Source organism: Saimiri boliviensis, chromosome 11 (genome assembly GCF_048565385.1).
Source record: "Saimiri boliviensis isolate mSaiBol1 chromosome 11, mSaiBol1.pri, whole genome shotgun sequence".
NCBI classification, from domain to species: domain Eukaryota; kingdom Metazoa; phylum Chordata; class Mammalia; order Primates; family Cebidae; genus Saimiri; species Saimiri boliviensis.
Window position 1 is genome coordinate 48479478 of NC_133459.1, and position 144179 is coordinate 48623656.

The 144179-nt window shown below is 40.5% G+C and overlaps 1 protein-coding gene and 1 long non-coding RNA gene across 11 annotated transcripts; one reads left to right on the forward strand and one right to left on the reverse strand.

Moving 5' to 3' along the window:
* Positions 1–13823: 13823 nt before the first annotated feature.
* On the forward strand, positions 13824–112750 carry ELAVL4 (ELAV like RNA binding protein 4). 10 transcript variants are annotated; one of them, XM_074380794.1, is made up of 7 exons: positions 13824–14086; positions 55041–55281; positions 85211–85314; positions 103378–103531; positions 105136–105361; positions 106996–107034; positions 110341–112750. In XM_074380794.1, the coding sequence occupies exons 1-7, from the start codon at positions 14039–14041 to the stop codon at positions 110708–110710; spliced, it is 1182 nt and encodes a 393-aa protein (XP_074236895.1). In that variant the 5' UTR covers positions 13824–14038; the 3' UTR covers positions 110711–112750. The 10 variants fall into 10 exon arrangements, with proteins under 10 accessions (XP_074236895.1, XP_074236896.1, XP_074236893.1 ...); XM_074380795.1 differs by having other exon boundaries at positions 110383–112750; XM_074380792.1 differs by lacking the exon at positions 13824–14086 and adding an exon at positions 14370–14532.
* Positions 81813–84138, reverse strand: LOC141580251 (uncharacterized). Its single transcript, XR_012512407.1, has 2 exons — positions 83531–84138; positions 81813–82860 (listed from the first exon to the last, which is right to left on the reverse strand). It is a non-coding gene; the product is annotated as an uncharacterized LOC141580251 (long non-coding RNA).
* Positions 112751–144179: the final 31429 nt, after the last annotated feature.

Genomic DNA, 144179 nt, shown 5'->3' on the forward strand with positions numbered 1-144179 from the left:
ATGCTGGCAGCATCTTACTAAAATGCTTTTGCCGGCATCATGGAACAGGAGCAGAATTCAGCTGGGACCAATAATGAGGCTATTTAGAAAGTTCTCTCCTCCACCCCCTGACAAGGCAGATGTGGTGGGGATTTTTCCACTCCCATTCTGTCGATGGTGGCCGAAATTGGTTCAAGGCCATCAGAAATGTTTAGACCTCAAGAAGAGGACAAATCCTCTTTCTCACATCTAGCAAAAGAAAAAGAAACTCACCCCAAAGAATCCCAACACAGAAATTTGTCACCTATTGTTCTGTAACAGACCTAGAAAAAGCACAGCCATGTGTCAGTTTGGAAGGAAAAGAAGTACTGGCCTCCATTAAAAATATCTCCAAGTAAATTAAAGTGGCTAATGCTTTTCTTTTCCTGAAACCATGTTGTACTGAAACAACATTTTTTTCTAAGCACTTTATTTCTGTCATCTCATGTTAAAATCCCCAGCCATTGTTGTGTGAGGTAGGGCTGGCAGGTTTTACCCCCATTTAATAGATGAGACTACATGAGGGGCAGAGAGATTAAGTGGCTCCCTTAATGTCTGTGAGACATGTGTGCAAGATGAGTACCCAAATCTCTATACTTCCAAACTCTTTTGCTAGACCACACAAGGTTATATCAGCTGATGGGTTGTTTTGTTTTGTTTTGTTTTGTTTTTTTCCTAGCTCACTATAACTGACTCTGTCCATCTGTTGATCCATTAATCCATTTGTCCATCCACAAACTCTGTACATTGTGCTTCAGATACAGAGATGAGTAAGGGTCTTTGCCTTCACAGCTTAGTAGGAAAGATGGAAATGGAGATAAATAAATGATGGATATAATTACATATGTAGACAAGGTATGATGGGCATATGTGGGAAAGTGACAGGACTGGAAACAAAGCATAGTAAGTTCTTCCTTAGAAGGTCAAGGATGGTGTCACAAAGTGACATTTGAGCTGAATCCTATTGTTGTATGACCATCAGACACACAAGGAATCAAGGGACATCCCAAGCAAGGCAGCAATTTGTGCAAAGGCATAGAATGCGGCCTATGCAGGGATGTTCTGGCATATTTAGGGGTGGTTTTAGAGAGTAATGAACCCAAGGGGGCACCCTGGCAGCATTGCTGAGCTAAAAGTAAAGAAAGATGTTCTGTAATACTTGTGTGTATCCTTGTTCCTAGACTCATGTGACATCTAAATTTTCTGACTTTAGGGAGTAGTTTGGGACTGACCCCCACAATTTAGTCTTTGATTATGTACTTTTCCCTTATTCTGCCTATGTTTTCATCATTAGGCCTCGGCTTCCTAATCTGACTGTAAACAGCAATAACAGTGCATTGTGAGTACCAAGGGACTGCTTGGTGATTTTTAAATATTCAAAAATTAAGCAGTGAGCACAGGAGTATATTAGCAGGATGTAGCACCATCAGTGAGAAATCATATGGACTTTAGTTCACTTAGGTAAATCAGCACCATGCCAGGCCTAGAGGGCACAGATGTTGATGTCAAAGATCTTACAGTCTTGAGTGGAAGGTAGACAGCGAAGCTAGTCATCACAATTTGATAAGGACAAGGATAACCTGTGGAACAAGTTCTGTGAGAGCTCAAATAGGGAACCATTAATTCTGCCTATTCTCATGCCAATGTCAATTCCCAGGGGAGAGGATTTTGTGTGCCTTGTTTATTGTTGAATCGCCAACGTCTGGAACATAGTTGGTGTTCAATAAACATTTGCCAAATGCATTTATTGAAATTAATACTTGAACTTGATTTGTGATCATCAAACACAGAAGAAGTGGGGGCATTGTGTTCCAGACGGAGAATAGCTTGAGTAAAGAAATATACATAGGTTTAAGTTTTCATTTGCCCAAATGTTATCTCCCTGAATGTGATCCCAGAGGTTGTGTGAAGTTTCGGTATCGAGATTTCTGTATAGCGGTCTTTCTTTTTTTTTTTTTTTAATTGCTCTTTGTTTGTTTTTAAGCTTTTTGAATTCTCCCCACACATTACTGTGCTAGGTGTCTTGAGAAGATTGACCATACCAGCACATTTTTAACCAGGGCTTCTGACAACTGATGTGATTTTGAATCACCTGCATTAGGGTGGACTTTGTTGCACCTGCCTCCTCTATCATCATCCCTCTGTTGGAAACCATAGTGGCTATCAGGTGAAACTGGTCATAGATAATGTGACCATGTGACCTGGTTTGCCAGTACTCCTTTATGCCTGTTGTCTTGTAATTATTAGTAGAGACTCCTTGCACTCACAAAAATATCTGCGTTTGACCAAGAGAAGGAAGGATCCCTTCTCTCAAGCCAGTCAATAAAAGTGGTTGATGTAGAAAACTCCACTACTAGATATCAGGAGCTTATTCAATGCTAATTCAGTAGATGTTTGTTGAATGTGATTCTATTCTGGACACTTCAGGAACCCATAAGTATGAACAGAACATGGTCTCCCCTTTGTCCTTAATTCAAAGTGATGATCGTATGTAGCCTATCTTTCTCATGGTTATAAGAATAACACAGTAAATATTCTGTGAATAATTGTTGAATGATTATAATGAGTAAATAATGTATGTAACTTAACCTCTTTCTTAATTTTCCTTATATGTCAATGCAGAGTTAACAATAACAGTACCAACCTTATAGGATTGTTGTGAAACTAAGTGAGTAAATGCATATAAAGGCGTTAGAGTAGTACCTGACACAGTAAATGCTCAATAGATAGTAGTATTGTGTGAAAGCACTTTGCAAACACAACAGAGCTACTTATTGCTTTCTGCAGCTTAAAAATGAGAAAAGCAGCTCTCTGGAAGCTTTGTCTACGAAAGGTTGCATTTGTTAATTTATTTAGCCATCATTTATTATGAATCAGATATAAGCCCCACCCTCAAGGAGCTCAAGTGGGAGAGACAGACATGCAAAAGAAAATTATGAATCTACATGCCATGTCCTAGAAATTTGTGGGTTCTGTTCGAGGTCTTCTGGATACCACTTCACAGACCACTCATTGACAGTTTCAGTGGAAGGGGTGAATGCTGATTGTTATTATTCAAAGAAGCAATGTGGTTAGATTGAAATTTAAGAAAGCCTACTGTGACTGGTAGATGGTATTCAGTTAAAACTGAAGGTAAGGATATGTTGATGATAATAATTCAAGACAGGATCAAGTTACCAGCTTTATTTCCAAGCCCTCTCTCGTTCCTTGTGAAACCTGTGTTGTCAACTTTGAGTGTTTCCATTGTTAATTGTTGTACTTGATGTTTCTGTAAGTAAAGAATGATTGGCCAGGCACAGTGGCTCACACTTGTAATCCAAACGCTTTGGGAGGCCAAGGTGGGGGGATCACCTGAGGTCAGGAGTTAAAGACCACCCTCGCCAACGTGGTGAAACCCCATCTCTACAAAAAAAAAAAAAAAATACAAAAATTAGCCAGGCTTGATGGCAGGTGCCTGTAATCCCAGCTACTGGGGAGGCTGAGGTGGGAGAATCTCTTGAACCTGGAAGCGGAGGTTGCAGTGAGCCTAGATTGCATCATTGGATTCCAGCCTGGGTGACAGAGTGAGAATCCGTCCCAAAAAAAAAAAAAAAAAAAAAAAGAAGAAGGAATGATAGGAGGAAGATTAATTGTGAAGCTTTCAGGTAGGTGAAAAGTATGAGAGGAGTTAAGCTCTGTTATCCTGTATGCTTGGGAGGCCTCAGCAATGGAGACATTCCATTTGGGATTTCTGATAGCAATGAATGAATGCTTCAAAATGAAAGTAATAGAAAAGGAGACTTGAGTTCAGTGGAAGTGCTCAAGGACTTTCCTAAGGTCATACAGCTAGTTTATGGCAGCATTCGTGCTCAAATCCATCTTCTGACTTTCAATTCACTTTTTTTTCATTATAGTATTATTTAGACTAGACTAGATTGGTCACATCACTGGTTGCTGAGTTCCTCAGGGTGCCTCAGGAACTGTGTGGGTATGGGGTAAACATTTAGTGAGACTCATCTTCCCCCAACTAGGAAAACAGCACTGTTCTATTTATTTATATATTGAGGGTCATAAAATTTTGTTTAGAAAAAAGCACTTGCTATAAAAAGTTTGAAAATAAATCCTCTGAAGCTACCAATTAGCTTAATAGACTGATATTCCTATAGTATGAAACTATATACTCACCCTCCTTTTAAACTAACTTTATATTTATATAATATATAATTTAACACATACACACACACACACACACACACACACACACACACGTACATACATATTAACTAATGTCACTGCCTATATAGATACTCTGTTAAGTACCTGCACTTCCTAGGGGTTTTCCAGAGACCTGGTTGTATAGTCTGCGAATTCGGGCTACAATATCAGCAGTGCCTTCCTCTTTTCCATAGCTTTCACACCATCCAGGCCTTTTGGAGTTCCCTGTAACTGACGACTCTCCAGCTATAGAAGCACACGAATTCAGGGGGCAAACCCTCACATTATTCACCAAATAAGTTTACAGCCAGAGCATCCCTATCTCTATCAATAAAACAATGTCTGTGTTGAAAGCTCATAGTTTGAGCTCAATGGATTTGCTGTTTGAAGAGCAACTTCCACTTTGGAGTTTTGGGTTTTAAGTCACTTGAACATTTCTAAGAAGAATAATACCTTCCTTTGGCAGAATTTTCTCACATCACAAAAAATGATTTTGTGGAAAGGTAGATTCCAAAAGTTTTTGAGTCATCCTTGGGATTCATCTATTTTTCATATATTTCTAAGACAGGCCATATCTCAGCCTGCCACATGAATATATTTGTTTTACTTTAGTAAATATTTATTGAGCACCAACTATGACAGCCACTGTGCTCAGCGGGAGCGATACAAAGACAAATAAGAACAGTTTTCTCTCAAGTATCTTGAAAACAGGTGGGAGAGACAGACCCGTAAACAGCTGTTGTAATGCTCTGATATGATTTCTGTGGAGGCGGGAAGAACAAGCTAGTACTGTGAAAGCTCAGATAATGCAGAAGCTCATTTTGCTTAGTGAGGCTGAGGCCTTGAAGGATGAGTACAATTTTCCAGGGAGAGAAGCCATCCTAGATGGAAGAAATGACAGAGACTAGATTGTCATGTCTGGAACTGTGTATATGGAAAGGAATGTCTTGGAGAAATCAGGAAACTTAAATAAAGGCAAGACTGTAAAGAGCCTTGAATGCCAAACTGAACAATTGGACTTGATAAAAGCAATAAGGATCTTAAAAAGATTTTTAGGCAGGGCAGTAGCAGAACATAGGACAAACCATAAGAAATTGACCACTTGTGACTGCTTCTAACCTACAAAAAAATTTTGTTTCAACCTAATAAAAAATGGTGAACATTTTTGAGTAACTAGCAGCGTGTCATACCCCATAATACATGCCTGACAGGGATGATATCATCTAACCCTCACAAGTTTAGGCATGATTGTTGTCCCCAGTTTAAATATGACACTACAGTTCAGAGAGTATCTTTGGATTTAATCAAGGTCCTGGTCCCTGACTTTTAAAGCCCATGATTTCAATGATTGTAACCAACCATCTCCAGTTCTTCATTTTATTAAAATAACTTGGTTAGGCACAGCAGTGCACGCATGTAATCCCGGCACTTTGAGAGGATAAGGTGGGAGGATCACTTGAGCCTGAGAGGTCAAGGCTGCAGTGTGCCATGATCACGCCACTGTGCTCCAGTCCAGGTGACAGAGCAAGACTGTCTCCCAAAAAGAAAGAAAAAAAACAAATATCTGGTGACCAGACTGGGTATTGGAGGAATATGCTACTACCCTGCTTCTTTCTTTGAGGCAGATTTTAAAATCTTCTTCAAAAGCTCAATTTCCCTTTAGCCAGCATTACTACAGTGTAAATCTGAGTTAACCTTACTGAAAATTTTGTTTGCTAATTAAAAACTACTTATTTATAGACTCCGACATTTTACAGCCAGCAGAGACTTCAGGAATCATCTAGTTTTCATTTCTTATTAACTCAAGAAGATTCTGGTCCAGAGAGGAGAAGTGGTTTGCCTAAGGTCATAGAATTACTAGTAGCAGAGATGAAACTGGCCTTGATGTCTCCTGGCTCTTCCTTTTTCGTTTCCTAGTGAATTAAAATGGATCTTACTTTGACAAACATGCACCAAGCACCTACTCTGATAAGGCCTATTGTTCTAGGTATGTTCTTCAGTTCTCATACATATGCAAGTGTGTAAAAATTCATGTTGGATAGATGGTTCAGTTTGGCTAACTACTGATACTACGTCAAAGCTATAGGGGGAAATCTGTCTTTTAGCTATCCATATCATTGAATTGGCACACATAAATTGACAATAAACTTTCAATAGTGAAGATGTCTGTTAAGATTACTATTCTAAGCCCTTGTGTGTTTTGTTTCCTTTTGCCCCAAGGAACCCATGTACTAACAAATAATAAAGAAAAAATTTCAAGCATGAGTTTTTACTTTGAGTTGTGAAACCTTGAAGATGATGTAAGGGTTTCAAAATTCTCGAACAAGATTTAAGTTTATAGATATGCATAACATATATTACACACATTTACATTCATAGGATTTTTGAAGGCTAGCGAAACTTTTTGCAAGCATTCTTGTTTCACTGACAATGGAAAAATAATCAAATGTGATGATTATTTGATTATCCCATGATCTATTTTATGGATAATGAAGTGGGCAAGGTAGGTATCAAATAATAAAATTAGTAAATATACTTTATTCACTCTTCTTAGTAAGGGAGCAATATCAAGTGGTTGGATTGAATGGTGAGTTCAATATCAATAACGCTTTTGAAAGAACTTAAGTGTAATTTCTGTAATGACCTAGGATTAATGATTACTTTATTTAAAAAAAGAAAAAAGGAAAAGTTACATGTTTGTGAATAATTTTAGGGTCGGACCAGGGCTTTTCTAGACACTCAAATTTTGTAGAAGCCTAGCATCATTATGGTTATCTCATAATATCATAAAGGAAGGTTAACATGAAGTAAACACTTGTAGCAAACAAGGCTTTGGGTGTTGTAATGTTAAAACTTCTGTTCAAAAACCTTACATTAAAAAAATACTCATCTTCATTAAAGATGTGATCCTTTTCAAGGAGGTATTTTGAACTTGAAGCTGTTGTTGCTAAGGAGTTGCTAAGGGAAATGAGCTACTCAGCATTAATGTGTAACTTTACTCTTCTGCTTAAAAGTAGTTAAATCATTTCCCCAGCTTCAGAGTCAGAGAGCGGAAGAACTAAAAAGGGTCAAGTGGAGAGTTGCCTCTTTCTGACAGTTATATAGCATGCCTCTCTTGTTTTTCACATTTTTTTTCTTCACCTCTCATGGAGAAAGGAAGCAACCTTTTTGGGCATAAGAGGGTTGGAAACTAGACTACTGAGTGGGGCAGGGCTTATAATATGTAGAATGTCCCTGGCTAAGGCAGAAGGGAAGTGCTTGACCACTGAGAGAAAAGGAGCCATGGGCTGTTGATCTGAGGCTTCTGCTGGTGACCAAACTCAGGAAAGGGCTTTTTATAATAAGTCAGAATTAAGGATGACTTGATAAAGAAAGTTATGTATTAGTGAATAAAGCATTCACCAATTAATTATACGCTAAGCAGTTAGTTCAAAAGTTTTTCTGAATTATTTGAAATCAATAATTTATATTCTTTTATTGAGTGTTCACTGTATTCCAGTACTCTAATTCTATGTGCTGGGGTTATAAGGCAAGTAATGTACAATTTCTGCCATGCAAGCTCACAGTATGGTGTGAAAGTAACAATGAACTGGCCCAGCCCAGTGGCTCATGCCTGTAATCCCAGCACTTTGGGAGGCTGAGGCAGGTCGATCACCTGAGATTGGGAGTTTGGGCCCAGCCTGACAAACATGGAGAAACCCTACTAAAAATACAGAATTAGCTGGGCGTGATGGTACATGCCTTTAATCCCAGCTACTCAGGAGGCTGAAGCAGGAGAATCGCTTGAACCCAGGAGGCAGAGGTTGTGGTGAGCTGAGATCGTGCCATTGCATTCCAGCTTGGGCAACAAGAGCAAAACTCTGCCTCAAAAAAAAAAAAAAAAAAAAGAAAAGAGAAGAAAAGAAAAAGAAAGTAACAATGAACTATAATCCATTGAATACAATCTGTAATTGAATTGTTTGAAAATTACTGAAGTCTAGAATTATGTTCACAGTTGGATTTTTAATAAATAAAATTTGGATATATTTGTAAACATTAATGTTTTGGGTCTTTAGTAGACCATTTCATCTGAAGATCAGTCACTCTCTACTCCACTTCCAAGCATGTGGAATGGAATAGCACATGCACAAAATAATAGTAGACAAAATATTTCCCTTGTAATCCTCATAGGACCAGGGTTCTATTAACAGCTGGTGGCAGAATACTGAATTTACAGGAATAGATTATTTTAATTGTTACTGTTTTAAATGTCAATAGAAGTCAAAGACATTATTTTGAATGTTAGTTTTTGAGTATAGAGTAACACAGAAAATAAGGCTTAAATATCTTTAGATTCACAATTTTCTACATAAGTTGGTATGTTAGTGAAAAGACTGGACTGAGGTTGGGCATACATAAGCATGAAACTAAATTTACCTCTTACTAGTTTTATGATCATGAGAAAATCAGTTAAATTCTGTAATCTCTAGTTTTCTTATTGGAAATCTCAGAGTTATGAAATTAAATGAGATTTATAGGCAAAGCACCTAGCACAATGTTCAACACATAGTGAATGCTCTGTCAATATTAATTCTTGTTCCTTTAATAAAAAAACTTACTGAATGAGAGGTCCGCCCTCCCACAGTCATCATATCCTAATATTCCTCTATTTATAGCTTTTAAAAATAGAGTAGGTTGGAATAGATTCAGAGGAGCCCTCATAGGGATTCTGGCTAGGATGCAATGGCTGTCAGTATCTCTTTCCTTTCCCCTACCCCACCTTTATTCTTATATGAAATATTCTGCATTTTCTTAGCCAATTCATATCATTCTTTGGAACTTGCCTCAATTCAAGTTTCTCCTATGAAGTCTTCCTCCATCACTCCAGATGTCATTGTCACTATCAACTATCTCTAACACTTAATTTTGATATTCTTTTTATGTTCTTCCTTATGCTATTAGGATTCATGGGTAAAAATGAAAGCTCCTTCCCAACCAGATTTTAAGCTCCTTGAAGGTGGGGACTATGACTTCTATTTCATTTTATTGTTCACACCAATAATTTAGCACTGAACTTTGCCCACAAGACTAAGTAAATGTTTATCTGCAGCAGGCACTTTTTTATTAGAACTGGAACAGATCATTCGGCCTTTGTTAGTTATGATTGTCTTATTATTCTCTTGCTGTTTAGAGAGTCTTTGTATCATATCTTCCCGAACAAGATTGAATTATCCTGAAACTAATACTAATTTATGCATTTCCTCCCCATTCTGAATATTAATAATAATTGCTGCCATTTAGAGTGATGCCTCCACCAAGCCTATGTATGTTTTCTTTTTTTCTGGCAACAAACCATAAGTGAAGTATTATTGTGCCCATTTTACAGATGAAGAAATTGAGGCTTATGGAGCCTAATGTATCATTTTTCCCTAAGGATATGTTCTGTGACCCCTAGCTGAATCAAAAAAAAATGGGCCTTGGGATAGTACTTGAGGCGATAATAAGTGGAACTATTGATATTCATTAATTCCCCATAACTCAGTACTACTTAGAAATAACGACATATAGCTTAATTCAGCTACTGTTTGTTGAGCAGCTACTATATGTAAGGGTTTTTATTCAGGTTTGAAAGATGAAAAAGGGGTAGGGTTGGAGACCCAGTGAGGTACTCATCCTGCTTTCTAAAATGTTTTGCTTTCCAGCTTTAATCTTTTGTATATCTTCCACTCCAGATTTATAGCCTGATCATAATAAAAGAGTAAATGAGACATCTTGAGGACATACCTAGCTAAAAGCATGTCACAAAGAAATCTTTTCAAAAAAATTTTTTTAAAGAATTTTTAAAATTCTTTAATCTTGTTTTCAGTTGTGAAAAAATTAAGCATGACTTTTACCTTCCCTTTCTTTTCTCTTCAAGTCTGTGCCCATCTTTCTCACTGATTCAACAAATATTTACTAAGGCTGGGCGCAGAGGCTTATGCCTATAATCTTAGCACTTTGAGAGGCTAAACCAGGAGGATCTCTTAAGGACAGAAGTTCAAGACTAGCCTGGGCAACATACTGAGACCCCATCTCTACCAAAAAAAAATTTTCAAGTTAAAAAACACTAATATTTACTAAGCATATTCTTCTGTGACATAATGGAAAAGATACCTTACTTTTAGATAAGGAAAACACCTTTCTAGAAGTATGATTAGATATTATAATTGTCACTACTGTGATGTTGAGTAAAATTGTGTATGTCAAGTGCCTAATACACTGTTTGGTATACAGTAGACTCCTGGTAAAATATGGCATTTTTATTTGTGCTTTAGAATTCCTGTAATTTCTTTATTTCTTCTTCTCCTCCCTTTCTCCTGTCCCCTCCTCTCCCTTTGACCCTTTTCTTCTTTCTCCTCCTCTTCCTCTTCCTCCCTTCTTTTTCCATAGATGTACCTTCTTTGCCTTTTATATCTATTCCTTTATTATCAGTTACAGAAATATAAACAACTCCAGGATTTTTAAAAATTCCATATCAAATCATTTTCAAAAATGCATTAAACTGACTAAACACTATATCCTTTAATGGTATAAATAGCTACTCCATATTTTATCTGCTCAGTGCACTTAGATTTGTAAAAATGTATATTTATAGTAGGGTTTTTTTTTTTTGTTTCTTTGTTTTGGTTTTTTTATTTTTAGTAAAGCTCATCTGAACTGATATGAAAAGGCCTCAAATCCTTAATATAGAGATCTTCAGGAATCTGTGTGTTTTCACATTGACCCTGCTGAGATTTTGGGGGGCTGTGATGAAGAATATATCAGGGAAAAGTCCAGACAGTGATTCCACCTAAATCAGATGCTTGGATAAATGGGTATTTACTTTTTCTTCAGAATTTTATAAGATAGTTTGCCTGTACTTCAAATTTTCTTTCCCAGAAAGACATCCTAGTGCTTTAAGAGTATAGTCAAAGGCAGATTTGAAAAAGTAAGCATACACTGACTCTGGAAATACACCTTTTACTTTCAGCTGCTGTTCTTGCATAAGGCTTAAGAATATGGAAAGAAAAGGGAAAGATGAAATATGAATCTACTCTTAGGTCAGTTTACCTGCGCAGCGAACTCCTGGCGATTTAGACAGGTCAGACATCCATTTGTCACATTTCCCTACACAGTAGCATTCTTCTAGCTTTCCCACAATCTACAGCAGACAAAACTACTTAGGAAGGAGAAAGGCACTATTGACTGTCAGGGCATATATCTCACAGAGGACATTCAACAGTGAATTTCTGATAGACTCCTTCATGTCAGTCTGGTGCATCTTTCTTGCCTCCGTAGTATGTTTGCATTTTCCTATAAAATACATTTAATATTTCTATATAAAAAAGAAAAAAAAAAAAACAGAAACCAACCCCACAATTCAACAAAGGAAAATGAAGCTTTAAATGTTATCAAAAGCTTTTACATGTAGTGTACCATTTTCTGGGCAAACTGATTGTGTTATTCCTAAAGAAATGCCCGCAGTTTAGGTTTATTTTTCAAGGGAAGAGGTAAAGGATAAAAAGAAATTGAACCACAGGAAAATGTCAGGTCATAGTCATTGATGACGCTATTTAAATGGTGTGCTATAATCATATTAGGGCAGAGCACATGAAATTCCTAATTTCTGCATGACAGTGAAGAAGGGCCAGCAATTATCTATCTCTGTGTGTGTGGATATGTGAGTGTCTGTTCACTCTACCTTCCCACCCCATTTTGCTAATTCAATTGCGGGGCAAGAAGAGGTAATCCAGACAGCCGGAACAGGAGGAAAAGGTCTGCAGCTGTGCTCGGAGGGACTGGTGTGAAGAGAGAGGCTCAGTCTGACTTGGAGTTTTGTGCTGTTGCACGTGAATGCTCTGGAACTGCCCTAATCTACTGAAAATGAGCCGGCTACTGTCATACGGAACAGGTCTGTTTAGCCACATCGCTGGATAGCCTGGCAGATGGTAGACCGTCAATGGGTGGTATTGATTGGCTGGATTTGCCTTAGGGTAACAAGACTATGGGTCCTTAAAAACCCGCTTCATCTTATTTTCCTTTGTGCAGCTTCATACAGTAGTGGTTTTCTCTTCTCACTCCCCCCAGTTCCCAGTATCTCCTTTTTCCCTTGTCAAATTAAAAGTCTTCCTTGGTAATCAAAATAGAGAGGTTACCTTGAGATAAACACTCTCTAAATTATCACTAAGGCAAGAAAACTTGAGAATATTTTATTTACTAGGCTGATTACATTTTAATGTTTGAAGAAAGTGACATTTTTTAATTAGTGTTTAAGACATATGGTGAGTGTACAAATTAGCTTATTTCATACAACTAGAATTTGATGAGAGCAACTCCTCCTTCTCACTCCCCAGTTAAAAACTGTCACTTGAAACTTAATATATGCAAGGAGGTTAAATGGTATTAAGTGATGCCGTCTTGACTTAAAGATGAAGGGGATAGTCACTATTGTGTATGGCTAAATACTGACTGGATGGGCTGGAAAAATATTAGCGTCAACACCTGTGTTTGCAAGAAAATGTGGAAGTTCCAGAGCTTTAATTTTGTCCAGCCAAGAAAAGAAAATCCCAGGTATCTGTGTGTGTTAGTTTCTGTTTTAGACACATGCAGAACATAAATGGTGTTGCATGCTTTGTAAGTAATAAGATCCTCCTTAAAATCAGGCCGTATGACAATATAAGTGATGTAATTTATTTTTTTCAGGTGGTTCTATATCCTTTAAACATACCCCCAGTACCAGTCACTTGGAGCTTTCAACTTGGGACATTCTATTTATTCTTGGCAGAGGAGCAGATTAATTGGAATAGAGTGGTACAAAGGAGATGCCAAGTTAGCTACACATCCAAAATAGTATACGACAGAAATGTTCCACTTCGAGGCAGATCTTCGGGAAAAAGAACAGCAATGGGTAGAGATATGTGATTGGCTTGCTCCTGTGGTTGTTTATCACTATTCACATAATTGTGTTTTAAAAGGAGAGGCTTAAGATTTTGTATTTGTTTTTTTCAGTGGTTTTACTTTTAAGCTTTTAGTTATTTTTTATCAGAAAAGACCCATATCAAATAAACCTAATTTCTAGTCAGAGGAAAACTTGCACCCTTAAACTCTGGCCTCCATCTTGTAGGTGTTTCATCCACATGCACACTTTTAAGTTTTCATTACTGTGTGTGAATCTTTTTCTGTTTTTGCTAAAAAGAAATTTTCGATGAGGTTTTTGGCTTTCCCCCTTGCTCTGTGTTGATTTCCTTGTTCATCCTTTGCTGAATGAAACAAAGCTTGTTTGTGTTTCATTCTTCACAGCTCTTATTAGAATTGGTGGTAGTGTTTTGTTTTGTTTCATTTCCTTGCTTTAAGTCAAGAGAAGGAATTTTATTTATTTTTTTTGACAAGATACAGTGAGAGACAATCTTGCCTGTTAGGATGCTGGTGTTTCTCATGTCACATTTTACACCCAAAAGCTATTCCAAGGGAAAATAAAAATAAATAAAAATAAATTTTAAAAAAACCTTTTAAGATGGTTCATTTGAATCTGTGCACTCTACCCACCTGGTGGTTATACAGTGAACTGTTACTTTAAAGAGTAGTTTAAACACCAGCCATGTTTGGGGCAGGCTGCTCTTGCAAAGAGAGCAGTACATATAACAGGAGTCTACTGTGTGTGAGATAAGGGGAAAATTCAGCTCACTGACTAGAGGTTTTAATGTACGAACTCTAGGGAAATAATATATTGACTGTTCTGTGGCGCGCAAGAAAATTGAAGAACCCTTTGCAGACGGAGTGCTTTGCAAAGGATTCTATCTGTTTCTCTTAAAACAAAATCTGTGGCAAGATGTTTGAAATCAGCAGGACGCTTAATGCTGCTTTGTTAAATAATGAGGTAATATTTTGTCACTTTTTTCTGGGCAGCATCTGTTTTCCCCCCCTCCACCTTCTTTTTTTTCCCTATGTTTATGAAGGATTCCTTTTTTCCCCCTCATGGAAGTCAAGGAAATACAATTCACGCTTCCATTTCTGTTCCTTCCTTTTGGTGCTTTTGGAGAATTTGGTTGTCTTTTTTTATTTGCAGTTTCAGCCGGCTGCTGTTTCCTAGCCCATTGTGCCACGTAAGGCTTCTCCACTGCGCGGAGTAGGTAGTTATTAACGCTGAATTGGCTTCTGGTACAGTCCATCTGGACTCTGTGTGGGAAAGCTGGCTGCCGGCGACTGATGCTGAGATATCTGCAACCTTTGGGATGTGTGCATGGTGGCAAGGGGCTGACTGATATGAGATTACTTCTTTTAAGGGAAATTGTTATTAATGAGTCAAGAAACTGCTCATTTATGGTAAGAGGAATACAGCGGCGCTGGCAGCCCCACAATGCTGGGATATCATTTTTAGGTTGCCTTAGCTGCTTGAGTGAGACAAGTTTCTTTCTGTGGTGGTGGATTGTGGCAGAAAAAAAAAATCATGCATGACTGGGAGACTCGCCTGCCCGATTCTTGAGATAATATATTGAGAATCTGTTGCTTTACAAATGTCACACCACTGATGTAGCGGTCAGCCCCCACTCTGAAAGATGAATGGTACTATTGGAAATTCGATAATAAGGTTGACTTTTCTCAACAATAGGATTCTGCCTTTGTCTTTAGAGAAAAGGCCTCTGAGGACATTTGTGCATTTGTTTGAGGATTCTGTTGAAAGACTTTAGAGTGAAGGTTTGTGGAAAAGTGAGCAATATACGAAATGCATGATTTTTTTAGCCTGGCAAAACCAGCTACTTATCTATACTGTATATACAGCTACTATTTTGGAAAAGTGGCCAGAATATCTTTTAATATACCTAATGTTATTTATGGTTCACTAAGTGTGCTGAGGTTTGTATGGATGGGAGAAAAGGGTTTTTAAAATTTTTATCTTTTATAAACTCCAGGGAAATCTAAGTAAATATTTTGTTTCAAGTGAGCTGTTTTTATTTGTGTGTTTGTCAGCAGAGTCTTAATGTTTACTTTTCACAGTATTTTAATGTTGGTGAGATTGCATTCAGAGTTTATGTTGTTGATTTGGGGCACACATACCTACTCTGTGTACATAAGCCGAACCGTTTAAAACACTTTAACCTGTGAATTCATCCTTAGTAAACAGTTCAACAGATAATGTAGTACTATTGTGACTCACAGGACTTTTTATACATTTGCTAAAGAAATTACTTTAAAAGTTTACTTAATTGAGCATTGTTCTACTTTAAGGAATTACAGTTTTAACATTTTTACTTTTCTGTTTTATGTGTTTTCATTTCTAATAGCTGAATATATTTATACTCAAGTCTAATGGATGATGCAGTGTACACAACACATACTGTTTTATGATGTATCTGTATTTTCTAAAGTGTGAATACATATGTATGTATGTTTATATGTATGTGTTCATGAAACAGTATCTTGGAGAGAATAGTTTTAGTTTTGAAAAATGTAAGGATATTTTCTTTTCTAATAATTTTTCACAAACGCATTTATTCTTGGGCTTTGAAGCCCAGAAAGACAGCATATTTTTCGGCCTGTATTTGTACTCTGCCTAGTGCTGTCTCACTGCCAACTCTAGTCAGAGATTAAAGATTATGTTAAATTTTGTCTTTGGTAATACATGTTACTGCTGTGTATTTATTGAAGAACAAATTGATTAAATTATGAGTTAAATAAATAGTGACACATTAGTCTTTTGCATAGGTGTGAAGCATAAACTTCTCAGGTAAGCCACTCAAAAAACCCAAACCAGAACAAAAAATACACTACCAAAGGCGTGGTAGTGTAGAGGTTATAAAATATGTAAATAGGCAGACAAACTGTATACATCACAACACACTTGCTCAATGTCTCTTTGCAAATCTCTTAAGAGGCCAAAGAAAAAAAAACTTCCCTTTGAAGGAGAGAAGCAAAATCACTTATTTAGTTAAGCAAAATGAGTACTCTGCACAGGTTTTGAAATGAGACTGTTGTCAAAAGCATGTTTTACCTTTCTCTAAAGTGGTAGGAGAATGTGTTTTAGTGGATTTTTAAAAATTCAGATCATGCCCCTATCCAAGTTGAAAAATAAATTCATTTAAATAAATCATTCATCATCCTCAGTTTTGAAAAGCTCAAGCAGAAGGCAGAAAGGTAGAGGCTGACAGCTACCCCTCCTTTACCCCCACCAAGTTTTTTCTTTTTGTTTATTAGGAAATAGTTTTCTGAGACAAACTTGTATGAACCTAGTTCACGGAGCAAGCTTAATCCCCAGCTTGCTTGATTTTGAAATGTTGTCCATGTTAGCCAGAGAAGGAGCATTACTTACTAAAAATCAGCAATATCCGGAAATAATAAAGTTAAACTGTAGATGAATTAGCACATTAAAGTGCTTTTGTTGTATCTTTAAGCCTACAGGCAGATCATTAAATATGCATTTCGCTAGAAAGCAACTGTCTAGAAAGATAAGGTGGTTGAAAATTTTCTACAGTGGAAAAGCCCTCCATCAGAGGGGTGGGATGGTTCAGCCCTCAGGACAGGGGAAAGAAAGGAACCTCCCACTGTTAAGGTTTGCAAGCCTCCAGTGATCTGCAGTTGTTACAGTACTTTTGAGCTGGGAGGAGGGAAAAGGTAAAAATACAAGTATGGCTGTTGTTGCTTCAGCCGGGCCTTAATTACCAGACACAAGAAGCAGTTCAGAAATCTGGTCTCTGTTGTTGTAGAGGTCACCAAATCATTAACATCGTCAATCTGGCAGTAGCTAATTTAAATAGCACCTGATGTTGCAACGCCTCCCTTCGTTTCCACAGCCAATCAGATCCAGGCTTCGGCTGACAGATGGTCCCATAAATGGATGTAAAAAGGGGAAGCTTCGAGCCAATTTCAGCAAGGCTCTGTTCAGTTGTTCTTATCTACATCCTAGAATCGGGGGTTTCAGCTCACTGCTCCTTTTCTTTTTTTTTTTTTTTCTTTCTCTCCCCCGCCCGCCACCCCCCCCCCAAATAATTGATTTGCTTTACAATCATCCACACTGTGTTTTGTGGATCTTTAATTATATATAACAATAGTAGTCATTTTAAATATATATTCTGAAATCTTTGCAAATTTTAACAGAAGAGTCGAAGCTCTGCGAGACCCAATATTTGCCAATAAGAATGGTTATGGTAGGTATGACTAGATTTATAATCTGTTGTTTGTGTTGCTGGAGGGAAGAAAAGCATCTGCACCTTGACCAGTCTTATGCACAAGAGTTTAGTTCTGTGCTGCTGTTTGGTTCCTACATTTACTATCTCTTTTGTGTAGAGAGTGCGGGTAGGTCCTTTTATTGAAAAGCAGTGGGGATATAAGATTGTCATTTTTAACAAGTCGTTGTCAGTTTTCCCTTCAACATAAAGGCAAGGGGTGGAGGGGGAGGGCTGAAATAATTGATGGTTTGTTGAAACAGGTTATATTACTTAAGATATAATGGCAAAAGAAGGGTTTTCTTTTTGTAAGGGAGAGGGGGTTTGTCTACGTGCCTGGGTTTTGTGGGGCTGGGGGTGGATGCAGCGGGGTTAGGAATCTCTCCATTTCCGTGCTGGAAATTTAAACCTCGAGAGGCAGCTCCTGGATACTGAATGTTGAGATGGGCAGTTGTGTTTCGGGGGACTGCGCAGCCAAAACGGCAAAGAGAGTGATTTATTTGGGCTTCAGTAAATGCTGCATCTTGTATTTCAAAGAGTTTCCTGTCATGACCTCATAAAAAAGAGGAGGCGGCTTGTATGTGTAGCAGTGCCTGGCGTGTTGAGTTGTTGCTTCCTTCTCTGGGCAGCAGCTCTGTAAGAAGGAATGTCAGCTTTTACATAACGTTCCTTTCCGCTTTTGACACACTGTGTGAGGGTCCATCTTCTTCTGATCACAGATGGAGTGGAATGGCTTGAAGATGGTAAGTGAAAAGAGGAAGGCAGCCTGGAGGTTCCAGCCCTGTGTGTGTGTGCGTGTATGTGTGTGTATGTGTAAGGATGCTGGAGTGTGCATCGTAAATCACTGTGCTGATTGTTTGTGTGTGTATGTATGTGTGTGTTTATCAGTATTTCTCTTTTCTGAAAACCAGAATCCATCTCCAAGTGTAATGGCACTGCATGCACACACAGCACACATATTGCCTCTTCCAGCAACACACATTTTAGCCAAGGAAGGTTGGTGTCTTTTTTGACAATCAATGTCACCGTCACTGTTGGCTGGCGTGTCCACCGCCTCTGTGAGCCTTCAACGGAATTACACGACTGCTAAAGTTAAAGGCACATTTCTTTTTCAGTCTCATGTTAGGAGTGATGGGGAAAGATGGGAATGAGGGGTGGAGGAGGTGAGATTCAGTACCAGCAGATGCAGTTGTGAAACAGGACTTTCGGATGTGGAAGGGGAAGTGGAAAACCTTTCTGCCGAAGTAGTAAATCTATTTTTAGCATCATCTTTTTCTAAAAAAAGAAGCAGGGAAACTCCTTGAGTGCCGCTTCTGTTGCCTGATGTTGACCCTGAAGATACGGCACAAAATGGCATGATCAGATGCCACGAGTACCCACTTTGACTTTGAATTTTCACCAGCAATAGGTTTCACGGGGTTTCAGAGCTGGGTATGGGGGCAGGCTGTAAATTCATAACCATCTTACTTATTTTCCCTAGAAAAGCCTGGGGAGGACTTTTCGCTCTGCATAGATGTTATAACAAAGCTGTGGTCTTTTTCCCATTCTTAGAGGATTGCCTTTGTCTGGCTGCTTGTTTTGATGGGTGTAAAACAAATAAGATTAGACCGAGCAGCCCAACTGAAAGCGATAGCTGGGAGGAAAACCCAATGAAAGGTTGCCGGGGAAACGAACAGAGGAGAAGCCGACTAGGGAGCAGGTGGCTATCATGAGAACACACTGCAAACAGTGTAAAAAAAAGGGGAGGGGGACAGGACCTCGATTATCTTTGCTGTTCTTTGTGGTCAGCCCAACTTTAATTATTCGTTATAAATAGGTGTTAATTACATTTCTAACTCTGGTTTACAGTGATTTTTAGAAATCTATTTTTAAGCATCTGTTCTGTCTCTCCTGTGTGTGTGTGTGTGTGTGTGTGTGTGTGTGTGTTGTTGTTGTTGTTGTTGTTGTTTAAAAAACCCAAAGAGGAGGAAAGGGGGAAGGGAGGGTAGGGAATCTTGCTTTTTTTTTTTTCTTCCTTTTTCCCCCTTTACCCTGCTGTGAAATTGTACATGCGAAAAATCGCAAGGAATCCTGTGAGACCATTTGAAAAAAATGTAAATTATATTGAATGAAGTTGACGGAAGCATAATAGTGAACTCCCACAGCTGATAGGTTCTGCAAATGATTTCTTAGAAATTTCCAGCAAATATTCATAGGAAAAATATAGGTAGAATAGACCTACCCTAAGCAATGATTTTGTGTTAGATGATATTGGTATTTTTTTGTAAATCAGATGTTGATACGATAGTTTCAGGGGAGTTCATTGTGCCTCTCATTTTTTATCCTGAGTAGAAATTACTTTACAAAATAATAAATGAAGAGCCTTTTTCTTTCCTTCTTTCCCCATGCCCACAGTCACGGGATCCATCAGGCTTGCACTCTAACAACCACTGCCTTCCATTTGGCATTTGGTCCTGGTTCTGATCTTGGCACAAACTGAGTGAAAAGCTGATTTTTATATTAGTGTCTTCGAATGTCTGGGATGCATGTGTGCACTGGGTGACAAGCATCTCTCTTTTTGTCTCTCTAAGTGTGTTTTACTAATAGTCTCTTTTTCCTCATGATGGTGGGTACCAGAACTGAAAGGTATAGTACTTGGGTGAACGGGAGATAGCATAAAAACAACTGAAACGGTGATCTGTTACGGGTTTTTACTAAGGGAAAAAATAGATAAATGATCATGTAGCTAATTGTAAGCCCCAAAACGAGAGATTTTAAAAATGCTGAAATACATTAAAAGGTTGGGAAATATAATTGGCTTTATTGAAAGTACTCTTAATTTTTACTCTCTTCATTGCAGCCCCCCCCCAATTCTTTTTTCCTTGCAGATGCATCTTTTTGTTTTCTCTTCTCATCGGGGGATTTAAAAATTTTATTTTCACTCGAGGTAAAAATAAATAAACTTACATTTTTTGTCATACACTTGAATCTTGCCATATGTTGAGTGCATAAGCCTATGACACCTTTAAAAAAATAGAATAGTTTTTTTTAAGTCTCTAATATAGTTTCTTTTCTATTTTCTGAGAATTTTCTGGCAATTTTTAGGTAGGGGAAAATAATTTTTGTAAGAAGTGTCATCTTGGTTTGGGTTGTAAAAAAAGACACGTGGTTCTGATGCTGACCTTTCTCGCTCCTTTGTCTTAAAAATATTAATGCCTACTACCTTCCTGTGGAGGTGTGCCTTTATGGGAGCACAAGGCTAAATGCGCATTTATTAAGAAGTGAAAATGCAATTGGAAATATTTCTGCAAAAAACACCTGACTACGTCGCAGTTTTAATGATCAGAATGTCCATATAGCTCATAGAAATGTAACAGTTAAATCATTTAATATTTAAATTTTTGAAAGGGTAAAAATAACATAGATGGGGAAGTAGCTGAAAAATTACTTTGAGAATCACTGATATATACGACTATTTAATATTTCATTTTTTAAAAAGCTAACAACTTAATCATTCATTTGTGATCTCAGTCCCATTCATTTCTACCTGCCATTCATTCAAGTCATTCTTCTGGCCAGATATAGATGGTCTTGCTTCCGTTCGATGGTTTGCACAAAACCTTAAAACTTTTTCTCTCCAATACCCCTTCCTTGGTCCTTTGAAAATTAGGGTGTTGTTATGAGAGGAAGGCCAGATTGTTGTGAGATAATAACGATAGAATTTTTCTTTAAAAGAAAAGAGAAAGAGAAATAACTACGCATTTGCATTTTAGTTCTAAACTCAGTCTTGACATTTGGTTTGGGACACGTTAGACTTCAGACATTTTAAACTTAGGATTTCTTTTGGGGATAAGCTACTTGAAATTTCATATCTAGAAATTATTGCATGAATGGTGCTTTGTATGTGTGTATTCAATATCTCTAAAAGGACTTGTGGATGAATTGAGGTGTTTTTCTCAAGTTAGAGTTACTCTGAACAACAATAGGGTTTCCTCAGAGTAAGTCCTTTTCTTTGGTTTGATTTCTTCCCTTTACACTTATTTCCTTATTGTGGGTGAGTTCTTTTCCTGTATGTAGACCAAAGTTATTTCTTCCATGAGGAGATGTGATGCTTCATTTAGCCCTGGGCATCTTAACACCTTATTTTAATTTTTTTTTTTTAAAAAAAGAAATAAACAGATTATCTGTGTGTACCTCAAGTAAGAAACGGTTGTCTTCGCAGAGGTCATGATACATGGGCAAAAGTACTTTGGCCTTGACAAATTTCTTCATTAGCTCCAATGATCTGTGGCCACCAGGCAGTTAATTTATATACCTAGACATTTAATATGTACATTTGTTGGTGAGCTGGCCAGCAGATGCTAAACACATGAGTATGTGCTGGCAAATGCTGCAATGCAGTATTTTTTTTTTTCCCAATGTCATTGGGAATTTGGGGGCTAGGAAGGGACATGAACCTTTTCAAGCTTTTCATCTTACTATTTGTCCAGTTGATGGGCCATGTTGTACAGAAATGGTCAATTCCCCTTTTGAAAGTAAAGTCAACCTTTCATTTACACTATCCATTCCCCCATCCATTTAATGTATATGTGGAAAGTGTGTTTGTGCGAGAAAGAGAAGGAGAGAGACTGTATGTGTCAGTAGAAGTGTGTTGCAGATTCCTGCACCTGTCTTAGGCTTTCCTTATTTAGTATTACTAAACATGTATACACACTTAATTGCAAGTATATGTGCATCTATAAATGGAAAAAAAAAAAACCAAACTGGGCTGCTTTCCGTAAGAAGTGGCTTCTCGTCATGTCTCCAAGTGTTCTTTTATTAGAAAAATATAAAATTTCAAACATTCATCAAAAAGATATATGCAGACTCTGCAGTCTGTTAGTAACCAAACACCTTTCTTTAGCGGCCACTTGAGAAACTTTAAGTGTGCACATCCATAATGATGTTTGTGAGCTAATAGCTGTCCCTTCAATCAAGGGCCTGGGTAAGAATTAAAATGTGTGTATGTGTGTGTATACGTATATGTGTGTGCGTATGGCAGGGTGCGCAGGATGTTTTCTTTGAGGGCATTTGAACCTAGTCCTTACCATTGGTATGAATAAGGAGGAGTTAAGATGGCAGTATTAGCATCTGTGCTTTGCTTTGTAAGTTGGTGTGCAAGTGTGTGTCTGTATTAGGAACATCCTTATATTTTTTAAATCTCCACGTATTTTAGGAGTAAAGGGCTTTTGTAGGTCACTGGCTTTCTAAGGGTTAAAAAAAAGAAAAAGAAAAGGTGATCTGGATGGGTGGGAGTCACAAGCAGTAATTGTCTTAAATTAGCTATTTAGCAGTGAAAAGGAAAAAAAGGTTGGAGGACAAGAGTGGAGAAGAGTACCAACATGTGGGTCTGCATCTTTCCTGTATAGGAGATAATGAGTGATAAATTTGAACTGGTGCAGTGGAGGATGCTCGATAATTTCTCAGAACCTTGACTTTGCAGGTCCATTACTTCCTTACTTGCTTGTTCACACCTTTAATTATATCCAGTTTGGGATGCTAGCTGGGGGCACCAAAGATGAGCCATTTTGTTTGTTGTTTACTTCATTAAGTATTCAGGCAGCGTGTTCACAGTAGCTTTAGAGCATCAGTGTTAGGAATCAAGCACTTTGGAAATGGAATTGTTAAAAAAAGAACAAAAAAATAAGAAAGCAATCAGCCAGCTAGCTTGCTTTGGATGTTCACATCCACTCTGCTTAATGATAATATTTATGCTTTCCCTTGTACATTCATTAAGAAATAACTTATGCAGTGTCAGGGTTCCTAACAGGCTGGCGACTTTCTCTCTGTCTCCGTCTCTCTCTCTCTCTTGCTCCACCTGTCTCTTTCTCTCCACCCCACCCCTGAGACTGTCTTTGCTCAGACCAGTTTAGGACTGACGATTTTTGTTTTGGGGGGGCTCATATTCAGATCCTTGTTGTATCTAATACCAAAGGTATTTCTCCCCTCAATAAAGATCCCCCTCTACAATGATCAGGAAATGCTGAGATCTTTAAAGGAATCCTTAAATAAATTTTGGTTGAGAAAGCAGTAAAAGTGTTGAGGAAATAAGGTCAGTGTAATTTTTGTGCTTGCGTTTTTGTTGTTTGTTGTTTTTGGAATGTCTTATTTTAACCCCAAAAGTAAGTGCAAAACTAGCATATGTGAGTTTTTTTAATTAAAAAAATATGTCATAGGTTTATCCTGAAAATAACTTCCCTGAACTCTTCATTTGAAAAATATCATTTAAACTTTAGCTTAATTTTTGCATTACTCATTTTAGACTATACAATACACTTCATAAATATTTTTCCTATTGAAAGTTTAGTTCTTTTTTCAGGATATGGAGAAGCAGAGAAGATGGTGAATTCTGAGGAAAAAAAAACAAAAAAAAAAACAAAAAAAGTAGCACAGAAGTTTCCTCTGTCTGCACTTCATGGCGTTGAATATTCTCCTGCTTCTATGAGTTATCCTTTATTCTTGTCTACTCTCTCATAACAACTACCCCTTGAAGTTGTTTTGCCAACAGTATTCATAGTAGAGGCTGGCTGTCATTCCTTGTTGGATGAAGATGTATTTGTTAGGACTTACTATGTGTATTTCTTTGGAACACGGAATCCGAGGTCATCATTTCTTTTCCTTTTGGCAATGGTTAATTAGTTAATTAGAGGATAAGTCCCTGTGATTGGAGATAAAGTTATGGTGAGGGATTTTTAAGGTGGCACAATAAGGTTTGTGTCAAATAATGAGGAAAGGTCTGCTGGAACATTCAAGTACATAAATGTCTTTCCTTCTGTATTTATAAGTGTCTAGGCATGACTCCAAAAGATAGAAATAAGAGATCTTTTGGACATTTTAGTCTATAAGGTTCCATGTATCCAGATCTTCAGCCTCAGGAAGAAATATAGAAGTTTGGACAATTGCAAGGAACTTGTCTTTCAGTCAGCTGCCCATGAAGCTTGGCTGGAACCAGTCAATTTTACAGAAACACAAATGTCTTGCCTCCTTGCTTTTCATATAAACCACTTTTTGAATTCCTTTTCCTCTGTTACCTCCCAGGAGCATCTGAACAGATAGTGACCCTTTTGGCATGCCAAAGTGGAAGTTTGCTAGTGGAGCAGAATCAGTTACTTTGTCATACACATCTAAATACTGTAGTGGAGGGGGGTAGCATGTGTTGTAGACAGCTGTGACCCCCGGTGTGCCGTGGGATGTGCCAATAATGGCTTCTCAAGTACTCTGTGTTTTCCTAAGCTGCCAGTCTAAACCCTTTAAAGATTTGCTTTCTAATTTGTACATGAAAAATAACAGGCTGAGTTGAACTTTTTTTTTCAAGTGCCCCCTTTGAAGATGTAGCAGCAGTAAATACTGCTCTAAGGATAAACTTCAGTTCTAAGTGCTATTTAAAAGTCTGTGGTGGAAAGGCTGAGAAGTTGCCATCTTTACTAATGAAACTTTTATTAGGAAAGTGCTCACTTAAACTGTAGTAAATGATCAAGTCCCTGAAATTTGTGATTTTGTCCAGATTTGACTCATCTTTTCTTATGTTACTTTTTGTAATGCAGCCAACCACACATCCAAAATTCTGGATATTAAACATGTCTTCAACATTAATTATCTCTGTTGATGCACTGGGTACAGATAGTACAATTCCCACAAGTCCAGATTCTTACTGTAACACCAAAACAAAAGTGATATTTATTAATAATATTGGGAAAGTTGTCCTCATAGTAACCATTCCCCAAAGGAAGCTTCACATAAATGTGCACTTATTATTCAAGATTTTAAAAGGGAATCCTTAGCTTATACTTTTTAATTTGGGCTAAAATATGTAAATTGGTTTTATTTTGGAGTTGCTCTGTTTTAGGTGGCTTTGGGGGAGGATAACTTTCTGGCTTGATTATATTTTAATCACCTCTGTAGCAGAAAAGTTTCCAATCTTAAAAGCAACCTGGTTATTGTGATTAGGACCCAGAGGGCCTGTGTTCAGATGCGGCTAAAAACATATTGTATTGACCTGTACACATGTAGGAAAATTAGATTTTTTTTTTTTTTTTACTGGATACCACTATCATCATGCCTTTGTTGGCAAGGCTATCTCAGAGACCAGAGAACCATGAGTCTGCCTCTGGCCTCTGAGGAACACCAATGCTGTGCCTGTATGGGCAAGTCTCTAAAAAGATTGTTCTTTGTTTTAAGAAGCTGGCAAAAGCAAAGGACTTCAGGGTCAGGTGAACTTGAGTTAGAATCCTAACTCTTCCAATTACTAACTGGGCAATCACAGATGCCCACAATTCCTCATCTTTATGATGGTGATGATAATATTTAACTCACAGGGTTTCTGAGACAATCAGATGAGAAATAGCATTTGAAGATACCAGTCATACATAGGACTTGAAAATTGAGGGTGCTTTGAGGATGTTAAGTCTCTTTCAGTCTGTCAGTCTTTCTGTCCCTTGGCAAAAGCCCCTCTCCAGAAAGAGGTCCATCTGCCCATGCCAGATGTCCTGGGCAGTGACATTGCATGCTACCCTCACAGTCTCCATACTGTCCCCAGCATGCAAGGGGGGTGGCATACAGTTTTTTGTTGTTGTTTTTGTTTGTTTGTTTCTATATCAAGACCTCAGTTCTTCCTCGGAATTGTATGGCTTTTTAAGTTTTCTGCATCCTCCTAGGATTTTGCAAGCTATATCCATGATCTCTTTTGGAATTAGAATTCACTTGGGATTTAGTTGTCAAAAGAGAAAAAAGATGAAGATAAAATTAATTTTAACCAGTGCTGTCTTTTAATTTCATGAAAGAGCCTGTTAGGAAAGTTAGAAGTCAGCCAGAAAGAAAATAAAAATAGGCTGAGTTTAATTGATATGGTCCCATCTTTGCTGTCTATATATTATAACTTGCAAATTATTTGACTTTTTCCCAGAAACCAAATTACTTTGGATATATTTTCTTCCTCTTCACTACATCAACTTTTTTTCTCCTTTCCTCTTGTTTTCCCAATAGGCTAAACTTTGAAGTTCTGTTTCTCATGGAATGGTGAAGAGGTTGAGGCACAAAGTGGCTTAATGAGATTTTTCTAACTTGCCATCAGTTTTCCTTCTGCGGGGCAAGGCAGGATGATGGATGGCTTTGGCAGTGTGAACACCGCTAGAAGTGATCAGATTGACTGAAGAGAGATGTGCAGGATGTGAACAGAATGCTGACCCTCAATTCATTACCCTCCCATTTGAAGGAAAAAGAAAAACAAGAGAAAAGAGGAAAACTACCACATAGGCCTTGACATAGTTGTTGATTACACACGCTTGGGAAGGGGTAATGGGTGGTGTCAGTATTAGGTTAAACCTAATTTTGTACCTTTTTTCCAAGGCTCTGAAGGGGGAAATAAATAAATAGGCACCATAAATAAATTCACAAGTTGTTCTAAATGGGGACCTGTTACTGTGACCTGTTGCTGTTATAGAGAAATAATACAAATTGTTCCAGAAAGGATTCAAGACTTAAATTGAAAACACGATCTTGAAACACTGATTTTGAATTCTACTTCATATGCTCACAGGAAGGGTGAAAAGGGTAATCATTTTTTTTTTCTTTAAGTTAATCCTTAAAACTAGGGGAAGGTGTTATAAGTTGATCTGATATCCCAAACACCATTTTACAGGTACTATGTTAAAAAAAGAAAAAAAGAAAGAAAGAAAGAAAAAGAAAGAAAGAAAGAAAAAGATCCTTTGTTGTGAAACAGGTAGACAATAAAATTTTTCTCTTTCCATATGAATCTATTTTAAGTCTTCACCAAGAATCTGTGGAGGATTTTGCAGGTGTGTGTCTATACATATTGTACGTAGTATGCAAGCTCTCTGGAAGTTTTTGATTGGTTTTTAGACTGTGTTTGTATGGGCAGAAATATATCTGTAAAAAGTGGGAAGGGACTTGATTTTGGAGAAAAGATGGTATAGAAGATGCTCCTCTATATTTTAGCCTTGGAAAATCTCATGCCTATTAATGAAGGACAAAAAAGAGATGATTTAGCGATTTGAGCAGGCAAATGAGAACGTTGGATATTCCTAGGAACTTCTTGCTAGGTAGGTGTTTGTTTATTTAAAAGTTAAAAATTCATCCATATTTAGGTCAATACTTGAATCTCAGTTCTTTCTTTTTTGTACATCTCTGGCTAAAGTTTTTCATGAGAAGAAAAAAGACTTGGAGCTTAAAACTGCTTTAGTAAGAATTTTTTTCTTTTTTTTTGAGACAGAGTCTCGCTCTGTCGCCAGGCTGGAGTACAGTGACACAATCTCAGCTCACTGCAACCTCTGCTTCCCGGGTTCAAGCAATTCTCCTGCCTCAGCCTCCCGAGTAGCTGGGACTGCAGGTGTGTGCCACCACACCCAGCTAATTTTTTATTTTTAGTAGAGTTAGGGTTTCACCATGTTGGTCAGCATGGTCTCAATCTCTTGAAATCATGATCTGCCCACCTCGGCCTCCCAAAGTGCTGGGATTAATTATAGGTATGAGCCTCTGCGTCCAGCCTACTAAGAACCCTTAAACAGGTCTCCAGTCCTTGAATTTTGGAGACATGGTCTTGCAGTTAGTGTAATCTTAACACTATTCTTCCTGAACTATCCCACACCCATTTCTCAAGAATAGAAGAACAAGTTTGCATTCTAGAACTTCAGCTGTTCTCAGCATAGCTCTGCTTGTAACAGATCTGTGACCATAGAGATCATCTCTCATATTCATTCAGCATTGTATAATTTTTGCCCTACGGTGTCAGTTTTATCTCTTTAATGTAATTAGGGCAGGTACTCTTAAATCCTTTTTATAGAAAATAAAGCTTAAACATTTGACTAAGCTTGCATGTTTAGCAATATCAGAAGTCCTCGCTCCAGAGTATTTGGAAATATGTGCAGCACAGCCAACGTTTACTTTTCTTGGGCGAAAATAAGGTAATTTCTTTTCTATATCAAATTTTTCATTGGAGAATCAACAAATATATATATATTGCATGTCTGTTGCACATAAACCATATTCTACATGCCTCCTGGAATATCATAGTATTTAAAACGTATTATAGTAAGCAAGGACAATGATAGGCAAAATGATTGGACAGTGTCTCAGCAGAGGAGGTACAATGTACAGAAGAGGGAGACATTAGTTCTCGTTGGGGGAAGGAGACATGCTTCGTGGAGGAAATGCCATTTGAGTGGAGCCAGGAAAGCTGGATAGATGGAAACAGTAGGGGAATTCCACGTGAAGGGAATCATATGAGTAAACTTTATGAAGTGATATGCCTTTGTATAAAAAGAGATAAAGTTCCCATAGAGATGGGAACTTACAAGGCCTACTTAAGAAACTAAGCAATCTGGTGTGAATTCAGCATACATTGTGTACAGAAAATGCTAGAAAGAGACAGGTAAAAGCTATGATTTAGGAAGGTTCATGTGTTTTGACTTTGAAGTGGTAGCTATGGAATGTCTTAGGTCAGAGGACTGCCCTTTCTTAATTCTTTTTCAGGGTCAAGACCTGTCTTTATTAAGTCATTATTTCTCAGAAGTTGAAGTCACCCTAAAGACATTTCTAAATTAGATATTGGTTAGGGGAATTGGCATTAGAGCACTCTTCTGGCCATAATGTGATGTTATGATGATGATGCTCATTGGTGAAGTCACATCGAGGACTGCTTTTAGGGTTACAGTGGTAGAAAGCAGGAGGAAAAATATCGACTTTATTTCAGATTGTAAAGAAATGTGCCATTAGTGGAGTACACTGCGTTCTCTCACCAACAGGTACCCAGTACTCATTTTGTGGGATAATGTGTGGCCAGAGAGAAGATGGTGGTGAGTAGGGAATACACTTAGTTTCTCCAGTATAAAAATGTACCACTTCAAACTTGCAAGTACATGTACCAGGGCATGCTTGTCTTGCCTTGTCATCTGTTAGCCCTGGAAGGCAGAGATCATGTCAAATGCTCTCTTATTTCAATGTCTAGTACATAGTAAGTACTCAAAAAAATGTTTATTAAATTGAGTTGTCATAATATGGGTTTTGTTCGGGGTTTTGTTTTTATTTTTGATTTTTAAAGAGCGTGGGACTACAGAATTATACTTGTGGATCTTGGATCTGAACTTATGGGAGCCTATTAAACCCAATTAACCTAACCTTTCTGACTTTCATCCTCTTGATATGTAAAACAGAATGAATATAACTTCATGGCTTAATGGAAGGATCAGTTGAATTGTATCCTTGATACATTCTATTGGACAGGATAACAATATTAGTAAGTTACTATGTTCTAGTTTTACCTATAGATATTTTACTGGGTCTTGATCAGCATTAAAAATTAAAACAATGGAATGATATAATTGAATAAAATAGAAAAGAAAATATCAGTGGATGGTACTTACTAGGCGTAAGTATTATTTTATGAGTCTTTATTTCAGTTGCCTATGTTCTGAGTTGTGATATGAAGCTGTGGTGTTCAATATGGTGTTCAATATGTTCCTTACTTTTTTGTTTTACTTTGTTGGGTCATGGTCAGAAAAGTTGGAGAAATACTGGTCTAGATTAATTGTGAGCTCTATATTATCCAAAGGAAAAATAACAGTCAATTTTTTTAGAACTATGTATTGCAAGATCTCTAGCATCTTACAAATTATTAAAGAAAGGATGACTTCTAGTTGTTTTAGATTTAATATGAAGCATCCTATCTTATTCTTTGATGACTACTGATGTCTGCATGGTATATGTTGGGGCTCTCTATTAAGAACTATTAACCAAAATATTTATTAACTAGGAAACTTTATACCTTGGTTGTGCTACCTAGCTGAACCTGCAATATAATTTTAAAAAGTGACAATAATCAGTAGTGAAGGTGACCTAGAGGTGGGACTAGTAGTAATGACATTAGCTTTCATTTCTTGAGCTCCTGATATGAGTCAGGCACTGTGCCTTACAAATACCATCCCTTTTAATCCTTAGAACAAACTTAAAAGGTAAATGTTAATTTCTCTATTTTATGGACGAGCTAACTGAGGTTTTGAGGGGTAGATTAAGGTTACACAGCCAGTAATTGGTTGGGCCAGGATTTGATTTGAACCCAGATTTGTCTGATTCCAGAACAAAATTTCAAAAATTTATTCTATTCCATGAAAATGTATTAAAGTGCTTACTAGGTGTTAGCTCTGTACTCCTCTACAAAGATAAGTGGGTCAGTCAGTCTCTGTCCTTGAGGGTTTACTAGCTGCCCTTTGTGTTTTACTTTGTGAGAATGTGAATCAGGATTTATTTTATCACAACAGGACATAGGACAGGCACATAGAACACTGTATATTTTATTTTAGAAGTATTAAGAAAAGTGCTTGGCACACAGTAGGCATTCACTAAATATTTATTCTGCTGAATTGAAGTTGGATTAATTCTCCTCTAGGGATTAGGGAACCTTTGTGCTAAAGAAACACTGTACATTTTTATATGTTTAGCTGTATATGCCTAGTGGCACTGGTATTCTTACCTGCAGTGTGGGCAGATCCATCTGTCCCAAATCCATTCAGTGCCTTTTGGAGCTCCTAAAACTGGCAGCACAGAAAAGCCAACAAGAGCTCAAGAACTCAAATTGTAAACTTCAAGTTCCATTCAGACAGAACATTCTCCTTCTTAGTGTGAAAAGCAAATCCCATGGCAGAGACATTTGGAGAATGATAAATAGAAGGTGGGCTTCCTTAGAATGGAAAATTATTATCATTGTTATTGCTATTAAAAAAAAAAACACGTTTGTTATTACCAAAAAGAGACGTCTTTAGGTAAAAATAATAAAAACCCCAGGCTGCATACATAATGCAGATAGTTCTATTTATTTGGTCAACGGGCAAAAAGCAAGCACTTAAGGTATTCAGCTCCAATCTTTTGTTCATTTCTTATTGCTGGAATTTCATACTTCTTCCTGTTGGATGACTAAATCGGATAATGGTAGAGATGGTAAGCCGGCATTTACTCAGCCCCGCCCTGCTCAGCCTCGGGAGCAGATGAATTCTCAGCCAGTGGATCGGCTGCTTTTGTCTCTGCCATCTTGTGGTTTAGGGTTTTCTACCTTCTGCGTTGGTAATTGACGTTGAGGTGGCTGCTGACCTTGGGTCTCATCTCCTTGATTTTCTTTATCCTCTTCACTGCTTTTCCCTCTAGGCTGTCTTTGGCAAGGAGGGCCCCTGCGGAATTGTGGTGTATATCCTCTTACATATTCTGCCTCACTGGTCTACCTTGTTCTCCTGCACCCTGGTTGTCAGCACCCTCCATCACTTCTCCCTGCACTGGAGGGTTGGAACATTGTGATCGACGCCCATAGGGTCTCAGCATGTAGTAAGGAGGGAACCTTCGCGTTTTTGGGCCTTGCCTTCGGGAGCGCTCTCCGATCCCTCATTCTTTTCCCCACTCCCAGTATTCTGGTAATTTTGCTGGTAATTGCGTGGAGGACCCCCTACCACGTGGATAGCGTCATAGGTTACGGTCTGCTGCATATTGACTGCCTTGAACTGCAACCTCACCAGGACCTGTAATATTTGCTGCCTCGGCACCTTTTCTCCTTCAACAACATCAAACTCCACAATCTCCCCATCTTCTACATTGCAAAGGTGCCTCCTGGGGTTATTCTTCTTTATGGCAGTCTGGTGTACAAATACATCTTCCTTGGTGTCATTCCCTGATGAAACCATATCCGTTCCTTACACAACCATTTTACCGTTCCCAGAACGTTCGTTGAATGACCTTCTTGTCCCCTCCGGCAGGCGCTGCTGATGTGAGGCAGCCCGGACCACAGCTCCTTGTGCCGCTGCCCGTAGTCCCGGGCTTGGTATTGGCGGCGCGGAGGGCAGGGCGGGGGTGGCAGGGGGCCGCGTGGGGCGGGCAGCTGGCGGCTGCTGGTCTCGGCCTCGCTGCTCATGATTGCGGTGATGGTGACTGGGGCCGGCTGCGGCATCCTCCCGGGGTGTGATGGTAACTAGGCCGGCAGCGGCGGTGGGGCTTCTCAGGGCTCTCTGGGGTCCGCTCTCCTCTCCCGCTACGGATTGAACTGTTGTTGTTATGTTTACTATGCCATTTACTAGCCTTATAACTTCAAGCAAGTCATATTACCTCTCTAAGCCTCAGTTTCCACATTTGTAAAAGGATTAATAAAAATCAGGATTGTTAGGATTAAATAGACCCATTTGATAAAAGCTTAGCAATGCTTACTATTTGGTAGTCTAAGAGACATGGCCTCCTGCCCTCAAAGAGCTGAGTATCTGGTGAACGTGCTGTGAGAAGTGGGATTCAGACACCGGCCACCTGCAAAGGTCACTACCGATAGAATGCAGCACTTTACAGTCCTCCTTGGGGTATGCCTGTATTGTCATATACATGTCTCAATTGCATCACTATAATTTCAAGTTTATTGAGGGTAAGTGAGCTCTGATATTCATCTGTTTATCTCCACCTACTCCTATGTTTCAACCTTGCCTATTGACACAATGTTACCTTTTACAGTCGTTGCTAGATGAATTCAGCCCAATTCCGCAAATATTTACGAATTCACTCAGGGTACAGTGCTGGGAAAGGGAGGGTAACATTTGCTGAACAGAGTTGAATTTAAAACAACTTTAGAGCATAAAAGGGGAACAGTGTCATGAAGTAAAATACTACACTACTGCTAAAAATACCTGTGATCTACTCAGGAAGAAAATAGGGCCCTAAAGAAAATTCGCCAGTAAGCCTAAAAAATAATGTATTTTTTCCCTCTCCCAGTGCTGTTTTGTTTGTATATCATGGAGAAACAGTGTATTTGCTACAAGCACACAGTTAGGATGAGATCTCAAAGATGGCTACTTAATTGATCTGTGGCTCAGGACTAAGTCCAGGTAGCTTCACAAAACCCAGGAACCCCTCTGTGGCCAGGCTCCTTCTCTCCTTTCCAGCCTCCCATCTTGGGGCTCTTTGCCTTCTGTTCATGCTCCACTGTAGAGCTACACACAGTGTTCTCTACCGATGCTCACACAGATCCCTCAGACTCCAACATCTTTCTACTTTCTTCACCTGGCTTCATGAAACAAATAGGAGGCCAGTGTCACCCAGAAAGCCTTGCCCTACCTCACTCTGGGTTGGAGCTGTCTCTGTTAACACTGCCAGCATCATTCCATCACTGGTCTTCGACACTCCATAATCAAATGTTTATTTGTCTAGGTTTCACCGCTGCCCCCCAACAGTCAGCACCGTGTTTATCTTCATGCCTGGTACCAAGTAGGTGCTCAGTAATTGTTAACTGATATAGTTAGATATTAATTAGGTTTTTTGTAATGTGTTCCCATCAGGTGCCCTCTAGGCTATGAGTGGATATTGGACCCAAATCCCCCTTGTTGTGAAGACTGGTCTTGACACAGCTTGCTGACCAACCCCAGTTCTATAACTTAGAGCTGAAGGTCTTGAGTATATTTACATGAAACTTTCCCTGATCACCATGACTCACCTGTTATTGCTCAGATTCTTCTTTCCTCTAGACTCCTTTATGTCACTTACTGTCTGTACCACATGCAGTTAACAATGACACATCACAATAATAGTGACCCCTTATGTAATGCATGTGTCAGGCTTTGCAGAAAGAACTTTACTTAGGTTATCTCATTAAATCTCACAACTGTAAGAAGCAGATATTTTTATTCCCATTTTGAATAAAGAGAACAATGTAGTTTAAGTAACTTGTACAAGGTCACATGGCTAGGAAAATATCAGACTGGGAATTCAAAACCTAGTTTGTTTCACTGCAAAGCTCATGTTTTCCTATTTTATATTACTCATCCCTTAAAAGGTAGGAATTAATGAGAGGCATTTAGCCTAGTGATTATTAATAGGGATTTTTTTTTTGAGATAGGGTCTCACTATGTCACCGAGAGTGGAGTGCAGTGGTGCAATCACAGCTTACTGCAGCCTCAACCATCCAAGCTAATAGGTACTTTTAATCAAGACTGCCTGGATTCAAATTGTGGCTTTATCAGTTGTGACCTTGGGCAAATCAGTTCCTCTCCCTATGCCTCAACTTTTTCATCTGTAAACTAGGGTTGTTGTGAGGGTGTGGTGGACCAGTGAAATATTAAGGATTTAAAACAGTTACTTGGCATATAAACTGATAATTATCATCATCATTACTGTTATCATATAATATTAATTTGTTTCCCATTCTTCAAATATTTGTTGAATGCCTGCCAAACACTGTTCTAGGTAATAGTGACAGCAGTGACTAAGACAAGTCCTTGCCTTTATGGAGCTTTCATTTTAGAGGGGAAGACAGAGTAAAGTAAGTAAGTAATAAGTAAATCATGGCATAATGGCATGTGCCTGCAGCCCCAGTTATGCAGGAGACTTAGGTGGAAGGATCACTTGAGCCTGGGAGTTTGAGGCTGTAATAAGCTGTGATCACACCACTGCACTCCAGCCTAGGTAGCAGACTCTGTATCTTTATAAAAAAATAAAATAAAGATAGATATTGTATACTATGTGGTATTTTATAATTTCATATAGAAAAATGCTGTTTAAAAAATAAAAGATGCTAGGTTAGAGAGTGACACCAATGAGTCCTTGTTTGTGGGCACATAGTGAGGCCGCAATAGTTCTGCCAGTGCCTTGCTTCTGCTTAGTGGGCTGGAACAGTCAATGCTCTACTCTGAAAGGCTGAGCTTCATATGTCCAGCTACTAACTCTTGGATACAGACCTGCCTGACCTGCATTTGGTGTAAGGTGGTCATCCGTGGAATGATTGGACAATTGAATTGAGGTGTCTGAGCCTCAGGGAAACTTAAAATAGAGAACTCATAAATAGGCCAGGGGTCCCAGCCTGTGAAGAGAGGTTCTATTCTATTTCCCTGTGTTAGATTGTGAAATGGGATAAATGTTCTGGGAAGGTCAGGAGGAGGATTTGGCCAATCATTCAGCTAAGGACGGGGTCAGCCAGAATGTCTTCTCAAGTAAGGCTGTTTAGATCTGCTGATGGCTCCTTGCCAGAGCCTGAACCTATAAGGTGATTGGCATTATCATAGGATTCTACCTGTCCATGAGTATTCTGCTGGTTAAGGGCATCTTAGGAGTCTACAAAATTGGGTGTTTTTTTCCCTCACTTACTTGTAGTGGGGTCTTCGTGAAGTCATTAACTTGTCTGAGCCTCAGTTTCCTTATCTGTAAAATTGGGATAATAATATCTTCCTCCAAAGCTTGTTTAGAAGATGAACTAATTAACATGTGTAAAGAAGCCGGTTCAGGGCCTGGCACGTAGTAGGCATCTAATAAAAGAGGATTTTGAAAAAATTCAGTCCCCCCTAGGGTGTGCATTTTAGATATTGGTAATTTATTTCAAGGCTCACAGGGAGAAAAGATTTAGACTAAAAAATGAGAGCTACTTCCCATTCTATAACTTTCAAAAAAGAGAGATCATCTCAAAACTGAAGACATATCATCTCAGAAGTGACTATGAAGAAAATCAGATTAGATTTGCTGTAAATCGGTGTGATAGAGACTGGTCTCTGTCAAAAACTGTGTTGGCTCCATCCTCCTAGTGTCACGGGCTTTTAGAGGCCTGGGGCTCTATGATGAAAAGCACTTGGTTAAAAGGGCTCTGGAGTCTTAAATCCTGAGTCCAATTCTTTCTAGTAATAAGTTAGAATATTTACTTTTTAATGGGGGATGAAGGGGAAGGATGATTTGATTATTTTCGTAGGCCAAAAATTTCAAGGAAGGAGTCCTATGCTAACTGTATTTATATATAAACCTACTTGATGCTCTGGTGAGAGCAACTGGAAAGCACTAGTTTTGAAATGTAGGTATAAACTTTTATGCATTATATCTCCTCTGTCCATTGTGTATACTATTCAATAAAATTGAAGATTAAAATTAAACTTTTAAATTTCACTGATTAAAATCAGTTTACCTGATTAAAATTAAGATTGAAGAGAAAGAGAAAAAAGGGCACAATTTACTCTCATCCGAAAGCTCCTTTGTTTTCAATAGCAATGTGTAGACTTGAAATTACTTTAAAAACAAAACAAAACTATCCATCAAACATGCTTAAGAATAAAAGAATGATTTTCCAAATATTTGGCAGTGCACGTTTTATACAGGGCACTGGATGAAACTCTAAATATTTTCTTCCTCTTGTGGTTAATGGCATGTTAGTATTTTGATTCACCCAGAATTTATTTGACCCCCTTGATCACTAATTCACATTTGTTTTGATCTTGATGGCTGCACTCATCTAAAATAAACCAACCGAGCAAGAAGAGTAAGCTAACGCTTTAAAAAAGCATTTTAAATTTAAAAAAAAAAGCATTTTAAAATAAAGAATCACTCATTCCTCTTATAATTATCTCAGCATACTGAGAAAGAAGCCTGGTGGGTTGGAGATAAGGATATTTCCTCCTATGTCCCTATGTGCTCTCCCTCTAAACTCTTCAGCACCCTGCACCTGCCTCTGATTGCTGATCCATTCAGTGGGCATTGGTTGGATTCCCCCATGTACTGCATGCTGGGAGTAAGCAGTCAACCAAAATTCAGGCCCTATTTTCAAGGCATTCCCTGTCAGTGGGAAGACAGGCAGGTAAAAAGCAAGTGGTAAGTACCAGGACAGAGGAGAAAGAGGAGTTGTCTGAGGCCGTGGGAGGTGGGCTCTGAGGAGTTTTGCAAAATGGCAGGGTAATTTAGATGGTGATGGCAAAAGCATTTCAGTGGACACATATGCAAAGACATGGAAGGGACCTACTGCCAAAGGCATTCAGAATTTGGTACTTGCCTCACTGCATCTGGAACTTTGTCTGTTTTCAGATGGCTACTAACCTTACAAGACTGAATTCCTAGAGGGCAGTGATCAAGTGCCATGGAACTCAGTTATCCAACAATGATAATAGATTTAATCTTTGCCATATTTCTGTGAACCATGTTTCTGTGAAGCCTATCAACATTATCCTATTGATATGGCCCAATATACTTGGAAAACTGAGACACAGAATGGTTAAGTAACTTGTCCAAGTTTACACAGCTAAACAGGAATTTAAAGCTGAGCAATCAAGCTCTAGTGACTGTGTTCTTAACTATTATGCTATGCAACTGATATTTAATACATGTCTAAATTGATGTTAACTGAATGGATGTAGAAGTGATTACATGAGGCCAGGCACCGTGGCTCATGCCTATAATCCCAGCACTTTGGGAAGCTGAGGCGGGCGGATCATGAGGTTAGGAGATCCAGACCATCCTGGCCATGGTGAACCTCATCTCTACAAAATACAAAAAAATTAGCTGGGCAGGGTGGCGCGTGCCAGTAGTTCTAGCTACTCAGGAGGCTAAGGTGGGGAATTGATTAAACCCAGGAGACAGTGGTTGCAGTGAGCCAAGATCATGCCACTTTACTCCAGCCTGGTGACAAAGCAAGACTCCATCTCAAAAAAAAAAAAAAAAAAAGCGATTAAATGATAATTTATGTATTCACTTATTTAAAAGAAATAACATGCCAGGCATGCTCAGGTCTAATAGTTGTTGCAGGAAAATGTTAAGAGCCCCCGCTGGCTTTTGACTTGCAGAAACTCTTACAGGTGGAAATGTTCTATGGGGTTTGTGACTTGCAGAAACTCTTACAGGTAGAAATGGTCTCTGGGGCTGTCAATGTCAAGATGGTACTGCACACTTCAGCCAAATTCAGACTCAATGTGAAAATAAAATATGAGCTTAGGCCTGAAACAGAGGAGATAAAATTCCCTATGTGGAGATGAAGAAATAAAGGCTGTTAAGCTGGCCTTACTTGGAAAATGGAAGACTCCAGGTTTAGAAAATAGTCTTTTGGGATAGTTTGAAGGAAGTTGAGGGAGACAAAAATGATAAGGCCAATATAGCTTTAAAAGAATGAATTTGCTTCTATTTTTGCATTGATTCTGAAAAAGAGAGAGATAAGAGAGGTTTATGGCTAGAGTGAAGTGAGGATGAACAGGGCAAGGAAAGCAGATTTGGCTATAGAAAGCTATGAGGACCTAGAGAGTCATCCATTTATTCATTTGTTCTACTAGCAAAATTAGGAGCTCTGCGCTCATCCCTGTAATTACAAGTAAATCAAACACAGTCCCAGCCCTCGAGGAACCCACAGTCCAGTGATATAGAAAGATCAGAGGCTGGAGAGTTTCAATGCTGTGTGGCACATGTCTGTAACGGAAATGCATATGAGGGACAGAGGTAGGGGCCATGATGGGGGATTGGGGAAGGGGCAGGTAAGGTCTAATGGCAGAGAGAGAACAGCTTTCCAGGCCAAGGGAGTACTTGTGTGCAGAGTGTGGCACAGAAGAGAACACAGTGTGCTCTGGTTTGTCATTGCTGGCTGCAGAAGGCTACAGAAAGCTGTTGCCTGGAATGCGCATTCCAGGGCTTATGGAACGTGTAGTGAGTAAAGAAGGAAGATGGGAGTCAGTGACCGCAAGATGTCAGTTCAGACCCAGGCTTTGCACCATGTGAATAGAGGTTAGTTAGCTTTACCTTCCATTTGTTCCTTAACCCTTATTTTGCTCACCTGTAAAATGCAAGTGATGGCAAGGGAAGACTCCACCCCCATCTCTCAGGGTCTTCATGAAAATTAAGTGAGGTAATAAGTGTGAATGTACTTACAAAATCCTCTGAGTCCACATGTAATTTAATTGTTATAAAAAATTATTTTTAAGTGAAGGTTTTGTAAGGGCTTTGTAAGAGTTAGTCTCATTTCCTCTGTTATCTCTACAATTCCCACCACACCTTTCTGACTGTGCCCTGGAAAACCCTCTTGAAGTGCATTCTGTCAGTTTAGCTGCTTCTTCGGGTACACAGGAAGAAAGGAGCTGTCCAAGTGGAGGATGGACCAAAAACAGCTCTGCTATTCCACCCGGAGTTTTCTTGTGGAAAGCCAGAAAGGCCCTCTGCTATCAGTATGCAGACTGCACTGTGGCAGTGACCTGAAATTTCTGATGGAAACATGATGGTTTTCCTTGTAGGAAATCAGAAACCCCTGACTGCTTATTTACATTTGAAGTACCTAACTTGAACCATTCATAGTGGAGGACTTTTTGAAAGGGCAAAAGATACCAGAAATTGTGTGTGTGTCAAAAACGGTACTTTCATTATTTCTTTTTTAGAATTCACGACTCCTTACCCCTTTGCTATGTGTTTTCCAGTTTGGCATTATTGTGAGAGCTTATTAGTGAATGTTTGTGGAGCATTGTGAAGATGAAAAGAATAGCTATTGGCATAGGTAATGAGTAGTAATGTGTTTTTGTTTTTTGTTTTTGCTTTTGTTTTTGTTTTTGTTTTTGAGACAGAGTCTCGCTCTTTCGCCCAGGCTGGAGTGCAGTGGCAGGATCGCAGCTCACTGCAACCTCCACCTCCCAGGTTCAAGTGATTCTCTCCTGCTTCAGACTCCTGAGTAGCTGGGATTACAGGCACCCATCACCATGGCCGTCTACTTTTGGTATTTTTAGTAGAGATGGGGTTTCACCATGTTGGCCAGGCTGGTGTTGAACAGCTGACCTCAAGTGGTCTACCCGCCTTGCCTCTCAAAGTGCTAGGATTACAGAAGTGAGCCACCTCCCCCGGCCAGTAATGTTTTTAAGTATGCTTTTCTATTTCAGAAATTAAATTCCAAGGACAAATCTTACCAGCTCTTAGATTAGTCAACTTTGCCACCTGCAGCACATTTTAATGGGCACATATTTCAGAATGTTACTTTTTGGGCAAGGAAAATAAACATGTTCTGAGTGCTAACTGTGTGCTGAGCTCTAAACCAGATCCCTTAAAATTTGTTGTTTTTAATCTTCACAGCAACCCTGCAAGGCAGATAGAATTGTTCACATTTTTCAAATGAGTAAATTTAAATTGCACTGCAGAGAGTCTCAACTGACTAAACCAGGGTCAAGGCTGGAGCTGGATTTCCAACCCAAGTCAGATCACCTCCAAATCTCATGCTTTTCCCATTATGCCATGTAGAATTTTGAATTATCATCTTTCCTCTAACACTCATTTATTTGGCTATGTTTACTGACTAATAAACAGCAGATACACAGGCTAGTTGATTTTAATAGGATTAGATAATTTACATTCTCTAAGATTACTGGGTTGCACTTCATAGTGATAGAAAAAATCTTCAGACTTAGAGATTGAAGAAAGGGCATGAATTTGGTTTCAGCCTTGAGTTCAAGTTACAATCCTAGTTGAGTGACAGGAACACTGTCTGAAACCTCATTTCTCTATCATGTATAGAGTGATGGCACTTCTACATCTGTAGATGAGAGGAATAACAATACCCACTTCTCAAAGTTGTGTGAGAATTAAGTGAAATGGTATATGTAAAGACACCTCTCACCATTTCTTATGTGTTTACTATTAGTAGTATTGGAAGGAGTTAATGATAATTACTTGCCTAAACATTTTCCTGTGTAACCCAAAGCACCTTTTAATCAGCATTGTAACAGGATTTCCTTTTATTGAGTGTTTGTCATATTTAAGCACTTTGTATATACTTTTCCATTACTACATTTATGACATTACACAGTAATTTCTTATTTACTTATTTATTTACTTCCTTGCAGGCAGGAACTCTTTTTCTCTCCTTCATGTCCCTGCCATTCAACATAATAGTTTCTGGCCCGTCAAAGGAACTCATTAATGTTAGGGAACTTAGCTTGGCTTTTATTCCTTCTTTAGAGAGCCAACTTCAGTTTGGGGGAGGGGCTGTTCCAATGAAGCACTATATTATCATTAAATTGTGGCTTATAATTTGCTTTCAAATATATTCCTGTAAAGAAATTTTAGGTTGTTCTAATTGATGACAGATGATTCTGAATATGTATTAATATTGTACTTTTTAAAAAGGTAAATTTCTAGGATAAAAAGAATATATTAAGAGTTGCAAGAGTTTACCAAGCAAATTTTCTTTGTATCTGTGATTCAAAGGACAAGCTTACTCTACTCAAAGAAGTAATAATTTAGTTTCAAAATACATGTATTATATCCATTTGATAAGTATACATGATAGTATATATGTATCATATACTAGCTATTCTTAGGGACATAGTAAATTAATTCTAAAAGGGCCTTATCTGAGAATTGTAGATTATGCAGGTTGAATTATAATACACATATAATTGTTGAAATTTTATCATGTTTTTAAAAGTCTTATTTCTGATTTTTAAAAATACCAACTTGACTTTTGCCCAGTTAGTGAGTGTGACCTTTCAAAAGCATATTTTGAAAAGGCAAAAGATTGTGAAAACAGAAATACTTATTTATTCTCTTTCAGTCTAAAATCCTATTTTTAATGTGGCAAATCATAAAAATATGTATAGTAGGAGTTTTATTAAAAGTAGAAAAATGAAGAAATTGAAGTTAAGAGAAACTAAGAGGATTTTTTTAAAGATAAATTCAGAGGTAAAATTTATGTTAAAAATAAAAACACAGAAGTTTGTAGTGAAGTCCTGTGCTCTTTACACACAGAAAGCTAAAGATTTGGCACTCATTTTCCTAATATGGAAAACAAAAGCAAACCCATCACACAGAGGACAGAGAGTATTAGTGGTTCAACGTCATAAAAAGTAGTTGCCTCAGAGCAGACATAAGTATTCTGATACTTGTGATTTCTGCATTTTGTTTGTTTGCTTTTTCTTTTTCTACTTTGCTTCTTGTTCATGATATTTTTAATCAATATGTATTAGGAGGATGTTCAAATGCAAGAAAGAGAGAGAGAGAAGCTTAAAAAGCATGGTATGGAATGCAGCTTGACAGTGTCATACATTCACAAGATGTCCTTGAAGATGGAGCACAGAACAGAGATCAGGAAAATTTTGGCAGCTGCAGTTGGGAAAATAAATGGCTGTTGTGTGATTGGGCAGATCCTGAAAGCAGACTCCTGCTCAAACCATGTAATTAAGAAAAGTGGGAGCTTTTGTCCAAGTGCAAAATGTTCATAATATCGGAGTTTGTCAGCAGGAGCTTTTAGAACGGATCAGTACTTTGCACTCCCTGATCCAAGGAATGGTTTTCTTATAAATCATCTTCCCTCCTTGCTGCCCTCATGAAGGTTGCTGCCAGGCAATAGGCAGACCTAAGATTGTAATCTTGCTAATTCGCAGTGATTTAGGAGAAGGGGAGACTGAACCAGAGACTCTTTCTAGAAATGTGATTTTTATTCATTTGGGCTCCCGTGTGTCCTCTAATATAGTAACAAACAGAGTGTGGCCAAGGAGAGATCCTACAGGGTAGCTCTGGGGAGGAGATAGAATCATTTTAAATACTGTGGCTCTAAACTGGTTTGAAGAACTTGACATTTTCTTTCTTTTTTAAAAAACAGCTTCCTTTCAGATTATAAAAGTGCGATATTCTTATTGTAAAAACAAAACAGAGCTGATAAATAAAGATGGGGGAAAGTGTAACAATCACCTGTAATTCTGCCATTTATTGTTAGTGTTCTTTATTTTTCTCTCTTACTCTGTACATGTATATATAATTGAGTTAATCAATCTTTTATTTCACTTTTTTTTCTACATTCATTATATACATTTTTTCACATTATAAAAACCTGTTATAAACCTAACTTTAACAATTGCAGACCACTGTATCCAAAAACTGTACAATGAGTTATTTAGCCATCCCCCTTGTTAGACCCTTGGGCTGTTTCCGTTTTTCTCACTCCTCTTAATGTACCTCATTGTGCGTGCTTTTGGTCTGCAGAATTTTGGATTCTTTTCTGACTTTCAGAATGGATCATCGGGTCCAAGAATATGAACATAAGCAAAGATGTGCCAATTTCTCCTTCCAACCATAATTATGAGAAAGACTATTTCACTGCATCTTAGAACTTGACAGTTGCAAACCTTGTTTCTAGTTTCTGTGTAAACATGTTGCCCACAAATAATTCAAAGGCACACTTCTCCTTGCCCAGGCCTGAATTCTCAACAACACTGATTTAGTGGAGTCCAGTTTTACTCCTGCCCCTGCCACCTTCCCAGGGAATATCCAGGGGCAATGGTGTCCAACTGGCTCTCAGAGGAAGTTTGAGGGATAAAGTTCACCTATCAAGTCAAGAAGTTCTTTTTTTCTAACATTTATCTCTTATAAAAAAAATTAAAGGAAGAAAGGCAATGAAGGGAGACGTTAACAATAAAGTTTCAAGTGTGATAAAGTAATTGTCAGATTTAAAACTACTTTATCAGAATGACATTAAGGATCTTTTTATGAATGAACATGTAGCTATATGAGGCTGCATGAATTGTCTATGAGTACAATTTATTATGGCCAGTTATACACACATTGAGGTGCTAAGAGCCATTTTATTTCTCTTATTATTTTTACCTTCAGAATGACTTAATTTTTTGAATTGCACAATTAGAAGAGCCGTTGATATTATACAATTTCTCTTAAAAAGAATGGGGCTTCTACACAGATTTTTCTAGAGACAAACTCCCTCTACCCTCTTTTACTCCTCCTGTCTTCCTCACCTTAGCTATGTTAAGAAAACATGTGTTGTCTTTTTTTTTCCAAAATAAAATACATTTCTATGTAGATTTCTGGAGAATTTAATCTGACTGTGCATAAACTTAATTTCAGAGATGCGACCTAATGTTTTAGATCATGATACATATGTAGAATAGCACATTGCTGTTTACAGCTAAACCTCAGAAGTTTGCCGCCACTGAGCCACTAGCCAGGCTTTATAAATATACAATACTAATGTTGTGCCATTGACTGTTGTTTATACATTTAATTGGAAAGATAAGTCTGGCTTAATCAGTTTGTGGGCAGTTTTTCAAATGATTCATTAACTGTTCTTTGTATGGAAGATGAAAATAACGTATTTCCCATCACAACTGGTTCCCATCCCAACAGGTATCCAGATATTATTATTAGGCATTTTAGTTATTTTATCCACATTAAACCTTCAGAATTCAGAAGAACTTAAGAAACAGAATGGGAAGGAATTATTTTCCAATAGATTTTTTTTTTTTATTAGAGCTGATAGTTTTACAGGAAGACTGAGCTTGTGCATGAAATTGTATTTTTATTAAAATGCAAACATTTATCTTTTACAAATCTGACTTAAACAAAGAAAACATACTGAAAGTATGAGACTGTATTTATTTCTTTGTTTACTGGCCATTTTGGAAAAGAGAACTGAATTGTGGGGGATGAAGAAAGGGTTTCCTCATCTTTATAATGTGGTAAGTGATCAGGCTGTCCCTCAGCTCTGGAGAGTTAGCTGTAAAAGTCAGTTAAAACCAAACACCCAGGGGTCTTACCAGAAGATGGATACACCAGGAAATCATCTTAGGTCCAAAATGAAACTCTAAAGAAACATTGTAAGATGTAAAGGAGGCCAGTATTTATTTAGGAGGGGAAATGTGTGTGATGTGTCTGGGGAAGAAGATTAAAACTTGGATTTCTGTGAATTTGAGAATGATGCCTAAGAGAAATTAAATTTTGATTATGCTTTTCATATCTGTGCTTGCCCTACTACTTTAAGTATTAATGCCTCTTGTTCTCTCCAGTGGCTGCTGGTTTTTTAAAAGCCCTGACTACCACCACTGAGAATACTTTTGGCATGCCTGCTATTCATCTCCAGAGCAGAAGATGCTGTTTCAAAGAAGGGATGCCTCACGCTTACCTCATTGTTACAAATATAACTTCCTTTTAGATTATAAAGTGCTATATTTTCATTGTAGAAACAAAACAAAGAGGCGACAAGTAAACAGGTCATTTTTTTTTAGGATGCAGGCATTTATACCAGGAATAGGAATGTCAGTTCAGTATCAGAACAGGATTAGTCTGAGTGTATACAATTTATATGCTTTTGCTGAGGGGGGAAGTCATTTGAGAAACTCTGAAGGGGACTGCTTAAAAGAAAGGGATATACAATCAATTTTAATTAATCAATTGTTTGCCTGCCCTCCTCTGCCATCCTCCCAGCTTGAACCCTCTACAGGTAGAGACCAAATTATTTTTGTTTTCCCACCTTCTAGAAGAAAGCTTTGGCTTATAATAGCCTTCAATAAACTTGTGTTTAATCGAATACACTTGTTTTAAGGATATGTTGAGAATTTATTACCACATAACTTCCCAGAGTAAATAGGTCTTTCAGGTTATTTGTGCATCTGCCCAAAGGTATTATTAAGCTGTCAGTGTGTGTTTCCTGGATGGAATTAAATATTTTTTTTCTAGAGTTTTCTAGTTACCTTCAGCAGAATCTACAGAAACATGGTATGAATGGTTTTGGGGGACATGAGTATAGTCTTTAGCCACAGTCCCTCAGTCCAGTGGTCTTGGTGAGTCATCACATGCAATTTGGTTGGAAGCGTGGTATTTCCAAGTTCCCTTTTCCTAGAGTTATCAGATCATCAGCCGCAGCCCCTCCTCTTGGGTCCCATTAATAGCGTATGTCTCCTTCACAGTTGAATCATAACCAAGAAAGTGCTGCGTTTACAAAAAAATATTAACCTGAAGGGACTTGAGTGAATTAAAGCCTCTTGAAAAGAACGAAGGGAGAGAATAGATTTTATGAGCTGATGTAAGACACGTTAAAGAAATATGAAATTGGGGGGTTGTAAGGACATTTTTAGTATTTTTTAAGGAGCAAAAAGAGAGGTGAGGAATTTTACAAAAAATAATTTCTGTCTTCAGAAACACAGAGCCTGCTGTGTAATTTTCTAACTTTGGGAATTTGTTTTTCAGGCTTTAAAAGGCGAGTGAGATGCAATAGTCTGGGCTATTGCGTCCACCAGAGTCTAACACACTGCATGTCAGAATTTTACAAGGGTTAAGTGGGAAATGGCTACAAAGAGAATTAGGACTTTTATTTTTGTTCTCATGAATAATTTAAATCTATTTCTTTAATGGTTCAATTCAGTGACTGCCCTTGGTAAACATTATTCTTCATGCACCTGGGAAAGCTTGTTCTATTACATAAGGTTTAGCTTTACATGTATATTTTCAAAAGTCCTTCCAACATGGTAAAAGAAAACACTTTTACGTACTCCTTAAAATATTTAATAAAATTCATGTGTGAGTCTCAGATGTACACACATGAGACATGTTTGCAATCAGTACATTCCTTTAACATGTTTCTTGTTTCTGGGAATACTGACATTTAAAGGTGGCTGAAGATAGAGGGTAAGAGTATATTGTAAATGAAACATCATGCTCCTCTGACCTTCTTTGGTTCTTTCCTCTTGATCCTTTTGTATGAATTGAACAGTAAGGCTGTATCTCCGCCAGAAAACTGGGAGTTAAAGACTGCCAAAAGTATGGTGACCGGTGTACAAGGATCCTGCACTGGGCTCTTAGATGATGAATGTCAGTAGTGAGTTCTGTATCAGGGCAGGTTCCTGTAATGTAAAGTTGTAACCTCTTATTTGCCTCATGAAGTAAATCCTGAAAGAAGGTGTAGGTTAACTAGGTTAAAATATGTAAATGCAAAACAATAAAGTGGGTTAGTGGGTAGGTAAAGTGAAGCGGATGGGGTAAGACAGGATTCTAAACTTTGCTATTAAGAAGTAAGCGAGTGTTAGTCTACACTGAAGTATTCCAAAAATGTCACAGGCTTGAATGGAAGGAACAGTTTGGGGACTTCCCATCTTTATTTTCATACTACCATTTTGGGAAAATACTAGGACAAAGACTCAAAATGTTGTGGTTGGCAGCATGGTGAGAAGACTATGGTAGCGACAATGATTCTCCTCCATTGTAAGAAGAGGATCAATCCTGTAACTCTAGCCTGATTGCCCCCAAACTTGAGAAAATTAAAGCTTTGTGAAGAGTGGAAGATGGAAGGAGGTGTAAGAAAGTCATGAGCTGATGGAATAAATATCATCTACTTAGGAGGTTGAGGTGGGAGGATCACTTGAGCCCAGGAGTTCAAGTGCAGCCTGTGCAACATAGAGAGACTGAGTCAAAAATAAGGGAGGGAGGGAGGCAGGAGGGAAGGAAAGAGGGAGAGAGGGAAGGAAGGAGGAGGAAAGAAAGGAAGGTAGGGAGGAGGGGAGGGAGGAGGGAAGGGAGGGAGGAAGGGAGGGAGGAGGGAAGGAAGGAGGGAGAGAGGGTGGGAGGTAGGAAAATTTTTAAGGGAGCTTTAAATGTATTTTTAGTACATCCATATACTTTTAGATTTTAGAGTAGTCTTCCTTAATATACTTCAAAGATTTTCCTGGCCACAAGATGTACTGCTCTCTCTCTGACATGTGAACGCTTCATCAATAAATATTTGTTTGATTAGTAAATTAATGAATTCTGAGAGCAGGAAATCATATGAAAAGAGTGATTTGGGAAGGAAGGAAAGGTTTTACTTTTGATTATAGTGCTAATCAGCTTTTCTTGTCTAACTCCCAACCTAGTTTCTTAGGTATTGGTTTTTATCTTCCTCCTTGTTCTCTTCTAATAATATTAGCATCAGTCACCACTAGCATCTGTGGAGGGATTACCGTGCCAGGAATAGCGCTGAGTGTTCCATGTACATTATTTCATTCAGTCCTTTTTATACCAGTAAGAGCAAAGGCTGCCCTGAACCACCAGGTTCTATTCTCTTCCTTTTGAATCATTAAATAGGGCTGAGATGAAGGTGTGGAGGGGCCAAGTGAAGATGCTAGACACTGTATGCTGTCAACATGCTTAATTAACAGTTCTCAGCCACGTTGGTGTGGCAAGTGGGTAGAGGGTAGGTCAGTGAGGAGCTGGGGTAAGGCCGGATTCTAAACTTTCCTATCAAGAAGTGAAAGAGTGTTAGTCTACACAGAGATGCTCCAAAAATGCTGCAGGTTTGAATGGGAAGGAACAGTTTGGGAACTTGCAATCTGGAGATAATAGATTAGCTTTAGTGTACATAAAATGTTGCATGAGTGTACATTTTTCTGAGGATATCGGGCCAAGGCATTCATTAGGTTCTCTAGCAGGCCCATACCAGCCCAAGGTTTAACCTTCCTGCTTCTTAAAATCTGCATTTGACATAGAGATGGAAAATAGAGTGTTCGTTGCCAGGAGCTGGGGAAAGTAGGGGAATGAGGAGGTATTGTTTAATGGGTATAGACTTTCAGATTTACAATATGACAAGAATTCTGGTGATGGCTGCAAAGCAATATGAATGTATTTAATGCCACTGAACTGTATACTTTAAAATGATTTAGATGGCAAATTTTATGTTATGTGTATTTTACCACACTTTTACAAATTGTAAAAAAATCTGCATTTGAAATATATTTGTGTATGCCTGGCATATAATCGGTGCTCAATAGATGACTGGTTGCTTACCTGTCCTGTTCTCTTTGTTATCTGTAAAATGGAGATGATGTTAATACTTTGTTGGCTTGTACTTCACAGGGTTATTTGAGGGATCCAGTGATCTAATGGACATGTAATGACTTTCATTCATTCTACAGTCCTTTATCTGGGACCTACCAATTGTTAGGCCTTGTTCTATGTTCAGGATACACTGTAATAAACAAAACAGAGTGATCTCTGTGCTGTGAACCTCAGAGTGGGGCATGAATTTTTATGAACTGTAAAGTGCGTCACTCAGGAAAGTATGGAGGTAAACATGTCTCCATACATCTGTTCAAGTGCATTTTTTTTCTTTTCTTTTTTTTCTTGAGACAGAGTCTCACTCTATCTCCCAGGTTAGAGTGAGTCTCACTCTATCTCCCAGGTTAGAGTGGAATGGCACAATCTTAGCTCATTGCAGCCTTGATCTCCCAGGCTCAAGCCATCCTCCCCACTCAGCCTCCCAAGTAGCTGGGACCACAGGCAAGCTGATCACCATGTCCAGCTAAATTTATTTTTTGCTTTTCATAGAGACAAGGTCTCACTACGTTGCCCAGGCTGGTCTCAAACCCCTGGATTCAAGTGGTCCTCCCACCACAGCCTCCCAAAGTGCTGGGATTATAGGCATGAGCCACCATGCCCAGCCTGTTCAAGTGCATTTCTATAATATGGCCACCCCTCACTCTTTGCCCAAAAGGACAAATAAATCCTCATCCAAATGACCAAGACTGTATTGTCACAAGAATACACAAAGGAAGTAATCTGTAGACCTGGGCTCCAGTCCCATCTCTGCCTCTAACTAGCAGTGTGACCTTGAGCAAGTCATGTCCGCCTTCTGGTCCGTAGTTTTCTCCACTTTAAAATTACAGGATTGGGCTTCATGGACCCTAATGTTCTCTGGTGTCTGTTGCACATCCACACTGTGAACTCAAGAAGAGTTGTCTTTGTTATTGCTCTATCGCCAAGGCCCAGCACACATCTCGGATCCATCCCTGTTTATCTAACATACCCAGATCTAGCCATAGTGGAAATAAACCCTTTTTAAATGTGCATATGACCTGACATATCCAGGAAGTAATGTTACAAATAACTTGGGTAGACAAAAGGAGCCTGGATTGTGTTCAGAGAGGTGCCAGAAGGGAAGAGAGAGGTGGCTTTTTATTTTCCAGGAGCAGGAGGCTGGCTTGTGCCTTCACTTCTCACTTCCCCTCTACAGAGATAAACGACCCTGGTGATGATCCGGCAGCTGCACGTCTGAAGCCTTCCCTCTTGCTTTTGTTGTATATTTTGCAGAAAAGAGTGGCAGGAGGGGTGAGGTTAATGCGTTGAGTGTGAGTAATTAGTCATTCAAACCATCAACATTTACAATGACAGGATTTGAGTGCCTATGTTATTGTGCACTGCTCTAATAGTTTATCCCTGAAATTTTCTGCCTGTATAATGTTTCTTAAAATATATCACAGAAACATAAAAGATTTAATGTAGTGCTTTGTGCAACCATTAGAGTTTGAAGTCAGCTGAACCTCCTCCATGCTCTATCCTGGATGCTGACTGTAATTCTGTTCTTAATGGCTATTCAAAAGAGGAAAGGAGGGCAAGTCAGGGGCTTGGAACCTGGTCAGCTGCAAAGTTGGCTGTGAGGCCCATACAGAATGTTTCATTAAAGTGCATACGCACACTTGGGTAACTGATATATTTATTTGCAATGAAAATTGTGCTGTTAGAAATCAAAGGTGTTAGCCTGAGGAAGCAAGTGTTCTGATTTTGCCCAACCAGCCTCTGTGTTTACTGGAGGGTATGTTTTCCGCCAGCACACACCTTTTCTACCTGGGTCTGTCCCTCTGTTTCCCAAGTAGAGAGTACAGGTGTCCTCTTTTTGAGATCTAGCACTTAACCTTAAAATGCTGTAGTTTCATATTCGTGCATTTAATATCTTTACATCTTGGCAACCTCTGTTACTTTCCAGGTAATATTTTTAAATCCTCTTGGTTCAGTCACATGTCAGATTTGATTCTGATGTTTTACATTTCTGATTCTTTTTTTTTTTTTTAGCCTGTGTTACATCCTAAGATATATCAGTATGATCCATGAGGGGTCTTATTATAGGATGTATAATAACACATTTACAGATGTTTCTCACCTTTCAGACTGTACATTCTTTTTGAGAAAACTCCCTTTGTATGTGTGCATTTGTGTATTTTCATCAGTTCCTTCTAAATATACAAAAGAATAACTGCGTAGTGTAGGTGCAGAGCAAAGAGAGCTCCATTTACATTGGATGAGAATGACTTGACCTAATTTATAGATTTGGTCAGCTGAAGTAGCTCAGCAGTGAACACTGTATATCACGGCTCCTTTTAGAAGCTTTGGGATCAGTTGGGATTATCTAATCTACTGATAGGGCTTATCTCCAGGAGTCAACATAAATGAGCAAATCCACATAGAATGTAAGGAGAGCCAAAAAGCTGAAGGGGGAACTGAAATTACTTTGCTGCAGCCTTGTTGCTTCATAACCTTCCTGCATCAGGTGGACCTGTGAGATGTTCACATGGAAAAGTGCTGGTTTTCACTGTGTGTCTGCAGACGAAAAATGAACCTGACTGTCAGGTGACCTTTAAGAGTTTTGGTCCCACAGAATCTCAGCATGAAATTCGTCCACATACTCCATTATTAGCACCAAATAAGCCTCCTTGGTGCAGATATTTTCTAGGTGTTTTTGGGGAAGCTGAAAGAAGTGTAACCTGATAACAGGGAAGGGTTTCTAAAGATTGTGGGCCTGGGGTATTTTGGGTATTAAATCAAAATGTAGTAGTTGGACAGCTTTGTGGTTCTGCTAGTCAAGCCATCTGAATGGATAAATTCTGATTTTCATGTTAGTTATTGAGTTGGCAGTGCTTCTTATGTTTGTTGCCTGGACACCTGACTCCATGAAGCAGTGAAACAACACAGCAAAGGCAGGTACTGCAAAGACCCAGAAGGCCCTATAGCTTGGCAGAGCTAAAACCTGCCTCCTAGCCAGGAGTTGTGCTGATGCTCTATAATGCCATCTCCTTTAACATGCCTCCTCCCTGGGGACCATGTCCTTGATTTTTTTTTTCCTGGGCCCTTGCCTAGAGGGCAAAGCAGCTGAATAGGCTTTGCTGGGTACAACTTCTATGAGTTCTGAGGGGAGCTTGATTTAAGAGTCTTCTCAGAAGCTTTTTGCTTTCTCCTTGCTGTCTGGACCAGACTTCTAGAATCCTAAAGTTGACCTGAAACCAAGAAGAAAGTTCTGGTGATGGGAGAAGTGGAGCCATTTAAATTACTTACGTGATGGTAAAGAATCTTAGATGCTCCCTATCTATCTCAGTCTGTTTTATTTCCTTGGCTCTTCTTGAGACTTCATGTTTTCCTTTTTGTTTCATTTATCATTTGTGACCATCAGAAGATGAAAGAATTAGAGTAATACCTACGTGAGGCATGATGAGGAATAATAGTTATGATGCCTCTAAGTGCTTTGGATTTTAGACATTTAATGTACATGATCTCTCATCCTGAAGATAACCCTACATGGCAAGCTTTTATTCCAGTTTCGTAGAGGAGGAAACTGAGGCTTAGAGTATTGAAGTAACCTGCCTCAGATCACACAACTAATAAGTGATAGAACTAGGCTTTTAAATCAGCTATTGTCTTAACTCAAACTCTCATTACTTTTTTACTGTACCACTCTGCTTCAGATCGAAAATAAAAACAAAAACAACAAATGGTCTCGGAACATTGATGGGGATGTGGAACAACTGGAACTTTCATACTCTGCTGGTGCGAATACAAATGGATACAGCCACTTTGAAATACTGCTGGTAGTATCTACTGAAGCTAAACATACATACACCCTATGACACCAAAAATAGAATCCTAGGACTATCCCCAATAGAAATATGTACATTTATGAACCAAAATACATGTACATAATGCTCATGGCAGTATTATCTATAATCGCTCAAAATTAGAAACAACCAAATGCTCATCAACAGATAAATAAAATGTAGTATTTCCACACAATGGAAATTGCTGTAGCAGAGGGAAGAACAATGAATTGTTACATGTAACAGAGCAGATGACACTCTATATCTGTGTGAAAAAGCACAAAAGAGTATGTGTTATATGATTCATGTATATAAAGGTTAAAAAAATAGGTAAAACAAACCTGTGGACCAGAATTCAAAATAGTGGTTAACTTTGAGGGGTGAAGTAAATGACAGTGGTGAGAACCTGAGAAAGGCTTTTGGGGTGCCAGTCGTGTTCTGTATTATGATCTGAAAGGTATAAAATGTGTTCACTTTGTAAACATTCTTTGTATTGTACCCTTAAGATTTATACACTTTATTATATGTATAGTATAGTAAATGAAAATACCCCCCAAATCCTCTGAGCAGACAAATGGTAGTAATAATGGAAGCTACTAGTTATCAGATGTCTTTTATGCCTTGATATCCTCCCCTATAAGATGTAGAGAATATTAGAATATTGCCTTCTCGTGAGGAGACAGTGAGAGAAGTCACATTGGATGATGGGCAGAGTAACTAATAAAATATCAGTGATTATGGTTAAGTGCCCACTACTGTTCTGCTGCTTTACATAAGTCATATCATTGGATTGGTTCTTACTACTTTGCAGGGCAGGTAGCATTGTTCCCATTTTTCAAATGAGGAAAATGGAGCTTCGTAGGGTTTAAGTCCCTTGCCCAAGGTCACACGGCTAGTAAGTGGCAGAGCATGATTTCATTTCCAAGGAGTTGATGACCAATTTCTGAGATGAAAGAAGCCATTTTATGATGGACAAATAGGGGATGATAAGACAAAATGGAAAGTTGGGAATTATGGGCTGTGTCTGGGGCCAGGAAACCTGGGTGCAGGCCTAGACTTGGACCCCATTTTTCTATGATAACAGAGAAGTCACTGGACATCTCTGGGCTTCGTCTTTAATGTGAGAGTGTTGAGCTAGATTTTGTTTCCTTAAGTGCCTTCCAGTTCTGCAATTTTGCAAATCTCCATGTTTGTCCTCCCATACAGGGCATCTTCATGACATGACTTCATGAGCTTAAACTCATTTTTCATGTAACATCCTATTCTAGCATCTTCTCAGAACTTTCCCTGAATCTCCCCATCCTGTAAGCAGGAGTAATTGCTTCTGTATTGCATGATCATTGCCCTACACCAGCTATTTACCTGTCTGTGTCCTCTATAGACTGTAAGCTTCTTGATGATAGAGATTCATTCATTTCTTTATTCTTATGCATGCTGCCTGGAACATTCAAAGCAGGCAGAATTCTTTGTTTATTAAAATATTTAAATCAAGAGACAAAGTCCTTTTTTTTTTTTTTTGAAACAGAGTCTTACCCTGTCACCCAGGCTGGAGTGCAGTGGCGCGATCTTGGCTCACTGCAACTTCCGCCTCCCGAGTTCAAGCGATTCTCCTTCCTCAGCCTCCTGAGTAGCTGAGATTACAGGCGTGCCACCACGCCCAGCTGATTTTTGTATTTTTAGTAAAGACGGAGTTTCACCATGTTGGTCAGGCTGGTCTCAAACTCCTGACCTTGTGATCCGCCCACCTCGACCTCCCAAAGTGCTGGTATTACAGGCATGAGCCACTGCGCCCGGTCCAAGAAAGTCCTTGTTGAGTAATGCGTGAGTGGGCAGCCTCAGGTAGTACTGGACCTAAGATGGAGACCTAGAGAAAACTTTGCCTCCATGTTTTTTGTTCTGTTAGTGGTCTGGAAGAAACAATAACAGAATGGCTAGATTTAAAAAAAAAAAAAAAGAGATTAGATGACTTTGCAACTCCCCAGCATGTACCTATAAAATCTAAAGTTTGATCAGGGATTAAGCATCAGTGAAAATCTAAACCTTTCCCATATGGAACAACCCCACTTAATTTAATGTCATTTTACTTTATGAGATAGTTAATAAACAGGTACTGTATTTGATCTCGTGAGTGTAGCCCTCTATATTTAGCTTTTTCAGCTTTAATGGAACTGTAATTTTAATCATGATTATTACTTTACATTTTAATTATAATTTGGTGTGGCTTAAGTATACATTTCTGAGAGTGATTGTGTAATGAAAACAGGAATTAGCTTTTCATTAACAAAATAATGGAAGAGTTCCTACTGCATTCTAGTCTGTGTTCAAAATCTATGCACTGGCCTAAAAATAGAAAGGGGAGTTTAACATTTTGGTTAAAAACATGCTTCTAAATTGGCTGTGTTCACAATCCAGTTTCTTGCTCCATCTTGCTTTATCTTCTCTTTTTTAAAAAAATAAACTTTTAAAAGAGACTTTAATTGTGTCTGAGATTTCAAAAGGCTTTTTCAATTGTTTTTATTTTATTTAGATAATTAGCACCATGGAGCCTCAGGTGTCAAATGGTCCGACATCCAATACAAGCAATGGACCCTCCAACAACAACAGAAACTGTCCTTCTCCCATGCAAACAGGGGCAACCACAGATGACAGCAAAACCAACCTCATCGTCAACTATTTACCCCAGAATATGACCCAAGAAGAATTCAGGAGTCTGTTCGGGAGCATTGGTGAAATAGAATCCTGCAAACTTGTGAGAGACAAAATTACAGGTATGCTCTTCTTCCATATCCTAGGCATGGGATTTGAAGCTACATTGTTCCATTAGATGTGCAGATCTTAGCAGAAATGCATGTGTGATGATGCACCTGAGTGTATCATGTACCCTGCATGCAAGATGGCATGGATACACAGTCATAAACTCACACCACATACACATCAGACTAGATTGTAGATTGGTACTACTTGGAAGCAGATGATGATTTTGGCACATCTTCATCCTCATGTGAAATGATCCTTTGATTCTGTCCCCTTTTATTCTTAATCGGCCATCCCTTCCCGTTGTTCTTTAGTTTCCAGTCCCACACACTGCCCTCCCTATATTCTACACTAGTTTTTGTTCATGTATTCTCTCAATATTTGGTTTGTGTATGTCCAAGATTCTTCCATGTGCCTGAAACAAGTGTTTTAAAGGGGGCCACTGTGGATGTGTGGACGGTTGACACAACCGCCCTTGTCCTCGGGGAGAAACAGGCCCTAAGGATAGCAGATTATTCTGGAATACAACTACCCTACAGTAGGAGGGGGATGCTTAATGGAGATCTGCATTTGAGGTATTTTGTTCTATTTCATCTGTTTGTTTTGAAGATACTCTTTGAGAAATGAGGGAATTTTTACTTGAAAGTGAAACAACACTCTATACGACTTCAATACGTGAAATTTGTAGGTTCTGATTTTCTCCTAATTGACAACTGTTCATTGAGAACCAAATGTTTGCCAGACACTGACACTATAATTCCTTGGGGAAATGTTTCCCTGTAATCTTATTGGCAATGAGAATATTTTCTTAGAAATATATTAGGCTACATAATGATGGCAGTGAAGCTGCTACTCTCTCATACTCCACTCCTGAAATTGTTCATATTCAACTTTGAATGCTTGTCAGTTTTGAGTATTGACTTTTGTTTCCCTTTTTCTAGATAGTTTAATTACTTAGCAACTGTCCTATCATTTTTGTAAAAAGGAAGCTGTATTATCAGAATAGGGAGATACATCATCTTGATTTTAAATCAGAGAATACATTCTATATGTGTGAGTGTAAATATATACATTCTTCTGTTCTCATAATTTACATGTAAATTTGTTCCCCTTATAATTAGTTTGCAAAATCATAAAACTTAAATACTAGTGCTACTTTCAAAAATATAAGTCACGTAACACTCTAGGAGCAATTTTCTTATTTGAAAAATTGGAAGATAATGCTTGTCTCAAAGGGCTTATTGTGAGGATTAAATGAGAGGCTGGATACACTGCATCTAGCACAATGTCTATTGCATAGTGGTCCCTCAGTAAATAAATCTATTATTATAAGTACAGCTAGTATGCTTCAAGGAAAGTGGCCAGAACAGAAAAATTATATTTATCAAGTTCTCCAAATAGGGCCAGCCTTTGATGATCTTATACCAGAGCACTAGAACATCTATCTTTTAAGAGAATTTCCCATACTTTCAGAAAGCCAATATTTAGATTCCTGAATAATCTTTCTATAATAGGATGATAATTCAAACCAAATTAAAACCAGTTAAGCATATGATTCTTCCTCCTACTCCTATACAGCAAATGTATTTTTGGTGTAGCCTTACCTTCAAAATATAGACTCTGCCAGCTATATTAGTGAATATTATTAATCACCTTTTCAGAATTCCTTCAGAACTGTAGTGAGATTTTTGAGAAGTACTGATTCATGGTGTTGTTCCTTGTTTTCTAAAGACACATGTTTAAACAAGCAGATTCCTTTACTGAAAGAATGCTAATTTGGTAGTTCACCGAGTGGATTTGAATAGGAGTGACAGCTTCGAAGACAGCCTTTAATTTGGTATACAAAACCAAAATTGTCAACTTTGGTTTGTTTATCACCCTCTCCAGCACAAGCAGAGACATACAGTAGCATCTGAGCTCAAAGAAGAAGCTTATGGGTTGAAAGCAGGAATACAGTTTAGGCATAAATTTATGATTATGCATTCTTCTTAAATTCAGCACCCCTCCCCCCAAAATTTTATTTGTAGAGACCTTATGGAAATGAGGCAGGGAAATAGAGATACCAGAGATATTTGCCCTCATTTGGTAGCAGTGTTTAATAAAAGTAAAACTTGTGGTTGTAAAGAGTGCTTATTAAATTCTTCATTTACACTACCTAATTAATTCTAGCATTTTAAATTAACAGTGAAACTAGTCCCTGCTGTACCATTCCATAGATGCAGCATATTTCCTCCATCCACCCGTTGTTCAGGTTTAATTGGCTATGCTAAAAGTCAGAGAAGGAGGGAGAGATAGGGCTGTGGGGAGACGGGGAAGGAGTGGGAATGGCTCTAGCAGAGGACCTTCCCGAGGCCAACATTTGGAGTTAGGTCACAATGCAGACTGGGAGAGGTGAGGTATATCACACCAGGCAAGTGGAGAGGCTGCAGCTGGTGGTTCAGAAGTCAGGGTAAATGACATCATGGGTATTTTTGTTGCCCTGATTTTTAACATCCCATTCCCCCCTTTTCCTCCAACACCTCCTACAGATCTCAATGCATCTCGATCCTGTGAAGTTTACAAGGAGTTCTAAATATCCAGTGGGAGGATTGGGGGGTGGGAGGTGGCAAAGAGATAAGAATTCAAGATTAAGATTTTCCAGCCCCAACCACTCCCTAAGAGAAAGCAATGGATTCCCTTAGAAGGTTCTGGCTTCTGTAATGTTAAAATCTCTTGAGAGAGAGAGAGGAAGTGATTCTGCTGATAGCCTTACCAGCAGGCTGGATTCACCCCTGATTGTGAATTGTCAATGAATTCTCTGTTTGAGAACAGATAGAAGAAATTCGGGCATGGACTTAAGTGTTACATTGTATAAACATCACCATTTATCAAGCACTTCCTTTGCGCTGGATACTTGCTAATCGCTGGACATACCCTATTTCATTTAACATGGAGGACAGCCTCCATTTTCTTAGATGAGGAAACTAAAGCTTAGTGATTTCCCCAGGCAGCACAGTTATTAGCAGGTGGTGGAGCTGGGAGTCACCCCTAGTTTCCAAAACCATGATTTTATTTAGAAGCATGTACAGGGTAAAGACCTTGCCTAACCCCCACTTAATAACCCAATGTAACACTGTGTTCTTCTGAGCAGAGGTTGCTGGGCACCCTCTGGAGAACCTATCTAATGCACCATGGCTTTAAACAAAACTCATGTGTATAAAGGGAGGCACAGATAACAATATTTATCATCCTCTGGGGATATAACTCAGCCTTTGTTTTCCTTCAGAGTGGAACCAAATTTACTGAAAATGCCGGTTTACATCTCTGTTACTTATCTTCTCAGAGACATTAGATTTTGCTTTTTCCAATTGGGAAAGGCTACTTATGAGGATAATCCAGGTACCAGGGAGAAGAAAGGCGTATCCTGAGTTGCTTTTGTGTGCAGCCGTGACATGTGATGGCATTGGACGATAAGTCTTTAGCTTTTCTTCTTCATCAACCTGCAGCCTCTGCTGCTGGGGGAAAAAAAGGAAGTGCCATGTGACCCACAGGGTCACCTACAACCTAGAAACTCAGGCAAAAGGACACCAAATACCTGGTAGAAATTGTATTATTCCCATGGACTCCAAGGAGTTGATTTAGTTTCTAATTTTTTTGTTTTGTTACCATTTTTGTTTTGGTTTGTAAGCACTGAGATTGCCTTACTGAATCCAACTTCCTATATGATCAGTATTTTAGGGGAGAAAACATACAGCTTGACCAAGGCGGGATTAGGTGGCTCCAGATATGTTTTGAAACCAGTAGAGCTGAATTATTATTTCTTTGCCTTTTTTTGCATTTTTATATGTGTTTATCTTGTTACCACCCCAAAACAAATAAGGAGAGAAAACAAATAAAAAAAAAAAAAACAAAGAAAAATCTCTAGAAAGAAATTAGGCCAGGCGCGGTGACTCATGCCTGTAATCCCAGTCCTTTGGGAGGCCGAGGCAGGTGTATCACCTGAGATCAGGAGTTCGAGACCATCCTGGCCCACATGGTGAAACCCTGTCTCTACTAAAAATACAAAAATTAACTGGGCGTGGCAGTGTGCACCTGTAATCCCAGCTACTGGAAAGCTGAGGCAGGAACATTGCTTGAACCCAGGAGGTGGAGGTTGCAGTGAGCTGAGATGATGCCATTGTACTCCAGCCTGGTCGACAAGCGTGAAACTCCATCTCAAAAACAAAAAAAGAAATCAGTGTAAGACAACAAACAGTTTTGACCTGCCTATTTATGTTGTGTGATTATTTGCATCACAGTGATAAACGGATTATGTTTTTACTTTATGTCACTCTCTGTGTATCCATGCAGTGTACTTTTTAAGAGGAGTTTTCTATTTGTTTCAGATGAGTGTGAGCTCTGAAGGGGAGTTTTTGAGGACAGGACAGACCAAACTGAACATTATTGATAACAAAACTGAATCTATTAAGAGACAAGTGTATGGAGCATGCTATTAATATGTAAGTGCTATGGACGGTTGGAAGAGGTGAGGTTGGTGTTAGCTGGAGCTGTTGGGGAAAGGTTAAAAGATAGGGTTAGGATTTAGGTAGAGGAAAGAAAGGCAAAGAAAGAGAGCTAAAATTTTAGTCAGAGAACAAAAGCTTTTTTTTTTATTTCTCTATGCTTCGGGCAAAAGAATTAGAACTGGAACGTGTCTCTTTGGAAGCAGTGGTGTAATGTGAAGCAGCATTACCAAATGAAGTTAAGCATACCAAAAAATTAAGTCAGTTAAAGTCGTACCCCAATGACAAAGACATTTCCTAAACACTACTTCTAATCCATGCCTTCATTTCTTCCTTTATAATATATATCTTTGGTTTAATTAATATTATTTTGTGAAAAAAGAATAAGGCCAAAAAAATAACCTTCACTACTGTGGACAAGAGGATGGATATTTTGCTGCTGCCTTTGTATCTGAATTTACATCTCTAATTAAAGGAACCAACTCAGTTTTGATGCAGTAACATTGGACAACTTATGTTCTTTCTTGAATTTCTGAAACTGCTAACAATCCTGTATGTGTCTCTCTCGATAGGTGAGATGTGGGACATGGATCACAGCAGTGGCGACAGTATCTATTAGAGCATCTAGGCCAGGAGTCATGACAGAGCAGTCTATTGAGTTGAAAAGGAGAGGGGAGTGAGGGTTCTGGATTGTTGTAATGTACCTTATATACTTTCATGTACTGGACTTATAGGAGCAGTATGGGAATTTGGTTGAATTTTACTTCTGAGATAATTAACAATAAAAGGCTCTGAAAAAATCCTAATATATAAAATTTCCTTGAACTCACTCCCAAAATGTGAATTCAGCCCCAAGGTGAGTTTATTGGCATAATTTCTTACAACACACAGCAGACATATAAGAATAATTGCAGCAGCTTCTGTATTTTTTTGTACTTTAATGTGTGTACTGGGCACTATAATAATGCTTTAAATATAGTAGCTCATTTAAATAATAAATCAAGCTAGCTTGGAGAATCAGAATGGCCAATGCTTTTGAGTACTTACTATGCTAAGCATTGTGCTGACATCAGCAGTCTCACGTAATCCTCAAGATGGCCATTTTATAGATGCAGAAACTTGAAATTAGGAGCAGTTGAATTACTTGCCAACATGACTTAGCTTCCAAGTTAAGGGAGCTGATATCTGAACCCAGCACTGTTTGACTAATTGTGAATAATCTAATTTATACTTTATCTCTGGCAGTTTCCCCCCAAATACTAAACTGACTCCTCCCCTTTACAAACCAACTCAGCTTGTATACCTGGAGAATGAAATTTTTGAGTACAAGGAAAACATAATTAGAGCTCAGAATCTTTTGTTTTGGAAAATAGCACACTGTGCATTAAAAAGATAATTTTTTTGTATTAAACAGGTCACTGCTTACCTAAACAAAGAATACTAGACTTGGAGTGGTTTTTTCACTTCTGATAGTCTCCTTTCATGAAATACTCTTAACTATATTCACCTTTTCTTTATTGTGCAAGAACTGTATTGAAATGGATGCTGCCTACAATTTAAGCATAATAAAAACCCAGCCTCATTTAGGCATATCCAAGAAAATCCCAAGATATTGATTAACTAAATGAACTTTTTTACATGCACATCAGAGGCAGAATCATTAGTGATGGGAAGGGTACAGCAAATGGTAGCATTTATCAGCATATTTTGCTGCTGATTTGGAAAATGTGCTTAGTATAATGTGATGTGTCTCCTGAATTCAGAGGAAAATCAGGCAGATTTGCATCTGTCATTTTATTTATCACCTCCCTGCAGTCATACATATTCTACAAAGAAGAATAAAAGAGTTTTGATTTGTTGACATGGGAAGGGGGGTTGGTTATTGTTGGAGGTGAATGGAAAATTTTTAGGTATGGAGAAGATTTGGCAGCCTAATGGGGTTACAAAACAGGAGATTTGAAGTCTGCCTTATTAGGAGGAACTTGAAGAACGTCAGAACGTGAAGTGCAAACGGTAAACCATGTAATCATTGTGCTTCTTACACACTCATCAAGGGGAATCAGAGACTTTCCATCCTTTCTAATTAGGGCAGGTTGGCAGTTGAGTGGAGCTGTGAGGTTTAGGGTTTGTGCAGGTACATTATGCATCTTTCGACATAATTTCTTCCCAGGATGGCAGTAGTCAGGATTACAGACCAGGTATGGTTTCCTTTTGCCTCCTGACCGTGTTCCCCTTCATCTTACCTTCCAAATCAGACAGTTCTGCTCTGCTTCCAAACTCAGATAACCATAGGAAAGTATTCTCACATCCCAGGAGAGATGTCTCAAAGGATTTTTACCTAGGATGTGAATCAGGCCTGGGTATTTTAAGAATTTTCTATTTCTGTACTTTAGCTGACTGTTTGGTTCGTAAGACCAATTCCCTGTTCACGCAGCCTTCTCTTCTTCCCCCAACACACACACACACACCCACACACACTCACTCACTTACTCCTCCCTTCTCTGTAGAATGGCCTGGTTGATTGAGACTAGGAACTAAGGAGGAAGGTAATGTCAAACTGAAATTTCCACACATTATCTAAAAATGTAATTCATCAGCTTCAGGGTAGGAGGAAAGTGCTTTCTGAAATGTGTTAATGGGAAATTCATTTTCTTCGTGTCTTCTGTGAGGTGTAGTAGTGGTGATTTTTTTTTTCAATCTACCCTCTCACCCCCATTTCACATCTCCCTTACTGCTCTTAACTGATAAAAATTCTGTATCTCTGTTTATTCCTCTTAAGAACTAAAGATCTTTAAGTTGCCTTTTCGTTTTTTTCTACAGTCCCAAAATTGAGCTTTGATAGGAGAAGATATTTCTAGTTTGGAGAGAAGATAAAATTCAGATAGAGATCATATATTTGTATAAGGTTTTTACATTTGTAAAACATTTTCAATCAGCCAACAGTATTTATTTAGTGTTTACTCTCTCAGACCAAATAAATGTTATTCCCTTTCCTTCCGTTCTCTGAAATTCTGTGTCACAGTCTGTGAGGAGGCCAAAAAGGACAAGACATAGTTTGTGCCCATGTGTTGCTGCAGGGCCAATGAGTCAGAGAAACCAGAACAAGTGACAGCCCTCCCTGAAAACCTGGAAGGGACTGGGAGCCTGCCACTTATTACGCGTATTACTACACATCGACCTTTGTTGTTCTGTGGGTGGGGGCAAGGGGAGAATGGGGGTTATTTTGTTTTGTTCTTCACCAAGGCCCAGTCTTACCCTTCCTTGGTCCTGGCTATTAATGTCATTGGAAAGATAGCGAAAAAGGATTCATAAAGATAGAATGAAGTCAGAGGTTTGATGGAATGCCTGCTATGTGTCAGCTACAGTGCTAGGCATATTACAGATGTTATCTCCTTGAAGCTTTTCATCAGTGTTGCATGATCAGTGGTTTTATTCCCATTTTGCAGATGCAGAAGTCAAGACCCAGAATTAGTCAGCTGGTGAGCGAGGTTACGTTGTCTGACTGCAAAGTCTATGGTAAGGTTTCTGTTACCTTACCACTGTCTCTGTGCTTAACGAAGACAACATCAGTTATGGGTGTTCGAAGGAGAAAAAGATGACAATGGACTGAGAGTCTCAAAGCAAGCGTCAAAGAAAAGCAAGCTTTCAGCGTGGCCCTATATTTGGCAGAGATTAGATTATAGGAGACCAGTCCATGCAGAAGAGGCAGCTGAACCAAGCTTCAGAGACCTTGTTATGGAGTGAATGTTTATGTACCCCCAAAATTCTTATGTTGAAATTCTAGTCCCCAATGTAATTGTGTTTGGAGATAGGGCCTCTGTGGAAGTAATTAAGGTTAAATGAGGCCATAATGGTAGAGCCCTGATCTAATAGGATTAGTGCTCTTATAAGAAGAGGAAGAGAGACTGGAGTTTTCTCCATACACATGCAACAAGCAGGAAGGCAGCTATCTGCAAGCCAGGAAAAGCCTTCACCAGAACTCAACCATGCTAGCACCCTGATCTTGGATTTCCAGACTCCACAACTGTGAGAAAATAAATTTCTGTTATTAAAGCCACCCAGTCTGTAATATTTTTTTTATGGCAGCCCAAGCTGCCTAATACAGACATCTTCAAGAGATAGTGAATAGAACAGGCAGGACTATTCTGTCAGGTAAGTGAGGACACCACCTTTGTGTCAATGAAATAGCTGAAGCTCAGAGACGTTGAGTAATTAATCCAAGGTCACAGCTAATAAGTGCTGGAGCTGAGATTTGAACCCATGTCTGTTTCTAAGGTCTGTGTTCCTTCTACTTTGCTAATAACTAACTCTACCTAACACAGAAGGATGTTGACCCCTTTTAGACTTCTCATGGCATCTGTGATCTGAGAATCATTGTTTATCTCTCTAAGGTGACGTACCTGTTTGCTCAGTTACTTGCTTTCCACCTACTTCAAGTTCTTGCAGATTTCTAAGTTTAGTTTTCTGCATGTCCCTTATTTTGTAGTTGAATGTCTCTGGTGAGATGAAAGTCCTCATAAACACAAAGTGGATAGAGCTAGCTAGGGTAATAACTCTAATTCCTATGGCTGCTAATGGAATTTCTCATCACAAACAACCTGAATCAGGTTAAATAATTTTATTGGTGGTATAAACATAAAATATATACTTAGCAATCCCTGATATTTGCTTTTTGTGTTTGTTTTCAGAGGATTTTATACTCAGTACTTCCTTTGCCTTGTTGAAGTATCCAATATAGGCAATATCTACACTCACTTTACAAATGAGGCCATTGTAGCCCAAAGATAAGTCAAGAGCACTTGACTTCTTATTTTTCTGGCTCTTTCTTCCTCTCTTCTTTTCTTTGCCAGGTTTGTTGTCATTGTATTGTGTGTGTGTGTGTGTGTGTGTGTGTGTGTGTGTGTGTGTGGTTTTATTTTGTTTTTCTGTCCTGGTTCCTCTTTCTGCTTTCTTGTTTTTTTATATGCCACTTTGATCCAGAAAGGATTTGTGTTGGCTTATTAGATAATATGGAAAATATTAAAATTGAAATAACCATTAATTTTTTTAAAACAGGGTAGAAGGAAATGGATATAGAATGGTAAAAAGAGACCAGAGGAAGATTAGTAACTTAAATGTGGCTAAATGACTCAGCCAGACCACCTAGTTTGAGTTTCCTTTACCTCAAAGAAAAATGAATTGTGACAGCTTTGCTCCCTTCTCAAGTGGTTACCTGAATCCCACCCCACACCCTTTACCACCACCAGCTCTGTAGCCCTTTCTATGGATACAGTCCTCTGATTGTGGAGATAGTTGCCCGCTATAATGCTGGATTGGATAGAAAGCCTGAAATCACATACATGGAGTTTTCCTCATCTTTCTTGCCTAGGTCCGCTTTGGATGTATTGACTTGCTTTTTATGGCTAGGACCAGCAGTAACACAGAGAAACTGCCTGAGTGAAGTTCTTGTTTTTATTAACATAAGGTATAAACAGTATGTCCTATGGAGGAGGTGTTCTGAAGCAGGCCTTCCTTGCCTACTGCCCTGAACTGGGGCATTACTGAGGTGTTACTGCCTTCTGAGTCACTTCGGTCTTTCCTCTCTCTTTAGACCCCAAGGATAGACATGCAAGAACTTCAGTTTTCAGCTTTCTGGTGAGGGTTTCTGCAGTGAGTTCTGGCTAGTTCCTCATTGCTCAGAGCCCTGAGCAGGCAACAAACAGGAAACTCAAATATCACTCTCATTTCCTGGCTCTGACTGTGGAAACCTCAGCCACCTTTGCTCTTCCCACTACCCGTCACCAGTCAATGGACACAGACCACCCTCAAAGTACGAAAGAGAGAGAGCACTACCCAAGAGCTCCATACACCCCAGCACACAGACATATCCACATCCCACAAACAATTTTCTGGGTTCGCCCATATGTGCACTAACACACACACACATACACACACACACACACACACACACACACCAAACACTTTCTGGTCAGAAATATCAAACACAGTGCATCGAACTAACCAGAATTAAGACAGACTTCACTGAAAATCCTGCCTTATCTTCCCCACCACCATACTTGATAGATGTATTTGTAACCTTATGTAAGTCATGCTATCCCTTTGGAGCTCTATTTCCTAAATATACGGTAGAGAAGATAAATCTTAACCCTACTTTCTTTAGATGGTACTTGTGAATTCAAACCAGGTGACACAAGTGAAGGCACTTTGTAAATGAAAGCAACCTATAAATAGGTTGCTCCTATCTCATAACTCCTAACCAATTCTCACCAAGGGTTTTAGCCCTGGGCCAACAGATGGACAAAGGGAAAAGAGAGGAAAGGTGGATGTCAGTTCCTGGTTCAATCTCAGGTTATGTAATTCCAAGTAGGAAGCAGGAGATAGCATCTGAGAAGGCAGGAGAATAGAATGAGAACTTATATTTATTAAGCACTCACTAGATGCCAGCTACTAGATGTTGCCTTATATTTATCTCATTTCATCCTGACCACATCTCCAGTAGGTAGATACTAGTGACCCCCTTATTTATACAAGGAAACCAGGGCTCATGGAGTTTAACGTGACTGGCCTAAGGTCACACAGCAAGCAAGTAGCCAAGCCAGACGCATACCCATATCTGTCTGCCAGTTGGGACGAGATCTTCACAGAGATGGTTTCCCACATTCTTGCTGTTTCATCCTGAGTCACGAATGCGGCTGTAGGATGTATTCCAGTAAGCCTCAGGAATAGCTGCAGTAATAATGAACATCAATTTCGGTGGTTCTTGAAAATTGTAAATGAAAGCCTTTAGTTCAATAAGATGCTCCTCCATTTACTGTGGGAGTATATCCTGATACATCATGATACATTGAAAATATCATAAGTTGAAATGCATTTAATACTCTGGTAAACCCATTGTAAAGTCAAGAAATCATCATAAATCCAACTATCATAAGTTGGGGACAGTCTGCATTTGAATATGTCAGGATAATTTCTGAGATTGTTTTTAAAGAGGCCACTTTTATGAGTGGTAACATAAAATGGAAGGATCCACCAAGTTCTTATTCTTGTGCTAGCTAGTGGACTTTTGGTGGATCAAGCCATTCTGTGCCTCAGGTTGTTGTGCATAAAATGGAGATAATACTGACTTTTCGCACCTTTGTATTGTGAGATCAGATGACTTGCTAACGTGCTGGTAAATTCAGGATATTACTATGGTCACCTATAAGATAGGGCATTGTAAGCAGGGGATTTATGAGGGTGAAACAAACACTAAAGCCCCTGTGATAAGTATCTTTCCTTCCTAGTCTGCCTTCCAGATGTTTTGTTCAGTTATCTACGTACATCTCAGCAAAAGCTGATTAACTCTCGCAGTCATCAGTGTCTAACTGTTATTAATGCTCAAGCTGATCAAATTACAATGCCACAGATCCTACTTATGCTGTTAATATTAGATTTTGGATTCCGGTCTATAATGAATGATTTTTCCTCCATGCATTGGAAAAATTGGTTAGCAGAGTTCATAAGAAAGTTTAATTAGCAGGCTGTTTGTGAAAATAGCGGCTGTGAGTCATCATTCAGAATGAACTAACAATTCTCAGGCTTGAATTTGTTCTTCTGTTCCTTGAGGAGCCACATAGGATCCTTGTGTTTGGGAAGCTGGTGTCCACATGTTGCCCATTGGAATGGCACCATGTAATAAACTAATTACCAAAACATCAGATTTTAAAAACCAGAGAGGAAGAGGAAGTACAGGGTGTTTGCATATATGGGTATGTGTATCTGTGTCTGCTAAGGGAACATGTTGGGCCTAAGCAATCCAGCACTCTGCTAGACAGGAGAGCCTATTGATTAAGAGCTAGACTGCCTATATCTACTTCTCAGCGTTACCATTTACCAGCTGTGTAACAGACAAATTCTTTTTTTTTTTTTTTTTTGAGACGGAGTTTCGCTCTTGTTACCCAGGCTGGAGTGCAATGACGCGATCTCGGCTCACCGCAACCTCCGCCTCCTGGGTTCAGGCAATTCTCCTGCCTCAGCCTCCTGAGTAGCTGGGATTACAGGCACGTGCCACCACGCCCAGCTAATTTTTTGTATTTTTAGTAGAGACGGGGTTTCACCATGTTGACCAGGATGGTCTCGATCTCTGGACCTCGTGATCCACCCGCCTCGGCCTCCCAAAGTGCTGGGATTACAGGCTTGAGCCACCGCGCCCGGCTTAACAGACAAATTCTTAACCTCTCTGGGCCTCAGGTTTTTCATTTATAAAATAGGGATATTGGTAGGATTATTATGAACATTAATTTATGTAAACTACTCAGAACCATACCTGGCATATAGTAATGTAATTCTTACAGCAGTTCTGTGAGATGTAGGTATTACTAGTCCCATTTTATAGATGAGGAAACAGACTCAGAAAGGTTAACTAACTCATCCAAGATCACACAGCTTCTAAGTGGCAAAGCTGAACCGATGTTTGACTCCAAAACCTCTATTTTTATTTACTGTGCTGTACTAGCTTCCAAGGTCATATGCCTAGTCATTAAGTGTAGGTACTGTGTGTCTATGTGTGCCTGCGTGTGTATGTGTGTGTACCTATGAGACTGTGCTCCTGCTTGAATATCCATACAGTCATACACAATTGTTTTGTGTTTTTTTCCTTGGGTTTTTGGTTCTTCTTTTGAAAATCTAGGCGCTCTAGATTTTCTCTACTACTCACTGACTACTCACACAGTGAGCTAGAACCAGACTTGTACCAACCTGAAAATGTATCTTCAGATGTCTGACTCCCCTCCCCACTATACATAGCTGTCCTGTGTCTAGATTATCCCAGAAACAAGACTGTGTGATGTCATCTGAGAAGCCAAATCATAGACTGTTACAGTGAAAAGAGACCTTAGAAGTATTCTGTGGCAACTGGGCACGATGGTTCATGCCTGTAATCCCAACACTTTGGGAGGCTGAGGTGAATGGATCATAAGGTCAGGAGTTCAAGATCAGCCTGGCCAAGATGGTGAAACCCTGTGTCAACTAAAAATACAAGAAAAAATAGCTAAGCGTGGTGGCGGGCTCCTGTAATCCCAGCTACTCGGGAGGCTGAGGCAGAGAATTGCTTGAACCCGGGAGGTGGAGGTTTCAGTGAGCCGAGACTGCGCCACTGCACTCGATCCTGGGCAACAGAGACTCCATCTCAAAAAAAAAAAAAAAATTACTCTGTGGCTTGGTCTTATTTTTGACTGGCCCTATTATTATCTCAGGAACTATAGTTCAACTCTGGGGACCAGATCCCCCACCTTAGGTAAAAATCTGGAGACAGTCCTGTTTCAAAGGGTAATATTCATTTGAGAATCTTATCTAAAAGTATTTCCCAAAGGTGCTTCATTGACCAAATGAGTTTGAAAAACTGAAGTGAACCAGGTTTAAAAGGGGTTTCTTGGCTGGGTGTGGTGGCTCACACCTGTAATCCCAGCACCTTTGGAGGCCGAGGTGGGCGGATCACTTGAGGTCAAGAGTTCAAGACCAGCCTGGCCAACGTGGTGAAACCCTGTCTCCACTAAAAATACAAAAATTAGCTGGGCATGGTGGTGGGTGCCTGTAATCCCAACTACCTGGGAGACTGAAGCATGAGAATCACTTGATCCTGGGAGGCGGAGGTTGCAGTGAGCCAAGATCACACCACTGTACTCCAACCTAGGTGACAGAGTGAGATTCTGTCACTGCCCAAAAAAGAGGGATGCTCTTTTTATCATTACTTCTCTGAACCTGTGCTAACATGACTTAAAAGGAATGGTATAATATGGAGCATTAACCAAGGAACCTTTTTCCCTACAGCATTTTGTATACTATCCTTTCTAAGCAGGGAGAGAAGAAATGAGCTCCTTGGAGGATAAATTTGAGGGTAGGGGACAAGGAGGCAGTTTGGGACTGTTCCTATCTGATGACCTCATTTCTTTCATTAAGAAAGAGGGGAGATCCTCTATTGCCCCGGGGTGGGCAAGTAAAAGCCTTGGTGTCCTGGGAGAGTCTCGCCTACTCCCAGGAGAAACAGAAAATGATCCCATATGGATCCAAACTCTAGCGTCAGCACAGTCTCATCTCACACTAGGCATTTTTTTTGAAAATTATTGAGTATTGAGCACATCTGGCAATGATTCAAACCTTGGGTTTATTTGGTGTCCTGACTGTCTTAGTGACATTTCATTTTCCATTGCCTGGAAGAGCTGAACCATTAGAAGGTGTTCGCATTTTGCAATCTCACAGGTATTCCGGGGCACTCCTTCATTTTCACGCCTGCCAGGTACTTGACTCCATGTAATGAAGCTGGTCATTCTTGCTTGCATTCTTCCATTCTCCAGGAATCCCCAGCTTTTTAGAAAACCAAAGAAGATAACTTTTCCCTCATTTTCCACCCTAAAGACCTATTCCTGCATGAGTTGTTCTTGGGGTTTTATGTCTTTATTTTGCCTTATTTCCCACCTGCAAGTTAAAAAGCGATGAAAAGGGAAAACGAACCCCTAAGCATTATTTCAGAAAGGAGACACTGACAGAGCTATTCAGACAAAGTCCTTCAGCTAACACTTGGCATCTGGACTTATCTCTGTATGGACAAGTTGTTTATCTCATCTCCTTGAGTGAGAGCCATGAATGTCTTTTACTTTGAATAAGGCAGTTTTAATGGATTTACATTCAGTTAATGTTTATGAAGTATTACTCTGTGCCAGCCCCACTCATATAACTTATCTCTTTTTATCTAAATCCCGACATGATATCAGGAGCTTCTACATGCCCTTTGTAAGAATGGTGTCTGGTGGGATTTTTAGAAGCCATTGTCTTAGTGTTAAATATAGCAGTTCCTTTCACGTACAGACGTTTCACCCACAAAAAGTCTCATTTTGCCCAAAGGCTAATTACAGTGTATGTAATTAGTATTAACCTGATAATTTTTTCTACCTCTTCCTCCTTTGTTGCTAAACCCTGGTAGTTAACATCAGCTGCATTGCTAGAATCACCTGTTGGTTTTCATCCACTTTAGGTGGAATGTCTTGTCTATCTGACATCCAGATCTTTGTTTAATAAGAGTAAGCCGACCAAGACTTAAGAATTCTGGTTCATTTTTCTGGCTAGCTGGGAGTTTGCCAAAATCCTCCTCTTTTTTTTTTCCAACTCTTGTTAAAAATATTTTTAAACGTGTGACTATTCTTTCCTGTCTTATAAGAATATTCTGAACATAATTTAATTTAATGTTGCTTCAATTAAGAATCTTTCATTGCCCCAGGGTCATCAGTCTGAATACTCCTTTTTGTATGATAAATGCTGAAGGTGAGATAGTTGTCACTGAGGCTTCTATTGTCCTAGTGCACTACTTAGAAAATCTTTTCCTTTTCAGTTTTTTTTTTTTTTTTAACCAAGTACTTGATACCAACTTTTTATTTTACAGATTTCCTTTCTTTTCTGAACAAACAAAAGAAAAATCTGGTTCAAATTAGTTCAGGTTTTTGTTTATTGAGGTTTATTTTTGAAATGTGTATTTGCAGACCTGTCATTTGGAGCAATTTATTTTATATAACAAACCAAAAAGGGCGGGGGGTGGCAGTGGGGTAAGAAAAAAACCGCCTTTGAGAAACAGTTGGTTGGCCTTTCTTTGTTTGTTTTTTGAGGCAGGGTCTCCCTCTGTCACCTAACGTGGAGTGCAATGGCAGCATAATGGCTCCCTGCAACCCCGACCTCCCAGTTCCAAGCAATCCTCCTGCCTCATCCTCCCAAAGTACTGGAATTATATGTGTGAACCACTGCATCCAGCAGTTGGCCTTTCTTAATGAATAGTGTAGCTTTGTAATTGGTCCTTTCTGCTTTGGGGACTGCTAGAATTGAGTGTATATACTCTGTGCATTTTCATGTGCAGAGACATAATTTTACATCGATGTGAACACTTTGGCCTACCTTGTAGGTTTGCCTTAGAGAATAGATAAAATGATAGAAATAAAGTGTTTAGTATACTGACTGGCACTCAAAAAATGATAACTGTTTTTGTTACTATTCATTCACTTGTTGAATTCATTCGTTCATCCACCCATCCAACATAGATTTATTGAAAATCTACTACATGCCAGACATTGGTCATAACAAGATTCATGTGGGTCATAATAAGACTCATGCCCTCCATCCCTTAAGGAACTTAAGGTCCATTGAGAAAGATGTTCAGTTCAACAAGCTTATATTAAATACCTACTGTGGGCCAGACACTTTGCTTGTTGCCATCTTGATGCCACATGATAAGTATGAACATGTGCTTAGGATTTCTAGAATATACTCTCTGGAAATAACCTGGCCCAAGTAATTTTAAATACTTTGGGAACTCAAAATAAGGGAGACTATGTCCTGGGTTTGTTGTTGTTATTTTGAGCCCAGACTGGAGTGCAGTGGTGTGATCTCGGCTCACTGCAACCTCTGCCTCCCGGGTTCAAGTGAATCCCCTGCCTCAGCCAACCAAGTAGCTGAGACCACAGGTGCACACCACCATGCCTAGCTAATTTTTGTACTGTTTGTAGAGACAGTGTTTTGCTATGTTGGTCAGGCTGGTCTCAAACCCTTGACCTCGAGTCATTCACTTGCCTCGGCCTCCTAAAGTGCTGGGATTACTGGTGTGAGCCACCGTTCCCAACCAGTCCTGTTTTTTTTTTTTTTTTTTAAACAATGTCATTGGCAGGTAGCAGACACATTCAAAATTACAGATGCCTAAATGATTCCTGAATTTCTGCCAGAGGTATAAGGAGACCTCATATACACATCTGAGAATGGATTCAATTTAGAAATGGTATTGACAGTAGAGGTTGATATTAACAGGTGGAAGTGATGACTATAAATTTCATGACAGTTCTTTCTTCTCAAGGAATGGGTACTCATTGTGTCCTCTCCTTCTGGAATGCCCTACTATACCTATTGCCTTTGACTGCCTATTGTTTGGCTGTCTCTTGTCAATTTTTTCAAATTAGTCTCAATTCAGATATTACATTCTCCAGAAAGCCCTCTCTCTTCTCACCATTGTAACATTTAACTATACTCTACTATCGTTGATAATTCATGAATCCGACTTTTATACTAGATCATGAGCTCCTTGCTTCTTTCTTGGTCATCAGTTTCCACATCTGTAGAAGGGATTTGAAGATGATCAATACTAAAGTCCTTTCCAAGACTGTCATTCTATGATGCACCAAATCCAGTTGGAAAGGCACAGCCAGGCTAGGAGATGGGAATGGGATACTTTGGAATATATATTGGAATTAAATGGGAGAACAAAGACTTGGAGATGGTACTAGAAAACCTATGCTCTCTCACCAGGTAGAGTGGCTCATGCCTGTAATACTAGCATTTTGGGAGGCTAAGGTGGGTAGACCACCTGAAGCCAGAAGTTCAAGACCAGCGTGGCCAACATGGCAAAATTCCATCTCTACTAAAAATACAAAAATTACCCAGGAGTGGTGGTGCGTGCCCATAACCCCAGCTACTTGGGAGGCTAAGGCATGAGAATTTCTTGAACCCAAGAGGTAGAGGTTGCAGTGAGCCAAGTTCATGCCACTGCATGAACTCCGGCCTAGGTGACTGTGACTCGGTCTCAAAAAACAAAAAAAACCCTCATGCTCTCTCAAAGTCTCAGGCATGTTATGCTATGTCAGGGCAGGTATTTAGCATACATATGAACACAAATTCAAGAAACCAGGCCACAGCAGAAAGTGCACTGGCTCTGGAGTCAGATGGGCCTGGCCACTATTTTCTAGACAAGTAACTTTGGGTAAGCTACTTCTGCCTCTGGGCCATAACGGGCCTTAGTTTCCCCTTCAGTAAAACAAATATCAAAATGCCTACTTCAGAGGGTTGTAAAGATTATGTAAGTAATGATGTAAATAAAGTGCTTGGCCCAGAATAGATGCTCAAAACATATTCATATTATTTTTATTTTCTCAGTTAGAAATAAGGATAAACTGAAACCCACTATGAGCATTGGGTCTAAAATAAATATAATTTAGAACCTTTGAAGGGATCTTATGGGTCAGTCTTACCAACTGGTGTTACTACAAATCTACTATTTCCTCTGACAAATACTAGGTCTGGCTTCTGTTTGTACATTTCTAATCATGGAACTCTTACCACCTCACAAGACAGCCCACCCCTTATAAAAGCATTATTAGAAGGTTCTCCTTTTATAAAGGCAAAAATCTGTTTTTTCCCACACAGCAAGTCTATCCCTATTTTCCCACCATGGCATTTCAAAATATTAGAAGGGGCTTTGAGGTCAAGCACAGTGGCTCATGCCTATTTTTCCAGTGCTTTGGGAAGCCAAGGTGGGAGGGTTACTTGGGCCAGGAGTTCAAGACCAGCCTGGGCAACACAACAAGACCCTGTCTTGACAAAGGGCTTTGGGTACCTCTAGAGTCTTCTCTTCTTCAAATTAAATGCCCACAGGTCTTTCACATGTGTCTTATGGGATCGGATTCCTCTTACCAACTTCCTATGGACACAGGTGAGACTCTGGTAAAAAAGATTTTGCTAATTTTCCTGGTCCTTTTATGTTTGGTATTCGGGAGACTGAAGTTGGTTAAGAGAATGTAAATACCCATTTGAATAGATAATATTCATTAATTTACCCAAAAGACACATAGTGGATATCCAATAAAGTCATGGGCGCTTTGTTAGTTCCTGGGGGGACAGAAATGAATAAAGCATCATCTTGTTCCCACATTGCTCCCAATCTAAAACAGAGACACATTACAAGACAGTTTTAAAAGGATATGCCAGTGAGAATGTTCACCTGATCTGCAAGACTTAGGGGAAGGAGCCAGTGTGGTTTTTTCATATATGTCTTATTCAGCAGTATGGTAATTCAGATTGAAGAAACCAAGGGTGCTCTTTCCTCTTTTCAGGCATTTGACAAGTGTGATGGTGGATTGCCCTCACATCCACTTGTGCCATTGCTCCAACATGCCAAGCATGTTCCTGCTTCAGGGCCTTTGCATGTGAGATTCTCTCTGCCTGGAATGCCCTTTTGTCTGATAGGAGTGACTGGCTACCACGTTTCAGTCACCCCAGCCCTTTCCCTCAGGTCTCTGCTCTCACATCACGTTAGCAGTGAATCCTTACCTGACCACTTTTATTAGTGAGAGTTCTCTAGAGGGACAGAACTAATAGGAGATATATATATGTATATATATGTGTGTGTGTGTGTATACATATGTAAAAAGAGGAATTTATTATTAACTCACATGATCACAAGGTCCCACGATAGGATGTCTGCAAGCTAAGGAGAAAGGAGAGCCAGTCCAGGTCCCAAAGCTGAATAACTTGGAGTCCGATGTTTGATGGCAGGAAGCATCTGGCATGGGAGATTTAGGCTGGGAGGCTGGGCCAGTCTCTCCTTTTCATGTTTTTCTACCTGCTTTATATTCTGTAGCAGCTGATTAGACTGTGCCTACTAGATTAAGGGTGGATCTGCCTTCCCCAGCCCACTGACTCAAATGTTAATCTCTTTTGGCCACACCCTCACAGACACACCCGGTCCAGGATCAATACTTTGTATCCTTCAATCCAATCAAGTTGACTATTAACCATCACAAGTCCACCCCTTGTCAACTTGAACCCATACACATCTCTTGAGGTCATACATAATCTTCAAATAAAGACAATAATAAGGTCATGATTATACCTAACATAATTATGTTAGGTGTTTGTGTGTTCAAACAACCAGAAACACACCAATCCCTAACCCAAATACCATTACAATTACATACAGTTAACAGTACTTAAATGCTGATATGAAGTAAATAAATCTTATGTTGCATGATAAAGGAAAAGGAAATAAAATAAAGATTTTTCTTAGTACAAGTGTATACCTGCATAAACATGTTTTTAGCAGAGAAGGAGGAAATACTCATGACAGTTACAGTCTCTGTTTCTGCAGCTGGTCATGTGGTCATAGCTGGTGTTGCTGACTACCTTCTACTACCTGTTCTGTATTCCCTATGTCTTCAGCAAGCACCTCAGCAGATCATGTTTTTGTTTTTGTTTTTCCTGGAGGAGTGGCCCAAACCTTCATTCCTGAAGGATCTGGGCCATTTGTAGTCCTGCCTAGATTGGGCTGTTGTAGTTTCCTTAATCACAGGGCATGTAATACTAAGAGATAACCTACTGGATCTCCTGTATTCCATACATACTTTTCCTTACCTTCACAGACTGATTTCATCCTGATAGTCCGAGTCAGTCACCCCAGCCAACACGGTAACTTCCTTCTTAGCCTGTTGACTTAAAGGTAGGAGGAGCCCAAGGTGTCCCGGCAGCAATCTTAATTTCCAGTTTAATGGAATTGTTGTTGTGTCTCCTGTTGGCAGCATTCCACACTCTGGAACTAAGACCTCTAGGCCAGCAGAACATAGTACTGCAGGAACAGGAAACAAAAATTTTGCTAGTGGATCACTAGGAGTGATGGTGAGTGGTGCCACTTCCACTTCCACCTCTTGATTCCTGGACTTGTGAATTCTGGATCTATGGGAGAAAGAGTACCATATATTGGATGCTGATTCAGAGCATACGTGGTCTTCTGGAGAACTTTTCCCCAGCCCTGCAAAGTATTGTCACCTAGTTGGTGTTGTAATTGTGACTTAAAAGAACATTCCACCATTCTATCAATCCAGTTGCTTCAGGATGATGGGGAACATGGTAAGACCAGTGGAATTCCATGAGCATGAGCCCACTGCTGCACTTCTTTAGCCATAAAGTGAGTACTTGGTTAGAGGCAATGCTGTGTGGAATACCATGATGATGGATAAAGCATTCTGTGAGTCCACAGATGGTAGTATTGGCAGAAGCATTGTGTGCAGGATAGGCAAACCCAAATCTGGAGTAAGTGTCTGTTCCAGTGAGGACAAACCTCAGCCCTTTCCATGATGGAAGAGATCTAATATAATCAACCTGCCACCCATTCTTTTCCAATCAATGCCCTCACTTTAGCAATAGGTACCTGGTGAGGCTGTGCATGCATCTTTAGTTGCAGGTCAGCCACTCACATGATAAGAGCTTGTGTCTGTTTTTCCACAATTTCAGCTCTTTCTCTATAGGAGATTAAGACTCTCACTCAGAGCAACCTTAGCAGATTTGGGGCTCAGTATCTGCTTCTGAAGCCGGGAGACAGAATCCCTGAGTTCATCATTTTCTTTAATCAATTTGTCCACTGAACTTAGGAGCAACCAATCAGCTTCATTATGTTTCTTGGTTCTCCACATACAGTCAAAGATATTATGTATAGAGTCACTAAACTTGCCGTTCATAAATAGTGAGTCAGGAATATCAAATGCATTTTTTTGCATTAACTCTCTAAACAGTTCACACTAAGGACTATCATTGTTCTCCATACTATTAGAAATAGAGTCCTTAGCATGTTTTGGGGTCTAATCATATTAAGCAGCCAACTCCAGAAACCCCAAAACCAACAAAAGAACTCTATCCTTAATATTCTTTTCCTCTAGAACCACTCCTAGAACCAAATTCTGTATTGGTCAGGGTTCTCCAGAGGGACAAAACTAATAGAATAGAGATATATGTATATATATGTAACAAGGGGAGTTTATTAAGTATTAACTTACATGATCACAAGGTCCCACAATAGGATGTCTGCAAGCTGAGGAGCAAGGAGAGCCAGTCCAAGTCCCAGAACTGAAGAACTTGTAGTCAGATGTTCGACAGCAGGAAGCATCAGCATGGGAGAAAGATTTAGGCTGGAAGGCTAGGCCAGTCTTTCCTTTTCACATTTTTCTTCCTGCTTTATATTCACTGGCAGCTGACGAGATTGTTCCCACCAGATTAAGGGTGGCTCTGCCTTTCCCAGCCCACTGACTCAAATGTTAATCTCTTTTGTCAACACCTTCCCAGACACACCTAGGATCAAGTCTTTGTACCCTTCAATCTAATCAAGTTGACAGTATTAACCATCATACCTATTTAAAAATCACCACTCCACCCCTGCATTGCCTTTCCTCCTTCTCAGCTTTATTTTCTCCCTGCAACTCACTGTCATCTAACAGATGTCATATTTATTTGTGTATTTTTTGTCCATCTCTCTCAACCCCAATCAGAATATAAATCCAGTGATGGCAGAAACCAAGTAGGTAAATGGAATATGCCTGGCACATAACACATGCTCACTAAATATCTGTGGGATAAATGTAGTACTTGGATTCCCCTTCAAGTTGGAATATTATCCATGTGATAGGGGAACATTATAAAAACTGCTTTATCTTCAAAGCCTAGCTCAAATGTATCCACCTCCATGAAGCCTTCCCTACTCTTCTCAGTCAGAATCAATTTCAACTTCTTCTCTGTTATTATATAGATCTTTAAAAGAAAAATATCTGTTATATGTATTATTTTTGCTGGGCTATAATTAGTTTTTAAGCTCTCTGAATGCAGAAACAATTTTTTGGTCATTAGGGGATCTACCCATAATGTCTAGCGTGTGGTGGGTGTCAGTTATATGTGGGATTTGTGTGCCTGTTGACTATCATATTTTCCAATATAAAAGAAAGGCATCAGAATCTACCTTCAAAACAGTAGCAGTTTCATTCAGGAATAACATTCACATAGGCAGTAGTGTCAGGCAATATCTCATGGGGCATGAGAGAAGAAGGAAAAGGAACCAACATCTATTGAGCATCTGTTATATGCCAGTCGCTGTACATGCATTATCACTTTTATTCCTCCTATTAACCTCTTTAAAAAAGTAATATTAGTACCATTTTATAAATGAGATTATTGAAGCAGAAAGAGGCAAAGTAGGAATGGAAAATTTGGGGACAAAAAGAAATAGCATATACCAAGAAATCTGGAGAGATTTCCCATCAGAACTTCCCTTCTCGGTTACCATGAGTTGGGTGTGTAGTATCCCTAGAAACCAAAGCACAGGAAGGTTAATTTAGCTTAGCCAGAGTCACACAGCAGTAAATTGAAGAACTGGGATTCAGACACACATCTGACCAACTCCAAGTCCCTTTCTTTCCAGTGTTTCTTGTCATACTTTAAACCAGTGCTTCTTAATCTTTCATGTGCGTTTGACTTACCTGAGGATTTTGTGGAAATACAGGCTTTGATTCAATAGGTCTGGGATGGGACCTGAAGATCTGCATTTCTCACAAGTCCCTAGGTGATGCCAGTGATGCTGATACAGGGACTACACCTTGAGTAGCAAGATTTTAAACCATACTTAAGCTGGGCGTGGTGGCCTGTAATCCCAACATTTTGAGAGGCCGAGGCAGGAGGAGCACTTAGTTTGGGACCAGGCTGAGCAACAAAACAAAACCTGATTTCTTAAATAAATAAATAAATAAATTTAGCCAGGTGTGGTGGCATGTGCCTGTAATCTCAGCTACCCTGGAGGCTGAGGTGGGAGGATCACTTGAGCCCAGGAGTTTGAGGCTGCAATAAGCTATGATCATGCTACTGTACTCCAGCTAGGGCAATAGAATGAGTCAAAAAAACAAACAAACAAACAAAAACTACATACTTAGTTTGAGGAAATTGTGTGAATGACCAAAAGAAAATAAATCCTCTGACTAGTTGGCTGTAGTAACACTGGGCTTGCAGGAAAAAAGCCAAGACTCATTGTAAGCCTCGTAGAGGTGGGATGGGAGGGAACAGTCAGAGGTGCTCTGAAACCCAAGGCATCCCCAGTCAGTGTGTTACAAAGGAAAAGAGACCCCCAATGCAAGATGAATGCATCCCCTTGAGTACCTGCCCAATGCCAGACACTCTGCTGGACACTTGCACTCAGGCCAGCCCCTGCAGAGAGAAAGCATGAACTGAGATATCCAACAGACCAGTTTATTCAAATCTTAGCCTTGGAGCCTATTTGCTGGTTGCCTTTGACAGGTTATTTAATGTTTCTCAATCCTCACTTTTCTTATCTGCACAGGGGGCCTGATGATACCTATTTCACACAGAATTAAATGAGGTAACATTAGTAAGCCAGTTAGCACAGTGCCTGGCACAAAGTAGGCACTAAATAAATTGTAGCTGCTGTCAGTCCCAATGTTAACATAATCTTCACAGTGATTCCTTGATTGTGAGAATTAAGGGATTATCCCTATTTTTTCATATCAGAGAGCATGCTGATAAAGCTTAAATGACTTAACCAAGGTTATACAGAAAGTAGTTTTGAACTACACGCACACTGATACATGTGCGGTAACACAACCATTCATCTGACCCTTTCTTGGTGTGTTTGGGCAGATTTGAGCCAGCCGAAAGCAGGAAAGATGTCTCAGAATGGGCAGTGAAGGAGTCCTAAGATATGGAGTTGGCTGCAATTATCCTAGTATGTGGATTATCGTCACTCAGGTGATCTTGAGGTGACTGGGGATTTTATCATGTGCTTTGAGAACAGGATTTCAGCCTGAGCTAGGGGTTCTACATCCATAAAAATTCCTTATTCAACTCAGAAGTTTTCAACAGCACTTACCCATCTGGCTGCCTCCTCAGGGGCTTTACAGATGAGGGGAGTAACTATTCAGTTTCTGGAGAATGATAGTTTTTAAAGAGAGAAAGAGCAAGGTGTGCAGATTGGCAGTGCAGAGATGCTGAGGTTCTTTCTGGCCAGCTTCTCTACTGCATCCATCAACCATGAGGATGTCAGGATCTGAATAATCCCCAGGACCCTAAAGGCAAGGAAAAGCCACGTCTATCCAGAATGGCTGGGAAAATAAGGGGTTATAACCAGCTAGCACTCAACATTTTCTAGGGATTAAATATAACAAAAATGCTTAACACAAACCACTGGAGATAATTTACTTTTTCATAGCTGATTCAGAAGTCTCTGACATATTTCAGGGCCTCAGAATCATTGTTATTGTAATAACATTTTAGCTCAAATGGAATAACTGGTTATGGCAGAGGGTACAGGATTTAAAGTCAAAAGATCTAGACCAGAAGATCAACAAACTATAGCTCATGGGCCAAACTGGGCCAACTGCCTGTTTTTCTAGATAAAGTTTTATTCGAACACAGCCACACTCATTTGTTTATATACTGTCTACAGCTGCTGCACAACGGCAGAGTTGTCAGGGAGCATAAGACCTACTAAGCCTAAACTATTTACTGTCTTGCCCTATACATAAAAAAGTTTTCTAACCCTTGATCCAGACTAGGATCTAGCTCTGTGATCTTAGGCAAATCACCATTTTCTCTGAGCTTCAATTTCCACATTTATAAAATGATGATTATCTCTCACACAGGGTTGTTGTGAGAACCAAATGCATAGAAGGATGAGAAAGCATTCTGTGCATTCAGAATCTCTGTGGAAAGGTGGACAAGGGTGATTTTTGTTGTTCATCTGACCTGTGGCCAGAGGAGAACCTACCCAGGACATTCCTTGTTTGTGTTTTCCAATCCCAGGAGTCAGTTTGTTGTGTTTTTTCTTTCTTACAAATCCAAAATTAATTCCCTAGGTACCTTCGCTTTTCCCCCTCTTCCCCCAGACTTACAAAACATTCCAGTCATATGCTTTCAGAAATGGAGGATGAGTACAAATGCATACATCCATTCTTTCATTTATCAGGCATTTGCTGGCTACTTATTATGTGCAAGGATACAAACTTTTAGGAGCTAGTTATTATGAGAAGATGTGTTTGGTTTCTAAGGGGAAAATTTAAATATACAAATTATTATAACAGAATAAAGATGTTGCCCTGTTATAGTAGGAGGAGACATTGTGTATTTGTGTTGTGTGTGCATGTGCCTATGCTTTAGAAAATGTTAAAGTTCAGATTTCAGAACAGCTTGTTAAACACAAAAACCTGTTTAATTCAAAATACTCTCAGAGTATTTGAATTAAATTTGCTGCCAAGAATGCATTTCCTGCCCATACATTGTAACTGGGGACCACTCACCCATGCCTGCTGGAAGGATTATTAGGCACTGGTCACAGTAAGGGTTGTGGGTCACCTGGGCACCAAGGAGCCAAATGTTCACTATAGTTTCTAAATTTTGGAGACAGTCTTAATTTCATGACATCTTATTTTTTAAATAAAGATGATTCAATAAACATAACTTCAGTGATTTCCCTTTTATTTATTCAACATCCCATCAAAATAAACTCATAAATTGGGAATAAAGTTTGTTTTAATTTTATGTTCTGAAAATACCGTTACCATTCCTGTATTCTCAAATCTTGCTACTGCTGATAAAGGGAGAAGATGTAGCTATTTGGAAAAAAAAGAATAATAAAAAGATTTTCTTTCTGGAATGCAGATGCATGCATACTAGCTCTAGGCTCTGGACTGCATCCCTTAGGCCCTCCCAGCACAGCATTTCTCTTGGTCCCCATAGAAAAAGTGTTGGTATTTTTTGTGAATGTGTTTCACCTATTTTTTTTCTAGATACACTTACATACAGAACTGCAAATCTAAAACCCATCACCAATAATTATATGGTCACCAAAATTAAAACATAAAATTTTCCCTCATTTTACTCTCCTCTACTACTGAAACAGTTTCTAAAAGAAGTAAAGCTTGGATTTTTATATTTTCTACGTAGAGATTTAATCCTCTCTAGGGCATGTTAAAAGAGAATGCTTAGATCCATAGAGTATTTTTTATTAGACATAGCTGGACTCCTATGTTGGTGAGAACCATGTTAAGAAAACCTGTTCATGAACTAGGCTAACCACAGGTAGTTTGATTGTGCTGCCAGTTTATCTCATATCTTTCAATTCACAGGCAAGTTTTTCTGCCTCTGTCCTCCTCTTGTTCAATGCAATGTTCTGTTTTAGAGCTTGTGGTTTGTTACATTATATCAAGGAGAGTTGTCATCTTTTTTTCCTCTTCCTTTCTGAAACGATGTTCATCTGTTTTTTTTTTTTCATTTTCCCAAAAGCATTCTCATTCTTGATGTTAAATGCTGTCTCTCTCTAAAGCTAGAGCAGGTGATGATAACACAGTTGTGCTAATTGCAGTCCAGAACTAAGGTGATGGTGGATTTGGGACTGATACAGGCAGGTGGCTTGACATGATACATCTTGCTGGACAGGGCTCCTTTCCCTCACTTGACCTTCAGAATCTTCCTAGGACTTGAATGTGTTTTCCTTCCTCCAGAAGCAAACGTCTAAAACAAAGATAAAATATAGAATGCAAAAATTACACCCATTATTTATTTTAGATTTTCATCAATATATGAGTAATTTTAGAAAGATGGATAGTATATCAGGAGCATGTACCACTGGTAAGCATGATTCCCCCACATATATTCCATCAGTATAGTAAATCAAGTACTATTTCAGTGTGAGTTAGGTCTAATGTTTGCTGTTAAGTGGTGAGTGTTTTGTTTATATTTTTCGTAATTTATTCTAATTTTACACAAGTTAAATTGGGCTGGATAGACTGACCATCTGATCAGTTTCCTAGAACTTATACATAAGGTTTATCATTGAGATAATTGTTTTAAAAATGCTCTTTAAAAGCAGCTTAACTTGGTGAATGACTGTTTTTAAAAAGTGATTATAGGAATACTTTAGTACAGCAATTTTTAAAGCCCCTCACATATGCAACATAAATATGACTGAGAAATCTGCATGATGAAAATTGATTTAATTAGGCAAATTATTTAGCTAGGTTTGATGAGGTGGAGCCAAATTTAGGATAAATGATATTTTTAAACCAATGAAATTAGTCTTTGTATTTGCAAAATGAAATTTCTTGGAACATGTGGCAGGGTCTTCTAATTCATCACCCACCCCACCTCCCTCACACACACACCACTTACACACCATACTTACACAGTGAGATGGAAAGAGAAGGGTCCCAGCAGCTGGCATGCGCCCAGCATTTTCTCCTTCGTCTTCAGTTACTAATCCTGGCTGGTGAAGGCCATGTCTGGTAAAGTTTGCCCCTGTATTTCTTCTTCTCACCCTGTTCTTCCAAAAAAAAAAGGAATATCCTAATGGAAGGTGTTGTCGTTTTGGGTTTTCCATTTGGGGGTTAAATGCCATTGAGCTTTCTTGTGATTCTCTTTGCTCCATCCTATAACAAAGTCACCCATTTTCTGATCCAGAACCCAACTTGTTTTCCCAGGTTTCCTCCTACAACCAACACAAACACAGACATTTACCAGCAAAACAGAAGCTGTTGGAAAGATTTTTTGGCCGCTGAAATGGGCTCCTGTCACCAGGACATGGCAGGCTTTTTGCTGTATTATCTCCCAGCCCTGGCCCCGGTACTCCAAAGAGAGCTTTATGTAATCAGTCCTTGCTGACATGTGACGTCCTGTCATTTTCCTCCCCTTTGGCTCTGCTGCTGCCCACAAATCAATAACATTGCCGGGGAAGTTCAAGCTGATTTTGCAGCCACCCCAAGCTCTGTGTTTCTTAAAGGGTATGTCAGAAAATGTAAAGTTTCCTAATGATATTTCTGGCTGATGACACATGGCAGAGCTGATGGACTATTTATAATCAGTGGCACGATTGCAAGCACATTATTTTTATTTCACTTGGAGGGAGCCCTGTCACTTGCTACCTCTCTTTGCAGACAAGTTGATGCCATCTCCACCTGAAGTAGCTAAATCCTCTTGCAGAGTGTATTTGCACTCTTCCCTTTGTGTTAGGAGCTCCCCAGCTCTTTCCAGTAGAAACCCCCTCTCCTTTTTCTTTATTGGTCTTTGGCTCAGATGATGAGGGTAAAGAAATGATTTGTAGCAACTGCTTTAAATTCTAGCCATGCCTACAGCCTTCACTATACACATCTCCAGTCTTTGCTGCTCAAATCTTGCTACATCCCTCTCAGTGTGGGTGTGGCTGCCATGACCGAGGCAATAGTCCAGCAGTTGCCCCAATTTTACAGGCCTGAGCATAGCATAGCTGTCTTTTGTCGAGCACCTACTCCAATCTAGGCAATGTACTTGGTAGGCATTTTATATACAATCTCTCACTCTCTCAAACCTTCCTGAGGTAAGTGCTGTCATCTCCAGAATAGTGATTGGAGGTGGGAGGGCGAGAGAGATTAAATGACTTCTTTACAGAGTCACACAGCCAATAGGGAAAACTCTAGGACTCTTCTCTTAAACTCTAGTTTAAGTCTCTTCTGACAAATCACTCTTTCCACTACCATGTCCTGTCTCTTCCTGATTATGTGGACACTTGTATATGTCTTGTGTTGCTGTGCAGGGGTACTTAGCCAGTTTTAGCTTGCACAACTCCTAAAGTTTAAAAGCCAGTGAGAGTGAGAGTTGGAGGAATTGGAAACCTCTCAGTCTGGGGGTAAACCCTGGTGTAAGAGGAACTGTATACCAAAGGAAAGTTTTGACTCACTGCAGTGGGAAGTGTTACCTCTATAAAGATACTGAGCAAGCTCTCTCTCTCTCTCTCTCTCTCTCTCTCTCTTTCTGTCTCTTTCTCTCTCTCTGTCCCTGTCTCTCTCTCTCTCTCCCCCACTTTCTCTCTCTCTTTTTAATATTTCCACAGGACAGAGTTTAGGGTATGGATTTGTTAACTATATTGATCCAAAGGATGCAGAGAAAGCCATCAACACTTTAAATGGACTCAGACTCCAGACCAAAACCATAAAGGTAAGAGAATGATGTACTGGTTCCTGGTTCAGGAGGCACTGGTTAAATTTCGTTCTGTTGATCTAATAAATCCAGGCTATGTGGGGGCTGGAAGCAGTGTTCTTGATTTATTCAAAGAACATTTACCATCAACTATACTAAATGAGTATTACGGAAGAGTGAGATGAGGGTTGAGTAGAGGGAAGGGACCACAAGCTGTGGGACCTCCAGTTAAAAGGGCAGATGAGATATTTGGGATTCAAGACCCCATCAAGAGGGCCTCTGTGCCTGAGTCTGCAAAGATGGCCAGAACTGAGCCCAGGGAAAAAGCTGAGGCAAGGAAGCTGTTCCAGGCAGAGGAAACAGGGCATGCAAAGCTGTGAAAATGTAAGATGTTGTGAGCAGGGACAGCATATAAATAGTGTGGCCTAAGTTTGGATAGGAAGGTGAAAAGATGAGGATGGGAGGTAGCGGGGCCGAGTCAGGAGGATTTGTGTGCCAGGCTGCAACTTGGATTTTCTAAGGGTGGCTAGGACTCTCCTAATCGAGACTGGAAAAGGGAGCGTTAGTTAGAAATAAAACACACCAGTGTAATAGGGAGGGATAGGTACTATAATAAAATCGATGAGAACATAATATGGGAATGACAGAAAAAGTAACATTTCAGCAATCTGAAAATAATCAGGTGGGTAGATATCTCAGGAAGGGTTGTTTTAAGTTAAAAAAGAAAAACAATAACCCAGAGCCTGCTCTTCCAGAAGGAGGTTTAAGTTTCTTTCACTGGATAGTCATGCTCTCAGTTTAGACTTCACTTGTGGGATCCTTCACGAGGTAGTGCTGTTTGCCTTGGGGATTCCCTTGGGTAGCCAGTGGTGGTCTAGTGGATGGAGTCTGCCTCCTCCTTGGCCTTCCTTCCCTTTCCTCCCCCGCCTCCAGGCAGCATCCTCTTTAGGGGCAGCTGCCAGCCAATTAATGAGTCCCCATCTTTCATAGCCTATTAAACTGCAGGGAAGTGTCTCCTGGGCGCTCTTATCCTCACGACAGCAGGTCTGACGCAAAGTAGGACAAAAGAGAAACCTCTCCCAGAATGGAAATCTATAGATGGCACCAGCTCTCAGCATCTGAAAACACAAAACCAGAACTTTTTAGTCCAGCGAAGCTACTTTTTCAACATCCAGCCTGATAGAGGAGACTACTGGTATAAGATAATCTTAGCTGGAAGGTAATCAAAACAAAGCAAAACCTTTCTCTTTTTAGAATATGTGATTATCTATCTTTCTTTTTAAAGCAGCTTTACTTTTGCAATTGAGTTTAGCTTATTTGTAAAGTTGATTGCTTTCCCTGAACTCATACAACCTTGTACACAAAGATACCAAAATGGACCCGATTCAGGCTCTCAGTCTATGCTTAGAATCATTTCCTATGAGTTCTCTAATGGGGAAATAATCAAGCGTTGTTTAATTATGGGGTAGTCCTCTGAGAGGCAGGAGGATTAATTTCTTTCAGAGGAAAAACATACCTATTTTCATGCTTTAAGTAAAGATTGGATGTGCATGTCACCTGACTCTGATGAGGTCACTCTAGACCTAGAGCTGTATTTGTAGGTTTGATTGATTTTCTGTGCTATCCAGTTCAGCATTAGAAAGTCAGACGTTTACTCTTCCCTTGACAGATACCCTGACCTTGAACTGAAAAAGGTACTTTTCTTTCCAGTTTTCTTAAAGCCCCAAATCTTCTCCAAGGGCTTAGGATCAAATAATCAACCTTCCATTCTGTTGTGTGGTTTTTTTTAAGTATTCCATAAGGCCATTGTCGTTTCCCCAAAGACTGAGTAGACCTGGTTTTTCTAGTCTCAGGATGTAGCCCCTAGCCCATCATGCCATCAGATGCTTTATCTAAGTGGATCTTAGAGACAAGGAACATTGATTATTTTCGTTCTGTAAAGAGCCAGTCTGCCTCCTGTTATCTATATTCCTTTCTCCACCCCCTCACCCACCCTGTGTTCAACCTGCATCAAAACGCTGCCAACGCATTTGCACCCAGTGGTAATGTGGGCTTCTGAGGCACTGTAGGATTCAAAATGCATGATGCCACGGCTGAATCAATAATTTCCATTCTCCACTACGAATGAAAATTTAATGTGCAAACCTGGGGATTTCAGCCCTTTCATTAAAGCAGTTTATTTGCCGTACTAAAAATTAAGTTTGAGTGATAGGTTCCTTTATTAACTTTTCTTCCCTTTTCTAAGGGGACACAATGTTTAAGGTGAAAATCATATTAAAAGGAAGAAAAAGGCAAACCCCTTTTGTGTGCTGTTTAATAGTCTCATCATTTATTAATTTTTTTAAATTGCTTTTTTGTCTTTCAGGCCACTGTTTACCTCTGCTTCAGTTTGCTTTGATAAGTGATGTGAGATTTATCTCTTTGCTCTGACTCCCATGAAGGAATAGATAACTTGCCTATATGGAAAAAAACAAGTATCTTCTTTGGAAATGTGCATTACAGAGGTCTCAGGACCATTTAGTGCATGTTTGTTAACTTTTGTCAAATTTCTCTTCTCCCTCCTTTTCAGATTTCTGGAGTGCTTTGTGCAAAACACTCTAAGTGAAATGCACAAAATAGGTTCAGGCAAACCAATAGTTATTTCCAAAGATGTGAAGGTTAATGATTAACAGCTGGATTCAGGGAAGGTTCTGGAAAGCTCTGAGGGAGTGGTGGAGACTGAAGTGAGCAGTAAAGAGAATAGCTATTCTGCTGCTGCTGCTAACTGTTTAAACCCAGATTGTTGCCAGATCTACCAGTTGTTCAATATATATCAAAATCTAGATTTTTTTAGTGCCAATTTCCCAATTTTTAACAGCTAGAAAATAACTCAAAGAATTTTAAGAATTATGTGGGTGGGCCAAACAGAAAGTAATCATTGACCTTTTGACAGGCAGTTTACAAAAACTCCCCCAACTCATCCCCAACAAAAAAATAATAATAATAATTCAAATTTAAATATGAAAACATTGTTTTGCCAGTTGGTAGTGAATGGCTTATTACAGGGCCACTACAGGCTGAGCATCCCAAATTGGAAAATCTGAAACTCAAAATGCTCCAAAATTTGAAACTTTTTGAGCACCTACACGACACCCAAAGGAAATGCTCATTGGTGCATTTCGGATTTCAAGTTTTTAGATTAAGGATGTTGAATCAGTATCATGCAAATATTCCAGAATCTTAAAATCTGTGGCCCCATTTCTGATAAATTTTGCTCAACCCGTATTAGGAGGTACCCACAAATGATAGTTCCCTGTCAACAAATATCCATTTCCCTTTTATTAGGGGCAGTGTTATGTGACTGTGTGTGAATACTGACAGCATTCAGAGGGCAATCCAGACCTCTCTTCTCCAGGTACATGCAATCTAGGCATCGGCACAGCACCGAAGCACAGAAAGGGCATGATGAGTAATTAAGCTCCCAATGCATAGTGTGGATGGTGACTCTAGGGGAATTGTTCATCAAGTTATAACCTCTTCAGTGAAAGGAAGTTCCCACCACACATCTTGGAGATCAGGCTCAGAGACATGAAGTGACTTGTCCAAAGCCATACAGCAGGCCAGCAGTGGAGCTCAAGTTAGCTTCAAAACGGCCTCTGAAGGATTCTGCCAGAAGAGGAGTTGCTTAATGTGTTAGCACGAGCTTGAAACACTAATAATAAATTTAATAGTAATGCTAACTTGTAGTGAGTATTTACTCTGTGTCCAATAGTGTTATAACCCTTTTACATGTTTGATATCATTTCATCTTTGAAATATCCCTGGAGCTAAGTTAGGTGATTTACACACATCAACTCTTAATTCTTAAAATAGCCCTGTCAGGAGGCACTATTACCTCCTTTATACAAGTGAGAAAACTGAGGCCCAAGGAGGTTTGGAGACATACCCAGGATCACGCAATTGATAAGCGAGACATGGAGTAAGAAAAAATGTTTTAAAAATAACTCTCTGGCAGTAGGTTGTAAGTGTTGGAATGTCACACTGCCTGCTTGCTCAGCAACACGTGCATTTTCTGTGAGGGTGTGTGGGTGTGTATTTGGCTCTGTGCACATATGGGTTATACTCTCTGACATGGGAAGAAGATATAAAAAGCAAACAAATGAATTGTGTGGCTCCTTCAGGTTCTTTAGTAAACAGACATGGCTCAGGGCTTCTGCCATCAACCTAGGGACAGAACTGACTTCATTTCTTCTTGGGTCCCTGCTCTCCAAGCTCTGTGCTAGGTCCTTGGATTTAGGTGAACCCTAAATGGCAGTGCCCTAGAGAGTCTTCCATCCATGTGTGTCAGAGAGCCACGGAGTATGGACCATGGACTTACATTCACTAGCCTGCCAGAGCACTGTGGAACTCCGATTGAGAAACTGGGTCATTGTTCAGTGTTTCAACCCTGAGCCCAGTGAAGATGACTTGCCCCATTTAGGGGTTTGGGATACTATTTGTTTAGCTTTGTTTTTTCCAGTTGTCTCTAATAGGGATCATTTTAGATTCTGAAAATGGCTGTGGATTCTGAAAAATTATTCCTGGTACTCCTTGACCCCATACCTGATGCCTTTCCCAACTCTGACCCTCTCTTGGGCTCCAAAAGAACAGTTCTGAATTACGTTGTAATTTTAGCCTTTTAATAAGAATCACCTAAGTTGAATTTGGTCCAGCTCTGTCACATTCTTTAGGAACAAAGAAAATTGATACCTTCAAAACAGAAAATATGTTTACCAAAGTTTTGGATTGATGTTCAAGTTACATTGAGAACCCTCAGTAAAAAGTGATCCAAAATGGAATATGAGGGGTTTGGATTTTGACCTAAATGTGAGGAGTAGGGTTAGACAAATGTTCACTGCTGGCTCTGCCTCCAGAAGCTCATGTCTCATGGGGGACACAGACACACAAAGCACCAACTGTATAGCAGTGGGACAGGGCAGTCATGGGGCTGCAGAGGTTTCTGTTGGATATTGAGATTGGGAAGACAGGGAGCTGTGCAAGGTTTGAGTGAGTGAAAGATTGGTCAAAGTAAAGTTCCAAGAAAATTTATCTGTCATTGATGCACCACAGAATGTCTGGCAGGTGAAACCAGAGCTTTCAGGCTGCTGAGGTAGGTTTTTGTCAGCCTTAGACATTGGTTTTCATCATCTCTATTAGGAGCCTTATCCACTCATTTTTAAAGTAAAATATGCTTATTTGTAAATAAGTTGGGATATACAGAATCATACTATGAAGGCAATATCAGCCAATCCTAAACCAATAGTGTTAACATTTTTATATATTTCCATCCTTTCTTTTTTTTTTTTTTAATTGAGAAAGAGTCTCACTCAGGAGTTCAGTGGCGTGATCCCAGCTCACTATAACCTCCACCTCCTTCCTGGGTTCAAGCAATTCTCGTGCCTCAGCCTCCTGAGTAGCTGGATTATAGGCACCTGCCACCACACCAGGCTAATTTTTTGTATTTTTAGTAGAGACAGGGTTTCACCATGTTGACCAGGCTGGTGTCAAACTCCTGACCTTAAGTGATCCACCCATGTTGGCCTCCCAAAGTGCAGGGATTACAGGTGTGAGCCACTGTTCCCCGCCTATTTCCATCCTTTTTTCATTGTATATGTGCACAAATGACTTAGTGACTTACCTTTTTCTAATAATTACATTAAGCTATTACTCAAATGATTGCCATATGACTTTAAATAAAATATTTTCAGAGCACAGGTCTTGTGAGTGATTGCAGGACTGGATCTGGGATGAAGGGGCAAAAGAGCTGCTCCTGTCATTCTGAGCAAATCTGAGAGTTAGCACTCAGGCAGGAAGCAGGTGAGAGAATAAGAAAGACACTTAGGCAGGAGGCAGCAGCCCAATTCTGGAGGGAGCAGGATTAGAGAAGGGGAAGGTGTGTGAGGGAAGGCTTTTCAGAGGGAAACACCTTCCTTCTCCAGGAAGGAGAGTGAGCTCCTTTATTTCTGCCTCTTCCTGTTGTGATGTGGCTTAACCACTTCTCCATTTTCGCTTTCTTCTTCTAATAGCACTAATGGTGCCTCCAGGGGATCTCTCCACACTTGAGCTTTGCAGGTTCCAGTTTGTCCCTCCCATTTCTTTCTCTTGCCAGGGGTCATCAGGGAGCTGCTCCTCCCCTACTCCTCCCTGCATCCACCTGCCTTGGTAAGGGCCTCCATTCCGCTGAGGCATCTTTTCTTTGCACTCGGCATAAGCAATTATTTCTCCTATCACTGCTCTTAATGCTTCCCGGAGAGTTGCAGATCATTTTTTTGCTGACGGATATCACCCCACCCAGAAATGATAGACTGCCTCCCTCAGTCTTGTTAATAATAAAAAGGCATTTTCTCTCCTCCTCCATTACTGCTATAGTCAGAGCCTGGGTGAGAACACTTCTCTGCCAAGGTCAGCAGGGGCGGCTGGATCACTGAATCCCCAGGGAACCAAGAGAGAGCACATGGCAGTGCCAGCAGAAACCAGAGACACGTTTACCCCACTTGTACTACCTGCCCTGTCTTTCTTGCGGGAGATTTTAGTTGGCTGCTCTGCTTCCCAGTGCTGTTCACTTCCTTTGAGTGAATCATTTCAAATACAGGGATAGAAGTTGGAGAGATGGAAATACAGTTCCCTTCCTGTCTCTGCTCAGTGAAGTTGATATAATCCCAGTATCTTGAAGGTCATTCATAGTGTCCTGTGTCCACATCGAAAAAGGGAATTAGACAGGTATGGGTTGGGAAGACACAGGTTTTCAGAAGTACATGGAATGGGGTCTGGAGGCTTTTGCTGTCTGCAAATGTAAAAGAAGCCAACAATGTGATGTGAGCTGCTTAAAAAAAAAATCAGCGGCTGGACGCGGAGGCTCAAGCCTGTAATCCCAGCACTTTGGGAGGCCGAGGCGGGTGGATCACGAGGTCAAGAGATCGAGACCATCCTGGTCAATATGGTGATACCCTGTCTCTACTCAAAATACAAAAAATTAGCTAGGCATGGTGGCACGTGCCTGTAATCCCAGCTACTCAGGAGGCTGAGGCAGGAGAATTGCCTGAACCCAGGAGGCGGAGGTTGCGGTGAGCCGAGATCACGCCATTGCACTCCAGCCTGGGTAACAAGAGCGAAACTCCATCTCAAAAAAAAAAAAAAAAAAAAAAAAAAAATCAGCCTAGCCTTGGCTGTGTTGGGAAAATTATGGACTCCATATCACAGAAAATAGTGGTCCTTTCTTGTCCACTCTGGTCAGCCCATCCTAGTGTCTTATGTCTCATTCTCAGCTTCACATTTTAGCAGGTTGTCTAAAGGTGAATGACAAAGATGGCAAAGTAGGCTCTGCACCCACAAATTCACCTCACAATGGTTGCTTTTCTATTCTCTAGGAAAGAAAATTCAGCAGTGACCCTGAGGCATTAGTTTGATCCTGTATTTCAAGAATCTGGGAAGAGAACTTGTGTAGCTATCAGAGTAGCATATTTGCCTTGGGTGGTAGTGAGGCTCCAATCATCAGAAGTCATAAGGGGTGATGCAGAAGGCATTTCATCCCCTCAGTGGAGTCTGACTAAATGATTCTAAAGGTCCCTTCTAGCTCTAAGATGCTATAATTTTGTGTTATTTCTGGATGTAGAGCTGCCCTGTCCAGCATAGTAGCCGCTAGCCACATATGGCTGATTATATTTGAATTTAAATAATTAAAATTTAATAAAATTCAAAGTTTACTCTCTTAGTCACACTAGGCATGTTTTAAATGCTCAGTAGCCACTTGTAGCTAATGCCTACCTATATTAGACAGCACAGATATAGAATGATTTCCTGATCTCAGAAAATTCTGTGGGACAGTGCTGGCCTAAAACATCAGCGGCCCTGAGGATTAAAGAATCACTTTTCTGTGATGCTGATGCAGCCTCTGGGCAGGATGGCTGGTCCATCAGTGATAATAGAGCTGATCATAGAGCACCACACTCCTCTTCCTTCTCCCTTTTTGTCTGTTCAAAAGAGCTCTCAGTTCAGGTGGAGAGTCAAGTTCCAGCCCTGTCAAAAACTGCTAAGGATGACTTGGGCAACCTACTTTACTTCTCTGGGCTGGTTTCCTCATCTGTAAAATGATTTCTTCCAGCTCCAACAGTGTAACTAATGAACTATAGTGTGATCTTTCTGGCTTGGTAACTTTTCAGGGAAAGTAACAGTTTGTGCCAAGCACACAGCTTTTATTTTGCTGTCTGAGTTAGTGTGGGATAGTGGAAACATCCCAGAACATGGAATTATATCCCAGTTTGTCTCTTAGTTCAGCTGTGTGACCTTGGATAAGTACTTGATCTCACTGAGCCAGAGTTTGTCATCTGGAAAATGGAACTAATGATATCTCACTTGTAGGTAATCGTAGCTTACAGTGGGTGCTCAAGAAATGCTCCCCAAGATGAAGATGATGGTGAATGGTGCTACCCCTAAGGTGAACATTACATGAGGAGAGGGGAAGACTTTTTTCCATCTACATGTTTCAGAAATGAGTAAGGGAGTAAAGAATGAGTCTGAATTATAAGATTTGGGCAACATATATAAAAAGCTTTGCACAGGGGAAAGTATTATGAAGCTTCCAGGTGGCCACAGTCATTGTATCAGTCTTGTAAAGCTGGAGCCAGGAGTTGCAGTCTAGTGAAGGGACTGAATCTGGGGCTCTGAGTCCAAAATCAGATATTTCACTAACCGGGCCACAGCACATCTCTCCTTTCTGGAGGCCACTAGACAGACAGAGAGAACTTAGTGCATACTAAGTATGCCTCTTTAATAATTTGATATATATTTTTAAAGAAGTTGCAAGACACATGAATCTATATCACATCTTTTTTATTCTTTAAAAGAAATACTTGGCTGGGCACGGTGGCTCACACCTATAATCCCAGCACTTTGGGAGGCTGAAATGTGTGGATCCCCTGAGGTCGGGAGTTCAAGACCAGCCTGACCAACATGGAGAAACCCCATCTCTACTAAAAATACAAAAAAAAAAAATTAACCGGGCATGGTGACATATGTCTGTAACGCCAGCTACTCAGGAGGCTGAGGCAGGAGAATCGCTTGAATCCAGGAGGCAAAAGTTGTGGTGAGCCAAGATTGTACCATTGCACTCCAGCCTGGCCAACAAAAGTGAAATTCCATCTAAAAAAAAAAAAAAAAGAAAGAAAGAAATACTTATCTGGCCTACTGTCTGCCAGAGACCCTTATAATATTCTTGCATTCTCTTCAACTACGTGATTTTCTCTGGCTCCTTCATCATGTCAGAGTCAGCTCCTAGAAAAGAAACTAAAATCCATGGTGTAAAGTATATGATACATTTCATTTCAATTGAGAGAGCATTTTTTTGAGCTCTTGCCCCAGTAAAGCTTTGAGACTAGGTGCCACAGGGGTCTGTGGAGGTCACAAGAATGCTCAGACTCATATAACAGGTAAGGTATTATCACAGATGCCTATAATGGGAGGTAGGGTAACTGTAACTACTGCCACTGAAACGTGTCTCTTCGGTGGAGTCAAAAGAGAGGAGAGTCATTTGTGCCTGGGCCCCGTGGAGGAGGTGGCATTCAGCATGGACCTAGAAAGATGGGCAGGAGTTAATTTTGCCATGATGGTGAACAAACAGCAAAACAAAGACATGGAAGTAGAAATTTTCTGGACATATTCAGAAAACTGTGACCAAGGTTTTTTTTGTTTGTTTTTGTTTTTGAGACAAAGTCTTGCTCTGTTGCCAAGGTGGAGTGCAGCGGTAGTCTTGGCTCACTGCAACCTCCACCGCCCATGTTCAAGCGATTCCCCTACCTCAGCCACCCGAGTGGCTGGGTCCACAGGTGTGCACCACCACGCCTGGCTAATTTGTGTGTGTGTGTGTGTGTGTGTGTGTGTGTGTGTGTGTGTGTGTCTTTTAGTAGAAACAGGGTTTCACCATGTTGGCCAGGATGGTCTCGATCCCCTGACCTCATGATCTGTCCACCTCGGCCTCCCAAAGTGGTAGGATTACAGGCATGAGCCACTGCACCCTGCTGACTGTGACCATGCTTTTGTTTGAACTGGAGCATAAGGTGCATGAAGGGGTTAGCAGGAGATGAGAGGCTGGACAGATTCCTCTCATTCAAGAGGGACTTGAATGCCCAGGTAAGGGGTTTAAACTTCAATCACAAAACGACAAAATCAGAACTCATTAGAACTGTTACCATCAAGTTTTACCTCTGATAAAAGAATAGCACGTATCAGGTGGCAGGTAGAGGAAGTATAAAGAGTGGTCCTACATAAGCAGATGCCTGTCCTTCCTGTGGACAGGCCTACAGCCACAGGCACAGAGGTAAAGTGATCCTCACAATCAAAACTCCTTCTTCCAGGAAGTGATTGACTTCTGTCTCTGCTCCTGGAAGTGGGATTGTAGGTCCTTGAGAGGGTTTGTTCCTAGAAGGCCCTGGCAGCATCAAAATCTGTTCTCTGATTCCATTCTCCTCATCTCCCCAGGGACTTGTCTGCTCTGGGGAGTTTGTATGCACTCAGAGAAAAGGGTGTTACAACAGATTGGGGGAAATCTGCAGCCTGATCTTCTGGTTTGTGTATGTGTGTCTCCTCTGCTAGACTAATAGTCCTACATGTCAGGCACTACTGTATTCATCTCTACACCCTTGGCATCTAACATAAGGCCTGATTATATAGCAAGTGTATCAAAGCCATTGTTTATTGAGCACTTACTGTGTACCAGGCATTATGCCTAGGAATCTTAAGTGCATTTTCTTGTTTAACCTTCAAACAGCTCTGTTACAGAGCTTCTAAACTGTGTATTCAAGTGATGCAGCTCAGAAAGGTTAAATGACTCACCCTACAGTCACACAGCTAATAAGGATCAGGTTTCAAATCTATGTATCTCCAACCCCAAAGCACTTGCTCTTTTTCTTTCTTTCTTTCTTTTTTTGGAGGTGGGGATGGAGTTTTTCTCTGTCACCCAGGCTGGAGTGCAGTGGTGCAGTATCAGCTCACTGCAACCCCTGCCTCCCAGGTTCAAATAATTCTCCTGCCTCAGCCTCCCGAGTAGTGGGGATTACAGGCGCCCACCACTATGGCTAGCTATTTTTGTACTTTTAGTACAGACAGGGTTTCACCATCTTGGCCAGGCTGGTCTTGAACTCCTGACCTCATGATCCACCTGCGTCGGCCTCCCAAAGTGCCGGGATTCCAGGCATGATTCCCACGTCTGGCTAGCACTTGCTCTTAATTTCTATCTCCTTTTTATTCTAGAGCAAGCGCTCACTTTCAGTTAAAGTAACGTTTAAAAAAACGTTTAGAGTGACTTGTCTCAAAATATAGTTACCCAGCACCTATCAATGAGACCCATAGGATAAGGGATGGTAAGGACAGAAAAGATGGCCCTGGAGTTTGAAGCTAGAATAATAATAGGAGAAGAAGGGAAGCTACGGGGGAAACAGATGTGAACTTCCTTCTACTGAAGGAAGAACTTTTCGACAATTCATGAGACCGGGCACGGTGGCCTGTAATCCCAGCACTTTGGAAGGCTGAGGTGGGCAGATCACCTGAGGTCAGGAGTTCACCACCAGTCTGGCCAATATGGAGAAATCCCTTCTCTATTAAAAATACAAAATTAGCCGGGCGCGGTGGCTCAAGCCTGTAATCCCAGCACTTTGGGAGGCCGAGGTGGGTGGATCACGAGGTCAAGAGATCGAGACCATCCTGGTCAACATGGTGAAACCCTGTCTCTACTAAAAATACAAAACATTAGCTGGGTATGGTGGCACATGCCTGTAATTCCAGTTACTCAGGAGGCTGAGGCAGGAGAATTGCCTGAAGCCAGGAGGCAGAGGTTGTGGTGAGCCGAGATCGCGCCATTGCACTCCAGCCTGGGTAACAAGAGCGAAACTCCATCTCAAAAAAAAAAAAAAAAAATACAAAATTAGCGGGACTTGGTGGCACATGCCTGTAATCCCAGCTACTCAGGAGGCTGAGGCAGGAGAATTTCTTGAACCCAGGAGGCAAAGGTTGCAGTGAGCCAAGATGGTGCCACTGCACTCCAGCCTGGGTGACAGAGTGAGACTGTCTCAAAAAAATAAAAAACAAACAAACAAAAAACAATTAATGATGGCCAGCAGTAGTGTAGAATGCCTCATGAGGTGGTGAGTTTCCTGTCCTTGGAAATGTGTAACTTGAATGGTCAGTTGTTTTGGATCCTTCCCTGAACTTTTGGGGCCACTTCCAGCACCAAATTTCTGTGAAGCAGATTTTAGGAATATAACTTTCTGTAGAGTTCACCATTGCCACTGTATGTCACCTTTATGTGACACTATGTCTTCATTTGCTGTGACACTGCGCGTCACCTATATGTGAAACTACTATGTCTCCACTATGAACCACAGTTATAGAAATTTGCTGTTTTGTGAATAGAATGCCTAGCTCATGAAAAAACTCCAATCAATGATAGAGGACACGTCATTACTATAATTCAGAGGGGCCCAACAAATGGCATTGCTGTTTTCCACATCCAGGTTCTAAACTGATTGAGAAGTAAGACAAAAGAGAAAAGTTGGGCCAGGTGCGGTGCCTCACTCCTGTAATCCCAGCACTTTGGGAGGCTGAGGTGGGTAGATCACGAGGTCAAGAGATCAAGACCATCCTGGTCAACATGGTGAAACCCCGTCTCTACTAAAAATACAAAACATTAGCTGGGCATGGTGGTGTGTGCCTGTAATCCCAGCTACTCAGGAGGCTGAGGCAGGAGAATTACCTGAACCCAGGAGGCGGAGGTTGTGGTGAGCCGAGATCGCGCCATTGCACTCCAGCCTGGGTAATAAGAGCGAAACTCCGCCTCAAAACAAAAACAAAAACAAACAAAAAGGAGAAAAGTTTATGGAATCCTAAGGTCATCTTTATAGCTAGTTAAGGCCTGGACCAGTTGCATGGACACAGTGGGCTTCATAACACTGAACCTTACACTTTGACAGACTGACACACCTTGTCACAGGTGCTCTAGACCCCACAGTCCTCCCCGTATGAGAGCAGAGCCTGCCCCATAAGACTGAGAGCCTGGAACAGAATATGTCCTTCCAACTGGTGTCTAGCTCCCAGAAGGAAGGAAGCAGGCATCATCTAAGCCTCACATGCCCGTTTCTTTTATTGAAGCCTCATTTGGAGGAGTCACTCTATCTCTCCTGCAGAAGCGTGGGTGAAGGGAAAGCAATAGGCCTGGTCTGTTACTGCAGGGGGCTCTCTCCACATGGAAGGAAACACTGGGAGTGGCAAATGAGTATGTCCCTGTTGGAAGCAGCCCTCTGTACTGCATGCTTCATTTGTTTGTTTACTTCCCTCTCCAGACTATGGGATTCTTAAAGCAGAGACACTCCCAGCACCCATTCCAGGGCCTGGCACACAATAGGTGTTTAGGAAGGGGAGGAACGAATGGACTCCCATCTTCTAATGCCAGTGTTTTTCTAAAGAAGTGACTTTCTGGGGCTGAAAAGGATGCCTTTTCCCTCTCATTTTATCCTCCTCATGGCACCCAACATGCCTTTATCATGTTTTCCATGCCCTCTACCTTTTCTTTATTATGGAGGACAGGCAAGGAGTGAGGTATTGCTGGATGATTCAGGGAACATTTTTCCCAAGGTCATGCTATTCTTCTCACCCTGCCCAGGCCAAGCCCTGGCTGTGTACAGGTAAAGGGAGTTGTGGGTGCTGTTTGGGAAGAGGCAGCCCCCACCATGGTCCTGATGCCCCATCTGTGATGAATGACAATGCCTGCCTTACCCACCTTAGTGAGACTTGCTGACAGCAGCATTGGGAAGTCACTTTGAAAGCAGAAAGTACTTTGTAGGCATAAAGCAGTAGAATCTGTGGGAATGTTTTAAAGGAAATTCATGTCAGTAAAGTGGTAAAAGATGGTCCAGACTCCACCAGAGAGGCAGAGGAGGGCAGTGCCTCTACAGGCATTTCCTGATAGTGTGCCACATGTTTTCTTTTTTGATGAAATTGGAAGGTATGTCCCAGTGGGAGCTAGATTCCCAGGCTGGCCCACAAAAGCCTGTAGGACTTGTCACATAATAATGTAAGTATCTACTAAGTTCTAGGTATGTGCTAGACATATTAAATATATTATCCCAGTTCTTACAATAACCCATCAAAGGAAAATTGACCCCCTTTTTACCAGCAAAGATGTTGAGACTTATGAAGATCAAATTACTTGCCCAAGGTCATGCAGCTAGTGAGTACTGGAGCTGACCCACAGTCAGGGGTCATAAGCGTGGTGCTATAGCAGCCTTCTTGTGGAGGATGAGAAGACTGCGAACACCAGGAATGGAAAGAGGTGAGGAGCTTGGAGGGACTGCAAATTTTCCATGGAGTTCATCTGTAAAGTTAGCTGCTCACATCACCCAGCTTTGAGCTACCCCTACCCAAAGAGAGAATGGCTTCTTCACTCCCAGCTCTTTCTGAGTTCCAGAGGGAGGTTAGTGCTGGCCTAGAGATGCCAGTCTTGTATTCAGAGATTCTGGATGAATGAAGCAAACAGGATCCTGAGTGCTGAGGCAAGGAGGGTCCTCCAGGGTGCTGGCTTCAGTGTCGGAAGCCCTGTGACTCCAAGCCACTGGCTCAGGGGGATTCATATGCCAGCAATACTGACACTCCACAGGGGCTGAAAATTGGCAATTTTTTGGAAATTTTTCATCCTAACAAAGGGCCTGACAACTTTGGTCATTCAGTTAGAATTTAATACATGTATACGGAAAGTTTGGACAGTAGAATGAGCATTTGGATATTGAATGTGGGAAGATCATTTTTGTCTATCTTAACCCCACAGGTTTCATGGACAGGGGACTAAGAGAACAATAGACTTAAGGTTCCATATAGATGAGAAATACTAAACAGGAATTAGGCTTGGAAGAGGATGATTGATGTGCTGTTCACCTTTGGGATTTGTTGCTGCCTTTGGGGATTTAGGGTCTGTCTCTGGAGATACGTTGCATTAATTCTCCCTGACTGAGATTCTATCTCTTGGAATTAACTTTTAGGGAAATGGTTTTTATTGTGTCACTGACATTGAAGTTCCAGCTCCTCTTCCCTGGCAGAGTTCACCCTGTTCCCTCTGTATCCCCAGCTCTGACTGTGCAGAACTAATGGGAGTTAAGGTCATGACTATCCCTTATGCATTTATTGGGTGCCAGGTACTGTGCTAAGCCCTTGATCTTCATCACCTCATTTGTCCTCACAACAGAGGAAGGCTATTATTAGGCCACCATTCCCTGACTCCACCACCACCTTTCTCACCATCAGTCGCAGCTCAGCTCTGTCTTCTTCCTGGCACTTATAACCTTTAATTAATCTCTCCCTCCTCTCTGTTTCAGTCACACTCATATGTGTCCCTGGCATAACACACATCTTGTGGCACTGTGATAATTGGTCTATATGTTTACTCATCCATTCTTCTGTTCAACACATTTTATTGACCGCCTCCTGTGTGTTGACTGCTGACATCTTTGGACTTGGAGTTCCTTTACAGCAATAGACTAAGCCTTGTTTTGCTGTGTCCCCAGCACATACTACTGTCCCTGATTCATAGTAGATCCTCAGGAAATATTTGCTAAGAGAAGGCTTTTATGTGATGTCTAGTCCTAGAACAGCCTTTCACTCCTTCCGACCCCAGGCATTGGAAAGTGGGAAATTTGTTCCCTAGCTCTTAGCTTGGTGGAGAAACACAGCTGGGATTCTGGGTGCCTGACTCTCAGTGGTCTACCTTACTAGAGCTACAGTAGTAACTCCAAAGAGCCAGTAATGCCAGTGTCATTTCTCATGAGCTGTGGGTGTTAATTCATTTTTTCAGTAGGTGTTGAACACTCTATAGGTTATCAGGCTCTGTGCTAGGACCTAGAGCCACAGAGTTGAATAAGACACACATGCACAAGACCTACTACCCAAAGAGATCTTCAGCCTATATGGAGAGGTGGTGAGTTAAGGTTGAAATGGGTTAAATTCCATGTTCATTGAGAGCACTGCTGGGGAGATTTTTAGGAGAAGGCAAGATTAGAGAAAGCTGCCTAGAGAAGATGTCATTTGATCTGAGCCCTGAAGAGAAGTAGGATTTGGACTTGAAGAAGTAGGTAGAAAAAAATGTCTGCATGAGCAAAGGCATAATCGTGGGAGGTTGTGTTTTGGGGGAACACAAATGTCATTCAGATAATTAATTTGTCAGTAATTGGCAGGGTGAAACAAGGGTGACCCTCATTGCCATGGGTATATCACTGTGATGTTTTTCTTTCTTTCTCCTATCACTTCTTCCTCCTACTCAAATATAGTTCTGCTATTGACAGACTTTGTCCCTTAAAGAACAGGGGTGGGAGAACCTTCTGTGGCGTGAAGCTCTGTCACATCGGGTTCTTGGTTCTTCAGCCAACACCCCAATGCACACACTGGGACTCTCTATGTAAAGGCCCCTCTACCTCTCAGCCATGTGCTGGGAAGGAGCCTACAGAGGGCTCAGCCCACCCATGAGTTTCTAGAAGATGAAGATACTGAAAGCAGCTGCCTCACTCCATCAGCAGGAGGAGGCCAGCGAGACAGATTAGTCACTCATATCATTTTATCTGTTGAGTCAACATCTATTTTTAGGTGTGGAACCCATAAAGGGACCTGGCATCTGTGTCATGGAAAGGGGGAGTGCTATGGATTAGGGGTCTGCTCATCCTTCATCTTCTTTAATAGATCCATACTCTCCCCTCCCTGAAGGTCACAGAAATCAGGCCCACTTTACTGCTGGAGGTTTAGGTCTTAATGTCAAAGGTCCAGTTTAATGTGTTCAATTCCTTTTGCACACATGCTTTTGAGCGTGCATACATGTGCTCACGCATGTGCACACACACACACACACTCCTACGTCTTAATAGGTCTTATGAATCAGTTATATGGATTAAATAAAACTTCCAACTGAAAAATGCTAAGGCATATAGGTCTCTTCCTGTCCAACGTTGTCAGATGTGCTCTGAAATGACTGTTTTCATCATCTATTCTGAGCCATAACCACCCAGAAATAGCTTTAGCAGGAAAGTGCTTTTGTTAGACTAGCTGTAAATTATATTTCAAATGTCTGATGTTGTTTTCTTAAAAAATAAATAAATAAGTAAATGAAAGTCTAAAATTAATGACTGCTGGGGTTTGCTTTGCTTATGTGTACTGCTACAGATTTGGCTTCTTGCAGATGGAATTTCAGATCTGTTTACACTTCTGTGTTAGCTTTTTGGGGGAAAAAAAGCAGTTGAGAGATCTGAGAGGACAAATTTACAAAGTCGAACTTATTATAACCATTGGTGAGGCTTTCTTCTCTCTCTCTACTGCCCTTTCCCTCCCTCCTTTCCATCATGCCCCCATTTTGTTTGTTGTGGTTTTTATCTGCCCTCCTTCAAAGTTAGAGGCAACTGGTCCTTGCAGATGTGACAACAAGGTCACATATCCAGTTTCGCAAGCAGATGTTCATTCAGCCCTGTTTCACCAGCACTTTGTCATTCAGTGAGAGCAGACCTCATGGGAACAGACTGAAGCAACACAAAGGATGGAACATAAAAAATCTTACAGAGAACCTGATTGCTTTTATGTATTCAAGAAGTAGAGGATGGGGGTAGGGAGAGTGGCAAGGAGAGAAATGTGCAGAGCAGAATTTCATGAGGTTATTTGGGGAAGGGGGGTTATTCAAAGATTATTATGTGTTGGATACAGTAAATCATCTATACACCCACATCCAGGAGGTAAATCTTCAGAACTCCATGCGTGGGTAGCTTTGCATTTAACAGCTGCCATACAGTAGCTATTTTGTTCTGCACTTAGAGACCCTTATCTGTGCATTTGTTTTAAGTTATCGTCAACTCTTCTCTTGTTCCTCTATTGTTGTTCTCCTGGTTCTCATTACTATTATAAGAGTAGCTAAAAATCTGAACTTCTGAGTGATTTAAACTGACACCATGAGTTGTAATGGTAGACGAGGGGCTGTCATCTTGGTTGTGGACTCAGCGTCTACTCTGAGGGTGATTGCCTATAATGGATTTGGCTCCTCTTGCCTTTTCCTAGGTCTCATATGCTCGTCCGAGCTCTGCCTCAATCAGGGATGCTAACCTCTATGTTAGCGGCCTTCCTAAAACCATGACCCAGAAGGAACTGGAGCAACTTTTCTCGCAATACGGCCGTATCATCACCTCACGAATCCTGGTTGATCAAGTCACAGGTTAAGTGTTTCTTTGTAATTTCTTTCCTTGTATGTCAGTGTCACCAGCCCTGTTACTCATAAAAGCAGAAGGCTGATGGCTACTTAAGGCAGAGGATATGGATCATAAATAGACAGATTGTTAACTTGGAAGAAAGACTTCTTATCAGTCAACTGCCCAAATTTAAAATGGGCCATGTTGGGAGGTAGGAGTTCTCTATCATGGGACTTGTTTTAGCAGCAGCTAAACTACTTGGCGGGGTTATAGAAAGGATTCAGGTTGAGAGCGGAACTGTATGACCTTCAAAGTCTCTTTCAGCCCTCAACCAAATAACATCAATTTTGTATGTGAAAAGAACCTGTATGCATAGCTGTAACTCCAATTCACAGCATTAGAGAGTTTGAAGGAATTGCCCCATTTCATACATGAGGAAAAAAGTCAAAAGTGGGGGATGAGTCCCCAAAGCTAGTTAGTAGCAGTAGAGGGAAGTAAACCTAGGATCTGGTACTGGGGTTCTTTGTCCATAATAAAGATTGGCAGCCACTACCTCTCAGTAAGAAATGTCAGGTACTCTGGGTTGCATTTTTAATGACAAGGTGTTTTCACCTACCTCCAATTTGATTCCAATTTAGAACTCACCTCCTGAGAATAGTTTAGCACATTTATCAGGTGATTCATGAGACAAACCTTCACAGAAGTTGGCTGTGCCCCAGACATTGTGCAGAGGGACAATAGAGACCAAGGATGAAGCAGGCACAGCCCCATCCTTACAGGACTCCAGTGTGACAAGGACTTGCTAAAAGCTGTCAAGTGCCCCTGATCACTCAGAAGAAGGTGTGCCATGCCTGGTGGGAATTGCTGGGAAAGCCCCATTGCGGATGCATTGTTTGAATAGGGGTTTGGAGGATGTTTCAAAGCTATCCAGCAAAAAGGAGAGACAGAGCATTCTAGGTGGAGAGGAGAGCATATCCCGAGGCATGGAATCTATTTAAGGAGGGTCAGGCAGTTCAGGGTAACTGGTGTGAGCCTCAATAGGGAATTTGGGACCAGATTGCCAGAGGCATTGAATGCTGTGCCAAGAAGTCTGGACTTTACCTGAGTGCAGAATGGAGCCATGGAAGGGTATTTTGTAGATTTTTTTGTTATTCATTTTAGAATGGGAGTCAGTAAAGAATAGGTACTATGCACAAGGTACAAAAAAAAGTGCAAAAAAGGTATAAAAGATGTTTTTAAAGGGTGTGATGTGGTCAGAGTTCACTTTACAAATAGATTACACACTTGCTATGTGTGGAGGACACATGAGAAGACTAGAAACTGGACAGTGGGTGATGAGTTATAGTAACTTTTGGAAGGTGAGCATGGAGCAGGGCAGTGGAGAGGACTAGAGGGGCCAGATGCAAGAGATCCCTATGTTCTATGGGTGGGAGACATCAGTCCAGAGCCATGATGGCAGAAATGCAGGTAAACATGTTTTGATGGGTGAGAGAGATCGGGAGCTGGGCTCAGCCCTGGCCCCGCAGGTGGGCTCACTCCTCTCACAATATCCATAGGACCTGTCTCTTCCCAGAGATGTTTACCAGTCTGGTTTGTTCACTCTTTACAAAGGCTCTTTCTCTTTCCCCAGGAGTGTCCAGAGGAGTGGGATTCATCCGCTTTGATAAGAGGATCGAGGCAGAAGAAGCCATCAAAGGGCTGAATGGCCAGAAGCCCAGCGGTGCTACGGAACCGATTACTGTGAAGTTTGCCAACAACCCTAGCCAGAAGTCCAGCCAGGCTCTGCTCTCCCAGCTCTACCAGTCCCCCAATCGGCGCTACCCGGGCCCACTTCACCACCAGGCTCAGAGGTTCAGGTAGGCATGCCCAAAGTGGAAGAAGCCCTGCTACAGGGGTTCAGAGCTGGGCAAGAGCCAGGGAAGCCCATGTTCTGACAAATGGGATGAGGGTAAAACTTCCACCCCCAGGAATCACTGTGCAAAACTTCCCCCAAGCCTCAGTCTCCATTCCTATAAAATGAGACAGTTGGACCAGATGCTCTTCCAAGCCCTTTGCCAATTTACTACTATGACTATACAAACATCAGATTCTTTGGTAGAAACAAAATTTCTGTATTTAACCAAACATGAAGGTTCAGTTTCAACAAGAGTTAATCACAGATCAGTGACCACATTCAGCAGATTAGACTTAAGGCTGGACAGTGGCTTTTAATAATTTCAAAAAATAGACCATGAGGCAGATCCTTGCCAGAGGGGGTGGTTTTTCCTGTCTTCTTTTCCCTCGGCAGGTAACTCTATTGAGTTCAGGGAAGTGGGGGACTGTCTTTGGTGTTAAACCTTGTTATTTGAAGTCAGTAGATTCTGGGAAGACAGGGAGGAAGATCCTGTCCAAGCCTGATTACTGTTTCCTTCGAGTATCCAGGAAACTCCTGGTGCAGGGAGGCCGTGCCTTTCTCCTGGGACTTTTTCTAAAAGACAGGTTTCTCTCCATGAAGGCAGTATGACCTTGACTCTCTATCATACCAGAGATAAAAATATTTTTGACTTACCATGATACATTCTAAACAATTGTTTTATTCCACACCACATCCCAACTTCCCTTTGATGGAAATGTTTTTCTCTTTGTGAAACTTGACATGAGAAAATAGTAGGTCCTTCTATCTAGGATAGTATGCTCCATCTGGCCACGTGAGGAGAAAATGCATCCTCTTTCGTGTCCTCCTATGCGCTGTGAATTTGAAATGGTTAATGATTTCATGAAGAGTTCAAGTCATCTAATTTTTATTTTGCGTGAGAGCACATGCAGTATTTATGTAAAAAGCCTCTCCAGCATGTTTCTAATGGTGGAAGCTATGGTTACTACTGCCCTATGGTGTGAATAGCTTGTCCCCAGGTAAGGTACTGAATGTGAGGAAGATTATAGCGTAAGGGCAGTTCGCTGGGAGGTGCTATCAGAGAGTAAACAGTAAACTAATTTTTAAAAATCTTAATCTGCAAACTCCCCCTGCCTCCCAAAAACGTGTGTGGTCAGATGATTTAGTTAATGTAGCAAGGCTAACAGAAAAGATCCATTCTGATACATATTGCGTGCCTGTGTATTGTTAATCTGGAACAGAGGCCTTTATTCACCAATTTAATTATAGTAAAAAGGTGAACAATTTAAGAAGCCCCTGTTTTGTACAATTTCACATACCATATAAAACAAAATCCACACAAATGTTCTGAGAGGTGGGGGGAATGGGATTAATTCAGACCTTGAAAGAAAGGGAGACTCATTAGACACTTGCTTTAAACTCTAGCATTGACCTGAACATGAATTACTTGCAGTTAGAGACAGAAAAGTGGGAAACTACCGGTGGATAGACTCCTAAGAAGTGGGGAAAGTTGTTGAGCTTTTCTTCTTTGAAAATGGAGCATTCTTATTAATAGTTCCATTGAGCGATCTTGCCATCTGTGAGGCATTAACCCAGAGACCCTCCTTCTCTTTGCAGGCTGGACAATTTGCTTAATATGGCCTATGGCGTAAAGAGGTAATTAAAACTCCACAGATTGCCAGATGTCCATGTTGGCACAGACTGGGGCTAGAATTTTTTTTTTTTTAATTCACTAACTTTACTTTAAAAAAAAAAAAATCTTCCTTTTTCTTCCACCAGCATGTCAAATTCTTAATTTTAATTTCAGACCTCAGTTGATTTTGTTTCTTTTAGGGCACACAAAATGTATTTGTGTGTTTCACTTTTTCTATTATTTGCAGGTGGGCTTCTCCGATGGTTCAGGTGCCACAGCTACCAAGCCCTTGATAATCCAGTCCTTTGAATGGCTCCCCTAAGGGGAACGGCTCCGACTCTTTGCTGGCTGGTTTTGCAAACTTGCAGAGCAAACTGTTTTGCATTAGCATTGCCAAGATTCAGTTAAGAGGGCAGATTCCAGCAAATCAGAATTAGAACATTTTGCTAATTGTGGTTGACAATCTTATGATTTTCAGTAGAAAAATTAGATTTTGGACTACCAGCTCTGGCCAAAGGATAAACAAACACATGGATGACTTTCTAACTCCTGCCCCCACTTCAGTGTGCATTTCAGAGCACATACTGAGAATGAAGTGTATCTGTGTGCACCTCAACCAGGGGTTTCTTTTGTTACAGGTTTTAACAGTTATTGTAAATTCTCCCTTGATTATATGTTATGTGTGTTTTAAACTCGCTGTTCCTTTCATTGAAAGCCTTTTTGTGGGGTTGGGGGCCCAAACAGAGTCGAGGCTTTTGGGGCTCTCTCTGAATGCAGATTTAAAGGTATTCCAGACCCAGTATGAAATCTGAATCTCAGAAAGCTGGGTGTGTTATGTCACTGTGTCCATGAGATTCCCATATGTGCTTCTGATAAGCTCCACTGCACTACTAGGGATGTAGTGTCTTCATCATCGTGCTCAGTAGAGCTGCACACTTTAATTCCCCTTCCTACAGTCAAGGGAAAGAGATGTGGTCTTTAATAGTCCACATCACACTCCCTGTACTAGGCAGTTCTTTCACTGGCTATGCATGGTAAGTACCCTGACTCTGGGAACTGGTGCACAGTAGAGGAAGTAACCTGACTGCAGACTTCACTATCAGAGGACCAGCCTCTCAACTCTCAATCCCAGCATCAATGAGAATAACTATGAATCATCTCCACATGTCTAGCACACTGCTTGCCTGTTCCCAGGCATTTTACATGTTTCCTAGCTCCATCTCATTCCTTTGCTCCTCTCTGACTTTAGTGAGGTAGTTCTAAATGTTATGAAAAGAGAAGTGCTTATAACATAAATAAGATAGGGGAAGACACAGCTGTAGTAGACCTGCCACCCCCTCCTCCACTGCCCCAACCAGAGTAGACATCACTAGTTGATAATAGCATTCTCTTTTCCTATTGAACCCAGATTTGGATTTAGAATCCTTCTTACCAAAATGCTGCAATTAGCTGTCACCAACTAGGATAGAGGCTGTACTTGCAGTCTCTTTGCTGGCCCTGACTTTTGACTTAATACTTAATAAATACTTAGCTGTTTTCTATCTATAAACAGAAAGAGGTCAATTCAGGGTCAACTCACCTGGTTGGAGGAGAGAATATTGAAAAGACAATCCAGAAATGATACAAGTTACAAATAGACACATGGATTTGCACTTCTAGAATCTGTACCATGATATTTTTTGGCTTTTTCTTGTTCATTGTTTTTAAACAAGAGGGAAGATTGACTTAGTGAATAATAGCAAAGATATCGTCTATTGAGTTATTATATTTAGCATATATTCAGTATCCATTTGATTATGCAAATTCTAGAGAACTATTCTTTAATAGGACTTTCAAATCTCTAAGAATATTTGCTTATTTTTAAGAACAGTTGTAGCTCACACTTTATACCATGCTCTTCCCTAGTTTTTGCTTCCTCTCCTTTTCCTATTTCCCTCAGTAAAACCGCAGCCAAATGAAAAGCAAGAAACTAGTAAATGTATAGCACCAAAAATCCCTAGACTAAGCTCATGCCTGTAATCACAGCACTTTGGGAGGCCGAGGTGGGTGGATCACCTGAGGTCAGGAGTTTAAGACTAGCCTGGCCAACATGGCAAAATCCCATCTCTACTAAAAATATAAAAAGATTAGCTGGGTATGGTGGCACGTGCCTATAGTCCCAGTTACCTGGGAGGCTGAGGCAGGAGAATCGCTTGAACCTGGGTGGCAGAGGTTGCAGTAAGCCAAGATCATGCCACTGCACTCCAGCCTGGGTGACAGAGTGAGACTCCATCTCAAAACAAAAAAAAGAAAAAAAAATCCCTATGTAAGCTTGGTATGAAACAAAACGTTAACAATCAGCTGTAGGCGCTGAAAACCTAATTGCTTCATCTGATGCATCCATCTCAAATCACACAGGATTTATTTTATCAGACAGTGAATAGAATCTAAAGGGTCATTTTTTTTCTTTTCAGGATTACACAAAAACTAAGATGATTCTTAGGTCTAATATAAAAGCAGTTGTAATAGGGCAAATAACAATTTTTACGCTTTTCTAATATGTAGCTATTCAAGATATATAAGTGCACAAACCACTTGAAATCTTGCTCCAATGATGCTTAGAAATAAATTCCAGATAACATAGCATAAAGGAGTGATACGTCTTTGTTATTATTGCTCTAATTTGTGGGGGCAACCCTTCTGAATAAATGCTAAATGAAACATGAGCCACCCATCTGTTTAATAGCAAGGCATGGCTGTTCATTGTCGTATATCTCCATCCTCACCAAGAAATGTTTGACAACCATAGGTCAAGGGAATGCAAAAATGGTAGACTTAAGTACTTTAGGGCTATCCCCTAATCTACCTTAAGAAAAAATGAAATTTCCCAAATACTGGCCAAAGTTAGTCACTTATTCAACCAATAAATATTTATTGAGGGTTTTCTATGTGTCACTATATCTGTGTGATTCCCATATGTGTTCCACTGAATAAACTAATAGAGCCACAGAATGAATGAAATAGACCCTTTTCCCCAAGAGCACATTGTCTATTGTTGGGGGTGGGGTGGAGTCAGGGTGGGGTGCTCTATGAGCATATACTGTGATAGAACTATTATAGAGCCTTGCTCTGGGAGCCCTGGGAGTCCCTCATGGCTTTTAGAAGTTGACCTAGGTCTTTCTCTCAGCATGAACATGCCCTAGCCAATCAAGCCATTCCCATCAGAGGAAATGCCATAGACATTAGTTTTTACATTTTGGTTTTTGAACCCTGAAGACTCTCCTGCAAACACTCACTCAGCCCTCTGCCCCGTGTCTGTGTCTGTGCATCTGTGTGTTATCCTTGGTCAGACTGATGTCTGGACCAGTCCCCCCTTCTGCTTGTCCCCCCAGGTTCTCCCCAATTACCATTGATGGAATGACAAGCCTTGTAGGAATGAACATCCCTGGTCACACAGGAACTGGGTGGTGCATCTTTGTCTACAACCTGTCCCCTGATTCTGATGAGAGTGTCCTCTGGCAGCTCTTTGGCCCCTTTGGAGCAGTGAACAACGTCAAAGTGATCCGTGACTTCAACACCAACAAGTGCAAGGGATTCGGCTTTGTCACCATGACCAACTATGATGAGGCGGCCATGGCCATTGCCAGCCTCAACGGGTACCGCCTGGGAGACAGAGTGTTGCAAGTTTCCTTTAAAACCAACAAAGCCCACAAGTCCTGAATTTCCCATTCTTATTTACTAAAATATATATATAAATATATACGAACAAAACACACGCGCGCACACACACATACACAAAAGAGAGAGAAACAAACTTTTCAAGGCTTATATTCAACCATGGACTTTATAAGCCAGTGTTGCCTAAGTATTAAAACATTGGATTATCCTGAGGTGTACCAGGAAAGGATTTTATAATGCTTAGAAAAAAAAAGAAAAAAAAAAAAACAAAAAAATACCTTTGATGCATTGAATGTTCTTTCATAGCTGTCGTTGTTGAATATAATATACATAGATAGCGATGTGCAGGGATTTTTACCCAGCCAGCTAACTTTACTACCTTCCTTGAAGGTAGGTCTTTTTAAGATGACCATTCGCTCATTTGAAGAAGAAAAACAAAAAACAAAAAAAATAATAAAAATAAAACAATTTTTACAAAGTAATGGGATTCAAAGAAAGGAAAAAAAGATTTTTCTTTTTTGTCAAAATGTTGATCCAATCAGATTGGTAAAAACCCCCACACAAATTAAAGAGGAATAATAAAAATTGCAAAAATAAAAAAAAAAAAAACTTTTGCAAATTTTTTTATTTTTCCTTTTTTCTTTTATATCATGTGAACTAAAACAGTCTTCTGTTAGGGGATGGGGGCAAGGGGGATACCTGATGACATTAACAATTTAATAACATTAACATTGTTGCCAAAGAGGTGGTCTCTTTGCTGAAAATGGGTTTCAAGAAAAATCTATTTTTATAAAATATAAAGAATTTTTACAAGAGAATCTGGATTTGAGAAAAAAATATTTTGACTGGCTAATTTAGGGGAAATTGACAACTTTGTCGCGTTCATACTGCACTGGTAACTTTTTAGAGATCAAGATGTGTGTTTTAAACTGGATTCGTAGACTGTTTTTTGAAGGATGGGCTATAAACAGATGATCTTCATATCTTTTCATAGCATGTAATAATAATTAAAAAACAATTATTAATTACTAGGGGAAAGGAGTGTTCGTTCTACCCAGGGTACCACAGTTCCCCACAGTCAAAACCCAAAAGCAAGGAGATGAGTTGAAAGACAGTTTTTCTTTAAGTCATCAGTATGGGATGTCAGCAGAACAAAAATTAAAAAGATTAATTTTCCTTTTGATCTAAAACTTCCTTAGTTTGAGCAGTAGGTGCTACAAAATTATTTACATATCTTAGTATCATAGTTAAATGTAATGTGTTTAGGAGAGGAAAACAAAAGATACATTTGCTTTAAATTCATTAAGAAATTTTCAAATTCACTTTGTAGCCCATGCTGATAGAATTGGGCTGTGTTGGTACATTTGAAACACTGTTTATGTTGCTTGAAACACTTATTTATTTAATCGCAGATGTGATTATGCCTATGGCCGAGATCAAATATAGCTAGATTGGCTAGACTACTTATTTGTTTACTTAAACTATGGGAAGAAGCATATTATTGTGTCATTCTGTTGTGTGTGTATGTGTATATACAATATAAATATATATATATAAAGTTATTTTTTTCTTTGGGTTAATTTATTATAAGTTGTAACACTTGGCTAGTTTTGTTTGTATATGTCTTAAAATGTTTTCTTATGATATTTAAGTGACAGTTAAAGAGGTATCAAGGTAACTTGTGTAGAACTATTGTTTGATATATTGTCATGTTTGTTGTGAATATTTTTTCTTACTGCACAGTAGAAAAATTAAAACAACTGAGTCTTTATTTTAATGTAACTCAGATTGGGGAAAACAAAACAGAGCTAAGGGAACAAAATGACTGAGGGAGCACTCTCCCACGTCCAGTGCACTGATCATTTTAGTATGTTTGTGCTTTGTACGGTTATATATTTAAAACAAAAAGAAAACAAAAAAATACAAGGGTTCATGCTCTTCCCTGGGTAATAGAAACAGTTACTCGCTATGCATAATCTAGTTGATAGTTAAATTTGCTATTGCTTTTCTTGTCTTGTTATATAAAATCTTTTCAATACAAGTTTAGTCTTAATGGTAATAAAACGTTATGGTTATTTATAACTTGTGCTTATTTTGTGCATTTTTTCCCATGCTGAACCCACTAAGTGCATGTAGACAGGACTGTTGTTTTCACACTGAAGAGGCAAACTTTGTAGTAGTCGTTGTAGTGGTAGACAGATAACGAATACCAAGGCTGCATCATAGACTCCTCCTTTAAATTTTTTTTCTGTTTTTTTTTTCCTCTTTTTGGTTTTGGATATAACACCAGATTTCAGTTCAGAGAACACTCGTTCAACATTCAGGAAAATCTTTTAACGTCACCTGCTATGAATGAACGCAGTTTGCTGGCAAAGTTTTGATGCATTTGCTAAGCATTAGTGGGAAAGGCATGCCAAAATCTTCTCTATAATGTGTTCAATCTTGGGGGAAAAAAAAAGGAAAAAAAATCTTAGGACCAGGCAGTTGTATACTTTAGTTATTATTGAATGACTTCATGTTAATCTTGCTAGTTTAGATGATTTCCAAGGGAAAGTATTGTAACTGGTTTTTTTTTTTTTCATAATCTTGTTGTGTTTGAATTATTTGTACTTTATCTGTCCAGACAATAAACGAAAGTGTGTAGAATGGATTTGACTTCCCAAATTTTTAAATGTGTTTATTCAAACTTTTTATATGTACCATCTTCAGATTTCCCCAATATTTTTATCATTAAACCAGGGGGAAAAAAAAGGCAGAGTAAAATTCTATTTTACACCTTAGCCCAGTCTCTTAAAGTCAGTTCGATATTCAGAAGTCATTGTTCTGGTTCCATGCTATTAAAAGTATGGTGGTTCCGAGCCAGCAGTATCAGCATCATCTGGAAGCTTGTTAGAAATGTAGAATCTGCATTTAACCAGATCCCCAGGTGAATGAATCACTGGTACCTGTGAATGAATCACAGGTGAATGAATCACAAGTTTGAGGAGCACTGCCCTGGTGGCTAAACCAGAACACTTGGCCTTACCTTTGGTGTTGATACAATAGCATCTGTTATTTATAAGAAGGCTTGTGACTTGTTCAGAGGACAGGGAACCACCATTTGCAGAGCATCTATTGTGTAACAAGCAGGCGGTATGGTATGGTATTCCCTACATTTTCTCACTTTATTCTCAGCAACCCGAGGGATATAGACAATATTATCCTCATTTCACAGATGACAAAACTGAAGCACAATAAGAATAGTAACTTGACACCACAAGCAAGTTTCCAGCTTGGATTTGAATCCAAGTCTGATTCTACTGCACAGCACCTCAGCATTGAGGTTGCAGAACTTGGGCAATATTAAGAAAGCAGACTGTTTGCATTGAAAGTGACAGCCAAGAAAGAAAGGTCACCTTTTAATTTTTGTTTAAAAGTAGCAAATATTTGGCTTTCTTACCTTTGAATAGAAAGTCTAAACAAGGAATTACTCATTATGTGTCTAAAGAATATGATTTAAGCTCAACCTAGGGAGAGAAAAACTGCCTACATTATCATGAAGTCACTTTAAAATATGCCCTGAACTTTACAGATTAGCTTTTTAGTGATTTCCTGATACAATCACTCATTGATGATATATTGTCTTTCATTTTCATTTTCTCACTAACTGAAAATTCATACTCTATGAAACATTGCCATCCATAAACTGACACTTCATGAAATGCCCCCACTGAGCCAGATGAACAGTCTGATTATCTTCTATTTCTAATTAACCTTTATTATTATTATTATATTAAGTTACCACATTCGTTGGAATAATTAAATTCAGGGCAAAGAATGGGATTTAATTAACCAAACTAAATATTAAACCTCTAAGTCAGCCTGAACCTCATATAGTTGAACTTAAAGGTTCTTTTTATAGTTTTATCTTAAAGACAGCCCCTATATTTCTTTTCTGGAGAATAAAAAAAGGGCATTCAAAAGAGTTGTTTCCCACAGGGATAACACAGCTTCACAACCGTGTTTGTAGGTCTAAAAATGTTGCTGCCAAACCTATGATAGTTGCCACTCATCACCACCCCTGCTCCTTAAAGGTGTCATTTTAGTGTACTTTAAATGGAAAGCTGCATTTTTTTGGGGATATCCAAAGTTGGTACAGTCTTCCCAGTTCATATAGTTCATTCACCTGCCTCCTACAGATCTATGCTGAAAGTTTTACAAATAGATGTAGGTATTTAAAGAGGTCTTGAAAATATCCATAGAAGACACTCTACATATACTGTCTCAGAAACACTTTCCAGCATCAGCACAATGTGTCTGCCTAACATCTAATAAAAATTCATCTTGTCGCGAGTATAAGCCTGTTACCTTAAATCTCCAGGCAAACATATATAGTTTCTGTAGGTGTTGGTGGAAAAGGTCTAACAAATCACAAGAATACTGACATTATTAAATTTCTTTGAAGTCCTAGGTACGTTATATTTTGCTTGGATGAAAAATTGCATGTCATAGAAAGCTGACGGCATTTACTTAGTGTTATTTCTGTCATGATAGGAGGAGTGCAAAAAAAAAAAAAAAATGTGCTTGTATCTAAAACCACCCCGCATCATCACCATCCACATCAAAACTTCTTACTTCTATTACCGAAGATCAAACACTGACCAAATGATGGTTACTGCCAGAAACTTTTATCAGCTGGGGTTCTGTTTAAATGTCTTTCATCAAGATCAATCATCCTTTGCTCATTTGTAAATAAAACTTTTTAACCCCCAAAGAATAACATTTAAATGTACATTTGAAACTCACAAGGTCTTGTGGGGCCCATATTCTCCTTGAGTCAGTATTTGGGTGTGGATGCTTTTAACCTTGTTAAAATGCAGCACACAATTGCCTTTACCATAAGGTAATTCCAGAAACTCTCAGTCCTTGAAATTATTTTGCCCTTACTTCCTGTAGGCACTATGCATTTCTTCCTTAACAGACACATACATGCAAACACACAGAGGCAAGTGTTTGTGTAATTATGAATTTTTTTAACTTTCACCTGTGAATTAAAAAAATCACACCTGATAAGATAGCATTAACAACAAGAGTGTGCTTTCTAAACCAAAGAGTCATTAAAATCTGAATTTGAGGCCATCTTGCCTGGATCCTTCCACAGCGTTCATGAAAGCTCACAGAACAGAGTTCTAATATCCTTGCACCCTTCACTGCCTTTGTTCTACCTGAAGAAGAGAATAATAAAAGGAAATTACATTTTATTTCCATGAGCTGAAATCAAGTTTTAATATTGTCCAAAAATGACTCGTACCATTCCCTTATCTTATTAGCTTTTTGGCATATTAGGTAATAAGATAATTTCTCATGGTACAGTATTTATGTAAGAATCATATTTCTCTCTGTGCAGATCACTTACAGAAGTGTCTGTTAACAGGAGAGAATGAAACATAATCGGCACTTAAGATTAAAATAGACCTGAGAACATAAAAGTGTTCCTTCAATTAAAGGACTAGGGTTTCTCCAGTGTCGTCCTTTTTGTTTTGGCAGCAGAATGAAAACTGGCTTAAAATCTCCCAACCCCAGGTTAATTCCCAGAAGGTTTTTCTAAGCAAGATCAGCTTAATCGACTAGTGGTTCGAATGCAAAGTGGACTCATATGACATTCCGGTATGCCATATAATTATTTCAAACAGTTTTCAGCAAAGTCCATAAGGTTTAAGAAATTGTTTCTAGAAAGAGCACCGGCATTTAAGTTTTTCCTATGCCAGGCACTCTAGATGTATATGGTCTTAGTGAGGGGTATCATTCCCTGTTTACATTGAGCAAAAAGAAACTCAGAGAGATTAGGTATTTTGTGAAAGTAGGTGGTAAAGCCAGAATTCAAACCCAGGTCTGTCTGATCCCCAAGATCCCCGGTTATATACCCTGGCTCCAAATCAATTATGTTAGAATTAGATCCAAAACAATTACCAAGTGGTCCACACCTCAACTAAAGGTGAGACAAGTCCTATTATGTAAGAAATAAAGGAAATTATATTAATGTACTGTGCCTGAGTCTAACCCTCTCCCCAAATCTTTCATGGAAAAACAAACCAAACAACACTGGTTTATAAGCAAATTAACAAAGGAAAACTAAAAAGTGATAGCTTTTCAGCACTGTTGCTCAGCAGTATTTAAACACGAAATTAGTTTCTTAACAGGTCTATTTTAACCACCAAATGTCACTGAGGTAGAAAGGAGTTGAGGATAGGACAGACAGGTAAGAATGTTAACAAGCCAACTTAAGGACCTTCAGAGCTGGCCCCATGGGTCTCCCCAGGTGATAGGTCCCACTGTGGTCCGCAGATGGGTCCACTGTGTGGACCAAGAGCACCATAGTGGCCACTCTTTTCACTATCTATATTGCCTCTGAATCTTAAGAACAATCCTGAGAGGCACATAACATAATCCCCATTTTACATCTGACAAAAACAGAGAAGTTAAATACCTTGCCCAAAGCTGCACAGCATGTTGCAGGGTGGGAATTTGCACAAAAGCCTTCTGGTTCCAAGCCAATGTCTTTCTACTAAACCATATCGATGGTTTTCAATGTGACACCATTTGTTGATCATCTACCTAGGTGTTGAGGTATGGCAGGGTGGGGGTTGAGGAAATCAGCCTAAACTGTGTCTACAGTAGAACCCTTACTCTGAACAGCTGCCATATGCCAGATACTCAGCTAGGGGCATGACAATAAATAAACATATCTAGGTTTTTTTTTTTTTGTAACCTGTTTTGTGCATAAAATTGTGCAATGGGTTATAACAGAAAACAAAAAAAGCAAGAGAGGAAATTTAGAGTTCTATTACAAAGACAAGACCTGTGGAACAATCTTTTATCCACAGAATAGCTTCTGCATTGGAGGGAGAATTTCAGGAGACTTTTTAAATCTGTGGGGAGTAGAAGGAGTATTCTGGGACCCAGGAAGGAAGGAGAGTTTGCCCTGATGGAAAGAGGACTAGCTCTACTGAAAAAGTTCTGGGTTTGGGTCCCAGGGGAAAAAATTTAATGTCTCTGAGACTCCTGATCAGAGAAGGAAGAATTAGAAGTAAAATATGCTAAGTTCCTGGCACTGAATGAAGAGTAGCAGTAATTAAACAATAGCCAGAATGAGTTCCCAGAAGAACACCTGGGCCAGTCCCTTCGGCAGGAAGAGGTGGGTTTGGTGGATGCCTCTGGATGCAAAGAACCAAGAAATCCTGTTTGGTCACTTCAAGTGAGGGAGGGAAGAAATGGTAGGAATACATGTGGAAATAAGTTGCTGGAATCTCACGTGGCCTCATGGAACTTAAGCTGCTTTTGAAATATGGTTAACTCCAGCCACTTACCAGCAGAATCTTTGATTGCCTTCAGCAACCAGAGACCCCATTGGTCCCTCCTCTGGTGTCTGACCATTATTGTGTCAGCCACTCCATCTCATTCACCCCTGATAATTAGACTGCTGGGAGCATCATGAAAGAGTCACAGGGATTTTGCCTCAGGGTAAAGGGGTGGAGGACACACTAAGGAGCTTAGGCAGGCAACAGTGGAAAGGGAGAGCACAGGAATAAGAGGAAAAGGGTTGGTTATGCAGGCTGAGCCAGGGAACATCTTTAGGAAAGCAGAGCATCAGAAGGCTTTTGAGCAGGGAAGTGAGGGCCCTGGGTTCATAAGTCAATATTTGGTAAAGGGCAAATATTTCTAAGCCCTACTCCTCTTGGCTGTAGGAACAAGAAAGAATCAAAAGTTCTGTCTCAGCCAAGGTGGGAAATGAATCCAATTAAACCATTTGTAAAGGGTAGTCCTCTCTTGCTTGTCACACAATCAGCCTTGTCATTGCCTGGTTACTTAGCTCTGGAAAGCCCTTGGAAGTCAGTTCAACTTCCTCATTTGAATCCCTGAGAGATTTAAAAGGGTTTTGAGTTGTCCAGCCTCTACGTCACTCTATGTAACTAGTTATCATCATATTCCACAAATATTAGGGTTCCTCCCCTTAAAATGCCCTTTCCTCCACCCCAAACCCATGTTTTTCTCAAAGCATGCATGTACCATCCACCTGACTAATCCTGCTTGTTCCACTCGGGATTCACTGCCCCCTGGAAACCTTTCTTGACCTTGGTTGGATTAAGGATTCCTTGACAATCCCACATCCTTCTGTTTTCCTGTATCACAGCACACTCACATACCATATTTGTACTGCTGCATGCAGCCTCCATGGGGACAGAGGAATCTGGCATGGTGCCTGCCTTGGAAAAGCTCAGGTGTAAGCAGAGCATAGAAGGGCAAGAGCAAATCTGCAGGGTGTTTGGGGAGCACAGAGAAAACAGCACTCAATTCTAACTTAGTTCAATGAGGTAAGGTTGAACTATAATAAGAAAGGCATCCTAGACATGTTTGGGACTTAGCTGTCTCATGGAAGATAGAGCAGACTTGGACAGGTAGTATTGGAGTAAGGCAAAAAGCATCCCACTGGGAGTAATGGAAGTGATCCAGGACCAAGAGTCAGAATTGTCAGCTTTGCCCCTGATTTGCTGTGTAATATTGGGCAAGTCACTGGCCCTCTCAATTTCCCAGAAGTTAAAGGAAGGTGTGAGACTAGATGGTCTCTGATGGTCTTGCTCCTGCTGACTCCTAGACATTCATCTGCCCCTACATTTTTCATAGGGTCAGCAAATATTTGTGTCACTAAGGAAACAACGAGAGGATGAAAAAGATGGCTATGTACAGCTGGGGTGCATGTTGTCAAGGTCAAGTGCAGGATGTTCTGACAATGAGCAACAGCACCTGCCTGGCTGAGGAGGAGGAACACCCTTTCTCAGACTGTGACATTTGAGCCGAGATCTGAAGGATGAGGACCGTGTGTCCCATCCCAGGCCAGGGGAACAGCACGGGCAAAGGGCCAGAGTGGAGGGGAGCGATGTTTCAGCTGAGGGGCTGAGAGGAACTCAGTGACTCAACAGTGCAGAGGGGAATGGGACTGGGGCAGGAGTGGTGGCAGGGACCAGATTATCAAGGATCTTGCAAGCCGCAGAAAGGACTTTGATCCTTAAGAGTAATGGGAAGGGTCTACATTTTAACCAATGGATTCTCTTCTCTCAACCTCAGTTTGCTCATTTTGATGAACAATAATAAATAATAAACCCCCTCTCATAAATCTATATCTAACCTATACATTTACATTTGTCAATCTATCATCTCTATTGGTTCTGTTTCTCTGGAGAAGCTTGACTATTACACTCATCTGTAAAATAGAGATGACCAATAACAGTACTTATAAGGGCCTTATTCAGTGTTGGGAGGGTCAAATGCATTAAAATGTGTTAAGTGCTTAAAACACTACCTGGCAGATAGTAATGACTATATAAATGTTTGCTATTACTACTGCTAGCATTCTTATTATTCACCTGGCTAATTCTTACACATATCTCAAAATTCAACATGAATATCCTCCCCTGGAGCTCCTTCCTCAACCTCTCAGACAAAGTTATGTACCATTTCTCCAGGTTCCCAAAGTCCTCTCTCACCCTGTAGAATAGTTTGTTGTCTACCTCTATGCCTTCTCCCCTAAACCATAAGCTCATCAATGGCAAGAACTGTGCCCCATTCATTAGTACAAAATTATGCACAAAAAGAATGCCAATGAAGGTGTGCAGCTATGGTAGGCTGAATAACGGCCCCCTAAAGATGTCCCCATTCTAATCCCTGGACATGTGAATATGTTATCTGTCTTAGCCTATTTGTGTTGCAGGTCTTTTCCTTAGTTCCGCTAAAGACAGGGTTCTTTGTCCCATAGCCATGAAAATTCAGGCTCACAGACTATTTGGATGGTGAGTAAGACAGGGTTTTATTGGGTGAAATGGAAGAAAAGGGGAAATGGGGACTCTCACAAGGCCAGAGTACCTGCTAGAGCACTTCCCAGCTGGCCATTTGAATCCCAGGACCCACACAGGAAGAGGAGGTGTCAGGTTCCTCCCTGCTGCAAATATCATGAACTTCCCCAGGCACCACCTCAGTTGACAGGCTGGATGGAGTTTCTCCATGCACCCCCCTCCTACCTGGCTGTCTCATTTGGGCTGCTATAACAAAACATCTTAAAATGGGTAATTTACAAACAACAGAAATGTATGGCTCACAGTTCTGGAGGCTGGGAAGTCCAAGATCAAAGCACCACCATATTTGATGTCTGGTGAGGATTTGCTATGTGTCTCATAGTTGACACTTGCTTACTGTATCCCCACATGGTAGAAGGGGTGACCAAGCTCCCTCAGCCTTTTTATAAAAGCACTAATACCAGTCAGAAGGGTAGTAGATCAAGATGATCAAGATCAGAAGTAGATCAAGATGCCTCATGATCTACTCACTTCCCAAAGATTCCACCTCTTAATAATACCACATTAGGGATTAGGTTTAAATTTACTAATTTTGAAGGGCCACAAACATTCAGACCATTGCATTACCTTAAATGGTTAAAAGGACTTTACAAATGTGATTCAGATAAGGATCTTGATGGGAGAGTGTCATGGATTATCCAGGTGGCCCAATGTAATCACAAGAATCATTTTAAAAGGGAGGCAGGAGGATTCAGAGTCAGTAGTAGGAGAAGAAACAATGGAACCAGAAGATTGGAGTAACAGAAGAAGGACCCATAAGCAAAGGAATGCATTCCACCTCTAGAAGCTGAAAAAGGTAAGGAAATTGATTTTTTTCCTGAAACCTCCAGAAGGAGCACAGCCCATGTAATACCTTGATTTTAAACTTGTGACCTTCAGATAAGAAAATAAGTATGTATTATTTTAAGCCACTAAATCTGTGGTAAGTTTTCATAGCAGTAATAGAAAACTGACACATTACCCCAGCGTAAAACAGGAGTTAGAAAAAGGATAGTTGTGGGAAGAAGCCAATGTTCAGTCCTGGCCCTCCCTGGCTCCTGGTATTGTTGAGAAGAGGGACAAAATTGATGGTGGTTGCCATATCTACCCTCTTAGCACATATTCATCACTCTGGGCCCTCAAGAAGCAAGATGCTGCTACCATATTGGCATCATCATCCTTGGATCTCATGGACTTGGTGGATGGTAGAGCAGGAGAAAAATTAATGGGTCTTCTTTACTAACAGAATCCTGATTTTCTTAGGGCAATAAAATGTCTAGCTACAAAACATCTTTCACATCACACAACTCTGGCCAATGAGAAGTAAGAAGTCCCTTGTGAGTCTTCTAGGAAATCTCCTTGAATGGGAGAAAACTCAACTGGCACACTGTTTTCCCTCTGCCATTGCCCTCCTTTTCCTCTCTCTTCTTACCATCTGGAATGCTGATGTAATGTCTAAAGCTGCATGTGCCATATTGCAACAATGAAGAAACAGACAGAAGCCATGATGGCAGATTGGAAACACCTGGAGAGCCTATGTCCTCAGTGGTATCCCTAAGCTGCAATCGCATCCCTGGATTATCTCCTCTCAACATCTTATTATTTGAGAAAAATACACTCCTTGATGAAGAGCTTCGCAACCAATGAACACATTCCTTACTAATGTGCTTAATTTATTTCTTTAACCCTCTGATCCGACAGGTGGGGCCCTGGGCTGTTAGAGTCCCCAAGCTATTCATCTCTGGCCCCAAACAGCCTGTCCCGCTACCCTCCTGGGCCATACATTTTCATATGTGTACTGCTGTGTGAAAGAAGTTACATAACCTTGTCTCTCTGGTTTAGGTCTGATTATCGCTCTATCCCACTTGACCATTACCTATGCACTGAGATTTCCAATGTTTCTCCACATGTCTCCACTGCTAGAGGCTCCATCACCACCTGTCCCCAGATTTTCATCAACTTATTGCTACCTGCATCAGTCTTCCATGCATCCAAGACTCCACTTGGATGCCCATCCAGTGGCACTGATCTTTGACCCTCAATGCTCCTTGGTGCCTCAGTTCCTGCCATCATACTGACTAAAATAGGTGAACATCTTTGCCCACCTCCACATTTCTAGAGCTCCTCTGTCTCTCCCCAACTCTTCAACCTACCCTCTTGCTCTTACTCTTGCTTGTCATCAAAGTTGTGCCCTTCCTTTCTTTTATCCCATTTTGATGAGGAAGGAACAGTTCTACCACAGAGTTGCTTGGATCTTTAATGACTCAGTAAAATACATATTTTTTATTTGCTGGTAGGGCCTAGTTAGATAAGGCTAAGAAGAGCTTCACACAGTGCCTACAACCAATACTCTTTAGCCCTGAACCCATTTGCTACTCTGGTCATCAGTGCTAGACTTTCTCCTCACCAAATATTTTTTCCCAGCAGCCCCAATTATCCTTATTATAATCTGGATTCCAATGCAATGCCACCATCCCCATGACTTCAATGCCCATCAAATAGGCTTATATATGCCTCAACCTGCAATATAAGCAATCCAAGTTCTTACTCACGGGGTCTATGCCAACCCAGGTATGTAGCTAGACACGTGAGGGCATGAAATGTACATAGAGTCCTGAGCTTCCTGTTACTGAATGAATAATTAAATTATCCAACTCTCAGTTTCCCTATCAGTAAATGTAGTAGCAGGACTACCCGGTCGCAGTTTCATCAGCCTGACACCAGGAGGAAGCCCAGGGACAAGTTTGAGGCCTCAGAGTACACTAGAACCAGTATAGGAGCCAGGAGAGAAGGAGAAATGAGGGGGAGAGGAAGTTTTCAATCAGGTGCTGAGCTTTCACTGCCAAAAATTTCCCACAAACAAACCCACCCCAGCAAAGGAAGCTACTGTTGGCTGGCATGCTGCAGAAAAGAAGGCGGGCACGAGGCCTCATTAATCCGGCGGCTGTGGGATCAGTTGCAGATACCCCCAGCCCACCCACTTTTTGCCATCTGCTGCTGCTGCCGCTGAGCCAAAGGCATGCAGCTCTGGTGGGAGCCCAGCCGGAAGCCAGAAGAGGGGCCCAGACTCTTGTCTATGGGGCAACCTCAGCAGCTGGAACCCTTGAGGCCAGGCTCATGCCCTAGCTGTGTCTCCCAACCCCACCCTCATCCCCAATGCAATGCTGCAAAACTCCACGATTTGGAAGCCACTGAGGGAGAAGTCCCAGGGCCCTGAAAAAATATTAGACGAATAACTGACTAAACTGCATTGATTGACAACCCACTGTGTGCCAGACACATACTTTTTATCCCATTAATACTATCCCAAACCACACAAAGATTTCAAAACTACGTCTGCCATAATTCTTGATGATTTCAATATGCACAAAGACAATCTTTCCAATACCCCGGCTCCTCAACCTACACGCCTCCTTCCACCTCAGTTACTCCCTCCCTGCTCCTTCCTTAGTCTTTAATACCTTAATTTCAATTGTAAGCATCCTCTTGTCAATACCTACTTCCTATCTCACTCCCTTTACCATCTTGACTCAAAATAACCCTTCAACCCTCCTGGGACCTTCAACTCACTTTCACTGTCCCTCACCCCCACTATGTCTTCTCTTCCCTTTCTACCCAGTTTAAATTCCATATAAAATATACAATCCTTCCCTTGTGTACACTTTCATTTTCCTCACCTCTCCCTCAGTTCATTGTATTCTTTTGTTTCAACCAAAGCTCTCCATTTACTGTGTACCTGTACCCCCACAGATGAACATGCACTGCAAGAGGAAAACACATATTCATGCTGACCAGACTCCCTTACATTAGTGACCATCAGCCTCATATGGGCCCTGAAACTGCCTAAAACACACACTGTATTTCTCTAGTCCAATCATTCTCCCTCTCTCCTATGTGGTATTTTTCTACTTTATCCTCTTTCTTCAAACCTCTTAACACCTGTAGAACCTCCCTCATCTTCATTCTTAGCGGAAGACCCTACTTCCTATCTCACTGAAAATTGAATCAATCAGAAGAGAACTCCCACTAACTAGTTCCCTCCTCCACCTCTCTCCTGTTACCATGGTGAGCTGTCCGTTGCTCTTCTACCTGTGTGTTAAATCCCACCCCTCACCTACTCAAGGACATTGATCTAGCAGTTCTCCTCCCTTATCGTGCATCATTAGATTATTCCCTCTCTAGTGAGTCATTCCCATAAACATACAAACATACTTTTACTTCTCTCATCTTAAAACAAACAAACAAACAAACAAAAAAAAACTCCCTCTTTACCCTAACTCCTATCATTACCCTGTTTCTCATTTTCCCTCAACAAAAAAACTTCTTAGAGTGATTTTCACTGTCCAATTTCTCTTTTCCCCATTCTCCCTTGAACGTCAGTGAGATCTGCTCCCCCACTGCTCTTCCCAAATTGCTCTTGTCAAAGTCATCAGTGATCTCCCCATTGCTAAATGCACATGGCGAGTCTCAGTCCTCATAGTGCTCAATCTAGCAACAGTATTTGTCTCAGCCAATCACCTTGTCCTCCTTGAAACCCCTTCTTTCATTGCCTTCCAGGACTTCCCATTTGACATCTTTTCTTCCTACCTTTCTGGTCATCCCACAGTCACTTCCTCTGTCTCACCTCTAAATGTTGGAGGCTGAATTCTAGGACCTCTTCTCTAACTACAGTCACTCCCCATGGTCACTTATCTAATGTCGTGGCTCTCAATATAATTAATGTTCTAATGACTTCTAAATATATTTCTAGCATAGACCTCTCTCCTGAACTCTGGAGACATATATTCTATTGCCTAGTATGCATTTCCACCTGACTACCTAAAGGATGTCTCAAACTTGTCTCCCACCACACACACAAAAAACCCACCCAGTTTCTTTTTGCCCTTTCCACCCAACCTGCTCTCTTCTCCATGTCAACAAATGGCAGCACTGTCTTCTCAGTCACTCAGGCCAAATCCCTTAGAGTTACACTTAGCTCCATTTTTTTTGCTTCTATTCCCTAAAAAGTTTCCCCATTGTGTACAGATTTGTATCTATTGTTCACTACTATAACTTCAGCTCCTAAAAGAGTGCCTGGTCCTTAGTAGGTACTCAAGAAATATTTCCCAAATAAAGGTATAACTAATCACCTGTTCATTCAATAAATAAAAGAATTATTACAGATTGCAATAAGGGATAAGAAGGAACGTGCTATGGAGTAAGATAACTGGGAGGTTCTACTTAGAAAATAATGGACGGGTTCTCTTTCCCTGAGAAAATGACTTTGAAATGAGATGGAATGAGCCATTGTGGAAAGAGCCAGGAAAAGAACATTGATGCAAAGGCCCAGAGGTAGGTATGGGCTTAATGGGTTCGAGGAAACAACAGATGGCCAGCGTAGCAAGAAAACCAAGAGGAAAAGGAGAAAGGTTCTGGGAGACGTCAGGGAGCTGGAGAAGTAGGCAAGGGCTAAGTCATGAAAAGCCTTGAATGCCAAGTATGGACGTTGTTGCATTCAGTACAGAGATGAGCCCCAGCAAGCCTCAGAAAAGGAAGAGGATGGAGTAAAAGTTAAAGGCCAAGGGAGGGGCACCAGAGACTCCTCCAGATTCCAAAGTCTGCATCTCCTGCTATAGAGAAAGCCAAGGACTAGAGTGGCTCACTGTCTTGGTCCAACCCAGGGTTTTATTGTGAGTTTGACAAAACTAACCAACTAACAAAAAGCAGGAGTGGATTGGTTATTCTAACTTAGCTATAAATCTAGTAATTGCTTGTATTTACCTCATGTCACATAGTGTAACTGTCTCTATGGGTGTTCCAGAAGGCAGACACTATCTGTGGTTGAAATATGTCTCTCTCTACAAACCACAATTCTAGGCCCTCCTAAGCCCATACCTGGTAAGAATCACTACTGCCAACCAAGTCCCTATAAGATTGCAGTGAAAAGCAGCCCCTCACATACTGCAAGCCCTGAGTGATAATATGGAACTTATAGCAATGGGCACTCTATCCCCACCCTCTGACTTTAGGACAGGGACTAGAGTCTAGCACAGAGTACTCCGTGGGTACTCAAAAATGTCTGTTCAATTGAATACTAGGAAGGACTAAATACAACATCAGTGAGAGCTGCATGGGTAACTGAATGAGTGAATGAATGAAACCCCTTAGCTTCTCTCACTTGTCTTTCTTCTTATTGAATGTTCAAACCTCTTCCATCTTAAAAACAATAAAAAGATCACCTTGCTGGACCTCCATGCTGTTCTCTCTAGACTTCTCCTGGAAACCTCCTGTCAGTTCCCTTGTAGACAATTTTTCTTGTATGTTTATACTTATTTTTTGTGGGAGATTTTACCCAATCCCATGACTATAATTAATTTGTATTCTGATGGACAGATCTGTATCTTCAGCCTCAACCTTTGAACCTACGTTTCCAGGTATCCATTAGACCTCTTCAACTGGATGTCAACAGGTACTTTTGGACTTGTCAACTCAACATGTCCCAAACAGAACATGGTATCTTCCCCCTGAACTCTGTGCCTCCTGAGGTGTTCTCATCTCAGGGACTGTCACCTTCAATTATCCCCATTTTATCTTGATTTTGCCCTTGACTCCCCATTCTCCCTTATCACATACATCCCAAAATAATAACAATTTCTAGATTCTAAATCTTGTCCCTGAAGTGTCAGGTTCTCTTGGATTCTTTCTGTAGGGGACATTGTCATCAAGGGTGGCCCCAAACTGTATGAAGAATAGACAGATCAGCCAGAAGCTCCTGGGAGCCTGAAGGGAATTAGAGTCCAGTGGCCCAGCAGTGTTTGGTCCTTACTGTGAGCCTTCTCAGAAATTCTCTCTACGGCAGTGGCTCATGGTGGTGAGACTGTGTCCTAAAGAGTTAAAGAAATGAATGACTAACAGAAATTCTTAGTTTTTAGGATGGCAGAGAAGAAAAAAAACAACCTGTCAAAAACACTGAAACTCCTCGACTGAAATCAGCTAGAACCAAGATGGTTGACTGGAGGTTGTGCAGAGCGAGCTTGCTGATATCACAACCACCACATGTTTCATACTAACTCCTACCGAATTTGCACATGCAACCCATGATTTAACGTGAAGACATAATTGTGCATGCCCAAGGAATTTCCAGACCTTCCCTTTCCTCCCACCAAGCACCTGCTAATCTCAGAACCCACCCCTTGAGCCTTTTCTAGTAAAAATACTGTGTTAAAGCCAGCACAGGGAGACAGATTTGGGCTTGACTCCTATCTCCTTGAGAGTCAACTTTCAATACAAAGCTTTTCTTTTCTAAAAAAAAAAAAAAAAAAAAAAAAAAAAAAAAGCCGATGTCATAGCACTGGCTTCCGGCACGTCAGGCAACAAGCCCCTTTTGTTCAATAACAGTGGCACCTCTACCATCTCTCTTCGCCTCCTCTAGTATAAGTTCTGGTCAGGAACTCATGAGAGATGAGGTCTTGGGAAAAGCATGAGGCAGTTCACAAATGCCTTGGAGGAAGCAAAGGTAGATATGAACCATCCAGAAACCAGAAAATCAAGATAAACAGAGAGAAAAGGACTAGGGATGAAGTGGATCCCTGAGGAAAACCCCAAGTGTGCAAGTGCTACGATGGAAGCCCCACAGCATCTCTTGGCTAGGGTTGGTTATCCTGCAGATGAGATGGGGGTGAGGCATCAAAGTGAATGAGTGACTTCACAGTAACACCTTCTCTCTTTCTTCATCTCCCACATCTAATTCATCAGTCTATCAGCAAGCTACCTTCAAAAATAACCCCAAATCTGACCACTTCATACCACCTGTCCCACTACTACTGTTGTTTTATACATATATATAGAGAAATATATATATATACGTATATATACACACACACACACATATATGTAGAGAGAGAAAGAGAGAGAGGTTGCAGAGAGGCTGTTTGCCACAGTAGAAATTAAGCTACATTGGAAAGGAAACTTGATCTTGTTCACTGCTTTATTCCCATCAGCCAGTAGGTGAAATGGCTGGTACATAGTTGAGGATCAATAAATTTTTATTAATTAAATGAATATAAATGGATCAATTGATGGATGATTGATTGAATGAACCAGAGAGACTGTAACTTGTATATCAGTCAGAATTAGCTAGGTTATGCTACAATAACAAACAACTCCAAAGTCTTGATGACTTAAAACAACAAAGGTTTATTTCTCATTAGATATCCATTGTGGATCACCAGGAGGGCCTTGCTCGTTGCAGTCACTCAGGGACCCAGGATTATGAAGGCTTTATCTTGACTAATACTGGCTTTCACCACAGCAGGGGGAAGAGAATGTGCTCAGTCTTGCACTGGTTCTTAAAACTACCTTCTGCAGGCATTACTTTCACTTATGCAACCAGCTAAAGTAATTCATATGGGCATGCCTAAATACAAGAGAGCAGAAAAATGCCTGAAAGGGGAAGATAAGTGAGATCTCTGTGGACAACCTTATGATTAGCACAGAGTGAGTGGGTCATATCCATTGAGAGATATGTGTACGATATGCAGTGAGTGTCAATGATAGTGGAATGAATCTCCATGCAACTCCAGGGGAAATCAGTAAATGCTTACAAGAGTGTGTTAGTCAGTTGAACATATTCTCTCCCCATCTTGCCTAACCCTTGCATGGAATCTGGTCTAGTTCCCCAAGGCCTTTCCCTGTGTCAACGCCATTTTCAGAGTACTTTCTCTACTAAGGATAGTCTGGGGCTCCACTGTACCTCCACATCACTGTCTTTTGACAGAAACCCTAAAACATTGGGCCTTGCTTTCATTAAGATAAAGCCCCCAGACTCCTGGAGCTTGGTGATTTGACCACCTGCAAAGCAGACCAACAATCCTATTTCTTTCAGTTTCCCCATTCCTTATGTTAGCCAGTTTCCATTTTTCATTTGCTCTTTCTTCTTTTCTAAGGACACCTGATGTACTGCATGGCTGGCCTTCTCTCATCCCCATCCTACATACATACATACCATAAAGCTCTGCTTTAAAATAAGACACAAGCATTATGGAAAGAACATGGGGTTGGGGTCAGACCTAAGCTCAAATCCTGACTGTACCATTTACTGACCACATGACAGTTGGTTTTCTTGTCTTACAAAATAGGGGCAAAACTGACAACCACAATGGATTACTGTGAGAGTTAAATGAGAAAATGTATGCAAATCACACATAGTATATTAAGACAGCTGTTTTTGCTGTGGTGATCTTATGGTCATGTGCTAAATCTTCCCTACTAGACTAAAAAGTCCTTGATGGCAAAGACCTAGATTCTTGCCAACACTGACTCCCCAGCCTCAGCAACTAGGGCAGTGTTTGAAACCTGGTAGGTGCTTAATAAATATTTGTTAATGAATATAAAGAGTTTTGTTAATATCAACTAAAGAAGATCCTGAGACAAGGCAGATAGCACAGACACACCAAACAAAAGCTGGATCTATCCTCTGTGAAACTGGCATCCAGTTGTCATCATTTATATATATATGTATATATATATAAAGAATTGCACACGTTATTAAAATCTCAAAAAGTGACTTCCCTCCCAGCTGGCCTTCTCCTGCAATGAAATGACAAAGATCTGACATCTTCATCACACAATTACTAAAACATCCTTTTGAGTTGTCATTTTAAAATATTTGCCCAATTTAGCTGGAGTTTGAGTTTAATTATAGGAAGAAATGTGGGCTTGAGTTAGGTTACATTGAATTTGGGGAAGGGAAGAGCAGATAACTGGATCCCTCCCACTCACTGAAAGACTGGCTGGCCAAGACAACTCTGAAATAAGACTAGACATGTCAAATAAAGCAAAAAACACAAAAGAAACCTGGAAACCTTGAAAAAAAAGAGAAGGTCCTGGAGCAGGAGTTGAAGCAGGCCTCTCTGTAGTTTAAAATCCTTCACTGTCCCTCCAGGGCCTCAGAACACAGGGCAAGATGCTTAGTCTGGTGTTCAAGCTTCCCAGGATCTTGCCACCCCTCCAATCTCTGCAACCTTTTCTCTCCCCTCTCCCAACTTCCCCCAATCCCTATGCATCCCACTGACCTATGGGCCTTGGGGTCTCTTCTAGCTTCTCTCTTGACTGGGCCCACTTTTATTTCTTCTTCACAGTGGCCTAGACTGACTGGACTAGTCTAGTCCATCTGTCAACAAATACTTATTTGGGACTTCTTATGCACCCAGCATGATTCTAGATGCTGGGACAAAGCAGTTAACAAATCAAAATAAAATTCCCTGGTCTTGAAAAGGAAACTGACAATAAAAATAATCACATAAATAAATCATATCTTTCAGATGTTGATAATTTCTTACTAGCTTAGTTCTCTTTTCTTTTTCTTTTAAGATGGGTAAGTGAAGGTAACAAAACAAAATTTGTGCTTGATTCAGTGTACAGTTTTTGAAACATCTTTTTTGATCTTCTAAAGACTCAGGACAATACCCAAAACCTTCCTTTATTATTGTATTGACATCCACTAACTGATATTTATTTCACATTATGTTGTCATTCTGACTAGATAGGGAGCTACTTGGGGGCAGGGATGGAGTTTGATTCTCATAAAGGCACTAGAGACCATCTGCTGAAAGAATGAGGGGAAGATTGTGCCAATTCTGAGCTGTCTGTCTAAAAAGGTCTTCTAGGGATAAAATCCCTATGAGCTGAGATGGCTGATTACTTTATAGCATCTCGGAGAGAAGCACAGCTATTTCTCAACCCAACTCCATGGAAATAATTATTGCAAAACTCACCATCTAGCAAGCATCTTCTATTGCCAGGCACCATGCTGGGCCCTCAACGTAGAATGTCTTTTTAGTAAGTAAAAAGTTCTCCTTGGTAATCCTCACAGTGCCAATAACTATGAGAAGTACATGGAAATTACTAGCTGCTATCAATATTACTGTGTCTAAAACTACCGTTTTCCCCTGCATTAGAACAATCTGAACATTGTTAGGCAAAGACATCTAAGCAATTTTAAAATTATTTGAGTCATGACAGAGAGACTCACAACTGAAATATTTACCTTTCAATTTCAGGTGAAGACGTTCCCAGAGATTGAAGATGTGACAAGTTCCCACATCGTGTGAGCATCAGAGAAAAGTTCCCCTGACAAGTCACGTGCAGAGATGGGAACTGTTGATTAAAGAGAGGATTAATTTTATCTTCCAAGTATTTCTACTGGGAAATGCTCTTAGATTCATAGAATAGTGTGGCTGAAAGAGTACTTGGAGGTCTCCTCCTCAGCTCATTTGTCTTATGAATGGGGAAACAGAGGACCAGAGATCAGAATTGCATTCTAATTATTCAGCCTACCTGCTTTCACCACCCTCCCCCCTTCAATTTATCCTCCAACTAGAATTTATTGAACGACCAAAGGAATAAAAATGAAGGAGACATTTGGTCTTGATTCATCCATTCATTTATTCAGAAAGTATTTGTTGAATATCCGCTATTTGCCTGGCACTGTTCTAGACACAGAGGATACAGTGGTAAACAAACCAGATAAATATCCCTGCCTCCATGGAGCTCACATTCTAGAGAGTGGCAGTAGACTGCCTAGACTGTTGAATGGTTATAAATGGTAGAGAGAAGAATAAAGTGAAAAGGAGAGCCAGTGATAGGGTTTAGCTCTGTGTCCCACCCAAATCTCACGCTGAATTGTAATCCCCAATGTTGGAGGACAGATCTGGTAGGAGGTGATTAAATCATGAGAGCAGATTTCTCTCTTGCTTTTCTCATGGTAGTAAGTTCGTTCTCACTAGATCTGGTTGTTTGAAAGTGCATAGCACTTGCACCTTCACTCTCTCCTCCTCCTGTCCCAACATGTGAAGATATGTTTGCTTCTCCCTTACCTTGACCATGATTGCAAATTTCTGAGGCCTCCCAGCCATGTTTCCTGCACATCCTACAGAACTGTGAGTCCATTACACCTCTTTTCTTTATATATTACCCAGCCTTGGCTGGTGTAGTGGCTCACATCTATAATCCCAGCACTTTGGGAGGCTGAGGCAGGTGGATCACTTGAGGTCAGGAGTTCGAGACCAGTCTGGCTGACATGGTGAAATCCTATCTCTACTAAAAATACAAAAATTAGCTGAGTATGGTGGAAGGTGCCTGTAACCCCAGCTACTTGGGAAGCTGAGGCACAAAAATCGCTTGAACCCAGGAGACAGAGGTTGCAGTGAGCTGATATCATGCCACTGTACTCCAGTCTGGGTGACAGAGTGAGACTCCATCTGAAACATAAAAGTAAAAATAAATTACCCAGTCTCAGGTAGTTATTTATAGCAGTGTAGGAATGGACTAATACAGAAAATTGGTACCAGGAGAGGGGTGTTGCTATAAAGACACCTGAAAATGTGGAAGCAGCTTTGGAACTGGGTAATGGGAAGAGGTTGGAACAGTTTGGAGGGCTCAGAAGAAAAGAACATGTGGGAAAGTTTGGAACTTCCTAGAGATTCATTGAATGGTTGTGACCAAAATGCTGATGACGATATAAACAATAAAGTCCAGGCTGAGGTGGTTTCAGGTAGGGATGAGGAACTTAGTGGGAATTGGAGTAAATGTCATTCTTGCTATGCTTTAGCAAAGAGACTGGTGGGACTGTGCCCCTGCTCTAGACATCTGTGGAACTTTGAACTTAAGAGAGATGATTTGGAGTATCTGGGGGAAGAAAATTCTAAGCAGCAAAGCATTTAAGATGTGGCCTGTCTTCTTCTAAAAGCACATACTCATTTGCATAAACAAAGAAATTACCTGAAACTAGAACTTATATTTAAAAGGGAAGCAGATCACAAAAGTTTGGAAATTTTGCAGCTTGACCATGTGGTAGAAAAGAAATACTCATTTTCTGGGGAGGAATTCAAAGCTGCAGAAGTTTGCATAAATGAAGAAGAGCTGAATGTTAATAGCCAAGACAACAGGGAAAAATGTCTCCAGGGTACTTTAGAGACCTTCACAGCAGCCCCTCCCATCACAGGCCTAGAGGCCTAGAAGAGAAAAATGGTTCTGTGGGCCAAGCCCAGGGCCCTGCTGCTCTGTGAAGCCTCAGGACATGGCACCCTGCATCCCAAATGCTCTGGCTCAGTTGTGGCTAAACGGGGCCAAGATAAAGCTCTGGCCATTGCTTCAGAGGGTACAAGCCTCAAGCCTTGATGGCTTCCATGTGGTGTTGGGCCTGTGGGTATGCAGAAGGGAAAAGCTGAGGTTTGAGGACCTCTGTCTAGATTTCAGAGGGTGTATGGAAATGTCTGGTTATCCAGGCAGAAGTCTGCTGCACAGTCAGAGCCTTCATGGAGAGAACTCTACTAGGGCAGTGCAGAGGGGAAGTGTGGGGTTGGATCCCCCACACAGAGTCCCCACTGGAACACTGCCTAGAGGAGTTGTGAGAAGAGGGCCAACATCCTCTAAGCAACAGAATGTTTCATCCACTGACAGCTTGCACCATACATCTGGAAAAGCCACTGGTACTCAATGCCAGCTCATGAAGGCAGACACAGGGGATGTACCCTTCAGAGTCACAAAAGTGGAGCTGCTTAAGACCTTGGGAGCCCAGTCCTTGCATCAGCATGTCCTGGATGTCAGACATGGAGTCAAAGGAGATTATTTCAGAACTTTAAGATTTAATGACTACCCTGCTGGGTTTTGGACTTGCATGGGGCATATAGATCCTTTGTTTTGACCAATTTCTCCTTTTTGGAATGGGAGAATTTGCCCAATGCCTGCAATCCCATGGTATCTTGTAAGTAACTAACTTGTTTTTTATTTTACAGGCTCATAGGCAGAAGGGAGTTGCTTTGTCTCAGATGAGACTTCCAAAGTCTCTTAGACTTTCAAGTTAACACTGGAATGAATTAAGACTTTGGGGGACTGTTGGGAAGGCATGATTGTATTTTGAAATGTGAGAAAGACATGAGATTTAGGAGGGCAGAATGATATGGTTTGGCTCTGTGTCCCCACCCATATTTCATGTTGAATTGTAATCCCCAATGTTGGGGAAGGGACCTGGTGGGAAGTGATTAGATCATGGGGGTGGATTTCCCCCTTGCTGTCCTCATAATAGTAAGTTCTCATGAGATCTGGTTGTTTCAAAGCTCAAAGCACTTTCTCCTTTGCTCTTTCTCTCTTCTGTCACCATGTGAAGACATATTTGCTTCCCCTTTGCCCTTCCATCATGACTATAGGTTTCCTGAGGCCTCCTAGCCATGCTTTCTGTACAGCATGCAGAACTGTGAGTCCATTAAACTTCTTTTCTTTATAAATTACCCAGCTCTAGGAGGTTCTTTGTGGCAGTATGAGAATTGACTCATACAGCCAGTGAAGGGAGAAGGCCTCTCACTTAGAAGGTGATAGAAGCAGGGAATGGAGCCATGTGGCTATCTAGTGAATAAAATCCAGACAGAGGAGATAGAAAATGTAAAGGCCTAGTGAGTCCGAAGAGCAGTGAAGAGGCCAGTGTGGCTGGAGTGAATGAGACATGAGATGTTTGTTAGATATCAACCCAGAGAGATAGGGGGCTGGGAAAGGATGTACCATATCCCTGAAAGTCCTTGTACCATCAATGGCTAATTTCCATTAGTATGAGACTCCTCTTTCCCTTCTCTGTACTGCTTCCTTGTCCTCTGGCTTCTGGCTAGATTTGGCCAATGGGATGCACTATCAAGAGAGATTAGAGAGTGGAAGGGAAGAAAAACCATGTCTCTCTGTTTCAAATGGTATCTCTAGCAGGGGCCACATCTCTGGTTCCAGCTCCCAACAGACAGGCCTGCCATGTTTCCAGCTCCTGTGGGGTGGCTCCAGCTCTCAGACTCCAGTGACACGGACTCTTCTCTTTATTCCTGCATGTCTTGGGGGAAGTGGTGGGCCCTGCATTTGCTAAATACGTGGTTACCTCACTTTCTCTTGGTTTCCCTTTCAGCTTCTCTAAAACCTTTATAACTAATGCCCTACATTAAATAATCTCTACTAAATTACCTGGCATGGATTGTGTTTTCCAGCTGGACACTGACTGATAAAGACTTCATAGGCCCCAGTAAGACTTGAGCTTTTACTATAAGTAAAATGGGCATCCATTGGGGAGTTTGAGTAGAGATTCATGAATTGCCTTGAAGCCTGAATGAATGGAAAAAAACAGTTGTTTCCAAAACGTTTCTTTAGTTGAAGACACCTGCCCAGTGTTACATAGATTTTGTGATGGGACAGATTCATAGCACCTGCTCCTCTGCTCTCCACTCCATTTTAAATAAATGGCATTGAGAACCTCAGAAACTTCAAAAACAAAGAAAGGTGTTTGGATATTCTCTAACAGTTTTATACAAGACTCAAACTCTTTGAAGGCCTTTGGAGGTCAGAGATGACACTGAGAAGGCCCAGTCATCATTGAAAGGACCTCACCAATAATGCAGAGGAAGGGTTTTGTCTGTTTGATTTCCTGGGAGAGTGCCAGTTTTAGCAGAAAAGGGGAAGAAAATCCAGCCCCTGAGGAGCCCCTGCAATATCTTAGGCACTCTGCCAAGCAATTTTACATCCAATGGCTCATTTAATCCTACAAGGACACTGCTCAGTGGATATTAATATCTTTATTTTGAAAAAAAAAAGTGCTTTCAGAGAGGTTAGGTAACTATACTAAGGTCACATATCCTCTTATTCCATCAACAAGTGGATCAAGGACCAGCCCCTTCAAGGTGGTCATGAAGGCAATGGAGTGTGGGAGACTTTGAGAAAAGTCATTGAATAAGAAAGCCAAGTCTTTGGGCTCAAAGTCATTTTGCCTCTCTGAGTCTTAATTTCTTCATCTGTAAAGAAGGAATAACATCGGTGCTATTCATTTCAAAAAAAAAAATGTTTCTGAGCATTTAAATGAACTAGTGTGTGGGAAGCACTTTGCAAACTTTAAAGCTCTGTACTAAAGACCTTTAACCTGAGGTCCATGCCTGAGCTTTGAGGTCTATGAGTCTCTTGAAGGTGATGCTAAATTTTGTGTACATAGGCATAAACCTGCTGGTCTCTCACACAATCTGAGTTCCCCTGTGCCTCTTATTGGTGAGCTTCTTGCTGTGCTGGAAGTGATTCTATTATTCAAAGAAAGGCTTTTTCATACAACATGGCTCCCAAATGTAAACCAATGAACTTCTATGTAGATGCTGTACTATATACTCTGAACTTTTAAAGGCATTCAAAGGATTTGCAAGGGTAATTTCAAATACATGTGATTTTTGTCTCGCAGACTATCTTTAGAGCTGAACACCTGAATATGATGTGACTCCTCTGTGCATTTGTGACCAGAGAGTCCATGGCTTCCAGCAGCAGATTCTTAAAGAAGGTGATACAAAGTCTATTGGGAAGTTCCATTTTAGACAAATATTGCAATTATTATGATGTTAATAATGATGAATATGATATGATAATTATAATTACATATACATTTACTGAGCACCTACTATGTGTAGGGCATAATTCAAGAATGAATTAGAGAATACACTAAGTATATTATATATATCCCCTCAGGGCTCATAATGCCATAGAGACAACAAGCCACATGTTGCAGGCAGACTTCTTGGAGGAGGTGGAATATGAGCTAGATCCTAAATGATGCTTGGGATCTTAACAGGTTAAGTTAAGATAAGCGCCTGCCAGGCAGGAAGACTGTACTGACAAAAGGCATGGAGTTAAGAATGTAGCAGGCCCTGCACAGGGAAAGGTGTGAGCCTAGCACAGGCTGAGATGTGGAATGAGCAGGGAGGAGGCTGAAGTCAGAAGAAGGTCTGGGCTTCTATGTCAGCCAGGACGCAGACTCTACTCGCCATCTCAGTTTCCACATCTCATTCAGCCCTTTCTCTCCCCCAGCACTGATTCCAGAGCTAAGCACCCTATGGCTGCTCAAGGACGTCTTGCTTTCGAGAAGGGAGACCCTTAACCTGACAAACTTGGATTCTGGTCCTGCTTCATCTACTAGCCAGCTATGTGACCTCGGGCAAGACCCTTTCCCTTTCTCAACCTCAATCTCTTAATCTGTAAAATGGGAATAGTCAAACCTCTCCTGCTGATCACACAAAACAGGGTGTTTGGCACTTAGTGGAGCTCATCTCATGTTAGTTAAACTGCCATCTTGTGGTGTTCTTGGGGGACATCAAAGAGGCAGTAGATGGCCTAATGCTTAGGAAGAAAGACTGAGGACAGCCTCAAAGTCCTGCATTATTGCTGTGGTCACTGACCTTGAGCAGTTCTCATTTCCTCCAGAGGCAGCAAACACTCGGCCTTCTCTCATCGCAGCATGCTCCTCCTTCTGCAGCAAAGGAGAAAGAAAGGAGATTCATTCACCAATCGCCTGGGCTGAGGCCAGACATTGAAAATCTCCCAATGCATGGTAATGCCATCGACCCTTGCTGAGATGTGCTGGGCCATCAAACAAGCTTATTTGACTCTGATTTACCTCTGGATAAAAGAAAGTTTACACTGTTGATATGAAGAAATACTAAGAGAAAAGTTGTCCAAACAACTCTCCCCAGACCTCAGTTTCACAACTTATGATTAAGTACAGATAATACAACCCTTCTTAGAGAGGCCATCATACTATCATTTACTCACTCGATTATCTAACAAGTGTTTCACTTTAAGCAGACCCTGTGCTGGGTCCTGGAAACGGCGAGAGAACATAGAGCAGACTCTGTGCTAAAGAAACTCACAGTCTGTGGACAGGAAAGGAGAAAAACCATGAACCCCAACAACTGTGGACATTGAAGTATGATGAGTCGTAGGACTGGGATAGCCCCGGGTGCTGTGGTAGCCAGAGAAGAAAGCACTCACTAGCCTGAGGTGGGGTTTTAAAGACACCAGCCCTTCTACAGGCTGGGCCCAGTTCCAGCTCAGCACTTCCTGTGGCAGCACCTGCTCACACCATTTGCACCCGCCATGGCAATGACTTGCAGCCTTTCATTTGCACCGGGCTTTTTTATGCATTCATGCCCATGGTGGATTATGTAGACACAAGGCTTGGGAATCAATAATTGAATGCCCTTCCAGAGGAGGGTTCAAACTAGGTCTCACAAGGAGGTGCTTGAGCTGGATCTTGGAATCAGTAGTTCACCCAAGGAGTGGTCAAGGGGAGCTGCATGACATTTGGGTAAAAGAGAAAGCATACACGGGGAATAGTATGAAGTTCAGTGTAACTATAGCACTAGATAAGTGTAGGAGAATCTGTGAGAGTTGAGGCTGGGGGCAGGGGCAAGGTCACGAAGAGCATTGGATGCCAAGCTAAGGAGTTAGGACTTTATTCTGTATGTGAAGAGGAGGACTGCAATGGATTTTAAGCAAGGTAGTGACTTAATCAACCAGAATAACGACCCTGGAGCCTTTAACGTAAGCTCCTAAGAGCCCAGGCTTCTATAAACTAGTAGAAAGAAAGCCTCTGAAATTTGACCCAAAGGCAAGCAAATGCATTCCAGGCCCCAGCAGAGATTAGGCCAGTGAGCAATCCCTCTCCCTGCTAGACTTCAAGGGGACCAAGATGTCCCAAGGTCACCTTCTCCTGATAGCCCTTGACGTCTCCACAATTTCCTCACCCTCCAAGACCATTGCCTTTCGGCAGTCTCCGTGCCAAGGACAGATTTGATAGCGAGAAAATGGCCCACTGGAGAAATAAAATGCCTGTGTTTCTTCAGCAGGGAAAGCTGTTGGGGTTTTTTATTATCATTATTATTATTTTTCTCCGAGCTGAACAAGTGACAGGACATAATAATATCGTTTATTCCAACTTGCTCTTGCAAATCAGAACTTTTTAATATTTTCCTTTCAAATGAAAATGCCATTTATCATTATCAAATGAAGTGCTAATGAAAACAACATGTAGGAAAAACATATTCACACAGCAGAGCATGATGGAGCACCTTGTCAGCAGTCCATAGTCTTGCCGTTAATTTGATTTCTGCCAAAAATCACTTAGTGAGACTTGGGGATTTTTTTTCTCAATGCTCAAGGCCTTTCTGCTGAGGCCTGTTTATTCCTCTCTCCTGAGAAGGCACCAAATCCCAAGTTCATTTTAATCTGATTTTTAATGGAACTCCCATTGATTGCATGAGGGAAATGTGCAAGTCAGGAAGCATAAGGGACTATTCTTGCCTGTCTGTGGGTTATTGCCCATTTCTTTCACCCTATACAAATTTGGCTGGTGGGCTTTGGCTGTGTCTTTGTTTCAGTAGGTATGTTTTTGTGGACTTCAATCAGGTGTGCCTCTATGGGTGATTATATGTTTGTGTCCGTGAGCCATGAGGACAGTATTTGTTTGCCACTGGAGGCCCAGCACCTGCCCTATTGCCTGACACATAGTAAGCCTCAATAAGTATTTGTTGAATGAATAAGTGAATGTTTCTGTATGTTTTCATGAAGCATGTGTTTTAGTCTGGATGGGTTCAAATATGAGTGCCTCTATTCCCAGGAGTGGGACTTTCAGGGACAGGAACTCTGAATTTCTGATGTTTACGTAGTACCGGACACATGGCAGGCACTTAGCGAGTATACACACACACACACACACACACACACACACACACGGTATATATATGTTTCCACATTTTTAAAATTAGGTAAAATTTACATAACGTAAAAAAAACCATTTTTAAGAGTACAGTTCAGTGGCCCTTACTTAGTACATTCACAATGTTGTGCAACCATCACCTGCAAATAGTTCCAAAACATTTTCATCTTCCCCAAAAGGAACTCTACCCATTAAGCAGTCACTCCGTGTTCCTCCCTCTCTCAGCTCCTGGCAACTTCTAACCTGCTTTCTGCCTCTATGGATTTATCTATTTTGGATATTTTAAGTAAATGGAATAACACGATATGTGACTTTTTGTGTCTGGATTGTTTCAACTAGCATAATGTTTTCAAAGTTCTTTATATATGTTTCTACATCTGTGTGTATTTAAGTCTGTAAGTGTGTGTTCATGCATGGAATACTTGGTACCACCACTGCAACCCTAGGACACAGGGCCTGACAAAGAATAGCTGGGCAATGAGGAAAACTTTTGCCATTCCTTTTCCCCCTTCCCTGCCAGGTACTCCTCGGCCCACATCATCTTTCCTTCTTTAGTCCCACCTCTGCTGTTCCCTGGATAGCTCTGAATGATTATTTGGTGATCTGTCCAAGTGTCCAAGTGTCATCTATTCCAGGAAGACTTTCCGGATCCCAGACTAGGTTACAGGACTCTGCTCTGGACTTCCACTGCCCTTGCACTTTCTTTTGTCATCACCTTGCCCCACTGTGTGATCATTGTCAATTTTCTTGTCTCTCCCTGTTAGATCACGAGTTCCTAAAGGAAAGGGACTGCGTCTTTTTCATCTATGCAGTCTCAATACTTAGCATGGTATTTAGCTTATATTGCATGTCCCACAAGTGTTGGTTAAATGAATGAATGAATGAATGAATGAATTTTAGAGGAAAAGGCATTCCACAGAGAGAGAACAGCCTGTGCAAAAGCCCTAAGGCGTGAGAGAGCAAATTCATTATTAAAAACCTGTAGCAGTTTGATATGACTTGAAGTCTGGTGTATGTGAATGAGGAAGAAAGTGAGAGTTAAGAGAGGAAATAAGAAGTAGGAATTGGCCTATTGTAAACCTTCCTGAGGGCAATGGGCAGTGTGTGAAGGGTTTAAGCAATGGTATGACATAGGCAGATTTATGGGTTAGAGGATTCCTTAGCTATTAAGTGAAGAATGGGTTGGAGAGGACCATAATAGATGAGAATGGACCATTTAGGAAACTACTGCAGAGTTCAGGCAAGTGATGACGGTGGCTTAGTTCAGGGTGGTGGCATAGAATTAGAGAGAGAAAACTTGAGCAGTGCTCAACAAAGTGGTCTGTGAACTGGAACTGATCTGTAAACTGAAACCCGTCCATAGCAAGACAAGCACAAAAAGCAAGAGGAGAGAACAAGGACTTGATAATAATTTGACATTTCTGAGACATTTTTATTGTATTTTACAAAAGTATCAGTCCACAGCATATTGAACACAGGAACATTAAAGGCACTTCACCACAGATAGTTTAGGGGACACGCTAATGAATGCAGTATGTTGGTGGGAGAGAGAGGAAACAGAGATGACTCCAGCAAGACTGTCAATGACAGAGGCATGTCAGAAGCATCTCTAGTTCCTTGATTGGGGAGGAAATGTTTGCTAAATACACTTCCAGGTTTCATCAAAAGCTGGTGGTTTTGAAAAATGTCAGGGATTTCACAGGATGCCAGAAAAGATGAAGACAAAAAGCTGGGTCCAGAAAGAAAACCGGATCTGGGCCTAGGTGGTCATCAGCCACAGAAGTACAGCTGTGCTTCCTTCTTCATCTTCCTCCAACTTTGTCCTTCCCCTGCTAAAAGGCATAGGATAGTATGAGCTTCTGTGGAAACTGGGAGTCACGTTGAACTCCTCCCTGACTAACATGGTTTGGCTGTGTCTCCACCCGCATCTCACCTTGAATTGTAGCTCCCATAATCCCCATGTGTTAAGTGAGGGACCCAGTGTGAGGTAATTGAATCACATGGGCAGATTTTCCCATACTGTTCTTGTGACAGTAAATAAGTCTCACAAGATCTGATGGTTTTATAAAGTGCAGTTCCCCTGTGCACACTCTCTTGCCTGATGCCATGTAAGGTGTAACTTTGCTCCTCCTTTGCCTTCCACCATGACTGTGAGGCCTCCCCAGCCATGTGGAACTCCAAGTCCATTAGACTTCTTATTCTTTACAAGTTACTCAGTCTTGGGTATGTCTTTATTAGCAATGTGAGAACAGACAGATACAGTAAATTGGTACCAGGAGTAAGGCGCTACTGTAAAGATACCCCAAAATGTGAAAGCGACTTTGGAACTGGGTAACAGGCAAAGTTTGGAATAGTTTGGAGGGCTCCGAAGAAGACAGGAAAACACGGGAAAGTTTAGAACTTCCTGGAGACTTGGAGATCTCAGAAATAGGAAGACATGAGAAAGTTGGGAACTTCCTAGAGACTTGTTGAATGGCTTTGACCAAAATGCTGATAGTGACATGAACAATAAAGTCCAGGCTGAGGTGATCTCAGATAGAGATGAGGATCTTGTTGGGAACTGGAGTAAAGGTAACTCTTGCTATGCGAAGAGATTGGCAGCATTTTGCCCCTGCCCTAGAGATCTGTGGAACTTTGAACTTGAGAGAGCTGATTTAGGGTATCTGGTGGAAGAAATTTCTAAGTGGCAAAGTGTTCAAGAAGCAGCAGGGTGTAAAAGTTTTGAAAATTTGCAGCCTGATGATGCAGTAGAAGATAAAACCCCAGTTTCTGGGGAGAAATTCAAGCTCAGCAGCAGAAATTTGCATAAGTAACAACGAGCCAAATGCTAATCACCAAAACAAAGGGGAAAATATCTCCAGGCCATGTCAGAGACCTTTCCAGCAGCTCCTCTCATCACAGGCTCAGAGGCCTAGGAGGGAAAAATGGTTTCCTCGGGTAAGTCCAGGCCCTTCCTGCTTTGTGCAGCCTTGGGACTTGGTGCTTTGCATATCAGCTGCTCCAGCCATGGCCAAAAGGGACCAACTTACAGCTTAGTTCATGGCTCCAGAGGGTGCAAGCCCCAAGCCTTGGCAGCTTACATGTGGTGTTGGGCCTGCAGGTGCACAGAAGTCAAGAATTGAGAACCTCTGCCTAGATTTCAGAGGACGTGTGGAAATGCCTAGATATCCAGGCAGAGGTGTGCTGCAGGGGTGGAGCCCTCATGGAGAATCTCTGCTAGGACAATGTGGAAGTGAAATATGGGGTCAGAGCCCCCACACAGAGTCCCCACTGGGACACTGCTTATTGGAGCTGTGAGAAGAGGGCCACTGTTCTCCAGATGCCAGAAGTATCCATCAACAGCTTGCACCATGTGCCTGGAAAAGCCACAGGCACTCATCAACAGCCTGTAAAAGCAGCTGGGAGGGGGGCTGTATTCTACAAAGTCACAGGGGTGGAGCTGCCCAAGGCCATAGGAGCCCACTTCTCACATCAGCATGACCTGGATGTGAGACACGGAGTCAAAAAGATCATTTTGGAGCTTTAAGATTTGACTGCCCATGGGTATAAACAAAATAGGGCAAGTTGTGGCAAGGTGGGGCACTGCCCTACCCAGGAGGAGTGTGCAACCAACTAGAGAACCAGGGGATCTCCCCCTGTGGGACTTCGGTTCAGATATAGCACTTCATCCAAGCCCTCCACAACCCACAGAACAGGAGATCTTCACTGGGCTGAAAAGCCTTAGTGAGCTGCCTGAACAGGGCAGAACAGCAACTTTGGCTGGCAGTGGGGCTGTCAGCATAGAGCTAGGCAGAAGCACGGGCTGACACAGAGAAAGCCCAAAAGCTGATGGGATGGAGCTACCTGCCCCCCCCCCCGCCCCCCAGTAAGAAGGGGAATAGAACACAGGAAAAAAGCCCAAACAGCAGGACAGGTCTCCACTGCACAAAGCCCAGCAGGCCAAAACGCTCTTACTCCAGAGTTAGGCACCCAGAACATCAGTTAGAGAGCGACCAGGAACAATCCAGCTCAGTAGGCAGAAGGGAAGACGCCATTGCAGAAACCAGCCCAATTTTCCTGAGTGAATAAAAGACACAGCAGCACCACTGAATCTGTGGCAGCCCAGCAGCGC

Coding starts and splice junctions, on each gene's coding strand:
- ELAVL4 (XM_074380792.1), top strand. CDS start 14,416: ATGCTGAGATATCTGCAACCTTTGGGATGTGTGCATGGTGGCAAGGGG. Junction 103,532..105,135: donor CCTGGTTGATCAAGTCACAG/GTTAAGTGTTTC, acceptor CTCTTTCCCCAG/GAGTGTCCAGAGGAGTGGGA. Junction 105,362..106,995: donor CACCAGGCTCAGAGGTTCAG/GTAGGCATGCCC, acceptor TTCTCTTTGCAG/GCTGGACAATTTGCTTAATA.